This window comes from Sciurus vulgaris (assembly GCF_902686455.1).
Source record: "Sciurus vulgaris genome assembly, chromosome: 7".
Taxonomy (NCBI): domain Eukaryota; kingdom Metazoa; phylum Chordata; class Mammalia; order Rodentia; family Sciuridae; genus Sciurus; species Sciurus vulgaris.
In genome coordinates, this window is record NC_136467.1 from 51,415,700 (window position 1) to 51,559,878 (window position 144,179).

The window sequence follows — 144,179 nt, forward strand, 5'->3', positions numbered from 1 at the left end:
AATGCTTTTCTCTTGTTAATCTGTCTTTTGTTATGGAATTGCAGCCATGATCCTCACCATGGGTGAGGAAAAGATAATTCTTTCTCTTTCCTGCAGTTTCCATATGCTGGTGAGTCCTCTGCAAAGACTCTGACATGGAAGTTCCGTGTGGAAGTGCGAGTTCACATAGTTTATTGTGGTAATCTGCCTCCAAAATGGCCTTAGCTCCAGTTCTTGGTTTTTGTGCTCTGTTGCAGTTTCCACCCTAGCTATACAAAGATAAGTCTGTGTGCCCAGTGGAATACAGAAGAGATGATGGCATATCATTTGTGAGACTGAATTACAAAGTACATTGTGACTTCTGCCTAACTCTCTCTATCTGGGATTATTTGCTCTATGGGAAGCCAGTCACTATGCTGTAAGGAAACTCAAGTGTGGCGGGTGAAACCTGGGGCCCAGGGTTACGCCACGTACATCTAAAGATGGCGACTGGCAGAGAGCAAACGGCGTCCTGATTATGCCTGGAGAGAGGCAGGAAGCGTTTACAATTGGCTGTATGATAATCAGTTCAGCTGCCTAGCGCGTGGACACATATACTTTACGTGTATGCTTGAGCGAGTGATCGCTTGGCCTTTAACAGGATTGGATGGACATATCTGATTACAATTGCTTATGCATGAGACTGCTTATATATTGAGGGTGTGTTATCTGAATAAAGGGGAAGCTGCTTCATGAACTTCGGAAGAGTATGTTCTTTTGTCCCACTGGTTGGGCTGAAAGAGCAAGAGCGGCGCGAGCCGCTTGAAGCAACCCAGGCTAAGAAGTGGCGGTTTTCCGTACTGAAGTAGCCTATGCATTGACCCATGTTGCAAAGAACTGAGCTTCTTACCGATAGCCATGTGAGGAGGCCATCTCAGTAGTGCATTCTCCAGCCCCAGTCAAACCTTCAGATAACTTCAGACCCACCTGGGTTCTTGATGGCAACTTTACAAGGGATGCTGACCCAGAGTTACCCAGGTAAGTCACTTTCAAATTTCATACCTACAGTGTTTGTGTTTTTAAGCCACTAAGTTTTGGGGAGAATTTGTTATGCAGCAAGTAACAATGAATATAGCTTTCGATCATACAAAATCAGAGTTAAAAGGGACTCTGGAGTTAAATAAACAGGCACTGATAATTGGGTTCTGCATTTCCCATGAATCATGAGGAGATCTGTGGAGTCTTTCTTTACTTCTGTTCATCAGAGTTGGCACCAACCTTGAGACCTCTTCACTATTCTTGATCCCAAGAGATACTGGGCCTGGTCCAAGCTTGCATGCCTGTTTAGTGATAAGAGCTTCATTTCCTGACCACTAGTCCAATGCTCTTGCCATTGTATTATGCTACTATTTACAAAAGTGACATAATTTTACCTCTTTAATTTATATGAAATACTCACCCACTTGCAGAAGATCAATCATTTGACTTGGTAAGAATTACTCATCTAGAAAGAAGATAGCACATTGCTTAGGAGAGTGGGAGACGGTTTGAGTGCTGATTCTCATAGGCTATTCTGAATGATGGCCCCCAAAGATATCCAGGTTCTAATCCTTGGAACCTGTGAATGTTACCTAATATGACAAAAGGGATGTTGCAAATGTAATTTAGTTAAGGATCTTGAGATGAGAGATTACCCTGAATTATCCAGGTAGGTCCTAAGTGTAATCACAAGTGTCTTTACAAGAGGGAGGCAGAGGGAGATTTGATAAAGAAGAAAAAGAGATGTGATGATACAAAAGGGAGAGGGAATGTGGTGTGATGCCGGGTGGGAGCCAAGGAATGAGGACAGCGTCCATTCTGGCAGTGGTAACGAAACATTCTCTTCCACAGCCTCCGGAAAGTAGCAACCCTACCAACCCCTTGAACTTACCTACCGTGACTGATGTCAGATCTCCGACTCCTGAGTTATATGTAAAAGGTAAAAAACTGTGTTTTTTAAGACACTGAATTTGTTATACTTTATTAAAGCTGTCATACTAATGACACTAATCTTAGCTTTAACCCAGACTAATTCTGATACTTTGTATGGAAGAGATAATTTTAAGACTTCATTTTCTTTTCTATAAAATGGGAATAATAAAACGTCTGTTTCAAAGATTAGTGAGACTGAATAAGATTATGTAAATTACTCAGTATGGGACTTGGCACATGGAAAGTTCTTTGTTGCCTATGGATTTGGTCTAGGCAGGAAGACAGCAACTTTTTTTTTTTTTGCCTTTTGAAAAAATCAGGTAGAGTATAATGTATATTTGGAATATAGAAAGGATAAAAGATTTATTAGTAATTCCACTTCTCTGATTGTCCCTCCTCAAGGGCAGAGACTGTAAGATGGGAAAAAGATAAACAGATGAAATGACTGCAGAATAACCCCTATGAGAGCAGTAAAGAGAATTTTGAAAGGATGTCTTTGCCTATTATTTGCTTTCAGAGAAAGCCACACAGAGAGGTGAAAAGTTACCCTATTTATAAAGATCTCCAGGGAGGGAGTGTCCACAAACTTTCCTGATCATTTCTCTTGGAACATATGAAGCCTGTTCAGTTTCAAAGAAGCCTGCACTGACGGCTGCACATTCTTCTTTATAAGAATATGGAATGTTTCTTTTTGAAAGTTGCTTAATATTCAAAGCTGCCTTAAAAAGTCTATTACAAATGACTTTATGTTAGCTGGTTATGTTTTTAGTACAACTTCAGGACCACTGAATATGTAATGATATAACCTTTTCCTTATCCTTGATTTCAAAATATGCTATTGAAATAAAATTACAATGATCATAGTTACTTGTATTATTTATCCTTCCAACTCTGTTTTCTTTAGTGGGTATATTTTCTACTTTCTACTGAGTTACCATTTGTATTCTGCTGTTTGTAAGTACCTATCGCATTTGTATAGATTAAGCGCTCTGTGGTTTCTGTTATGAGCCCTGCTGGGTAGGAACAACATCTACATAATTCCCTTGTGTAGCACTTGGTAGAACAGCTCATGCTTTGTGATTGTTTTATGGTGATAGAGATGATACTAGGAAATGAAACCAAAGGGACCTTTTGAAAATAGGATTTGGTTCTATTGGGCCTTTACTGGATATTTTTCTATTTACAGAGTACCAAAAAAAAAAAAAAAAAAAATAGACTATTTTTTAACTATTGTAACTATTGTAACATTATGACAAATAACAGTCAAGGTGGTGATTTTCAAAAGTCCTGTTGATCAGAGATGATTTGTGGAAGGAAGTAAAGGAATCTGGCTCATTGACTTGACTTTGAGTTCCAGAACTAGAAAGATGAAGTTCCTTGTACAGGAAGAAAGTCAGTCTGAAGGCAGGTGATTGAGATGTCATGCTCTCTAATGCAGACTCACCCACCTAAATTGGTCAGAGGCAGACATCTAATTACAGTGACCTTGGTTGGCCAATAAAGATTGACAGTTGAGGTGGAGCTCGCCTCCTACGTAGCTATAGGAGCTCATACCTCACTGGTGTCATCCAATAATGGCAGTTTAACAGCAGCCTTAGTATGTCTTGTTGACTATTTTAAAGTCTCTGCTACAAAGCATAAGCTAGGCAAAAAAATCACTTGCCCTCATCCATATGCCCCAGTTTCCTTAGAGTGTGAGAATGGAAACAGGCATCTTTAGAAGGTGTTGGTTTACCTCTCTCCAGATAAGAAGCTCATGCTAATCTTATAATTTTTTGTGGAGGAAATTAAAATTTAATGCATGACCTGAAATGCTCCCAGGTTATTGAATTCAGTCTCAAATTCTAGGAGAGAATATAAAATTTTCATTTATCCCCACTCCCCACTGTGATCATTGCTTTACCAAAATTGTGTAGATTTGATGCATTCGACTTGCACAAGATCAATAGTGCTTTCCTATTCGCACAGTCCTGCTTATAACAGAAGGGCAGTATCTGTGGTTTGCATATGCAAAGTGCTCCAGGCTCCTTTTTCCCTTTTCTCAGAGACACCGGGAATGTGCCTTTGCAATGTTTTGCCACATCCTTAAATCATGATTAATTTAAATCCCTTTCTCTCCTTGCTTAGACCTGACACAAGCAACTGCTTTTCTGTCACATTGATTTTTCTGTCCTTGTGGATTCATAGCCAGGGTTGAGTCCTCCTAACAGGGTGAGTTCTTTGACAAGGAAGTTTTGCAACCTAATTTACAGCTGGAGTCAAGTTTGTCAGTGAGTGCCAGAGGGCAACTGTCGCAACTGGCTTGTTAAGTATGCATTTAATAGTGTTTATCCAAGCGAGTTTGTGATTTCTTCACTCTCTCCAACAAATATGCTATTTGTAATACCTATCTACTCTCATCTAGGTGTTTGAAAAATATCTGTAACGTGTGTGGGCTAGAATGCATTTGTTTTTCTCTAGGTATAGTCATTTAGCAAGGGCAGTCTTTGAGGAACTACCCAAAACTGCCTGCCAACTTTCCAAATTGTCACTCTTTGCAGTGACCGTGCCTTAATCCTGGAGGAAAACAAGGTAATCTTTTCAAATAAACATTCTCAAGGATGTTTAGGAGAGACCCAGTTGCTAGCATGCAGACCCCTTCCAGTGCTTGAGAATAGTTATTATCCTGAGGAAGAAACCACTACATGAAGAGGGAAGGTTGGTGTTTGGTATTTTCAGATGATAAAAATAATAAGCAAGATTACAAGCAAAGATTTGTATTTGTATCCTGTGCATATTTAAAAAGTCACTTGAGATATTGTTTCTCTCAGCGTATTCAGTGGAAAATAAGACACAGAGGGGCTAAAAACTTGTGATAGATAAGTGAGGGACCTGGCCATATAGATGATCTTCTGTTTACCTTCCAATAAGCCCAGAGTAAATTGAAAACATCCAGTAGGAAATGCACTGTATACCTTGACCTACAGAAATGCATAACTTAGCAGCTCACTGTTCTGTAGAGTACCAGCCACTTCCCCTCCTGATGCCATGGCTGACTGGAAACTGAGCTCACTGCTGCTGCTGCCCAGTGTCCCAGATCACAGCTCTTGAGAAGATCCAAACTCAAAATTTCAAATATGGTTTCTACTGCATGTGTCTCATTTCAGTACCATCATAAAGATGAAAACCATAAGTCAAACTATGGTAAAGTAGGAATCACCTGTGTTCCAACCTCAGCCTTGGCCACTCCAGTGAGAGAATATGAAGTGAAGAAACACTTGACCTTTAAATAAAAAACAAATGGCACTGGCCACATAGAAACCATTAATGCACTATCCCTATTCTCAAGGAATTTGACATGAATGGAAAGAGAAAATGTAGAGTATGGACTGAAAAAATAAAACATTACTTTACTAATGTAATTAATTTAAATCAAAACTGACCATGTATGCTGGAACATCTATTCTCATTTTGTGTTAGCATTAATTTTTGTAACCTCCTCCTCTTTGGTCTGTGGGTTTGGGGGGATAAATTATTTGTTTATTTGTTTATTATTTATTTTAAATTTCACAAAGCCCTAGGACTTAGTACTGGTCCTGGCCCACAGGAGGTCTCTGACTCATGCACACATGTGGGGGACATTCTCCCTGCTTAGCATTCAATCCTTGCTCTTATGCCCAATCTCTGTTGCTACAGTTTGGAAATAACCCTGTCCCCGGTGGTACACATGTAAATTGGGGTGACCAACCTAGGACTGAGAGATCGGCTACAACATGGGATTTTGCCATGCTAAAGCCAGTTCAGTCCTGAGAAAACCAGGCCAATTTTCCCCCCATGTAATACTCACCTATCCAGTCGCTCGCTACATTTCCAGTTCATCTTCCACTATATTTTGTCCAGTCACTATAGTTGGTTTAAACATGGACTATATAAACCGGTCTGCCAGTCATGGGATTTTGTGGAACCACTGGGGTAAATAACCTTACTTTGGCAATGGTTATTGTCTAGAGTTTTCGTTAATCTTCTTTATATCAAGAGGGAAGAGGCTTATTGAATATATCACCTCCTTTGGAGGAAATCACAGCAAAGGAGAAATTGTTTTTTTTTTTTTATGATAGATAATATTTTTAATTAGACCCTCAGTTTTGTGGAGTATCCATTAGGGCACTGGTAATTGTTTTTTTTTATTTTTATTTTTTATTTAAATAAATGGGATACATGTTGTTTCTCTATTTGTATATGGAGTCAAGGCATACCATTTGTGTAATCATAAATTTACATAGGGCAATGTTGTTTGATTCATTCTGTTATTTTTTCCCTTCTCCCCCACCCCTCTTTTCCCTCTATTCAGTCCTTCCTTCCTCCATTCTTACCACCCTCCTTATCCCTAACCCTAAACCTAACCCTAACCCTAACGCTAACCCCTCATACCCCCCCTTGTATGTCCTCATCCTCTTATCAGTGAGATCATTCGTCCTTTAGTTTTTTGAGATTGGCTTATCTCACTTAGCATGATATCCTCCAATTTCATCCATTTGCCTGCAAATGCCATAATTTTATCATTCTTCATGGCGGAGTAATATTCCATTGTATATATATGCCACAGTTTCTTTATCCATTCATCAACTGAAGGGCATCTAGGTTGGTTCCACAATCTGGCTATGGTGAATTGAGCAGCTATGAACATTGATGTGGCTGTATCTCTGTAGTATGCTGATTTTAAGTCCTTTGGGTATAGGCCAAGGAGTGGGATAGCTGGGTCAAACGGTGGTTCCATTCCAAGCTTTCTGAGGAATCTCCATACTGCTTTCCAGAGTGGCTGCACTAATTTGCAACCCCACCAGCAATGTATGAGTGTACCTTTTTCCCCACATCCTCTCCAACACCTATTGTTGCTTGTGTTCTTGATAATCGCCATTCTAATTGGGGTGAGATGAAATCTTAGGGTAGTTTTGATTTGCATTTCTCTTATTACTATAGATGTTGAACATTTTTTCATATATCTGTTGATTGCTTGTACATCTTCTTCTGTGAAGTGTCTGTTCATTTCCTTAGCCCATTTGTTGATTAGATTATTTGTATTCTTGGTGTAGAGTTTTTTGAGTTCTTTATAGATTCTGGAAATTAGTGCTGTATCTGAAGTATGAGTGGCAAACATATTTTCCCACTCTGTAGGCTCTCTCTTCACATTACTGATAGTTTCCTTTGCTGAGAGAAAGCTTTTTAGTTTGAATCTATCCCAGTTGTTGATTCTTGCTTTATTTCTTGGTCTGTGGGAGTCCTGTTAAGGAAGTCTGATCCTAAGCCAACAAGTTGAAGTTTTATAGAAGTTTATCTTATAGAAGTTTTTCTTCTATAAGATGCAGGGTCTCTGGTCTGACTCCAAGGTCCTTGATCCATTTTGAGTTGAGTTTTGTGCAGGGTGAGAGATAGGGGTTTAATTTCATTCTGTTGCATATGGTTTTCCAGTTTTCCCAGCACCATTTGTTGAAGAGGCTGTCTTTTCTCCATTGCATATTTTTGGTTCCTTTGTCTAGTATGAGAAAATTGTATTCATTTGGGTTTGTGTCCATGTCCTCTATTCTGTACCATTGATCTACCTGTCTATTTTGCTACCAATAATATGCCGTTTTTGTTACTATTGCTTTGTAATAGAGTTGAAGATCTGGTATTGCGATACCCCCTGCTTCGCTCTTTCTACTGAGGATTGCTTTAGCTATTCTGGGTTTCTTATTCTTCCAGATGAATTTCATAATTGCTTTCTCTATTTCTTTAAGGTACACCATTGGGATTTTAATTGGAATTGCATTGAATCTGTATAGCACTTTAGATAGTATGGCCATTTTGACAATATTAATTCTGCCTATCCAAGAACATGGGAGATCTTTCCATCTTCTAAGGTTTTCTTTAATTTCTTTCTTTAGTGTTCTGTAGTTATCATTGTAGAGGTCTTTCACCTCTTTTGTGAGATTGATTCCCAAGTATTTTATTTTTTTCGATGCTATTGTGAATGGGGTAGTTTTCCTAATTATTTTTTCCAAAGATTCATCACTTATGTATAAAAATGCATTGGATTTATGAGCATTGATCAAAAATTGGGGTAGTGGGAACATTCCTTAACATTGTAAAGGCCATCTACGCTAAGCCCATGGCCAATATCATTCTAAATGGTGAAAAACTGAAAGCATTCCCCCTAAAAACTGGAACAAGGCAGGGATGCCCTCTTTCACCACTTCTATTCAACATCGTTCTTGAGACTCTAGCCAGAGCAATTAGACAAACCAAAGAAATTAAAGGGATACGAATTGGAAAAGAAGAACTCAAACTATCCCTGTTCACTGATGACATGATTATATATTTAGAGGAACCTGGAAATTCCACCAGAAATTGGGTTTTGATAAGTTTATTTATTTATTTTCTGAGTCCTGGATCAATCCTGCCTAAATCTACACTATTGTTGTACTTCTCAGTGAGTCAATAAATTTTTTACACCTATTTCTACTTTCTTTGTTTTTGTTAAACTATTTGGGTTGAACTTCTGTTGTGTGAAACCAGAACAGTCTTCACTTATAAATAAAGCAAGGGAAAGGAATGAATGCAAATAGTCTAGTTGCAATTCTTTAGACGCATAAGAATTATAACCAAGGTTTTCCATTTTCTTTTCTTTTCTGTAATCTCCTTGAGCTTCTCTGGTGTGTGTGTGTGTGTGTGTGTGTGTGTGTGTGTGTGTGTGTTCTCTAATGCAACCTGGGAACTGTAGGTATTTTTGTGAGGTAGGAGACTGAAGGGGTAAAATTGGTCACATACTGGCAATAACCTAGGAATTTGTGTTTTTTTTTTTTTTTTTTTTTTTTTTTTTTTAAAGCAGGAAGCAATGAAGTCATGTTGTCCTTCCTCTGCTATCTTTTCCTCCATTGCTCTCAGACTTTTGTGCTTTGTCATGCTATATTTTGCTCCATTGTAATGACTCTGAAAATATATCATAAGCCTCAAGTTTAGAAACCTAAAACCTACACAGTTCATAAGATTCCAATCAGTATGCTGGGACTCTTGACAGCTCATAGAGTTGCAAAGTCAGGTATCTGAAACCTCATTCATCTGTTTGTCTTTACTTAACCAATGGGTTCTAAAATGTAATCATTCACACGTGAAAGTATTCTAACACTTTTGGACAGTATCAGAAGAGTGAGTAAGAATCCAATAGATAAATATTATTAAGTTACTAATAGGCAACTTGACATAGTTAAGTGCCCTATGTGAAGCACTTAACACATATTAAAAGTTATTTAGACTTCCCAGCAGTCTTATAAGGCTAGTGTTATTATCCTTGTTGTTCTAAAATAGAAAAAAATGAAATGATTACATTTTCTTTATTCACTATTGGTTTAAGAAGATTAATTTTAAACCATTATGTTCTCATAAATTAACCTCTAGTGGAGAAAATAGCTTACAGACATGTTTCTAATACCATGTGTGGGTACATAAAGAAACGCAATGACGGGGGAGAAGAAGAGCATGGGCAGCTGAAGCAGGTGTGGGGTTGGGTCACTCACATCAGAGACTCTCCAGAAGCGGTGAGGCCTGAGCTGAACCTGACGACTAAAATTTATATGCTCCATTGCAAAATTCTTTATCCTTTTCAAGAGAAACTTCCACTAATTTGCAATGAGAAATTTCAGTTTGTTTTTCTGCGTAAGTGACAGAACTCTGATTTGTGAAGCAATGGAGTTGGATTCTTAACTCTGATTCACTACTAATAGCTACTCTACAAAGTTTCTTAAATATTTGTGACTGAAAGAGTCCTCATGTGCAAACCCAGGCAGGTCAACCCATTCATTCATAATAGATTTCTTTCCAAATCTAAAGTCCCTAGAAAGACTTAAGGTGGAGCCTTCCATTTCTACCTGTACTGTCCTTCTACTAAGTCATCACCCACGTACCACAGTTCACATCAGGCATTACAGCTGGGTGTGAAGGGAACTCAGCTTATAAGGCAAAATTTTCATCTCATTTCATTACTACCAATAGCAAAAAAAAAAAAAAAAAAAAAAAAAATCACCATTTTATAGCCTCAGGGTATCTTCACTCCGTTTCTTGTAGGACAGATGCTAAAGATTTACCAAATCAGGTTAATGACATTCATGAGACAGTTTCCCCAAAATTCTCCATCTAAACATTATTAGATTCATAATAGAAATGAGATTCATCAGTATTTGATATCCATGAACGCTCCCTATACAAAAGCAAAACAAAATAAAACAACAATAAAAACTCCCACACTTTTATATGAATATACTTTGGAAGTAAACCAAATTCTTAAATCTTAGAATCTGGCTTTTCCAAAAATCAACTCGTTGTGTGTAATTTTGCTGTGTCTGGGAATTCATTTATACATATGTAGAATTAGGAAGTCAGATCAAGAGCTAAGAGAGAGAGGGTGGTAGAGAACACTTTCTGTTGAATTGTGGTCAATGGAGTTTAGCATAGGTCCCAGCTTGAAGACAGAAACAATTTTTGAGATTATATGAAAAAAAGAGAATGGAAATGGGTAACTGGTTTATTGACCTATTGGAGTACATGGCCTCTCATATTAGATTTTTTTGGGGGATATCAAAAACTTTCTGCCCTCTAACATGCCAGGTCTGCACAACAGAAGCAGGGCCACGTCTGATCTCACTGAAGATCATGCTGTTTCGATTATTTATCTGGAGTCTTGGAGTCTTAGATAGCAAAAGAGTCTGAGTTTTGTTCTGCCAGTCCCTGCTCCTTCTGCCCACTGTACAACATCTTATCCTGGCCCATTCCTTCAGACACTTGGCAAAAGAGGACAAAAAAACCTTTCTTGGTCTTTTATTTCTTATTAGATGCAAACTGCAGACTTCTCAGTTGTAAAGCCCTGAGCTTCACAGTGAGAGTCACAGAGGAATAAAACATTCAACTATTATTTTGAGAAAATCACTGTGTTCACCTACTTCCTGCCTCCTAACTCAGTCCTGAGGACAAGTTGCAGAAGGGGTTTCCTTCTCCTAGAAGCTTCTGCTGTGAAGAATTATGAAAGCTGAGGAAACTAAAATCCAGTACCTTCAAACCTCATCTCCTTATCTAGATTTCCTTTCTTGCATTTCCCTAAGTGATGCTCATATGCAACCAAACTTCTATTTATCATCCCCTAAAACCAACCTGCCCTTCCCTGCCTGAATGATTTATGGAAGGGCCGCCCTCTACACCTGGCCTCCCTGCTCTGTCCCCATCACCAAAAGAAACACATTCCTTTTATTGCAAAGACCCATTAAAAAATACGTCTTCCTATCCATTGGATAAAATTATGTTATGACTGGGGACGCAGAGGAAATGACATGAGAAACAAGGAACTTTGGATTCTAAAGGATCTCATTTTACACTTGTATTCTGCTGCTCATTAAAAATGTACCACTGGAAGAACTCTGGAACTCTCTGAGTTTCCATTTCCACGTGGGCAAAATGGGGATAATAATACTGCAACAAGAATGTTTTCCCTGATAAGTGAAGAATGATATTTAATGGGAGTGGGGGCGACAGGAAAGAGAGAAGAATGGGGGAACTTTAGAATATGTAAAAGGGAATGAGAGGGAGGGGGTATGAAAAACGGTGGAATGAGACAGATGTCATTACCCTATGTACATGTATGATTACTCCAATGGTATGAATCTACATTGTGTACAATCATAGAAACCATTAGGCTTTTTAATGAGGTACTTTATTTAAGTGTTGTAGCATAGTACCTGGTGCTCAGTGGCTACTCCCCAAATGCTAGTCATCATTCCTTCCAGGAAGCCTCCACTATTAAAAGACATCTTTTGTGGCTGTTTGTAGGCTTATCTTTTGTTAGAATCCAAGCTGCTTAAGAATAGGCACTATGGCTTATTCACATGGGGTTCCCTGCAATCTCATACAGCCCTTTCTACCTAGCAGATGCTCAGGCATATTGGATGCATCAGGGTATTACTGTAAAAATACAAATGACCCTATATTGGTCTGGGAATAGCTGGGCTCAGCAGGGTGAAATGCCTGAGGGGTACAAAGACCAGGCGCTTTTTAAAGCCTTTGCCTTAGCCCAGCACGGTTCTGAAGAACAGAGTGATTGTAGAGAGAAAATGGCAGACTCATGTGCAGGCTCCTGTGATTTAGAACCATAGGGTGACCTCTCCCAGGGTCATCCACAAGATGAATCAGGAAAAAAGAGACCAGAGATGGGGCCAGCTGCGCCCAGATCCTTAGACATTCTAAACAAGGGGGAGAGACTCAGTCTTCACTGATTAATCTCTGATGATTTATTCTTTGGGCATCATTTAAAAGGATCATTTTAAAGTAAATTAATTGAACTCCCATGACCCTTTACCCTACTAATATCATCAAAAGAAACCAGATCTTGAATTTTTAAAAAATGTTGGATTTATTTTCTGTGACTTACAAACCATAAAGAATGTCAGTTTATTTTATTTTTTTGAAATTATAAATACAAGCTCCAGCTTTTTCATCATTAAGATGAAACATCCTGAGTTTGAAACATCCCAGTTTTAGCAAATGAATAGTGTATTAAAGATGTCATAGACATTAAAGGATACATGTATAACCAAAGACTCACAAAAATGACATAATATTGATTATCTTCAAAACAGGAATTTCTCCTTTGCCATACAGATCCTGATAATATTCCTGAGTTTTCTAACATGACTTGGAGACTTGGATTAATTCTAACTAGTGTAAGCCTTTTTATTTTTTTAATGCAGGGGGAGTCTGCTAGTGATTTCTAAAATCAGTTTAAAGGTTGCAATCAAGATTTGTTTTTTGATTAATAGAATAGTATAGAGAAATAAAAAAGAATAGAAAATAGCTAAATGATTATATAGTAAAGATGAATTGTATTTTATGAATATTCCATTTTTGTTTTATGTATGAATATCAAATATATTTACATGTGTGCTGAATTAAACTACACAGTGTATTTTTCATTGTGGTCATATCTCAAAAATTTTGGAATCTGAATTTTTCTGTTTTTATTTATTTATTTTTAATATGGAAGTTTATTGAGTACTCTGACATCCCGGACAGGTGGATGGATGGAAGCTCCCCGCAACACAGACTCATCTGTGATCAAGTTTAAAAGCTATTCTAAGCAAGGAAGTTTTCTTCATCACGATGCTTTATTTTGTTTCTTCTTTTTCTTCTTCAGTTTCAGCAACATATTTCTCAATTTCTTCAGGATTTAGAATCTTGAGAAGCTGATCTCGCCTTATGACAGCAATTTCAATGTTTTTGCCACCTGACTAGACCACTTCCAGAAGGGCCTCGATCAGCAGCTTGATGGTCAGGTCGTCTGTCGCAAGGCTTCTTCAGTGGAGTTCTGTAGAAACTCACACACTGACTTGGCATCCTGGCCAATGACATCGGCCTTCCAGGCATAGAATGTGTCTGGGGGGTCAACCTGATAGAGTCTGGGAGTGCCATCAAAGTCAAAACCCACAATGAGGACAGAGATGCCAAACGGCCTGCGCCCATTACTCTGTGTGTAACGCTGCTTCAGATTGGTGATGTAGTGGGTGATATACTCCACGGTGACAGGGTCCTCCACAGTCACTCTACCAGGCCCTACTGATGACTATCCTTGCACCTGCAGTGAGGCCTGCAAAGGCCATGTAGACATTGTCATCCAAAGCACAGATCTTGCGCACTGTTCTTTCATCTCGTAGTTTGGCCACTGATTTATTTTCCACATCAAGAACAACAATGTTCCTTCCTCCAACATCAGCGACAGTCGAACCCTTCTTGACAGCCTCCTGTGCATACTCCACTTGGAAGAGGTGGCTGTCAGTTGAGAAGACGATGATGGCACGGTTGTAGCTCAGGGCACTGAGTTCTTGCCTCCGCTCAAAAGCCAATTTTTCTGGTTTTATGTTGTTTTGTTTATAAGTAGCCTAGTGTTGAAGATATAGCTCTGGCCAATGAGACATCAAAGGAAGTCTGGTGGGGAAGGTAGAAATAGGGGTAGTGTAAGGAAGAAGATTCTTCACTGTAAAGCATAATGCATAGTGGAGCTACAGTCTCCGTTTTCCCTACTGGATATTGTCTGTACATGCTTCCTGGAACTGTAGTACCATCTTGCAACCATAAAAGCATCTCACCTGAGATCATGTTGAACATAGTAGAGTGGAAAACTGAAAGGAATCTTCGTCCTAGGCTTGATGTTAAGTGTGATGCTAAATGCTTCTGGAACTCTCCTACCTGTAAGTCTTATTATATAAGGTAATAAATCCCCTTAGTTAAGCTATTTGAGGTGGGGTTTTTTCCCCCCTTCACAGTTGCAAGCATCCTACAGAATAAAATAAGCTCATTTTTGGAATAGCATGTAAGTCAACCCTTATGGTTAAGGTCTGGTGGAAAGAAAGCTTAGAAAGGTTCTCTGGGGCGGATAATAAAGGTAATGAATTCCAGGCCCACACTTTGATTCCAAGGTACTATGGACATATAGTTCTGAGTACAGATGCAAGGGCGTATTGTCTGGGCTTGATCTCTGTGTGCCACTTGCTAAGCTAAGTATCTTGAGAAAGTAATCACTTAAAGTGCTATGTTAGACTATTGATCTAGTGTCATAGTCCAGGATGGATTGAAAGGTGGGAGAAATTGAAGTCAGGGAAAACAGAAGACTGTTTTGACAATCTAGTAATGAATAATGAGTATTTATATCCTGGAGGTGATAAAGGAAGCATATGAAGAGGGAAGCCTGAAGGAGATACTAGGAAGGTAGGCTTGCTGATGAACTGGATATGGGAGATGGAGCTGGGAAAGAAATCAGATCTAATGGTATGATTTCAAAGATGGAACTCTGGATTGGATAGGCTGTGATATGTGTGGTTAGAGTCAGAATAGGGCATAGATGGGGGAGATATCTTCTCTGATCCCTCTAGGGATGGCACTGTATTTACATGTAATTTCTAATGCAGTCCCCACTTTATGGATGGCAAGCTAAAATTCAGAGAAATTAAAGGACTTCTGATAAGTGATGTAGTAAGGGAGAAAATCAACATTCCATACAAATTATTTTTTAATTCAAAATTCTCCTTTATCCTATGTTGCCTCTTGAAGGTTACACATAATCAGGATAAGAAGCATGGAAACTGGGAAGAGGTGGCAGGTTTTAGGGAGAAGATGGGGCCAATTGCAGCTACCTAACACAAATGGGAAACAAAAGAGGGATGGTGTACTGGGCTTAAGGACAGGTGCTTTTAGAACAATACAATTTCTTTTTTTAAATGAAGAAATATGGAGGAAGAAATCAGAGGCATATATTAAAAGAGAGAGTATGGCATATGAAGAAGGGCTGGGAGGAAAATCAAGATAAGAGAGGCATAGTAAAATCCAAGAGCAGAGTACCCAGCAAGAATGAGAGTTCACAGAGTCACCACTTGGGAGATTAAGGGAGGGAGATGCTGAAAAGGGCACCACATGCAATAAAAAGTGGCTTTTTTTGGTGCCTTTCAACCAGGAAATTCCTTAAGCTTGGCAAACACAAATGCAAGACTATAGGATATAAGGGTGAGTGAGGGAAATTGAACCAGTGATGTCTGGAAACCTTGTCAATTCATGAAAATTCACCATGAAAAGCATAGATGGACAAGAAAGAACAGATCTTTTCTTGTCTGAAGTGGAAAGAAAGGAAGATAATTTGAAGATGCTTTAGAAAGGAGAACAAGAAGAGAAGGAGCAGAAATGTAGGAAAAGAAGAAAAGAGTGAGTCAGGGAAGAGGGAGAGACAGTCCTCAGGTGAGCTCTGCAGAAGCTCGGGAAGGGTTGGTCACTATGAAAAGAAGGGCCATGCCATCCACCCGGGGAAAAAGGACTAGACAGAACTGGACAATGAATATGGAGGACATCTGTGTATAAACTGTGCCGTAATCCTAAGGAGGTGAGTGAAAAGACTGGCGAATGGCATCTAGCCGGTAGGAGAAATTACACGTTGCAACTTTTTGCTAGGACACGTAATGACATCAGGATGAGGGGAGGAGAAAATGGACTTTGGGAGGGACATGGAATATTTCAATCAGTGATGAGGAAGGTAGAACAAGGGTAGTAGCTGAAGAAGCACCAAATGGTATGGGAGTCATTCCTGTGCAGCAAGTTCATACGGGCACTGTTAGGGGGGAGGGCAGAACTCCAGCCATGGCTCTGCTCTGACTAGACGGGAAGTCTTAAGTCTTTTGACCATAAGGACTTAGTTTCCTTTTACCTATATAACAGGACACATTGACTGTGGTTCTTTACAATGTTGATGTGGAAATTCAATAAAATTACCTAAGATGATGGAAGTGATAATGATGATGAGAACATAATGACAATGAGAAACACAGTAATATGAATAGAAGTAGCATCTAGTACTATCAATCTGCTTCTATTACAACACCTGTTGCCATGGCTCACTCTGTGGCAGGTCGGAGGCTGTTCTACTCTTTTGCTTATAGTAATTTATTTAATATCCCCATCAGTTCTATAGAAGAATCTCAAAAGTGAATTTAATTGCCAAAGTTTAAAAACTAGTATGTGTCCAAGGCAGGATTTGGTCTAAAAAGTCTGGCTCCAGATAAAGAATTTCGCAAATATAAAGTCTTATATCTTGCAAAGTAATTATTACAAGAGAAATAAGATTTGTATGAATAATTCAACAGAGGACATATTTTGAATTCAGTTTTTGATTACTTGAAGTATCTTTTTTTCTAATCCCACTAGGTTCTTAATGACATAGCATTTCCATAGTTTTGGCTTTTTTTTTTTTTTTTCCTCCACTGAGGAAACAGGGCCGTCCATCTTCATGAAGTTTTATCAGGAAGATAAACCTCTGGTGTTGTTTCTTGGTATTTATTTCTGTGAGCAGCACATGGGAAGGACATGTCTCTTCTGATGGATTGCTGCTAACAATCAGGGATGGCAGCTGCTGCTTCAGGCTTCCTGGCTGACCCTGAGCCAATTGGCGGATCAGAAAAAAGATGATTAAATGGAAAGGAATATAGCTATTTAAAAGCTAGAGGAACTTCTGCACCGCAGCATAGAAATGTAAGATCAGAATTTTAAAGGTGTCACTTTAACGACTTCTACCTCAGGTAGTTGTGCTAAATTCTAAGCAAATTTCATCGAGTAGGTAAAACTTTTCAGTAAGAGCTGAACGGCACCAACCTGGGTTTCCAGACTGTTCATCAAAGACTTATTGGGCTGTTCACAATAGCCCACAGTGCCTGGTAGGAAACCGTTGCTTTCAATAGTGCAACAGCTTGCAGAAGCTTATTTGTAATATCTTCAAACTCAATTGGTTGTGGTTTGCTATAGCTACATGGGAATTTGATCAAAAGAAAGGTTAAGGACATTAAGTCAGGGTGACATTCTCTGCTAGCATCATGAAGATGGTAACCCAAACAGGGCTTAATCACCACATTGTATCCACCTCCCCAGGGGGTAGTCGCTGGGGCCTCAGCTGCAGGGACACAAGGTGAAGTTGGAACTAGTCATGATGGAGTCAACAAATGATAAACTTTCGGTGCGGTGCTTTGTAGCTCCTGTCAGTTGTTAGAAGATGATCTTTTCATTTTCTTCACATCCTATCATACTCTGCCATCATCCTGGATCAATCCTGTAGAAGAACAATGGTGTTTTGAGACTGAAAAAGTATGCTCTCTCTTTTTAAACTTGTCCTTATGTTTTCAAGAGAAGCTTTGGTAAGAGAAAAGAAGTTATTGATTCAAAGCCATGAAACTAGAAGGTAAGCAATAAAAACTGTGGAATCCTCGCCTCAAGGCCAGCGATGTCAACATCCGCACATGAAGTGCCCCAGGGCTGGGTCAGCTCACTCATGCTGTGTCTTCAGTAAGAGAACAAATCAGGCCCAATTGAAAGAAAGTCAGCTGCCTGCTCAGGGGGCCTCCCAGCCCTGAAAACACAGCCCAGATTTTAAACATGGTCCTGCTGTTTCTGGAGGGCTTTCAGTTTGCTTTTAAAATATGTTTGCTTGAAATCTATTCGTCACACTTTTCATTTAGAATCTACTCCACATTTTTGTCAAAAAATGATATGTTATATCAGACTTAAAAAAAAAAGATATTTCATGTCAGACTGTAAACATACCAAGGACCCAGTTTGCTCAGATCTTACTCAGAAAGCATGGGAATTCGTGGGCTTGCTCTTTCTACCATCTCATGGGCTGTGCTGACTTGCTTGACAAAAATCACATTTTAATGAAATTAACAGTGCCTTAAGTATTTTTCAAATAACATTTTCACTAATTTTGGAATAAGCATCATAGTGAAAGAAGTTTAAGATGTATTCCACTGATATCAATTATTTGAGCATCATTTTTTAATTTGTTCTAAATAGTTATACACCGTGGTAGAATGCATTTTGACACATTATACATAAATGGAGTGTAACTTCTCATTCTTCTGGTTATACATGATGTAGAATTATACCTGTCGAGTAATCATATATGTATGTAGGGTCATAATGACCAATTCATTCTATTATCTTTCCTAGCCCCACACCCCTCTCCTCCCTTAACTCCCCTCTGTTTAATCCAAAGTACCTCTATTCTTCCCTAGCCAACTCCCCATTATAAATTAGTATCTGCTTATCAGAGAAAATATTTGGCCTTTGGTTCTTTGGGTTTGGCTTATTTTGTTTAGCATGATATTCTCCAGCTCCATCCATTTATGGGCAAATGTCATAATTTCATTCTTCTTTAAGACTGAGTAATATTCCATTGTGTACATATACCACAGTTTCTTTATCCATTCATTTGCTGAAGTTCACTTAGGTTGGTTTCATAGTTTAGCTATTGTGAATTGAGCTGCTATAAACATTGATGTGGCTGCATCACTGTAATATGCTGATTTTCTTCACAATTTACTCTATCAGCAAACTACCCTACTGCTTTTTATATTATTTTAAAGGACAATTTTTATTAAAAATTGAATTTTTAATTAACCTGACCCTAAGCAGCACTCACCATCCCAAGCTCAGGTCTAATGTAATGTGATGTGTGTGTGTGTGTACAGTGTGTGTATATGTGTGTGCATGTGTGTGGGCTGAGTATCCATTATCTGAAATGCTTGGAATTTGGATTTTTTTTTCAGATTTTGAAATATTTGCATATACATAATGATCAAGGGGAGTGGTCCCAAGTCTAAACATGATAATAATTTGAAGACTAATAATAATAACTTGAAGACTATTTTATACAATGTTTCTAGTGTACCTGTGTTTTAACTGAAATTGTTTATATGAGGTTAGGTGTAGAATTTTTTATATGCATTATGTGAGTGCTCAAACAATTTCAGATTTTTGATCATTTCAGATTTCAGATTTTTAAATTAGGGATGCTCAACTTGTATGTGCATTTGTGCAAAGTCATGCACTATAAAACATTTCATTCAATAACAGGTCAAATATATGATAGTGGCCCTTTAAAGAAGATAATGCGACTGTAAATGTCCTGTCTCCTACAAATGCTGAAGTTGTCAAAATGTCATAATGTAACATAATACTGCTGTGTTTATGGTGATGCTCATGGAAACACCTATTTATGTTCAGATACATTGATATTCACCATTGTTTTATATTGTCTACAATGTTTACTGTAGTAGCATGCTCTGCAAATTTGAAACTTAGAAGCAGGAGGTCATGCTATAACACCTACCTGTGTGGTAGACTGTGTTGCTTAGGTTTGTGTAAGTACATTCTATGAAGTTTGAATAAGGACAAAATCACCTAACAATGCACTTCTCAGAATGCGTCCTCATTGTTGTGTCACTTAGGACTATAATGTTTGCACACATATATGCACACAAGTTGTATTTTTACAAATACATAGTATGCTAAGGTGAAACCATCACAACAGAAAGCATATTCTTGTAGCTGAGAATCTTGTAAAATCATCCTCTATGTGTGAAGTATATTATTTCACTTGGAAAACTCCTGTCTGTGTGATAAATTCTTCTGTTATATTTCTAAAAGATACCTTGAGATTTATACTCTTATCTTCTATTCTTTATGTGTGTGTGTGTGTGTGTGTGTGTGTGTGTGTGTGTGATTTTTTTTATTGGTGCATTATAATTATTCATAGTAGTAGGAACCTGCCAAGTGCTACTACTAAACACCATGTGGTGGCTTGTGAATATTTCTCACTGCATGAAACTGAAGTCTCAAGTTAGTCACTAAAATGGTTTCTTCCCCATGAATAATTCTACGGATCAGTTTCCCATCTCCTCCTAGCACAGTAGGAACACAGGGTTTGGAGTTGAACTGGGTTTGAACCCTGGCATTAGTTACCCTTTGGTTATCTCTATGATCTTCTACAGTTACCCAACCTCCCAGCCTCAGTTTCCTCACCTGCAAGTCTGGAAACACTAATGATGTGCTTAGAGTGGTGACTAGCATTAAAAGAAATCTTAAGTTAATGCTTTCTATTAGAATCAAATTAGAAGTAGTCTCCAGGAATTCATTAGGAAGGATTAGTAGGGGATGAGATGAGTGGGGAGAGTTTCTTCTTTCATAAAAATAAGGGCAATACCGAATCAGAAATATGTGAATGTGTTTGAAGTAAACATGAGATAATACCTCGGGCTTCCCTGAATCTTGTACCTGGTATAAACATTTTTAAAAGTGGTCACTATATTTTCATAGATGTTAGCTAGTTTTATGTATGGAATCTACCTGGAATATCGTGTATTGTCATGCTTCTGAACCTGACTTATAATGTTCGCCGAAATTAACATCCATTTGCCCCCTCTAGACTCTGCCAGCAGACAAGCCAAAACCGTTGAAGAGCCTAAATATCTGCTTCTCACTCTGTCACCATGTCCTGTATACCAGACCTGAATAGATTGGCTTGATGTGGCTCTAGTCCTAAAAGGAACCCTTTAAAATTTCCAGACATGTGTTCTAGTAGCATGAAATTAGAAATAAACAAATTTATATCATGTGTTTGGTCTTTTTACTTATGCCTTAATATTTGTACTTTTACCAATATTTTATTAGTAGTAGTATTAGCTCCCAGTGAAGATACAGGCTGAACATGGTTCTCAGTGTCCTCTTGATCTTTAAAATTTTTTAATCAAATTAAGGCACTTCCCTGCATAAAAAAATTTTATTGAATTTCCATGACGCTGAGTAAAAGCAAATTCTCTCCATGGCCTCTAAGGACCTGCATGGTTTGGACTTGGCTTCCTTGGAGGGCACTGTCCTGATTCTCTGTTCTCTACCCAATAGGCCTCCTTCTGTTTTTGCAGGTCCTGCCACTCAGGCTTTTCCCATATGCAGATTCCCAGTCTGTGTGGTGTTTTTTTTTTTTTTTTTTTGGTCCAGATGACTTCTTTTTACTTAAATGCCACGTTACCCCCACACCTTCCCCATCAACCTATACATCTGATCTTTTTCGGTCCTCCACAAGCTCCACCCTCATTTTCTGTGTCTTGGCAACTACTTTCTTCCCTTGATAATATTTGCAGTTTAGTCTCCTAACTGTAGTCATCTCTGCTTAATTATGAGCTCTCTGAGGTCAGGGGCCACAAACCTGTGATGTTACTAGCACTTAGCAGAATATGTGACACATGGTAGTTATTTAACTGCTACTTATTGAACAGATCCATGATCTTAGGACGGAAACAATGATAAACGTGCCATGTATTTGACATCTTTGGTATAGGGAAACAGAAAGAGACAAAAGAGAAGAGATGGGTCAAATCCAGATGTAGAGGCCTTAACAGTATTCTGTAATAGGTCACCATCCGTGCAGTGTTCGTGAGCTGGCAACTAATGACATTTGCCCTGTAGTTTAGAAAGATCGATCTGACAAAAAATATCAAAGACCTTACTGTAGCAGAAAAGTAGCCTCAGGGAGACCAGTAACAGTGTTAGGTAGAAAGGAATAAAAGTAGAGAAGTGCCTTGGATAAGGAGTGGTGTTGACTAAAACTCAGCCTGCTACAGCAGGAAGAGGTTTTGCCTTCCTTCAAAATGTGTGTTTTGAGAAGGTCATTAGGGAAAACAGAATAAAACGCATTTCCCATCTCAACTCTGCATCCTGAGGAGCCTCTATTCAAAGACACATCTGGACACAAGAGATCATTTCCCTGCTTTTGTTCTATGGAGGGTCTTCTGGTCATGTCTGGAATAAGAAAGTTGAAAACTTGTTTTATTAGTTTGTTTTCAGATCCTTTAATATTTTCCAACACGGAACCACATTAATTGACTTGTCTGTATTTCTGGAATCTTCTTTTAATGGAGCATAATGGCAGGAGGAGAGCCAAACTTCATTTCTTTGGAAAGGACATCAGTGTTGGTGGAACATAAGATTTTGAGTAAAAACACATAGACTTGAATTTCAACTCAGCCTCAGACAGGCTGGATAAAATTGGCGCAGTCATTTAACCACTGCTTTTTGATCCAATAAATGGAAATGAATTAAATCTTAACTCCCAGTAAATACAGTTAAATTTTGAACTGTTTTACAAATCTGAGTTATTAAGAATCACAGATCCTGTGCATCTTCATCTTGCCCAACATGCTACATAGCAACATTTTTTTTTTCTGTGTGGAAGAGTTACTTTTCTTTTTTCTTTTTTTTTTTTTTTTAATTGTAAACAAATGGGATACATGTTGTCTCTCTATTTGTACATGGAGTCAAGGCATACCATTTGTGTAATCATAAATTTACATAGGGTAATGTTGTTTGATTCATTCTGTTATTTTTTCCCTTCTCCCCCACCCCTCCCACCCCTCTTTTCCCTCTATACAGTCCTTCCTTCCTCCATTCTTACCACCCTCCTTATCCCTAACCCTAAACCTAACCCTAACCCCTCCCACCCCCCATTATGTGTCATCATCCACTTATTAGCGATATCATTCGTCCTTTGGTTTTTTGAGATTGGCTTATCTCACTTAGCATGATATTCTTCAATTTCATCCATTTGCCTGCAAATGCCATAATTTTATCATTCTTTACGGGTGAGTAATATTCCATTATATATATATATTAATATATATATTATATATATATATATATATATATATATATATATATATCACAGTTTCTTTATCCATTCATCAACTGAAGGACATCTAGGTTGGTTCCACAGTCTGGCTATTGTGAATTGAGCAGCTATGAACATTGATGTGGCTGTATCTCTGTAGTATGCTGATTTTAAGTCCTTTAGGTATAGGCCAAGGAGTGGGATAGCTGGGTCAAACGGTGGTTCCATTCCAAGTTTTCTAAGGAATCTCCACACTGCTTTCCAGAGTGGCTGCACTAATTTGCAACCCCACCAGCAATGTATGAGTGTACCTTTCTCCCCACATCCTCGCCAACACCTGTTGTTGCTTGTATTCTTGATAATCGCCATTCTAATTGGGGTGAGATGGAATCTTAGGGTGATTTTGATTTGCATTTCTCTTATTACTAGAGAGGTTGAACATTTTTCCATATGTTTGCTGATTGCTTGTAGATTTTCTTCTGTGAAGTGTCTATTCATTTCCTTAGCCCATTAGTTGATTGGACTATTTGAATTCTTAGAGTAGAGTTTTTTGAGTTCTTTATAGATTCTGGAGATTAGTGCTCTATCTGAAGTATGATTGGCAAATATTTTCTCCCACTGTGTAGGCTCTCTCTTCGCATTGCTGATAGTTTCCTTTGCTGAGAGAAAGCTTTTTAGTTTGAATCTATCCCAGTTGTTGATTCTTGCTTTTATTTCTTGTGCTATGGGAGTCCTGTTAAGGAAGTCTGTTCCTAAGCCGACATATTGAAGATCTGGACCTACTTTTTCTTCTATAATCTGCAGGGTCTCTGGTCTGATTTTGAGGTCCTTAATCCATTTTGAGTTTAGTTTCGTGTATGGTGAGAGGTATGGGTTTAGTTTCATTCTGTTGCATATGGATTTCCAATTCTCCCAGCACCATTTGTTGAAAAGGCTATCTTTTCTCCATTGCATATTTTTGGCCCATTTGTCTAGTATGAGAAAATTGTATTTATTTGGGTTTGTGTCCGTGTCCTCTATTTTGTACCATTGATCTACCTTTCTATTTTGGTACCAATACCATGCCATTTTTGTTACTATTGCTTTGTAGTAGAGTTGAAGATCTGGTATTGTGATACCCCCTGCTTCGCTCTTTCTACTGAGGATTGCTTTAGCTATTCTGGGTTTTTTATTCTTCCAGATGAATTTCATAATCCTTGCTCTATTTCTGTAAGGTACATCATTGGGATTTTAATTGGAATTGCATTGAATCTGTATAGCACTTTAGGTAGTATGGCCATTTTGACAATATTAATTCTGCCTATCCAAGAACATGGGAGATCTTTCCATCTTCTAAGGTTTTCTTTAATTTCTTTCTTTAGTGTTCTGTAGCTCTCATTGGAGAGGTCTTTCACCTCTTTTGTGAGATTGATTCCCAAGTATTTTATTTTTTTCGAGACTATTGTGAATGAGGTAGTTTTCCTAATTATTCTTTCTGAAGATTCATCACTTATGTATAAAAATGCATTAGAATTATGTGCATTGATCTTATATCCCACTACTTTACTGAATTCACTTATGAGTTCTAAAAGTTTCCTGGTGGAATTTCCTGGTTCCTCTAAGTATATAATCATATCATCAGCAAATAGGGATAGTTTGAGTTCTTCTTTTCCTATTCGTATTCCTTTAATTTCCTTGGTCTGTCTAATTGCTCTGGCTAGAGTTTCAAGGACAATATTTAATAGAAGTGGTGAAAGAGGGCATCCTTTCCTTGTTCCAGTTTTTAGGCGGAGTGCTTTCAGTTTTTCACCATTTAGAATGATATTAGCCATGGGCTTAGCATAGATGGCCTTTACAATGTTAAGGAATGTTGCCACTATCCCTATTTTTTCTAGTGTTTTGAGCATGAAGGGGTGTTGTATTTTATCAAATGCTTTTTCTGCATCTATTGAAATAATCATGTGATTCTTGACTTTAAGTCTGTTGATATGGTGAATTACATTTATTGATTTCCTGATGTTGAACCAACCTTGCATCCCTGGGATGAAGCCCACTTGATCATGGTGCACTATCTTTTTAATATGTTTTTGGATGCGATTTGCTAAAATTTTGTTGAGAATTTTTGCGTCGATGTTCATTAAGGATATTGGTCTGAAATTTTCTTTCCTCGATGTGTCTCTGTCTGGTTTAGGTATCGGGGTGATATTGGCTTCGTAGAATGAGTTTGGGAGGGTTCCCTCCTCTTCTATTTTATGGAATACTTTGAGAAGTATTGGAATGAGCTCTTCTTTAAAGGTTTTGTAGAACTCGGCTGCGAACCCATCTGGTCCCGGACTTTTCTTTGTTTGTAGGCTTTTGATGACTTCTTCTATTGCATTACTTGAAATTGGTCTATTTAAATTGTATATGTCCTCCTCGTTCAGTTTAGGCAATTCATATGTCTCTAGAAACCTGTTGATGTCTTCGAAATTTTCTATTTTGTGGAGTATAGATTTTCAAAATAGCTTCTAATTATGTTTTGTATTTCACTCGTGTCTGTTGTGATATTTCCTTGTTCATTCCGAATCTTAGTGATTTGGGTTTTCTCTCGTCTTCTCTTCGTTAGTGTGGCTAAAGGTTTATCAATTTGTTTATTTTTTCGAAGAACCAACTATTTATTTTGTCAATTTTTTGTATTGTTTCTTTTGTTTCAATTTCATTGATTTCAGCTCTGAGTTTAACTATTTCCTGTCTTCTACTACTTTTGGTGTTGGTCTGTTCTTCTTTTTTTAGGGCTTTGAGCTGTAGTGTTAGGTTGTTTATTTGTTGAGTTTTACTTCTTTTATTAAATGCGCTCCATGAAATAAATTTTCCTCTAAGTACTGCTTTCATAGTGTCCCAGAGATTTTGATATGATGTTTCTTTGTTCTCATTTACCTCTAAGAATTTTTTAATTTCCTTCCTAATATCTTCTGTTATCCATTCATCATATAATAGCATATTGTTTAATCTCCAGGTGTTGTGTTGGAGGCTGTGCCATGTTGACGGCTCCAGAACGGTGCCTGATCACATCGGCAGCGAGGAAGTTGATTGACATAAGCACACTCAGGTGATTTATTGTCCATGCACACAATGTATGCGCATGTGTTCTCAAGCACTCCTAATTGTGCCTGCTTGGACATCTAGCGTCTCGCTATTCTTTGCATAAGAGGCATGGCCCTGCTCTCTGCCTCCTGGAGGTGATATAAGCATAGGCCGAGCGAGACAGTGGAAAACAGCAGCTAGTAGAAAGAAGCTGAACACAGCAGCTAGCAGAAGAAGTGGCAAGCAGAAAAAAAGACAGCGGAGCAGCAGCTAGTTGAAAGCAGAACAGCAGCTAGCAGAAAGCGGCGGAAGGCAGATCGCAGAGCGAAGAACTGAGACGCATCACTAAAGCACCTTAGGTAGATGCACCCTTAGTTCACAGGATGCAGGACACACCAGTAAGAAGCAGCAGACCTTAAGCAAGGTGTAGCAAGTGTCTCTTCCTCTAAGCTCTAAGTAAAGCCTGTCCTTCTCTCAAAGTCTCTCAAGCAAAGTCTCTTTCTTTCTGATAAGCAAAGTCTCTCTCTCTCTCCTCTCAAAGTAAGTAAGCCTCATTTCCTCTATCCTCTATAAACAAACAAGTAACAAAGCAGCGCACTAAAGAGAAAGATAGAAGTAACTCAGTTTCCAGTCCACCACCCATAAGACCCGTGCAAATTGTTGCTGCAAGCGGTGTGACAAATATCCGCGGATTTGGTACCGCGAAGAGCCAGCGACAGTGTTGGAGTAGTTTCTGTTTTTAACTCTTTCATTTATTTCTAATTTCAATCCATTATGATCTGATAGAATACAAGATAGTGTCTCTATCTTCTTGTATTTGCTAACATTAGCTTTGTGGCATAATATATGGTCTATTTTAGAGAAGGACTCATGTGCTGCTGAGAAGAAAGTGTATTCGCTCTTGGTTGGATGGTATATTCTATAAATGTCCGTTAAGTCTAAATTATTTATTGTGTTATTGAGATCTATGGTTTCTTTATTCAATTTTTGTTTGGAAGATCTGTCCAGTGGTGAGAGGTTAAAGTCACCTAGTATTATTGTGTTATAGTCTATTTGGTTTCTGAAATTGAGAAGGATTTGTTTGACATACATGGATGAGCCACTGTTTGGGGCATAGATGTTTATGATTGTTATGTCTTGCTGATTTATGCTTCCCTTAAGCAGTATGAAATGTCCTTCTTTATCCCTTCTGACTAACTTTGGCTTGAAGTCCACATTATCTGAAATGAGGATGGATACTCCAGCTTTTTTGCTGTGTCCATGTGCATGGTATGTTTTTTCCCATCCTTTCACCTTTAGTCTATGGGTATCTTTTTCTATGAGGTGAGTCTCTTGCAGGCAACATATTGTTGGATCTTTCTTTTTAATCCAATCTGCCAGTCTATGTCTTTTGATTGATGAATTCAGGCCATTAACATTCAGGGTTATTATTGAGATATGATTTGTATTCCTGGTCATTTGGTTCATTTTTAAATTCTATTTATTTATTTATTTATTTGACATGACTTGGTCCCTCCTTTATTTGACAATTCCTTTAGGATAATTCCTCCCTTTGCTGATTTGCTTCTTTGTTTTTCATCTCTTCCTCATGGAATATTTTGCTGAGAATGTTCTGTAATGCTGGCTTTCTTTTTGTAAATTCTTTTAGCTTTTGTTTATCATGGAAGGATTTTATTTCACTGTCAAATTTGAAGGTAAGTTTTGCTGGCTATAAGATTCTTGGTTGGCATCCATTTTCTTTCAGGGCTTGAAAAAGGTTGTTCCAGGCCCTTCTAGCTTTTAGGGTCTGGATTGAAAAATCTGCTGATATGCGTATTGGTTTTCCCCTGAATGTAATTTGGTTCTTGTCTCTCACAGCCTTTAAAATTCTGTCTTTATTTTGTATATTAGGTATTTTCATTATAAAGTGCCTTGGTGTGGGTCTGTTGTAATTTTGTGTATTTGGAGTCCTATAAGCCTCTTGAACTTGATTTTCCATTTCATTCTTCAGATTTGGGAAATTTTCTGATATCATTTCATTGAATAGATTGTTCATTCCTTTGGCTTGTTTCTCTAGGCCTTCCTCAATCCCAATAATTCTTAAATTTGGCCTTTTCATGATATCCCATAATTCTTGTAGATTCTGCTCATGATTTCTTACTATCTTCTCTGTTTGGTCAACTTTGTTTTCCAGGTTAAATGTTTTGTCTTCAATGTCTGAGGTTCTGTCTTCCAGGTGTTCTATCCTATTGGATATGCTTTCTATAGAGTTCTTAATTTGGTTTATTGTTTCCTTCATTTCAAGGATTTCTGTTCCTTTTTTTTTCAATATCTCTAACTCTTTATTGAAATGATCTTTTGCTTCCTGTATTTGCTCTTTTAACTGTCAATTGGTGTGATCATTCAATGCCTGCATTTGCTCTTTCATGTCATCATTTGCTTCCCTGATCATTTTAATTATGTACATTCTGAACTCCTTTTCTGTCATTTCTTCTGCCATGCTGTCATTGGGTTTTATTGATGTAACATCTAGATTTGTTTGGGGCATTTTCTTCCCTTGTTTTCTCATATTATTCAGGTATCAGTGGACCGCTGAGATATTGCAGATTTCCTCTACTGACTTACAATGTCCCTGAAGATTTCTAGTATATCCTCTCTTAGCCTTCAGTAGGCTGAAGTCTTAGAGGAAGTTGATAGTGCGGTGCTCCACAAAGAAGCTGCCTCTCTAGGGGTGGTGGCCTTCAGGTGGGGTATATTCCCTGCTAGTGGAAAAGAGGTGCCTCACTTGTTGACCAATGGTCATCCAAAGGGGAACTAGGCTGTGGGCTGAGGCAAGGCCTGTTTGGGCCTGTGTCTCTGGTTTTTCCGTCTTTGTGGGAAAACCTCACCTGGCAGGGAAGACTCACCCATTGGGGAGGTCTTGCTGGTCAGTTCCCCTCCTAGACGTTCCCCTCAATCTACAACTACCGCCTGGGCTAGGCTGCCTTCGTCTGCAACGTTCCCAGGGGCCCGGACCTACCTCCTGGGCATGGGAGCCTCACCCTTTGCAGACGAGTCTCCTTAGGCTGCCTCTCCTCAGAGAATCTGCCCACAGTCCTGGAACCTTTGCTCCCCCCCTAAGCATGTCTCTGTGCGGCTCTTCCACCAAGAAGCCTCCTAGATCCTGGGACCCTGCTCTGCACCTAATCGCCTGGCTATGCGACCCCTCCTCTGAGCAGCCACTTGGAGCCCCGTACAGTCGCTCCCAGTCCCAGTGACCCGCCGCACGCCTCTTCTTCCAGACAGTGGCCCCGTGTTCCAGTGGGGTCGCTAGGAGTCCAAGCAACTCACTGCGTGCCTCCTCCTCCCGTCAGCCGCCCGTAGCCCTGGGCAGTCACTCCTAGTCCAAGTGACCTGCCCCGTTCCTCCTCCTCCTCCGGCCAGGCCCCCAGTGTTCAGGAGCGGTCGCTTGGAGTCCAAGCAACTCACCACTCTCCTCCTCCTCTGAGCAGTCACCTGGAGCTCTGATGCAGTCACTCCAAGTCCAAGTGACCCGCCACGCTCCTCCAGGCAGCCCCCCGCTCCCCGGTGTTCAGAAGCGGTCGCTCTGAGTCCAAACAGCTCTCCGTGCAGCTCCTCCTCTGGGCCGCTGCCCGAAGCCCCAGTGGTTGCTCCGAGTCCCAGCGCTGTGCTAAGCGGCCTCCTTTGCGACGCTCCCAGTTGTCCGAGTTTTCTGCTCCAGCGGGGGGAGGGGTGTCTCGCCAGGAAGCCCTACTTCACAAAGTTCCCTGTGTTCCGGGACTACCGCCCCATCCAGGATGCCTCCCCAATGGGAGAGACTCACCCGGCTTCTTTGAGTTTGTCCCAAGTCTCTCAATATCTCCTCTTTTGAATCCTGAGTCCTGGAGCAACATGAAATGCAGCCACCCTCTAGTCTGCCATCTTGAAATCTCTACATAGCAACATTTTAACTTTTTATTCTATCTCCACAAATTAATGGAAGGGAATTAATGGGTAAAAGGGGTGAAGGAGGAAGGGAAGGAGAAAGCTTATGTGTCCAGGTAATGGTGAACCAGTAGTGCAGTGTGTGGGCTGTACACTTTACATGTAAAATCACTGGGAAATTCTTAGTAGCAGACACAAAATATTGTAATTTGGATTTTTTTTTGGTAGGTTTGTGGGAGTATGATGGGTGTGGGAGGAGGGAAATTCCATGTCATATCATCAGTGTTATTAACAACAATATGATCACTATTTGGCAGAGGTTCCTAACCTCTCTTGGATCAAGAATTTTTGGAGTCTAATGACAAGAATGGACTCCAGAAAAATTCCCAGGTACATCTTCACCCCCATCTTGCTCACTACTCAGAGTACTTACAGACTACCTGAAGTCTCTAGAGTGAGAACGATCCATGGACCCAAGGTAAGGGGCTCATAAAGTAGCAACCAAATTTTCTGTTTATACAATCGGTTTTCTATTTTGTTTCTTTTTAATTTATTTTTTAGTGGGACTGTTCTTTTGTGTCATAACCAGTCATGGAGGATCTGGCAGTGTGCTGGGGACACTTTCAAACCTTAACCCTCTAGTCTTCTTGGTAGTCCTACCGGGTAAGGCCCTTGCTGCCGTGCTTATGTAACTTTGGCTGAATTATCATGTTGAATTGCTCATGAATGAACCTTGGGAAACTGAGAGCAATTCTAAGAGAAGATCATTGACCACTTGATGTCATTAGCACAGAGTAAACATCGTCTCTTAGTGAAGGTGCCAGCAGATCAGCACACCTCTGGAGAAGTCCACACAGCAGAGAGGAGAGAATCCCTCCCAGGGGTCGAGGTCCTCACATCAAGGGGTGCCTTGAAATATGCCAGACCTCTATTGAACCCTATATAAGTGCAAATTTTAAAATTACAAAGCATTTTGGTATTTAAATATTTAAGTTGAAAAAACAATAAAAACCCCAAAATTTTACTTAGGTGAAACAAATATTCCCTCAATTTAATTTTCTTGGTTATTAGAATTTCTATTATTGACCTGGAACAGGGATGCATATGTCTATCTTACAACAACATTCTTCACTTTAATAATACTGTAATCTGTTCCTGGGAAGGGAAGGATGATATATTAGAACACTGAAAAGATGTATTCTTTAATTAACTGAGTGCAAGAGTGATAGAGATGCTAAAATTGAGTGATCTGTGTGTATGATTAATGCTGATATTTGAAGAAAATTTACTGTAATACATGTATCTGAAATAACAGGTTTATTTGGGTAAAATCAAAATATCTATCAGTGAAGTCTTCTGAGATGCTCAAATAAAAGGCACTACACAAAAAATATCTCCCTTACTATTATTACCATTAAGAGCTAGCCTGGTACACTAAAGATATCTTGAGGTTACTTTTTTTGGTATTAACTCTTGATTGCAATTAGGGATGATTACAAACTGCTGATTTGTTTTAACTCTGTGAACAAAAAGCAAACCAAACAAGACTTACCCAACAAAACACTTCTTAAGAGAAGTAAATTTTCCATGCCTTAAAGATACTTTCATATTTATTTCTAAGTGTATCCTTTCATATAAATTAACATCCCAGAAGGGAAGTTTCATCATATCAGAGTAAAACAGAAATATACTAGATCTCATAATGCAAGATAACTCTGTATTTATGGGTAATGGCCATGAGTTCAAACTACATTAAATTTGAATTTCAGCAAACTGTGCCACAAGAAATGACATTATCTTGTCCAAAGTCAGGAAACCCAGTGACTTTGAAATTGGTTCTTTGGAATAGGTTTACATGGTTACCTAATGTGATTTGATGCTTATCTAACTGGTGTTCTGAAGAGCAAACTTGTTTTTTCGGCAAAGAGAAAACAGAGTCAAATAATCACATAGTTGTTTTTTTTTCTTTTAACTGCATATTACATTTTGCTCTATTTCCTATCTTTTGGTGGACAAAGACAGTTTGAATGATGACATGTTCAGATAAAATGATAGTTTCTCTGAAAGAATGATTATACCTCCTAGGGAAAAATCCAACTTGGAAAAAGAAAAAGGGTTGGTCAGCAATATGGACTGAGAACATGTCCTCTAAAGGGATATTGTCTCTGTCAGTTAAATAAATAAATAAAAAGGAAAGGAAGAAAAAAAATTCCGTTAGTTACAAACTAATTTTTAAAAATTAAGTTAGGTGAAGCAATAGCGTGTCACTGTGGAACGCAATCAAGAGTATGAAGAGAGAGCCTGCAGAATGGGAGAATATTCTTGTCACCATACCTCATAGAGGGTGTTAATATCCAGGATATACGAAGAACTCAAAACACTTAACACCAAAAAAAGAAATAACCCATTCAATAAATGGGCAAAGAAACTAAAACAGACACTTTTCAAAAGAAGAAATGATTAACAAATATATGAAGAAATATTCAATATCTCTAGCAATTAGATTAATGCAAATTAAAACCACACTGAGATTTCATCTCGCTCCAGTCAGAATGGCAATTATCAAGAATACAAGTAAGAATCAATGTTGATGAGAATGTGGGAAAAAGGATATATTCATACATTGCTGGTGGGACTGCAAATTGGTGCAACCACTCTGGAAAGCAGTATGGCTATTCCTCAGAAAACTTGGAATTGAACCGCCATTTAACCCCATTATCCCACTCCTGGGTTTATACCCAAAGGACTTAAAATCAGCATACTACAGTGACAGCCACATCAATGTTTGTTGCAGCACAACTCACAATAGCTAAGCTATGGAGCCAACACAGGTACTCTTCAACAGATGCTTGGATAAAGAAATTGTGGTATGTATACACAATGGAATATGAGCCACAAAAAAGATGACTTTGTGACATTTGCCAGTAAATGGAGGGATCTGGAAACTATCATACTAAGTGAAATAAGTCAATCCCCCAAAACCAAAGGTCAAATGTTTTCTCTGATATATGAAAGCTAACCCACAATAAGTTGGGGGCAAGGAAGAATAGAAGTTCAGTGGATTAGACAAAAGGGAATGAAGGAAAGGGAGGAGAATGGGAAAAGGAAAGACAGTGAAATGAATCTGATATAACTTTACTATGTACATATATGAATACACCACAGTGAATCTCAACATTGTGTACATCCAGAAGAAATTAATTAAAAACAAAACAAAAAAAAAAAAAACACTATAGGGTAAATGGCAGAAAGGGCCACAGAGGGAAGGCAGCAGGGGCATAGGAGAAGGAAGGGGAAGGAGAGGTACTGGGTCTGAATTAGAATAAGATGTATTCCATGCTTTTATAGTTATGACAAAATGGATTCTACTGTCATGGATAACTAAATAACAACAACAATAGAGTATGTTTGAAAAAAAAAAAAGAAAGAAAGAAAAAGAAAAGGAAACATTACCAGCCATTTTCAACCCCTCTACCTTCTCTCTTTTTCTCTCCTACCCTGCTTTCTCCTAAGAGTTGAAAGTAGCAAGATAACACCTAGTTTTAAAATTTGGATAATCAATACATTATTTATCACAGTAGGAGAATTTCTAATTAATGCAAGGGACATTTTACTTTCTCTTGGATGTTCTAATTTAAAGTATTAAGAATATATTGAGATCTTTTTTCATGCTTTCTCTCTCCTACTCACTTTCTTTCTCTCTCCTCCTCGCTTTTCACACTCTCTTGCACGCGCCCTCTCTCTCTTCCTCTCATTTTCTCTCTTACCCTGCAGGGAGACACTCTGTTTGCTTAATAAACCCTATTATGTCAAAAAAAAATAAAGAAAAAGAATATATTGAAGCCAGGCACAGTGGTGCGTGCCTTTAATCCTTGTAACTAGGAAGACTGAGACAAGAGGATCATGAGTTCAAAGCCAGCCTCAGAACTTACTGAGGCACAGCTCAGTGAGACCCTGTCTCTAAATAAAATATAAGAAAGGGGTGGGATGTGGCTCAGTTGTTGAGTGCCCCTGAGTTCAATCTCTAGTACCAATAACAACAACAAAAGAATACATTGAGTTTCAAGATGTTTGGGTCACATTTTTCCCCATTGATGTATTCAGATTCTACTCACGTGAAGACACAGTAAGTTTGTATGTAGTTAGAGTTCAAGTTTGTGTGCAGTTAGAGTTCATTACTCTTGAAGGATTCAGGTGTTCCTGGAATTAATTCTACTAAAAACTCATCTCTTAAGAAAGCTAAATACATTTCAATAAATAATATTTGAGAATACATAACATATGAGATATTATATTAAAGCAATGGAACAAAAATGTAAATGAACTAACTGAACTTTATTTCAGCTATCAAGGAACTGGGAATCTGATGTGGAACACCAACACACAAGAAACAGGAGGTAAAAATATTTTCCATATAAAATTTTAAATAATTATTTCTATGCTTTATGTTATATTACTAGTGTTTTATGGTCTTACTTTTTTTTCAAAATAAGAAAAAGTCTTCCTGGCATTTCTTATTGAGTTCTGAGCTTATCAGTGAGATGTTTCTATTTTACTTGTTCCACAGTGTGAAAGAAGAGGCATCATTATTACTTATGATACATTTGCAAAATGAAAATATCTTCAGACTAATGGATAATAATGAACATAAAACAAATTAAGTAAAATAAGTAAAAAGTGAAATTGTGTTGAAAGAGGACTGGACCCAGCACAGACACGTGATTGAATGTTGAATGACAAATAGTAACAATATTGGGTAGTTTCAGCCCTGGCAACAGGGGGTGGGACCCTTGAGTTTAGGTGAAAGCATTAAAGAACCAGACAGTCATGGGTGGTGTGTCATTAAGGAGATTTGCTTGAAAATTCTTTTAGCTTTACATTTAAAATAAATACTTGAGCCCGTATAACACAGGTTTTAAAAATAAAATAAAAAGTACAAAAACTACAAATTAAAGTTTAAAATAACATTGCCCTGAATTATTTTACTTTGATTTAAAAAAAATAAAGATGCTCGATATTCATGGAAAGAGGATTATTTAAATTCATATTTTAAAGTATAATATGTTCAATGTAGGAAAACAGCTACTTCAGGGACAGAAAACAAAATAGAACAAAAAAACTATCTTTTGCTCCTTCTACTTATGAAATAAGAAGTGGATAGGGGTAAGAATGTTTGTGGGACCCATGACAGAATGACAGGGATGAGCCTGCAATGTCCTCTTTATATCTAAGTCCATAAAGTATGTCTTGACAGATGCCAGGGTCATGGGATAAAACAATGTCTATGTTCAAATAAGTTTGAAAAATCTCAGATTTGATAAAGCTAATACATAGACTTGTCTATTGAATGACTTCACTAAGCTTTTCACGTCAACATACAGTTTTAGAAAATTCTAAGATAGTATTGAGCCAATGAAAACCTTAATTGGTATTCTTTATTTTAAAATAAAAGAGGTCAAGTTATATATCTCCTATGTATCTAATATGGGGTTAGACACTTGTCTCATTTTATCTTGATCTCTAGGAAGTATCATCACTCCCTACCATGTTCCCTCTGCCCCCAGCTCATAGAGTAGGAATCTGTAAAAGAATCCACAAACTGCGAAGATTTAGGCTGGAATTAAAATTATTTATAGTTTTTAAAAAATTTATATTTTGGAAAACATGAACCGTAATTGAAAACAAGTTAAATAAGGTATCAATTTCATCACATGCTAAAACCATTTTTTAATTAAAGGGATGTTCATGTGTGAAACTTCAGTTATGCAATAAAGATATGGCCTCTTCTTGGGAATTCAAGAGTCGGTGGGAAAACAGACCTTGAACAAATCATTTCAAGGCAATATGGTAAGTGGTTAAGAGAGACACAAATGTCTTTGCTTTTGTTTCCGATACTCTCTTTTCTTGAACTAGGGTGAACTAGCACATTCATCCTCACCCTCGTACATTGATCAGAAACTTCACGACTGAATTCCAATGTGTACTACTTATAAAATACTTTCTGTACCCTGACTTACTTCCTCATTTGCAATTAGTTGCTCTCAGAAATGTTTCCAGAGCACTTTGCTTCTCCTCCATCAGAACAGTTATTTTCAAAGTCTCATTTTCATTATGATTTGTGGTATATCTGTTTACCATCCCTCTAGGATTGGGAGTTTCCTGAGGGATGACCTTGTCATAGATGTTCTTATAATTGCTGCTGACCAAAACACGACTTGGCTTTTTTAAAAGAGATTTTCCTGAAAATTCTTGTAAATCTATGTTAAAAAATTAATGCATGAGTCCAAATAACACAGGTTTAAAAAAATGAAAAGATCAAAAACTACAAACTAAAGCTCACAATAACATGACCCTGAATTATTTTGTTTTGATTTAAAAAAATAAAGATACTTAATATTCATGAAAAGAATACCTAATTCACATTTTAAAGTATAGGGTATGCGATGTAGAAAAAGAGCTATTTCAAGGACAAAAAACAAAATAGAACAACAACAACAACAACAACAACAAAAAAAAAAAACACACTATCTCCTGCTACTTCTACTTATGGAAGATGAAGTGGACAGGGATAATACTGCCAGGCAGGTCCTCAACATTCATTTTTGTTTTGGTTGGTGTTGTTTTTGAAATAAAATACACTTTTTTTTTCCTAAAATCATAACATAAAAAATGATTAGAAATAAAAGGGTAGAAGGTATTTTCATGACCTCTCTTATATATTGTTTTTATTTTGTTTCATTTTTACCTCCTTCTGTTTTGTTACTAAGTTAAAAAATCAGAGGAAAAATCAGAGGAAATAGGGTATGGATCCTCTAGATCATTAGGTAACCCATAAAGGCTTCTTATGAACCAATAATCCAGACAGTTTTAGTAATTACAGAGAAGTTATAGAAAATGGAAGACTTTAAATAATAAATCCCTTAGTCTGTTAGCACGAGGCATTTTGAGATCTTGAGTTATAAGAAAATTCCTGGGACATCTCATTGAAACCCGGAAAAAAATATGATTAATTAGTGATAATTAGAATGCAGACATTTACTTTTGCCAAATATGGTACAGAATTTGTAGACTTTGTAAAAAGTTAAACTATATAAAAGGATCTTTGTTATTTGATGATTTAAAATTAGTTGGTTAATTTAAAAAGTAAAAATAGTTGAAATAGAGAAAAGTAATCATACATGTGGTTCTAGAACATTTTGGAGTGAATGCAGAAACTAGTTATTTGTCCATAAATTGTCAAGTTTATATGATGCAAAAGAAGATTGAAAACATAAATATATTGACACATATGTTTTGGCCTTTTAAAAATTGGAGATATAAACAATGAAATGTCTCAGGGCAAAGTGCAGCAATAAATACATAACCAATTTTCTTTTAAAGAAAACAGACTGGAGAGGTTTGACCAACTTGTAACCACTTTGAATTTACTTAAGGCAGATTTTAAATTTAGAAAGAATGATTTAAAGCAGGAATTAGCACTTTTTGCTTCTCTCTGTGAAGAGACAGATAGTAGATTCAGGCTTTGGAGACCATGTAATCTCTGCAGGAACTGTTTAGCTCTGTGATTGTAGCACACAACCTGCTATAGGTTATATGTAAATGAACAGGCCTGGTTGTATCCAATAATACTTTGTTTACAAAAGCAGGTGGTAGGCCTGATTTAAAGCATCAATACTGCTGTATATCAAGATTCTCTGTAGGAAATGACTGAAAGGAGAAGTGACACCCTTTCTGTGTGTGTGCCTAGAGCAGCAGTCCCTGCTGAGAGATACTTGCTCCACAGACACTCTGATGTTGGAGTTTGAATTTTCTCTTTCATTTGATGGGTGGTGGTGGGAGGGGGGGGGTCCTCCCTTCCCGAACCAACTCTGCCCTTCATTAAGTGGATCAATATGTGTCTTCCACTTAAACTGGCATGAGCTGTAGTTTGTTTTCTTACTCCCACGAAGGAGCTGCAAATACAAATGGCTAGGTACGCTGAATTGGAGATGGGCCGGAAGAGAGAGGTAATAGTAGTTATCCTTTGGTTTACTTTTTTAGTCCAAACTGAAGGCCACAGATGTTTTCCTCAGGCCCCCAGATGAGGTCTTTGTGAGGTTGCACAACTGGCTGAAGCAGATGACTCTCCAAGTGGAAAGAATTGCAGATGAGTTATCATCTTCCCCTGGTAGAATCCTTCAAAGAGCTCTCCAGGTGCCGCTGCTTTGGAGAGGTATTTAACATGTTTCCCTATAGAAAAAACATGCACTGTAAACTGGTCTTGATCATTTCTTCATGCTGTGCTGGAAGACACAACAGCTTGGCCATTCCCCAAGTGGTGTAAACATACCAATCCCTCCGGGAGGCTTTTGCAAAGAAGAATATTTGGTTTCTCATAGTAGTCATTGGTCTCCTTTCACAATTCTAAGAAGCATGGTCTTTGGAAATATTTCAGGGAAAATCAGCAGGAGACACCCTAGATGGGCCTGTTTCTTCTTGTCACTTGAATCATCATCTGCTCTTGACGGCTGAAAGAGTCTTTCCCAACCCCTCTCCTGTGGTTGGTGCGTTTCTGTTTAAGGTGAGGCTTTGAGCAATCTGAATCTCCTTGTGATTGCAGGGAAATGCTTTGACGGGGCTATAGGGACCTGGTGGGACAAGTAGGACATTCTTGGTCAACATTTGCCCATTCCTAAATGCACACATCTCAGCGTGTTGTGTTTATTGAAACAACTCTGCGGTTTGTCAGGCTGCAGTTAAGTGGATGCTGACTATTTCACCAGGCACTCCTGCTGAAAACAAAAACTGTGGCTGATGGCAGGGAAACAAGCGACTAAGTGCATCCAACGTGAGGGTAACTAAAGGCCAGTCAAAATAAAAGCTGGAAAGAGCGCTAATTATTTGTAGATCCTACTGTGTGATTATTTAAATGTGTTCCAGTTAATGAGATCTGACAGTCATGTGGTTAAACAAAGGGATGACGACTTATTTCATTGGACCTGAATGTGGTACAGTTATTGCAGCAGCACACAATAACAAATTGATGATTTATTAGGGGATTACCAGGTGTGAGTACTAAGAGATGTTATTTTAACTAATCCTTGCAATATTGCCCCATTTTACAGTGAGAAAAACTGAGACTCAGAGAAGTCAAACAACAAGCCTGAGGTCACACCAATAGTCGTTAATGGAGCTTGGTCCAAAATCCACATCAGTTTGACTCCCAAGTTCATGTGCTTTGCTACTATTCTAGGCTGCAGACAATCGGTAGAAGTACTAGAAGCAGTGCTGTTGCTGAGAGGAAGAGAAAGATCATCAATTTGCTCTAGTATGATCTTCTAAGACCCGGGTTACTTGGTCCTGGCACTGTGCAGTTTGCACCTTTGAGGAAAACATTTGTTAACATACAATATACATTTTGTCAGAAAATCTTAAATCAAAGTTTTATCCTGTAAGCAGTGGATACACTGGGAGAAATTCTCTCCACCATCTCCCTCTTTGCACTTCCCTGGGGCCATCTGACCATGCCTAGAAACAGTTTGGGTTAATACAGCTGAGTGGGAGCTGCTACTGGCATCTCATAAGTTAAGGGCAGAGCTGCTGCTAAATGTTCTACAACATACAGGACAGGCTCCTCTCAGCAAAAAATTATCTGTCCAGAATGTCAATAGTGGTAAGTTTGAGAAACTCTACTCAAATGTTCTGGGTATTAATGACAAAACCTTAGAAAGATTGAGTACTCAGCCATGCACAACTACACCTCTCATCTCCACAGAGAATTCTGTCCTGTCTCCAGCAGTGCTTCTTGCTCACCCTTCAACATGGGCCTTCAACAGAATAAATCGGCCATCTAGTCAAGGTCATTGAAGCAAACAACACAAAAACCCTCAATGGATAACAAAGTGAAGCCCCAACTTTTCAGAGAAATCAACATTGGCAGTCATGTTCCGTGTTTGTTTTTCCCTCTTCTGTAACTGCTGCTAGTGGCCATGTTTTTTTTTTTTTTTTTTTTTTTCTCTTACACTGAATACTTTTTTCCAAAAAATGGCAACTTCCAAAACTATGCCTCTTCTTTTGAAATGCAGCATATGCTTGTTTAAATGTTCCATGTGGCTAGAGCTCCAAACATAGGGCTTTTCACATTTGTTTCTCATCATTTTTGACAATTAGCCTCCCTTATTTCAATAAACAGCTCACTCCTAAAGAGTAGGTCTTAAGTACCATTTATCGTTTCCTGGGTGGAGTAAAGATTTCCCACAAACAAACATGTCACATTTTTCTTTGCAAAATATTTTCCCAAGTATTTAAGTCTGTGGACAAACCTATAGGGCAGACAATGAAAGGATGTCATGAGAGCTGAAAGTCTAATTCTTTAGTTTCCATGTTAAGGAAAGCCCCCTGCCTCTAAGAACAGCCATGACTTAGCTTTCAGGATACAGTTTCACTTCGGTACAGGCAAATGACATTCTTGTGGCAGCTATCCAGGAAGTAGAGTGAGACTTTAACTTGACAATATCTCTATGGATACTTTATTTCAATCATGTTCACTCTATGAACAATCTCAGAACTTGAAGAAAAATGAGAAAGTGGAAATATTTTTTTAAAAAATAAGTAAAAGAAGAGATTATAGAAATAATTATAAATTTTATTGGAAATAAACTTTGCTATGCTCTTTCTTTTGGTGATCAATCAAGCCAATCAAATGTCATTATTTCTAAGTTCTGGAAAAGTATGGAAATGTGTGATTGTTTAACCGAGTTTTAAATCACCCCCCTCGGTTATGGAATTACCATTTTAGCGGCACTTGTTCATTGGTGTCCAAGTTTCTACTTAAAAAGCAAAAAGTAGGTTCACCAAGAGGCACTAAAAACACTCAGGTCCACATGTAGAAGATGAAGCCATAGCCTCCCTACTTCACTTGATTGTCTGTCATCAAAGCCCAACAAAATAATGAAATCCAATCTCTCTCTTCCTTAATTTTTCATTTTTTCCCTCATCTTTGGGGCATCTTTAGGATTATATTCCTTTCCAAGAGAAAGGAATTCTAAAATTCAAGAAATGATATTAACTTATCATCGTTATTAGTGGGCACACATAGCAATACTTGCCTTGGGCTTTGCCTCAGTGCTGTCAAACGAAGAAAAGAACATGAAGTTAAGAAACTTGGAAGGAAATTGATTAAGACTAAGCCATAATCTTTTTTGAACCCATTTGCCTGACAGATTGACAATGAGGTTCCTACAGTTATATTGTTTACCTCACAACATCAAAGTGCTTATGTATCTATAAATGTATAATCAATTTGATCTTGCACATATGTGTCTATAAAATCTATAATCAATGATATGGCATGTAGGTAAACTCAGACAAGAGATGAAAATATACTCCAAGGCTAGATTTATCATTTGTCCTCCCAGGAACTTCTCAATTGAAAACTGATTGTTAACTTTTTTTTCCTTTGGCTGTCGATGGACCTTTATTTTACTCATTTATTTTTATGTGATGCTTAGGCTTAAACCTGGTGCCTCACACATTCTAGGCAAGTTCTCTACCACTGAGCCTCAACACTAGCCCTGTTAACTTTATTACTCTATCTTATAAAATTTCTTTTTCTTCTCCTTCTCCTCTTCCTCCTCCTTTTTTTTTCTTTTTGGGTTTATCTGTAATCAGAATGAGGTGATATAAACATAGATCTAATTCTTCCACCTGTATGACACTGTGAATTTTGCAAAGACATATTTTATAGTCTGTATTTCTTGGTATGTGATTTTATTGGTTTGTGGAGCAGGCTGCTCCTCCCTGGAGAAATTAAGTCTTCAGACTGGTGGTTGGCAAAGTCTTGAGTCCTCTGCTGTGCTCCCCTCGGGGGATGGACGTGTCTCAGGTTGATCTAGCTTGCTACTGTTCCAGAAGGAACTGCCAATTGGCAGCCAGACATGAGTGGTCTGGTCAATTAGCAGGTTTCTGCCCAGTCTTTGCCCTTGACTACTGTGACTTCGGAACAAGCATGTTACCTGGATGAGGTGAAAATTCAGGTAAAGGAAGCGACTAGCCAGGACCCAGTGGCAACACCAAGAGTGACTGGGGCAGGCTTCAGTCTCCTACCCCAATCTCCATAAGTCCTCCAAACATACCAAATACACAGAAAGTCTGTGCCAAACAAAGAGGGGGCTTGCTATGGCTGCCAATTTAAGACAACTATATAGTTCTCTTCGTCCAAATAGGCTTCTGCCTGTGGGCCCTTCTTGTATGAAAACTCTAAAATCGCCGCTGCCAGTAGTTTAGGAGAATATACTATTAAAAATGAATTATGAGTGATATTAAGTTTGTTCACTTATATTTCTGTAGTCACATTGAGATTGCTTGCATTATACAGTTCATGAACGAAAAACTTTATGAAAGTGAAAAATATACAGAAGACTTGTAGCATCTGGAATTATAAGAAACCAGACAAACACTCTGACTAGAAGTATCTTGGATAACCAGAAGAGACACTTAGGAACATAGTACACAAATATCAGATGGTTCATAAGCATGTAGAAAAAGAAGCAGTGATTGTTCAGAAATTGCACAGATTCCCTAAAAACAAATCATACCAAGGAAACGTAACATATTTATATGAACTTTGTGTAGTGATAGATAAAAATTGCTGCAGCTATAACTCTTCATTTTAGTAGGACATTTAATAGAGTCTCAGTTAAGGGGTGTGTTGTGTAATGATCAGATCTCTGGATGTAGAATCAGAACACTCCCACTTTGAAATGTAAGCTTTTACATGTAGAATTCCTGAAATGAACTTTCTTTGAGTGTAAAATAGGCAGATTTATTTAAGTATTTTCAACCTCGTTCCAAAATTACTGAAAACTCAAGAGCAATGCAATGAACTGAAGACTGGTTGAAACACCATTTAGATAAACTCAAAGAAAGTAAAAGACCTAGGATCAAAGACTATTGGTCATTGTCCACTTTATGGAAGCCTTCCTATAAAACTCTAAATTTTGTCCTGTTCACTGTATTATCAATCTATTTTGAAGAGATGGAGAAGTAATGATTATTAAAGTTATATATAAATATGAGAGAGGAGCTTTCCATTATAGAATCAAATTATTAATTATTTTATAACTCTTAAGCTAGGCTGAAACACAATGCTAGTTTTATGACACATAGCCATAAAGTTCTACCTTTCAATTACAAATCCTCAGCAACACTATTATAGGATGGGGAGTGGACCATAATAGCAGTTCAAAGGAAAAAGCTCTGAAGAATTTAACTGAATAGAAGCCAAGTAGGAGAAAAATTCAGACGACTTTAAGAGTTCCTTTCTTTCTCCATTTAGGTAAATGTTTCCTTTCTTTCTTTCTTTCTTTCTTTCTTTCTTTCTTTCTTTCTTTCTTTCTTTCTTTCTTTCTTTCTTTCTTTCTTTCTTTTCTTTCTTTCTTTCTTTCTTTCTTTCTTTCTTTCTTTCTTTCTTTCTTTCTTTCTTTCTTTCTTTCTTTCTTTCTTTCTTTCTTTCTTTCTTTCTTTCTTTCTTTCTTTTTTCATTTAAACAAGCATTTATTGAATGTTCCCAGTTTCTGCACTTAAGGGACACATACCAAGCCAGGAGTAACTACACTTCAGTGTGATCTGTGCTGCCATAAATGTATGTATATACAAGAAGGACTCCTGAGGCTGAGAAGAGAAGCACAATCAATAACACGTTTTTCAGGTGTGTGTGTGTGTGTGTGTATGTGTATGTGTGTGTGTGTATACCTGTATGGATCAGTGAAAGCTAAAGAGGCAAGGATTTGCAGAGTTGGGTCCTGAAGAACTAATTGGACTTATCTGAGAAAGATGGGGAAGGATGTTATAGATAGAGTCAGCTTGGAAGTACAGAGCATGTTTTAGGAGTATTGAAAATTGTGTATTATTATAGTGCAGAGTTTTGTGGTATCTAAATGAGGTTATGAAAAGTTTTAAAAAAATTTAAATATATTTTTTATTTTTTAGTGGAATGCATTTTGACACACTGTACAAAAATGGAGCACAACTTCTCATTCCTCTGGCTGTACATGGTGCAGAGAGTCACACTGGTAGTGTAATCATACATGTATACAGGGTAATAATATTCATCTCATTCCACCACATCCTTCCCACCCCATACCCTCTCCACTCCCATCAATCCCCTCTGCCTCATCCACAGTTCCTTCCTTCTTTTCTACCCCCCCACCCCCAATTATGAATCAGCATTCACTTATCAGAGAAAACCTTTGGCCTTTGGATTTTTGGGTTTGACTTATTTTGCTCAGCATGATATTCCCCAACTCCATCCATTTACCTGCAAAGTCCATAGTTTCATTCTTCTTTAAGACTGAGTAATATTCCATAGTGCATATACGCTACATTTTCTTTATCCATTCATCAGTTGAAGAACATCTAGGTTGGTTCCTTAGTGTAGCTATTGTGAATTGAGTGGCTATAAACACTGATGTGGCTGTGTCACTGAAGTATGCTGATTTTAAGTCCTTTGGGTATATATCAAGCAGTGGGATAACTGGATCAAATGGTGGTTCCATTCCAAATTGTCTCAGGAATTTCCACACTGCTTTCCACAGTGGTTTCCCAATTTGCAGTCCCACCAGCAATGTGTAAGTGTACCTTTTCTCCACATCCTTGCCAACACTTATTGCATGTATTCTTGATAATTGCCATTCTGACTGGAGTGAGATGAAATCTTAGGGTAGTTTGATTTTCTTTTCTCTAATTGCTAGAGATGATGAACATTTTGTCATATGTTTGTTGATCAACTGTATTTCTTCTTCTGTGAAGTGTCTGTTCAGTTCCTTAACCCATTTATTGATTGGGTTATTTGATTTTTTGGTGTTAAGCTTTTTGAGCTCTGTATGTATCCTGGAGATTAGTGCTCTATCTGAGGTGTGTGTGGTAAAGATTTTCTCCCACTCTGTAGGCTCTCTGTTCATATTCTTGATTGTTTTCTTTGCTGAGAAGAATCTTTTTAGTTTGAATGTCCCATTTATTGATTCTTAATTTTACTTCTTGCACTTTAGGAGTCTTTTTAAGGAAATCAGGTCCTAAGCTGACATGATGAAGATTTGGGCCTACTTTCTTTTTTTTTTTTCTCTCAGATACAGGGCCTCTGTTCTAGTGCCTAAATCTTTTATCCACTTTGAGTTGATTTTTAAGCAGGGTGAGAGACAGGAATTTAATTTCATTTTGCTGCATATGGATTTCCAGTTTTCCCAGCACCATTTGGGGAATAGACTATCTTTTCTCCATTGTATGTTTTTAGCACTTTTGTCTAGTTTGATATAACTGTATTTATGTGGGTTTGTCTCTTTGTCTTCTATTCTGTACCATTGGACTACATGTCTATTATGGTGCCAATACCATGCAAGTTTTTTATTTATTTATTATTTATTTATTTATTTTTTTAACTATAGCTGTAGTATAGTTTAAAGTCTGGTATTTTCATGCCTCCTGCTTCATTCTTTTTGTTAAGGATTGCTTTGGCTATTCTGGGCCTCTTATTTTTTCAAACAAATTTCATGATTGCTGTGAAAAGCCTTGTTTAGACCTTATCTTGCAAATGATGGAGAAAATTTTACATATTTTAATTAATGTCATCAGATTTTTGTTTGAGACAAACAAGTCTAAAGGCTCAATGTAGTAAAGGTAGAGACTGGAACCACCATTTGATCCAGTTATCCCATTCCTAGATATATACCCAAAGGATTTAAAATCAGCATACTTTAGTGACACAGCCACATCAATGTTTATAGCAGCTCAATTCACAAAAGCTAAGCTATGGAACCAACACAGATGCCCTAAACAGATGAATGGATAAAGAAAATGTGGTACATATACACAATGGAATATTACTCAGCAATAAAAAAGAATAACTTTATGACTTTTGCCAGTAAATGGATGGATCTGGAGACTATCATGTTAAGTAAAATAAGTCAATTCCCCCAGAGCAAAGGTCAATGTTCTCTCTGATATGTGGATGCTAACATACTATAAGGGGAAGGTAGGGAAGAATAGAAGTTCAGTGGATTCAGTGGATTAGAACAAGGGGAGTGAAGAGGAGGAAGTGGGAATGGGAATAGGAGAGATAGTAGAATTAAATGGACATAACTTTCCTATGTTCATGTATGAATACATGACCAGTGAAACTCCACATCATATATAAACACAAGAATGGGATCCTATTAGAATAAGTTATACTCCTTGTATGTATAATATGTCAAAGTACACTCTGCTATCTTGTATAGCTAAAAAGAACAAATAAAAAAATCAGTGCCATTAGGATTTTATTCTTCCACCTCTTGTTTGTACTTTGCTCTGTATCAGGTTCCTTCAGGTTATTTACTAGACTAAATCTGTTACCACAGGCAACTGTTTTGCCAGATAATTTAAATGACTTTGGTTGAAAGCTCTATCTATCAGACTAGAGTCAAAGAGAGACAATCCAAAGACAAACCTTTAAAGTCAAGGGATGAAATGTTTTGATGTTTCAAGCTGACCTGCCTTTTCAATACCCATTTCTACTTCCATGATTAATAAGAGTGTACTAACCCTCAGTTCTTTCAAAGATGGCCTGAGCCCAGCACCATGCAAATGATCACATTATGGGTTGGACATGAGGCATCCCTCAGAAGCTCCTGTGTTAATGCAGGAATATTGAGAGTAAAATTATTTGCTTATGAGGGCTGTCACCTCATCAGTCCATCCTACTTTGAATGAACTAACTGGGTGCTAAGTGTAGGCAGGTGGGGCCTGGTAGGAGAAGGTGGGTCACTGGTGATCTACTCTGGAAGGGCTCATCTTCCTTGCAGCCCCTTCCCCTTTGCCATTCTACTTCCTGGCCACCAAGAATGGAGCCCAGGTCCTTCACCATGCCCTTCTGCTATGAGGTGCTGCCTCACTTTGGACCCAGAACAATGGAATTGACCTACAACAGACTAAACCTCTGAAAGGTGAGCCAAAACAAACTTTTCCTCCTCTAAGTTGTTCATTTCTATGTGTATGTGTGCGTTTGTGCATGCAACGTGTGCATAAAATAATTTTTGATCATAATCATGTTGTTTTATTCTTTTTTTTTTCCCCCGAGTTGTTCTTATGTGGTGTTTTGGTCACGGCAACAAAAAGTTGACTGACACAAATATTACAATCTAGTTCTATATTTTTCCATTTTTTTCTTCTGAGGGTATCTTTGAAACACAATTCCAATGATATTTCAAAGAAAGTGTGCCAGCAGGAGTTTCTATCAAGCCATGTTCTCTTTTGGTAAAAGAGGGTTGGACTTGGTTGGGGCCCTCTCTTCTTTTCCCACTTTTCTTCTTCTCTTAGAATGGATACAATATTTTGAGCTGCAGTAGCCAAATACTAACCACGAGTTAATACATTTGTATGAGATTCCAACACAATTATAAAGACATAGGTCCTGGCTGGACATGGTGCCATATGCCTATAATTCCAGCAACTCGGGAAACTGAAATTGGAAGCTTGCAGGTTCAAGGCTAGCCTCAACAACTTCGGAAGATCCTGTCTCAAAATAATAAAATATAAAAATGTTTGAGGATATATCTCAGTGGTAAAGTGCCTCTAGATTTGATTCCCAGTACTGAAAAATAAAATAAATAAAAATAAAACATAGACCCTATTTTTTTTTTTTTTTTGAGCCACTATATCCAATGGGAGTGACATTCTACCTACAGAATTTTGTTATGTGAAAAAACAAGTCCTCTTTTTTTTTTTTTTTTTTTTTCCTTAAGCTACCATTAGATACCTGCTGGTTACTTATAACCAAATGTATTTCTAAGTGTTATAGTACCTCTAGCCAAAGAAATGTGGTCATGAAGGAAGGACAACCAAGAAATTGACAGCTACTATTCAGAATGCATTTCCAAGAGGATCACTTTTCTTGAAGGAAGAAAGAAGATAGGTCCTGTTGGAATCATGGTAAATGATGCAGAACCCTAATACAGGATTTACTACAGAGATATTTGGAAGACTCATCACCTTGCCAAGCCATGGGTTATAGACAAATACACTGACAATGGAGATAGAGAGAGAGTAGAGTTTATTAGATTCATGCAAAAGGGAGAGTCAAAGGGACTTTATTCATTTTAGCTGTACAGTGACTTTGTACTGGTGACCACCCTAAGTAGAGGACAGTAATAATGAATAAAATAGGTAAATGGATGAAATTTTTGTCAACTGCAAGAGATGCATAGTATCAAGCTCAAGGAATTTTAAGGGAGCACTTCCTACATTTCTATCAACTATCTATTCATCCATCATCTATCTATTTATCTATCTGATTCATCATCTAGCTTCCTAAATATCAAGTTAAAAACTCTCCAAATCTTGCCTGTAATAGGACTTGTAATCATGAATAAGATTTAGTAATCATGAATAAGTGAATGTTATCAGAAGATAAAATATGTGTTAAATAAGAAGAAGTAAAGAGAAAGCCAACTCAAAACAATAAGCCCAGAACATGCCTGGCATGGAATCCTGTACACCTGCTTGGGTTGCAAAGTGGATGTAGTTAGATGAAAAACAGAGAGGAATAACTGGCAGCCACTAGAAATGAATCCTGTACAATGTTCACAATGTACCCAGTTAGAAAAGCAAACCAGACACCTACAAGCAGCACAGCTCTTTGTGGTGTGCAACCAGAGAGAGGTTTCTCCTAGTCATCTTCAGAAAGGCTTCTGTGGAAGTATTCTTAAAGTAACTTTGGGGATGGGTTTTAGAGACGAATTTCTCATGATATTCCCTCCATCTAGAATGGGGGTATAATGTCAAGTATAATTCAGTATAAACTTTCCTTTGGGTTTGGAGCAAGATAGGCTAATAACCACAATGGTCACTTATGTCTGGGATGCTTTGTTTGTTTCTGGGAATATTTTACACAGAATAATCACCACTTGCAGTGAACTGTGTACATATTATATTCTAAACAGTTTCTTGCTGAATGAATAAATGATGAATTGAGTGAATGCATGAATGGTTACAGGAACTGAACATACTGTACTTAGATAAGAGAGGCCTCTTTTTTTTTCCTTAGAGTTTTACAGCTTAGTAATGGAGCAAAAGATAAAATTCACAAGAAATAGTAATGGATACAAATAAAAATAAGAACATACAATGCAAGCAGTATCAGATGGTGATAACTTATTGTTTAGCAAATTCTATCATCTAATAAATTTTAAAATAAATGTTTCCTTAATGAATTTGTGAGAAAAGTTTAAAAGCATTTATTTTATAAATTATAATACATGATAAGAGAGGAGACAAAAGAAAAACCAAATGAGAAAAACAGAACAGGCAAAGATTAAGTTAGACCTAAAGTCTTCCAAGGTATGAAAAATTACAGATTATGTGGGTCATTAATAGATGAGTAAAACATAAAGCAGACTTCTAGCATTTGTGAAGAATTACTCTTGGAAGCAGATAGGATGGAAATGTGTTATGAGTTTATGTATGTATCTGATCCTGAGCCAGGAAGAGATTCCAAGCATAGCCACAGAGTGGGTCGCACATGTGAATATCCTGGAAAATCCAGCCATAATTCTATTTCCCCAAGTTGCTCAGCCTCTGACTGAAATGTTCTTGGAAACATAAATATGCAGAACACTGTAGAGATCAGAACAATTTATATGATTGTTTTTATACCAAGAAATGTTTTAATCTTTGTAGCATATACGATTAGTATTCCCCAAGAATTATTCACCAGATGCTGATTAAAATTCTAATAGTATTAAGAATCATTTACCTTTTCTCTAAAGTATTTTAATAGCTTCCACCTTACTTAAAACCACAGTTATTTTACATGCAAAGGAAACAGAAAGAAAATGGAAAGAGCCAGGCAATAAAGGAGTTAAACAGGAAGGCCAACCACAAAATTCCAAGTATTTTAATGGATATTCTTGGTTTTCCCTGGGTTTTAAGAAAAAAAAAAAAATGCTACCTTTGCAATCTAAAATCAGGTTAGTTTGTAGAGTCTAGTACATTTAGAGTCAGAGGTTCTCAAAGACTTTAGGTGAGAGGCAGCTTTTGAAATCCCACCCACACAGAAATTGTTTCCACAACTAGGCTGCCAGTTACTCTCCAATCTTTAGCCAAGCCCCTCAGTGAAAAGTAACTCATCACTCCACAAGCCAACCATCCCATTGCTGAATACATCTGATGCAAAATGTTCTTCCTTATATAACTCAAACATCATGTGCCTTTTTAGCCCGTGAATACTTGAGAGGTTGTGTTTCCATTAAAACCTGAATTATGATGAATTTCAGTCCCTATGGGCTCTTTAAGAAAGTGTCTCTTTTTAGAACTTTAGTACTTTCCATCTGCCCTAGAGCCCTGGTACACATGTGTTTTTATACAGGTCCAACACATTTCTTCACAGTGGCCCTCTTGTGAAACTGCCATGTCACTGCCTTAAATGCCAGTGGTCCTGGTGAGATTGCTGTTCTGCCAGGCATAGCTGGCTGCTACCGATGGCTGTTCCTCTGGAGCTACTGTTTTGCTTTGGCCTTTTACTATAAGTATAGAAAAGAATCTTCATCAAATTTTCTATAACACAGGCTGCAACTTTTATCAAGATTTATCAAAGGCTTGGAGTTATTTGTTATAAGGTATGGTTTCCCTTAGAGCCTGCAGGCTGTGGGGCTCCATGAAGCACCCCCTTCCGAGCCCATGGCTTTCTTCAATTGATCTCCACCAAAAACAGTATTCTTGGGTCTCAAAATTGCTAGCCAAGGGAGAAAAAAATATTTGCCTATCACACCAATCTCAGACAGACATGGTATTTTTTTTTTTTTTTTTTTTTTTTGGTTGGGAGGCTGGTACTGGGGATGGAACTCAAGGCCGCACACGCACTAGGCAGGTGCACTACCATGGAGCTACATCCTCAGCCCAGGGTGGCATCATTTTATCCCCCAACTTTTTCTAGGTAATTATCCTATGAGATCCAAGAACAGTCCTGTTAATATGTAGTAGTGAAACATCAGTAATTCCTAGTGTGGTTTGTTTGGTTTTAGGTAATGTTAAGTAAAGGCCATTGTCTTAGGAAAGGTTTCTTTTGCAACTAACAAAAAAAAAAAAAAAAAAAAAAAAAAAAAACTAGGGCTAACTTAAACAGGAAAGAAATATGTTACAAGGAAATTAGGTGGTTCCCAGAATCAGGCTCAGAAAATAGACAGTGACCTATCGAGGTTTCACTGTAGGGAGCAACTCAGACCCAGCACCAGCAGTGGATGTGTTAGAAAGTTGCTCCTGGACAGCCACCTCTGCACACTGTCAGGGTCACTGCCAGACTCCACCTGCCCCCTACCTCTGACCCTACACAGGTATTGTTCAGAAGAAATTTGTAGTGATGAAATCTTAACTTTGCTATCTAATACAATAGCCACTAGTCACATGTGGCTTATTGAACATTTGGAATGTGGTTGACATGTCTGCAGAGTTGAATTTTTAGTTTTATTTAAAATGAATTTAAGTAGCCTCCTGCAGCTATTAGTTACCATATTGAACAACAGAGCCTATCTATCAGAGCCTATCATTTTGGGATTTTTAGTCAAATTTTTCTAAGAACCACTTTTCCACATGCAAAGAGTGCCATTGAACTTCTACCACTTGTTTCCTAGATCTCTGTGTTTGTCCAAAGGGAAAAGCAATGAAGCAATGCTACCCTGTCATTTGTGCATTACATAGAGCAAGTGTCCACCAATTATTAAGGTAAGACAGCTTCAATGGGCCCATGTCACAGGACTGAAAGAACCCAAAAGGGGTCCTAAGAAATCACTGTATCTATCTACATCTGTAAGGTCTCAGTTAAATCTTATGACATTGGGTTTGAATCTGGCTTTGACTCCTATTCAGTGACCTTACATAAGGTACTTAACTAAGGCATTTGGGCCTCAGTTTCCCCATCCATAAAAATGGTATGATGAGATTATCTAACTCAGAAAGTAGAAATGTAAATTCATATGAAGCACAGAAAAGCATTTGGTACCTAGTAGTGTCCCAATGAATGTTGGCTTTTATTGTTGTCACTGCTATAAACACATAAATGATTTGCAATAAGAGATTCAATGGGTACTCATCAGTTTCTATGAACACCTGACTAGGTACATCTAGCAAGCATGTGTCTACTATGTCAAAATGCAAAATTAAAGATGTTCAAACACATTGTTAGTTAACAATGTCAACAACCTGATTCTAAGAAAGACAACCCTCACCTTCTTGGATGGTTGACAAATTTATCTTTTCTTGAAAAATCTTACCTTCTGGAAGTAAGAAGTTGTTTGACAATGAAACTACTACTGTGGTATGTCAAAACATTAAAAAAAAAATTAAAGTCGTAGGATTTAGGGTAGGAGTGTAGAAACACACAATGAAGGAAACAATGTCAATGAGACTAATTTCTGCTGACTCTGAGGAACACATTAGTGGCTTTAGAAATTATTCCTGCCATTATATTGAGGGTTTTTATTTTTATAAAAACAGAAACCAAAAATGTAGAAAAGAACTCCAGCTCTCAGATTAATACATGGAACACTGAAATGGTGGAAGAAACTATACTCGCCTTACATTTAAAATATTTTTTTTTCTGTCTTGAACTTTGCTTGGATCTTACTGTACACCTTTAACAGGCAATGTTTAGCACCACACAGTACTGCCTTCAGTCTTAGACAATCTTTTGTTTATTTAGTTTGAAATAAATAAAAAAGAAAGAAAAAAACCCCACAATAATCCTAAACCTTTAAAGATAATTTTGTTGTAAAAATATTTAAGAAAAATGATAAAAAGGATCTTGCTTGTACATTTTCCTTGCTTGTAGAAGACATTGCATTATCTAGCCAGCACAGCTTCCATCTGGTTTTAAAAGCAAACACACATAACTTTAGTTCTTTACTGTGTTATAAGCAGTGAATGAAAGAGTTATAATATGACTGATTCCACAGAACAAACCAACCTGGAGATCCTGCTTCATATGAAATCAATAAACGTGCCTTCACGTGCATGTGGATATAAATTTTGTTAGGACTTTTACACATGTGTTTCTCAAATGCCACTAGTTCACAGAAATAACAAATCCCCTAGTTTTCTAGAAACCAAATCAATAAGACATGGAATCTTCATCAGTCAAGAGTCAAATTCTTTGAAGTATTCATACATACCAGCTGGAAGGAACATACCATGCTACACTTAAACCTAACCATGTGCACTCTATGATATTATTATTAAATTGATTATATTAATGTTCACAATTTTCAGGATGAAAATGAATGTTTTTATGCAATTTCTAAGTTTGATAGAAAGTTTAAAAAGATGACATCTTTTTATTACTGATTTTCCAAGAGAATATGACTTGCCTATAGTTTCTTTAAAAGTATGTGGGTTTTGAGTTGGTTTTCTGATAGTGGTCATGGTCCTGGAATGGGTTTTCCTCAATACCTGTGCATAATGGTTCCATGAACCATAGCACACATTTGTAAAACAGCTGGAAAGAACGTTTTTATTTATGCAAAAACAGCATGTCCATATGTTAATTAAACTATGAGTTCACACTCACTAGATCTTGTTATCCAAACATATGAATAAATCTAAATTGAAATACTGATATTTACTTCGATTTTCTCAATCCTCTTTTGAGCTGAAGATTCAGAAAAATTTCATACAGAATTTTCTGCTTTCAAAAAGTAACTATTAGAGCCAACAAGGAGTGCTCTGAATAATGATCAATTTGTGCTTATCCACAAAGACAAAGTCAAAGCAGGTAGTGAAGTACATTTTAGAAGTCTGTATTTCTCTGCCCCTTTACACTGAAATGCAACTTGGTCCCTTCCCACATCACTTCAGGTTAGCAGCATAAGGTCATTAGGTAATCTAACACAAGATATGTTTATGTTACCTTTAGAAGATAGTGGGCAATGAGGTGAGACCATAGCAACTAATGGTCCTAGTATCCCAGGGCTTTCTAGATATCAACCCTCAACCCAAAACTTCTGAAGAAACATAATCTTCTGTGAAACTGCCCCTTTCATTCACTTACAAATCTCTTTTTCCTTCCCCTACCCAATTCTTACAAATATTACAATACTCAGTGTCTTGTTACTGAAAGAAGAAATTGATATGTTATTCAAATGAGTTAATAGTTCTTGATGAATGAGAAAGAAAAGCTCAGAGATTAATGAAGACTACTGGGGCCATTTCCTCTTGTTTGGGAAATAAATGAATGAGGATACATTATTAGGGAGAATTATGTAAGCATATAGTCTATTAAACCACTAGGGATCTGGTAGAGATCCAACTAACGGAGAATTTTCTGAGTGAACAATTATCTTAAGGGCCAGCAAGGCCAACTCTAAATAGCTTTAGAAAACTCACAGACTCTCTTCTTAGGATATATTTATACAATATTTTAACAATTATTTGGAATAAACATTTTAGTTGGTTAGGTGGCTATTTCTTTATTTTCTTCATAAAACCACAGATGGATTGTTTGCTTGGATATCTAGTTGACTAATCCTGTCCTTTTTATAATTTATATACACATACAACACAAATATATGCCACACACATAACTTGAGATGGCGTTGATGTCACACTTGAGGGTAAATAACTAATTTTGGCAATCATTTTGTAATCTGATCATGAGTAAGTTCTTAATCTAGTGATTGCTTTTTAATACAGGGATTATATATCTGGTTTAAGCATTCTTGGGAAAGAATGAATCCCCATGTAGTGTTTCAAACCTCAGTTCCAAAGACCATATTCTTACCCCAAGAATATCCTCCTACGCCAGAGAAAATGTGGTCAAACACACTATCTGTTTTTTGGAAGGTTACCTGAAGTTAATTCTCCCTTTACTTTCTCATCCCAGGAAAACCTCTGGTGCCCATTGTTCCATACTGGGATCCTTAGACAAAAGCATGGCAGTGAATCAGAGTTTCAGTCCAAGCCCTGAAAGATACTTTCTATTAAAATGGACAACAGATGTGCACAAAGAAAAGAAATAGATCAAAGATGTGAACTCCATCTGTGAGGATATTTGCAAACACAAAGTATGTAGGTTTTTGTTATTTTAAACTTTCATCAAGGCAACCTTCTGGGTGGAGGAGGAAATAAAACTGAAAAATAAAATACAGGAGGGAGAAGGTAGCTATGGAACAGAAAGAATTGCATCTGTGGAATGGAATGGGTATTAAAAGAAAGCAATTTCATACACATTTTTAAGCATCTTATTTATGTAGGCAGTGGTCCATGCAGAGGGCACAGGTAGTAGTAAAACTTACCAGGATCTCTACATAAGAAACACAAGCTTCCGTAGCGATATCTAAACTTCAAAATAACCATATGTAAGAAAAAGGCAAGAATTCAGAGGATACAGAATCAAATCATACATTACAACCACTGATATAAACCATTGGTATCCTTTGAAAAATTTGAATGGTTTCATAATTAAATAACAATCTTCTGAGCTAAGAATAGTTAATGCATCAGAATTGAAACAATTTGGGAACAACACAGGTAATGGTAAGCTACTATGATTTACTCTTTTTATGCTGGAGAGTCTAAAACAGTTCTTTGAGCAAAGAGTTGATGTCACAGGTAATGAATTTGGAGCTTGTGATATTTAGTCACTTCTGACAGCTGTGAATTAGATGACATCCCCTATTTTTTATGACTGTTCAAGGATGACATCACAAATCATGATAGCTTTTACTTGCTCTTTGGTATACCTAATCCAAAATAAATATTCATGAATTACTACTATTTAATTGAGTCTTCACAATTCTTTGGGCATAATCCAAAGATTTCTGTTCAAAAAGACATTGTGACTATTGGACACTTGCTTGTAGTTTTCCTTTTTCTAATGAAGGGTTAAGGACAGTAATTAGTATCAACTAACTTTCAGAATGGCTCAGAAGCCCTACATCAATGAAGAATGAAAAGAATAATGGCATTTCCTGTTTTCTGATGGTCACTGAGTAGGTATCAGGAAACATTAGGGAAACATTTTGCTTCAGTTTTCCATTAGCTGGAGTGTAGAAGAAAATGAAGAAAAATGTTGGATTTGTCTTCATTTTAATAGCTTGATTTTCCTTTTAAAAATATCAACTAGATCAACAATAACAGCTACTAACCATGCATTTTAGGATTGGAAAACATTCTCAGATCTATGCAATAATTTTGAAAATCTCTTTTATTGATAAAGATATTTGTGAAAGGAGAAAGACGATTGTAGTTCAAACGTTTCTACACAATGGACTTAAATGACAAGTGCAACCAAATCAAGTTCAAATACCATTCCAAATTCTCAAGCAGAAGACAGAAGGATTATTCCTGAATGTTTAGGTAACATAAATTACAGTTAGCTTATTGTATGAGTTAATAAAATTATATTTTGTGCACTGAATTTCTTTTCAATGGCGGATAGGTACACCAATTTTATTCTGTGAAGGACATTGTCTTATGAAGTTAAATAATTCCAAAATTTGCTCTTAAATTTTTGTTTACCCAAAGCCAGGCCACAAAATGGAAGACAAAGTTATTTTAAATTTCTTTTATTATGAGTAGCTATGTCTAGTAAAAACAGATAATTAAATAAATGTAAAGAACTAAAACCCAGTATTTTCTAATTTTATTTCTAAAAAAAGGTAGATCCTTTTTTAAAATAATCTATCTTGTGACCCAACTTCTGCAAAACAAGATAGATGAAAATCTATTTTTGACTTTAAGCAAAGAAACTTCACAGATAAATATGGCAACTAATTGGAAAGAATAATATTTAGCTTTCTACTCTGATGAAATGAAAAAGGACACAAGGTAAAAACAAATCAATATCACTTCAGAATGACCAGATTATTTTTACAGTAAGTGGATGGACTCATGAACAAAGTTGAGTTCTAAAAGTAGAGTCAAAAAAAAAAAAAAAAATGCTATACAGCAATGAGAATGAAAGGTTTAGAGCCAAAAATAATATTACAGATGAAACTCACAAACATGATATTAAGCAAAATAACAAACATATTTGTTATCATTTATAAAAAAATTATTGTTGGTGAGCTTAATTTCATAAATGTTTGAAAATAGTGTTTTTGGAATAAAAAGTCAATTATAATGTGAAATAAATAAAAGTAGAGTCAGAACACAGGAAAATAGGTATTTATAGTCAGTAGGCTTATGAGGGAAATCAGAATGGAAATTTAGCTTAATAATATAGTAATTTTTATAATTTATAATAATAAGGGAGAGAGTAAAGAATACTATATGCAAAATTAAAAATATAGGGAAAATCCAGTGCTTCTTTTCCTAGTTTCTCTTAATTTATATATTTCTACCATATTTTAAAATAAATTCTATTTGCCCATAGGTTATAAAATTATCTAAAATAAAATTAACCTGTTATTTTTATCATCTCAGTTTGATGAATATAACAATATATCAGTGAGAAGAGATCTAGTTTAAGGGATAGAAGCAATGATCTAAAATGTCAGCCAGATGATCAATTCTTAAAAAATCAAGCAATGACTGTACTGAGCTACCAAAGAGAATTTGGAGTGACAGAAAGAACAGAAACATGTAAGGACCATAAGAAAAGGCTGATGTTCAACAGCTGAATGTACCATAGTAAATGAGATGTCAATGAAAGGATGAAATTTGTCACATGCTCAAAGTCAAGGAATGCACACTACGGAAACAAATTGCTTTCCCCATTACGGGATATCGCAGGTCAAGTTCCAGCTCCCATAAAGCAGACTTTCTTCTTCCCCAGTCTTGTCTTCTGTCAGTATCTGTCATGCACTGCACATTTCAGAAGCGCTGAAGAGTGTGTGGTTTCCTTATTCCACCTATTCCCTTCCTCCAACAGACATTTAATGCTATACTGTTTCTCAAGAAATTCTCTGTCCCTGAAAAAATCTCCTTATCTCGTTACCACTGATTCATCTTTTAATATATGCAATGCAAGCATTATCTATCCAGGAAAACTTCCCTGATTCCTATTTGCAGTTAGTTGCATCTCGGCATACTATCACTAAAACCTTGTGTAATTACAACATAAAAATACCTTCCATGTATTTGTCTCCTTAAGTACACTTACTAGCATCTTATTAGCATCTCCATTATGGGTATGTGCTTTCATCACCTCCTTCCCCTAGCATGACACAGTGGCCAGTGTTTATCTGGTGATACAAACCCAAGAAAACTGAAAGTCAGACTATATCCATTCTGGTCAAAGAGTGTCCACAGATTGGTACGAGACTGCAAACCATGTGTTTGAAGTTCTGCAATGAGTTCAGAAAGAGAGTAGGTATTTAGAAACTTTTATTGCAATTTGAAATTGTCATGGTGTTTGGGCTTACGACTCATTAAATAGAACATGGACCAGTTTGACCACTGTTGAACTTGCATGGTGAATCGTATGTGGCAGAAGCTGCATGATAGTCCCATTACAACATACAGTAGTTTCACATCAGACAACTGCAACACAAAAGTATATAGAAAACATAAGCATTTGCTTATTATTACAAGTTGTCACTCATGTTTGTAATTAAATTCATGAGTTAATATTATTAGCTAAGTAATGGAAGATAATTATATTTTAAAATGTTTTTATTACTGCATTTTAATTAGTAAATTACATTATTTTCATTTCTAATTACACTAACATGGTAAAATAAGCTTCATTAGATTGATTAGTTTGGTCAAAAAATGCATCTCTCAAAAAATACATATAGAAATAAATGAAGTGATGATGATAGTGATTCCAAAGAAATAAAACCTAAAAGAGATTATGCCACTTTTATTTAACATTATGATCTCTCATACGCTGAGTTCAGTTTGATTACTTCATAAGCAGTTTATTATCTACATCATCTAGTGAGTTTGTGTGAGACCATGATGTTGAAATAAAATAAATATATGTAAGTTCTAGTCAGTTTATAGGGTATGCAATGTTCATATTAAATGTTAAATTAAATATGGAAACACAGCCAACAGACTCAGAAATGAAAACAGAAGTTTACAAAGTCTGCAAATTCATAGTCTAAAGAGCAGTGTTTACTGATTGCAGACATGGTATACAACTTACAACAAGCACAATGTGTACAGATAATGGTTTTGAATATGAATAAAGAAATAAATGCAAATACACAACTTATCCTAACATAGCATCATTCTTATTCTTCCAAAGACTCATAGTTTCTTAGTTTTATTATGTCAAATTCTGTATGTTATTTTGTTCTGTAAGGTGTATCATTGTCATTCTGCCTTTATTCTGATTTACTATAGCTTTTATTATAGAAAGAAAACTGAAATGACAAACTCCAAATAAAACCTCAGCTTTTACTTTGAGTATCATTTAGAATATATGAAGAAAAAAATGTTGATATTGTGAAGTTAAATGGCTTCTCTTTGCTTATCTTTTCCAAAGAGCTTTCTTTACATTTGTTACATCATAAAACTTAATTTTGATGGTCATATTAATAAACTGTGGTACATTACAACAATAATCAACTATCAAAGCAAATACAGGAATGAATTATGCCGTAATTACTCATAATAGTATGCATAAGTTTTGAAAAACTTTCCTTGACTTGTAGAAATTATGTACTGTCCTTTGAGAAATATTTAAAATTATTATGATGTTGATGATAGCAATGATAAAGAGCTTGTAGTACTTTTATTTGGTAACTATAAATACATCAAACAATTTCTAGTTGACAGTATGACACATTAAAACATTCAAGATGGAAGCATAGTATTATTTTTCTCCCCAAATGTCACTTAGAGTTTTATTTTATTCCAAAATGTTCAAAATGAAATCTCTTTAGTCTACATGATTGCCTATTCTTTCCAACAGTAAATAAGTAATATTTAATTATTGATAAAAGTGAGGGATTGCTTTCTGGCAACCAGCTGTCACAGGTTCATCCTGAGAATTAGGGAATAGGTAGAGTTAGAAAAATAGAAAATAAAGCAACCAATCTTTTACTCATGTCAGATATCTTTATAAGTTGTTTTGAAATAGAAGAGACCAGAAGTTGGAATTATGAACACATGAAGAGAATATCTTTTAGAACTTTTACTTTTATAATGACCTGAAGTAATATACACATCAAGGTAAAATCCAGCAGTATTACAATTGACTTTGATCTAGAATGTTACAATATCTGAAGAAGAGAATAATATCTTAGACTCCATAGTCTAATCATAGTGGCTTGTATTTATATAACCAATCATACTGCTCCTTTATGAATACGTGCACACGTGTTTACATGTTTTTTCATGTAGTGGATTTATATCATATCCCTTCTTTTTAGGTAGCCTGAAGGTATTTTCATGATGTGTGTGTGTGTGTGTGTGTGTGTGTGTGTGTGTGTGTGTGTGTGTGTTATTGAACCCAGGGCCTCATACATGCTAGGCAAGCACTCTATCACTGAGTTACATATCCAGGCTTAAAAAAGATTTTTTTTTAAGTTTTAAATTTTGAGATGGGGTCTTGCTACATTGCCAGGGTTGGCCTTGGAATTGTTTCTCTCCTGACTCAGTCTCCCAAGTAGCTAGGATTACAGGCATGTGCCATTCACTGCTCCAGGTCATCTTTTCATAATTCAGTATTAAAATATAGTTTTTAGAAATTTCTAATTTTGTCAGGGATTATCCTTGTTTTCTAAAAGGAATTGCTCTCATTTAATTCAGGTTGTTGTGACTGTATAAGTTTCTATGTTGGGATCCACTGTTGAATTTATTTGTAAGTCATTTCATGGACATCTACTTATTTATTTTGGAAAATGATGGGATATCTCTGTAAGAATGTCATTATGTAGTGATGTTATCTTTTGAAACTTTTACCAATCTGACCTTAAAATCCCCTTTTCTACTAATTTCATAGCCTGGGTGTTATAATTGCCTAGGTGAAGAAAGGAAAAAAAAAAAAAAAAAAAACATTGTACATAATTAAGTAAAAAATAGCAAAGAGAAATAAATGTCTCCTAAAAAGTGGGAATATTTCAACAAAATCTTTATTTACCAATAAATGTACTCTTGATGTATCAAGATTTCTAGTAGTGGAACTCAGGTTAACTTAGGTGTTTATTTTTTTGTTGGTTTTCTTTCTATTTCTTACTATCCTCCTTATCCTCCCTTCCCCCAGGATAGGTGTTTAACTACACATTCTCTGAAAATGGTCTTTAACTCTCTGCTAATTTCACAATCTTCAATAGTATTTACGCCACCTACGGATAAATTCTTGTCTGTCATTTATAAACCCTTGTCCATAAAATATATACTAAGGGAATACATTGGTTCAGTTATGACTATGGATTGTAATGTTTCTCCATGGTCTAATATTTTTAAGCTACTATGGTATGTGCTATTCTGGTGCATAAGACTACCTTAATCTGAGGCTCAGTATTCATCTTTGTCAATGTTAACAATTTTAATCATATTATATTTTATAATATAATATATTATATTCCTGCAAGGTATGATTTCCATACTTTGCTGATAGATGGGATATGCACACAGAATACAATCAATTATCAATTACCTTCCATTAGAGACAGCTGTGTGATTTGGAGAAAATTCTGAAAAAATTACATATGTTATAAAAATATTTTATAAAGTTATGCTTTAGTGTACTTATTGGTAATTAACAATTATAAATGTGAATCATAATTCTTCTGAGAAAGACAAAAAAAAAAGAAGTATGCTTACAAACCAAATGGCAAAACTCTGGCACTGGACAATATAAATAAATCTGCCAAATACATCTTGTTGCTTTAACGTGTGGCCACCTGCCAATAGCTCTGCACTGCGTCCTCACTGAGAAAACTTTTAAGTGTTTAAATTGAGTATCTTGTTTAGTGGAATATGTAGACTTTACAAGATCAGAGTGAATTTCTAGTAGACAATTTATAAAACCCGTTTTAAGGACAGTTTTATTTATTAATTATAGGCTTGACATCTACATTTTAGATAAAGGGCAAATAAAGTGCAAGTCCTAGAGGGTTAGGTTAATAATAAATAGAGCATAGACTGTCCTCTCTTCCACATTTAAAAATGTATGATTTTTGTTTTAAGCCAAATGAATTTCTCAAGAGCAATGTTTCCATCAGAGTCCAGAGCTCCCATATTCCTTAAATCAGTTTCATCTATGGTTGTCCAATTGCACAAAGTAAAATGCATCCTTTTTTTATATTCATAAGCTAAGAGACACCCTAAATGAAGAGGAATATAAGTCTCACAGAATTAGACATTGGAGAAAATACATCAAGAGGAATAGTAAGAAGTGTACAAAAGAAAGACATGGGCCATTAAAAATATTCAGAATCATGGAATGTGTGTGATTATCCAATCTTAATTCTAGAATCTTATGTGAGGTCAATGAGGGTTTTGTGATTTCCAGTCCAGTGCTCCTCTTAGTGAAGTCTGTAAACTTGGACTTCTCATTAGAGGGTATATTAAGATGCTGATTTAGGGTCCCAGTGATTCCTGAATTTGTAGTATGGTGGCAGGAAGTCATGTTTTCAAGAAACAACAAAGGTGATTCTCAAACATGTGACCCATGGACTTTACTTTCAAAAACCCTGCAGGACTTCACATGTTCCTCCAGATAGAGGATAGCACTGAAGGTTGCCCAGTAAAAGGATATAAATGCAAGAAAGCAAGCACATTGAGGCTTCTCAATTGCCACGACTCTGTAAAACCATATCGGAGAGCAATAACTTCAAATGTGACACCAGTGTCTCCATTCAAACCTTTGAGGCAGGCCATTCCCTTCCCAATTTGTACCCAGCACCACTCCCCACTTCTGTCATTATTTACACCTTGTGGGCATGTGTGTGTCAATGTCTGCCCCTCCTCTAACATCATGATCTTTGAAGAAAGGAGCTGTGGTACATTTTCACCTGTTCTCCACCTCCCTCCCCTTACTCCTGGAACTGTTCACATATGAGGTATAAATAAAGTACTAGGGAAAAAACATGCTCCTGGAATTTGTCTCTGAGAATGTCTTGTCATCAAAAATCTTAACATAGTCAAGTGTCAGACCCCTTATACCACCCACATTCTGATGGTCTGAGAAGATGGTTCCAAGTATGGCTTTGTGTTCAAGAAGACATCAGTGAGTGCTGAGGTGGATGGCGAGGCCTTGAATTGCTGATAGATGGAGTAAATGCTTCCAGGTAGGATTGAGGTCATCTAACTAGTTTGTTAATGCTTTAATACTCATTACTTTGAATTAAGGTGGTTCCCTTACTAAATTTCAAATAGTCTTGGGAAGGAGAACATATTTGTATCACCAATGATAACAAGAAACCCCTTCGTTTATCAACAGTAGATAATCAATAAATCTCTGCTAAATAAATGAGTTAGTAAACGCACAACATATTTGCTGCAGCAATTGAACTTATTAGATTTGTAGAGTGGTAACAATTAAATCCAACTCCAATGGGCTGACCTGGATGAGTTTTTTTGGTTCCACGCTATAGCCTTAGGGAGTGGAGGTCTCAGACTGAGGGGCTGGAGGAGGGTGTAGCAACAGGAGCAGATGTGCTGCACCCGTGACTTTGTCTGCTATCAAGAATTCGCAGCATTTACCAAGTTAAGGATACAGATAAGGGAATGAAGACAGCTCAGGCTCATCTATATAGGCTATTTCTAGCAAAATGTCACCCATCCAGCTGGCACTTTCATGGTGCTGCCACAGCTTCAAGAGTTCCAGGTACGTGTATTTAATGGGGCATTGGTGGGGTGAGCATCAAAGAAAACAAAACTGCATCTACTTGGATATTGAACCACAATCTTGCATTAGCAGGGAGACAAAAGCTAACTTAAGATGATAAACATTTTTTTAAAAATTGTTCTAATTAGTTTTATATGACAGTAGAATGCATTTCGACACATACTACATAAATGGAATTTAGCTTCTCATTGTTCTAGTTGTATGTGGTGTAGAGTTACACAGGTTGTCTAATAATATATGTACATAGGATAATAATGTCTGATTCTGTCTACTACCATTCCTACCACATACCCTCTCTCCTCTCTCAATCTCCTCTGTCTAATCCAAAGAACCTCTATTCTTCCCTAGGCACCACCTGCCTTTATAGTGAATTAGCATCTGTATGTTAGAGAAAACATTTGACCTTTGGTTTTTTGGGACTGGCTTATTTTGCTTGGCATGAGATTCTCTAGCTCCATCCATTTACGGGCAAGTGCCATAATTTCATTCTTCTTTAAGGCTGAGTAATAGTCCACAGTGTATATATACCACATTTTCGTTATCCATTCATTTGTTGAAGGGCACATAGAATGGTTCCATGGCTTAGTTATTGTGAATTGAGCTGCAATAATCATTGATGTGGCTGCATCACTGTAGTATGCTGATTTTAAGTCCTTTGGGTACTTTGGGTATAAACTAAGGAGTGGGATAACTGGGTCAAATGGTGGGTCCATTCCAAGTCTTCTGAGGAATCTCTATACTGCTTTACATAGTGGTTGCACCAATTTGTACACCTACCAGTAAAGTATGAGTGTTAGCAAGGATGTGGGGGAAAAGGGACACTTAATATGACTTTTAACAGAGTAACAGGAAAGGGTAACAAGAAGAGCAGTCATGTTCACAGTCCTTTCTGTCATACTATCTTAATGGTGGAATGGCAAAAGTAAGTGATCTTTCTATATTTAATTACCACCAAAGAATTTTTTCTTCATATATAAAATATGGGTAATGATACTTCCCATACAGGTTCTGGGGAAGTGAAAGAGTAGGTTAAGAATTCCAAATAGCCTTCAAGTAGAATTGCATCTTAAAACCTACTGTTCAGAAGTAGCCACACTAGGACTTTGGTTTTGGTAGACGAGGAAAATTTCCGTTCATCTTCACAACTTATAATATAAGCTAGGTATTTTAAAAATTAAGATTTTTTATTTAAACTTATTCTTAGATATTTAAGTAATTTTAAACAACTACTATGCAAACCAATAGAGTTATCTAAGACTTAGTGTTTAGCTCATTTTCCCCTGCTCTTCAACCAATAAGTAGAATTTTTACAGGTAGATGTAAATAATACCTATTTTGTCAAAGCCTTACTTCTGTGCAATCCATTCATAGAAAAATCATTACTGTGTGATTCTAGCAGCTTGGAACATTTTCTATTGCATTTGTTGTAGTAAGAAGGCTCTGATCTCAGGATCATGAAGCCTTTTTTTCATAATCGTTATACATATAATATCAGAATGCACCAGGCAAGTTTCCTTTCCTGAAGCTCAATTGTCTTATTTCTAAAATGAAGTATGTGGTTTCTGTCTACTTTGCAGTACAATCATCTCATTTTTCTCTGAATTCACTTTACATTAGTTAGTATGACTTTAGGACTAAATTGTTTATCCATTGCTCTGTGTCCAAGAAAACTTCAGATTCTGAGAATAAAGTTCATGTCTATTATATTCTTTCTACCTCACAGAATCTAGCAGGTGCTTGACATAAAGTAGTCTTTCTATACTGATGAACAGATATTCATTGATTGATAAGAATATGTTATTGGTTATGAACTCTTACCCAGCAATCAACTTTTGGTAGTAGCTAAAGGAGCAAAGAAATGTTGGGGCAAATAGAAGCACAAGAGATGAGCAAAAGAAAAATTGAGAAAAATAGACTTTGATGTTATGAATAAGAGAAAAATGAAATGAAGGATTAATTCAAATCTATAGGTTTAAACTCAAAGAAATGTGTTTATTAGATTTTTAGCTAGGGAATCACGTGTAATTTCATTCAACTACAATTTAAATCAGTTGTCTACAGTAGTGCATCAAATATGCAGCACGATATGAAAAAAGGATAAGGGAATTATTATTTCCTCTGTCAATTATGTACCAGGGTTTGGTAAGATGCTTTATATTAATTCTTCAATTTAAAGAAAGAATGTGGTTTTCTACTAAGTTATAGAAAGAGCAAGGGGGAAAAGAACCCTAAAGATGATACTTGGATTAAGAAAGCCTAATACTTGGGTTAAGAAAGATGGGGTTATTCTGGAATTCCAGAGTTATGTATTTCCCTCCCTTGGCATTAGGAGCTGTCATGGAGTATGAACGTATTTGTTGATACTCAATAAAAGAAAGCCTGAGAGAGCTGGAAAGGATAGATAGTGATTGATTCCAAGAAATATTGTCTATGATCCAGCTGTAAAAATTGCAAAGCATGTGCACAAACTGCAATTCATAAGTAAACAGAAAAAAAATCACACTGTGTTCTTTTACCTTCTAAACTTATCAAAGACTTTGGATTAAATGAATTAGAAGATACATTTCGGGGAGAGGTGGGAAAACAGAATAAAAGTGAAGTTAATAACTATGATTTGGAGGGAATGTCAAGTTAATCATCTTTTATTTTTTTTTTTCTAAGAAAAAATTGAATTCTAATGGATCTTTGATGATATACCCATATTTTAGGGGATATTTTCATGTGTCAAGTTATGGATAGGACATTTTCCTGTTGACTCCCGATAAGACTAGGCTAAAACCATAATTGTTTTCAGAAGTTAAAAGTCACCAGAAATGTATTTCAGTAGAGAATGTAAAAGTAGGCTTAAGCTAGGGGTAAAAGGATACAAAAGTGGCATTTTAAAAAGGGAATGGGGTGTCATTAAAAGTTTATTTCATGCTGGAGGAAAATTCTGCTGGATTTGATTCTTCCAGCAGATTCTTTCTCCTCCCATAGGCAATGTCATCCCTGGGTTAGAATATGCAGGCAAGTCGTTGTTTTCATGCGTTTGTTTTTTAATGTACTATAAATCAGTAGAGTAGAAGACGCACATTAATAAATAACTTGAACTCTCTCTTACTCCTGGAGAATTGAGATTTGAGGCAGCTTTAAAAAAATGCATTGCCCAGTCCAAACTTGGTAGATCTTTCTTATATTTCCTTAAGTAAGTTTTCTCAACTGCCAAATAGAAAAATTCTAATTTATTAATGCTTGAGTGAATAATTCACTCTCAGACACTGAATGATCCAAAACAAACAAGCCAGTTTGTGTATCTAGTTATATGAACTTTTGAATGCACTGTCTCATAAATTGAATACTTTGTTGAACGTAAAAACCAGAGCTGACCCCTGAGGGCTCTGCTATTAATTATCTCCCACTGCAGACAGTGTGTCTTCCCCTTTGTTGTTTCCTCCTCATGGCACTGTAAATATTTTATATATTTTCCCCTATTAGGGCTGTTATGCTCCTTAGAAGGCACTGACTGAACTTTACTGTGGTTTCAGACAGTTTTCCAGGATATTCTTCTGTCTCAGTAAAGATGCTAGATATGCTTTATTTTCTAATGTAAATATGTGGTGGTTATTAATATATTCAAATTCACTAATGAGAAGACTGAGCTTCAGGAAGGTGATACTTTATCAAGATCCTTTCAATCCCAGGTCTCGTGTTCTTTCTTGGGGGAATATAATTCATATTCTTTGTCCCATGTCATCTAGCAGGCCTGATGACATCCTCCCGACTTTGGCATTATAAGTGTCTCACCTGATGCCCTACTCTAACTCTATTCCTTGTTATACTCACATCTCCTTTGTGTAGGTCTATTTTTTTATTACTATAACAAAATACCTGAGGCAGGCTAACTTTATAAAGAAAAGAAGTTTATTTAGCCCACAGATTGGGAGACTGAAAGTTCAAACAGTATAGTGCTGGCTCTGGCCAGGTCCTCATGCAGAATTACATGATGGAAAAGGAAATCACATCTCAAAACAAGAAGCCAAAGAGTGACAGGTATCCCATACTCTTGTTCAAGGGCACATCCCTTTTGATCAAGGAACCTCCCACCAAATTCCATGTTTTTCAAGTTCCACAACATCTGTATACCAGCAAAGTGGGGATCAAACTTCCAAAACATGAAACTTTGAGGGATGCACTTGAACCATATCCAGTTATAATCTCCTTCTTTTCCCTCAGTACAGTGTGTTTCAGACTCTCCTGTAAGCTCTGTGAGGAAGGTGACTGTGTCTCTTTCACTCCCCTCCTGCATCATGAAACTGACAGAGTGGGAATACTGGGAAAGAAACAAGTTAAAGTAAGACCCCAAACCAACTCTGTGTGACTCCAAAATCATGGGCCTATCCACCGCAGGGGTGGTTGCTGTTTCCCCATGACCAATTCCTATACATGGATTTACAAGTCCTGGTGGCTACCTAGGTGCTATGTATACTCTATGCCCTACGCCATATTACAACTAGACTGGAAGCTCATGGAGAGCAAGTCCTGTAGTTGACCTTTACTGTAAGCAGAGCATGTGGTGGTTGGTCTTCAATAAGCACTCAATTAATCAGAAGCTGATCATCAAGTTCAAACTGTTGCTGAATATCCTCCACATCACTAGAGCCAGATTCTTGTCACAGTCCTCTCTAGGTTTTGCTCTTTTGTTATGATGATGGACAATCCAAATTGGGAAAGGCCATACCTGCGGCTAGTTTCAGTTTTTCTCTTTTATTCTCAGGTGACTGAGGTGCTCATGTTTTCACATGCACAAAGAGGTGTCTGGGACAGTGTACCTCTCAACTCAAAACAATGCAGAAATTCAAGGTACTCAGCTTGAAAAATGAACACTTTCCACATTTAAAAGGGAAGTACATGTTTTTGGAGTTACATCCATTCTTCATCCCATTTATAAAAGCCAGAACACACGGCTAGCCACAAAGCAGGACATTTAATACTCTTAGGCTTGTGGGTCTTTGTTATTTTTTTCTTCCCCATTCCCTCCCATCCCCTTTGCTTTTTTTATTTCTTTTTTTTTTTTTTTTTTTGTTCTTCATAGTTTTGAGTTAACTATGTCATTGATCACAGATTTATGTGTGTGTGTGTGTGTGTGTGTGTGCGTATAAATATATATATGAGCTAAGAGCAAGAATGCTAAAATGATTTCTTTCTCAGGCCTTAAAGATAGATGATAGGTCAAGACACTTTGCTTCATAGCCAAACATACTAAGGCACAGAGCGACATGGCAGTAATTTGATTTGTGAGTGCCAAAAGTGCTTGTTCAGCACTAACAAGAAATAGGAGAACAGGATCAGTATAATCACATATTCTTATTAGATTAAAAAGGGAGAGAGAGTAGTGCCAAGGTTATGACATGAACTGACAAGACCAAAAAAGAAAAAAAGAAAGATAGTTTTTCTGATGTTTCATCCACTGTTTGCAGGCATATGAAAGAATAAAAATAAGCCCCATGGCATGAGTTATGGATGAAGTGTCTGCCTTTAGCTTGGAATTTCCTGGCATTTTTCAGTTTGTGACACAGACTTGATGTGATTAAACAAAGGCTTTTCTCCAAACTTAAAGTTCTTTAAAAAAAAAAAAAAAAAAACTGAATCTAATACTCGCTAACTTGTTTTTAAATGAGAGCAGATGCCTTTATTCCATGAGCTGACTACCAGGATTCGAGAAATAAATGAAGAATGGAGGCCTATTTTGGTAGAGGCCAAGATAACAGCAGGCCATATGTGCCTTTTGGAACTTTACCTTGTCCCTCAGCTCCCCAGCTGCAGAACCCACATTCTTCCACAGAATGAAGCAGGGTGGAGGATGGCTTCCTTCAGACTGGATTTCCCCTGGACCTTTTTGGGGCAGTCCCCTGAGAAAACATAGCCTCAGAGCCAAGCTCACCCAGTGAAATGAGCCACAGTAAGGCTCTCCCCATGAGAGGGAGTCTGTAAAATAAATGCCTGCATATGGGTGGACATGACGGCCCAATTGGAATGATCTTGGTTCTTTCCAGATCTGACATTCTCTGGTACTCTGACAGGGGAGTAGCCCATCACAGGAGACATAGCACACACAACACTAGAGGCGGCAGGGAGCTTGGAAGTGGTACTCCCTTTGCTATTGATAAAAAGCACATTTTCTAAAAAATATATTTTAATTGTAATTTATGCTTATTTGTCTGTCAGGCATTTTTCCTTTGGACTTATTATTTTCAAATAAATACTATCCACAGTTTGGCACATGTTTAAATTGTGTGTGTGTGTATGTGTGTTTGTGTGTGAGTGTGTGTGAATCTTCTAAAGCCTACCCCCATTCATGATGGAAATTCTTCCTAGTTAGTTCACAGATTCTTGACTTCTAGGCCAGGGCTGTCATGTCTGCAGTTAATACACATTAAGGTACAATAAAGGAGACCGAGGCAGGAGGATCACGAGTTCAAAGCCAGCCTCAGCAAAAGAGAAGTGCTAAGCAACTCAGTGAGACCCTGTCTCTAAATAAAATACAAAACAGGGCTGGGGATGTGACTCAGTGGGTGAACGCCCCTGAGTTCAATCCCTGATAGCTTCCCCATACCAAAAAGAAAAGCACAAGGAATTGAAAATCATTTTGCCTGAAGATAAACTCATTTTGTAATGGGTTTTACCATCCCTCACTTTCCCTAATACTTATAAACCATGAATTCTATTAAAAATTATTATTTTTTAAATATAGCCTCAGGAATTTCAGGGTGCTTTGAGAACTTAAGCATCAAAGATCATATGGTCCTTGACACTCAGAGTTCCAACGGAGAGTGTGTATGTCGTGTCAAAAGTTGCTACAGTTGATTTAAGAAATTTGACCTGTCAAAGGTTGTGAAGGCCCCTAAAATGTGAAACCTGGAAGCTCATGGAAGAAGCTCAGCCCAACAACACTGTCACAGAGAATCTTTGACTCCATTATATGTTGATGACATTAAAGAATTAGCCATGGGAAAGTAATTACAATTTCCGCTAATAGTCTTTAAAAAATGATGGGCCTGAAGAGATATGAACTGTGACCCAAAGGAAGCTAAGTGCGAAGGTAGAGACATTTTACAGAAGATCAAAATAACTTAGCAGTGGGATATCAAAGGTGACAGGAGTCAGAATTAGTCACTTTCTCTTAATGTCCCTAAAGTGCTTTCCTTGGAGCCTGTTGCAGCAATCGCCAAAAGTCTTACCTATAATGCAATCATCTGTGGACACACCTGTCTCTCTCTAATGCTCTGTTGACTCCTTAAGGAAGGGAACATTGCTGTTTATTTCTGTCCCCTGCATACCTGCTGTTCTGAATGTTAAAATGCTGATCACTGAAATCTTTTGATCCCTCAGGCTCTGCCCTTTCTTGACAGACTGCTTGAAGTTCTGAGTGTGAAAGTCATCTCACAGCTGACATTGCAGGACAGAACTCCTGCTTTCTCCCTCCACCTGTCCCAAGAGGCCTCTTCTCATTCCAATAGTTGGCATAATTGTCCACCAGGTTTTCAGTCCAAAACACGTAAGCTGCCCTTGCTTCTCTTTGCCATTTGCTTGGACTTCCAATTCATCAGCAACACCTTCAAAATTTACCCTGGAATCACCCATTCTTCTTCTTTACCTCAATGGTCACTTTAGTCCAAGTCAGCTGGACTACTGCAATGACACGTCCTGGTTTCCACACTTGTCCCTGTTCCAACCCAAACTATGCGTGCCATAGCAACCAGAGCCACTTTTTGAATAGTTAAATCTGCATATGCCAAATCTGTGTCACATCCTCTACTTGATTTCGAGTGTACTTAGAATTAAATCCCAGGTCATTCCCAAGGTTACAAGCTCCCATAGGCCCTGTTTGTCTTTCTTCTTTGATCTCATCTTGTACCACTCTGCCCACTGCTCCCTGCTCTCTAACCACATCAGCCTTCTCTCTGTCCTCTGGGCTCAAGGTTCTGTAAGATGCTTGCCCTTTCTTCAGCAGCAAATTCTCTGCTCCACGAACCTCAGGGGCTGACTTATGCAAATCACTATGATGTCAATCCACATGTCTCCTTCCAAGCAAGGTCTTATCTGACCACTCTCCCTAAATTATCACCCATCTAATACCCATTATCTCTAATGTATCTTTCTGTTTTATTTTATTTGGAAAACTTATCATTATTAAAGATTATTGCTTATTCATTTTGACTGTGCTCCTTTATTGTGTTTCCTGCTATTTCACCCACTGCCTGCTAGAATAGAAGATTGATGGAAGCAGGAAACCTTTCTATTGTGCCCTTCATTGTAGTCCCGGTGTCTAGAATAGTGCCAGGGACATAGCACAGTAACTAATGAATGAATCAATGAACCCACCCTCACATTCCTGGTTCTAGTCCTGAACTCTGACTTTAATGAGAAGCCAATGATGACCCTGTTGATATGGAAATTGATGACCCTGGTGAGACCCGACAAGAAAGGCTTAACACATGCTCTTATTTGTCTAAGCCACCCACTACCAGACACCTGTGGATGTGGGAAGTGGCCAGCGTGACTATGCAGGGAAATTTGAGCACTATTTTCTCATTTGAATTTCCTAGGTATAATGGCCTAATAAGTACTATTAGTAGAGACATGTTAGAAATAGAAAATAGGAGAGCAAGTTTAAAGTCCAAATCCAGAGTCCAACATTTGGTTCTACTAGGTTCACCATTTACACTGATCCAGCCTGCAATGCACACTTCGGTCTAGGTGCTTTGGGATACACTGAAACTCTGTGATCTTGAAGAGCTTGAAATATAACTGGAAAGGCATGACATATTCTCAAAGAAAATGAAATGAATTGTTAAGAAAAAGATTTAAGGAATGTTATGAAGAAAAAATGTGTTCAAAGTGTCAAGTAAGGGACAAAGACATGGATGACTTCAAAAGCAGAAGGAGATGACTGAGTAAAAGTGATTTAGAGAAGTCTTTACCCACATTTTATCAAGATATGTAAAACCAGAGAGATTGTGCTGAGGCTGAGACAAAATCAATCCATGTTTAATTAGGCATCAATTAGCATAACTAACATATCCTTTAAATTTTAAAACAATGGGCTAAATTATGCAACATTCTTCCATCTTTGAATATTAAAATTTTTTTAAGAAAATAATTATTCCCAAGTTCTATGTGCAGATTTCCAGATACAGATTATCTAGTTCCTCTCATCTCTTCTGTGTATACACTGCTTTTTTTTTTCTTTCAAGCAACTCACAGAGGAGTTTTTAAGCTATTTTATCTTTTAAGTTTAGCAACTTTAATGAAAATCTTTAAAATTTAAAACCAGTGGTATATATAAGTGAGATCTTGAGGTTATTCGGTGATTTCCATTGTCTGTGCTCTTGGGAGTCACCCTGAGATGACCATAATGGGGAGTTGGGTCCTAACAACATGGTTTATCAGGTAAGATTTTGCTGACTTGAACTAAAGTGACCATTGAGGTAAAGAAGATACCCCCAGGCATTTCTCCACAGTTCTTTGGTAAGATGAGAGCTCTTCTCCCAACCACATGGACACTTTGAAATCACCAGGGAATACTGCTGGCTTTGTTAGCACCTTCACATGACAGTCTTAGGACTCTATTGCTCTCAACTCATAAAATTTCCAAAAGAAAAATCTTTTGACTTGAGAAAATACAAAGTAAATACAAGAAAGTGAGTCAGTTAATGTAAAATTTCCAATGAAAGAGACACTGAAAATCTGCTCCTCGATTGTTTAGACAAATCTGAGATATTTCAGTTTTCATTCATTTGCAGGTCTTCAATAGAGAAATTTTTAGTAGTGATTAGTGGAATCAGAGTTTCTAGGGATGTCCCTACATATGACATTTGCTGGTTGAGTAGCTCTTATGGTTGGATCCTTGATCAGAAAGACTTCTCTAGGCAGCTTAGAATTTTATTGCCATTTCTCAGTCTAGTTAACAAGAGAGATTCCTCCACTGAGAAATAGGTAAATGTATATTCAACTTATACTGTAGCAATTTAAAAGTGTTCTGGAAATGCCATGGGCATTTTGTCAATTATGAACTCTTTCAATTTTCAATTTAAAATTTATATCAGAACTATAAAAGTTTTGAGAATCTTAAGAAAAAAAAATCCACTTCCTTAAAATTTATGTCTGAAACTGATTAGCCTCATGAAACTTCCTTTTATGTATGGAGAGAAATTCATTAAATCAAGGGGTTTACAACTGAATCAAGACTCTTTATATCCTAACTCATATTTATTTCACCTGGCATATCCATACTAGTTTAAATATTTCTTTTATGATCCTCCAGTTGTAAAGTCATAAGTGTACTGAGAGAGGACAGGAGTGCATTCAGTGTCTATGCCACAGGATCTGACACATTGCTGCAGTTGATTCTTCAGAGTAAGAGGAGCCATATTAGAGGCTCCTGCTGAACACAAAGCACGCCTATTTTGACAACAAGTAGTATGTTAGGAAGATAATTAAAATGCATCTTATCAACTTGCCACAACTTAGGACACTTTGCTAGTTTCCAATATCATTCATTTCCTACACTATAATGAATTGTATTCACTTATGCATAATCTACAAATATTTGTATTTATTCCACTTTCTAGAAATATCTTAAGTAAAAATGTTAGTTATGTAGCAAGAACACTATTTCATCTATATGGGAATTTCTTTTCTTTTATATGGTCTTTCATATAAAGCATGCCTTGTTAATAGAAAACAAGTTTTGTACAACAAAGCATTTAGAGGGAAATTCAAGAAAAATTGTAATTGTAATAGGATTTTCTTTGTTTTAATATGAACTGGGGCTATCAACACACACACACACACACACACACACACACACATATGAATGTGTGTGTATATACATAAACACCTATGTTTCTGCTTTCTCTTTTCTATAGTGGTAAAAACAAGACTGACTTCATTTTAGAACATAAGAATAAATGCTTGTTAATTTAAAACATTACTTGCTACCTTAAATTGTTATACAGTAACCTAAAATGCAGGTTTATTTAAATTTCCATATAGATTCTAGTCATAAAAGCACTAGACAGTAGAGGGAAAGGACTCTTTGACATAGAACAATTGATATGACAACATTTCTGTATTTCAAAATGCTTTTGGTTCAGGATTCCTACATAGTGAGATTTATCCTTGAGTAGAGGACAGGACATTGTGTCTGTTATGTCCATAATGCAAAAGTTTTAGTACTCAAAGTTTTCAAACTCTGAGGGTTAACATTCCTTTAATTGTGTATGAGACTAAATTGATTTCTATTACATACATGTTTTCATTCTCATTGTTTCTAATATCTTTGACTAGATATTAGATAACATGATCCGTCTGTAAGGCACATATTATTCTTAGGTTGTAGGTGAGGAAACTAGAACTCAGAAAGTAAAGTAAATGATCATGGTCACAATCGATTAATATGGAGCTGGGTTCAGGAGGCTTAGGCAAGAGGATGGCAAGTTCAAAGACCTCCTCAGCAACTTAGCAAGGCCCTAAGGAACTTAGAGAGAACCTTTCTCAAAAAAAAAAAAAGAATTAAAAAAGGAACGTTCTAGGGATGATGTGGCTCAATGGTTAAGTGCTTCTGGGTTCAATCTCTGGTCCAAAAAATAATAATAATAATAATAAATAAATGACTGAGAATTATGTGTAGATCTCCCTGATTGTAAAACCCATGTTCTTTCACTAGTGGATACACCAGCACAGCCCAAGTCTTTTGCTTTGCTCCATTAGTCTCTTTGCTTTAAATATTTAACATTGCTCTGAATGCACTCCAGCTCTTCAAGTTCTCCACCTTAGAAGTGGTGCCTGGATTTGTGTAGAGCCTGATGATTAAGGGCAGGTTCATCTCTGAAGGAAGTTCCTATCTGGGACAAAGAACATAGTACTCCAAATTTTGTGAAGAGATGTGCTTAAGATAAACATCAGGGTCAGACTTTAAGGGGAGCAACAAGAGAATGGATACCCAATTTAGCAAGCTGTGGTCCAAGGAACTTGGGGGAAACTTAGCATTAGTCATTGAATTTTTAACTATATATAGAGCCAGGGAAGTCTAGGCTAGATCTAAAGGAATTGAGACTTATTTGGGTTTGTCTGATGAGGTTGAGGAATTGTGGGTCCAATTTGATTTCCATATGGATTTATTTGGCTTAAGAGGAGACTGGAGGTATTAAAATTAGTCTTTATGTGGTAGCATTTTCCCTTAACATCCTTGTTGTCCAGATGCATGGACGAAGGTGCTTGAGTAAGAATGAAGATGTTGAAGGATCTCTATGTGAACATAAGGGAGATGGATAATGAGGTTTGCAGTGAGTTAGTTTGACGACCTCACTTTTGTGGGGGTTATTGCATGCTTTAGCGCACCATGGTTGGCAGTGTTAGATATACTGGGGCCTGTTTCAGGAATCCCAGAAGGCACTGTGAGCATTGGGAGTTGAGTATCATGTTGGTCAAAGATGTAAAAACAGGAAGAAGGAATGCCCCAAGTCCACAAACCACTGGAGGGCAACACTTAAGACAGCTCCTCAGACTCCCAGGAATATTCAGGGAAGACTTTGCAGGGCCTTCATTGTTTTGCTTGTGGGGAGGTTAGATTTGGGCTATTACTTTCACTCACGGCCTACCATGATACAGTGAGTCAGAGTTAATTATGATATCCGGGTCATAATTAACGGAAACTCTTCTCATCAGGCTATATTCCAAGTACCTGCTCAACTCAATTTCAGGCCCATAATTTCAGACCATGAAACACTATCTCATTTCCTATTTCTTAGAGCTGACTCAAGTGGGGCCTGGGAAACTATTTGGAAGTTTACTTTATTTTAAGTAACTCAATACATTTTTTGTGGGTGCTTCTTGAGTGTAAGGCTTATATTGGGAACTCTTGCTGTAACCAGAGAGGAGGCACAGGGCTTCCATAAGAAAAGTATGGTACAAGGGATGGAAAATGGTTCTACAATCATACAGACAGACTCTGGTTGGATTTTGGGATGTGTTATTTGGGACCAAATAAATAAATTTAATGTCCCTGAACTGTAGGCCTCTTAACTGTGAAATAATACTTTATGATTGCAAAATTCTACCCAGTTATGTGGGAGCACTTTCCATAAGACTCCATCCCTTCCACTTCTTGAATTACACAAAGAATGGCCCAAAGATAAGTCTGTCTGTTTTGTGGCCTTTCTCTTCTTTAAAATTGTGAGTGGTGTTCATATTGTTTGAAATACATCATTTTTACATACAAGGGACTTGACCTAAAGCAAACCAACAATTCCTAGCCATCTCATCCAAGGTGCCACACATGCCCTCTGTCTGTGTTTGGGTCCTGCTCCCTCTTGCTTTGCACATCTTTCTGCTGCTGTTTTCTGTGGAGTCTACAGATAGTATCCTCACATAGCAATTAGGCTAATGGTTGGGTAGTGCTGTCCTAGAAAACAAGGTAGGTGTCAGGAATGCTCATCTGAAATTAAAGAATCACCAAGCATGAGGAGCAAAGAAAGGAATGAAGCTCACAAGTCAGTCTCCAACACTATTTCTCCTTTTAAATCAAAGAAATAGGGCTTGATTATGGTAACCCAAAGGCTTCTGTCCAGTTTCCTATGGGAAAAATAAACAACTGAATGCATAATTAAAGTTTGGGTTAAAGTAGCATATAAATTCTGACCATATATATATAATCCATCCATTCTGTGGGCCTCCTTAACCCTCTGAAAGCAAACTTGGTTGTTGGAAAAACTTACTGGCTAAAAGATTAGAAAGTGATTAAGAATTCCAAGTAAACCTTGAGCTCCTGGATTGTCTTTATACTGCAGAGGAAGGACCCATCGTTTTCTGGTTGATGTGGGTGACAGAGCAAGACCACAGCCTTCTAGTTCTGCTTTCCAAAGTCCTGCTCAGCTCTCGCCTCTTCTGTTCTGTGCTCCTTTCAGAGGAGAATTTCCACCTCTTATTTTGTGTTTTTAAGAAATCAGACCATTCATCTTGTCTGATGTCTGTCTTGCACCTTATGTAACTAGGGGTTATTATTGTTCCAGAATACATTAATGAAGAAAGCAGTGCTAAGGCTGTAATTCTTACTTTTGATTGCTTTAAAAAAAAATCTAAAATTCCATCTTGGCAGCTCTGTACAGAAGAGTCTATTTTCTAATCATTTGTTTGAGACCTTAAATATTTAATGGAGTGGAACTTCAGTCATCTCATTAGAAATTCCATTGGTTGCTTGAGAAGCTTGTCTGGCCTATGTTCTGTTGACTTCCTATCAATATACCATAAAAGTTACAATGGAAAAGAGTGTAAGCATTCAAGTCAGGTGTCTCCCTTCCAGGTTCCTGGGGGCATATGGAATCCCCAGTCACATTAACATACATTCCTCTCAACTGGACTAAAAAGAATGGTGTACATTTGTACATTCAGAGTTCCCAACAGAACTTCAGACATGTGGGTTAGATACTGCCAAATGATTGTGAAGTAATAATGAAAGGGCTGTTGATTTCAGTTATACTTCATATTGAAAAAAGAATTTAAGTCTCTGTCACTTGATTTTTTTTGTTGTTGTTATTATTTTTTTGTTTTTGTTTTTGTTTTGCAAAGCCAAATGCTGACTCCAACATTTACCAAAGTCCATTCTGAGAAATATCAGTACCGCTGAATGACAACTGGAATTGGAGTTTCCTGGTCACATAAGTTTGGGAAGTGCTGTTGCACAAAGCCAATTACACTCTGGCACTGCTGGAATTCCAAAGAGTTTAATAAGCTGATAGGTTTTGTAAATTCTTCAGTGGGCGGATATAGCTCATATACACTCTCCTTTTTTATGGGGTCAGTTTTAGGGTAAGTGAAACCACTTTGAAAAATGTGGGCCAGTTCATTGGAGAGCCACTGATTAAAAGTGACTCATGCAGGCAGATTACAGGATCAAGACAACTAGCTCAGGAGACACTTTTTCCCACTGAAAACACTGGCTGAATAAGCACCAACAAGATTCTTCCTGGCTAAGTCTAGAAGACAGTTAGGTCTAAGTTAAATGGTTTCCAAAAACTTATCTAGAATAAATAAATGCCTCTGAAATATGAGATGCTGACTATGTGTTTATAACAACACCCTACAAAATCAAACTATTAGACTAAAACTTACACAACTGACTTGAAGAACTTAGTCTCTTCTCCTTAAACGATTTAGGGACCATTGAGAATATTTCCAGATAGAGACATCTGAAGAGAGGAATTAACATAATGTTAAGTGGAAGATTTAGGAATTTTCTGTATCTGTAGAAATTAGTCCTTAGCTCTAAAGCCCCTAACATTTGTATATTGGTGCCTCTAAATTGGAGGTTGGAATTTTTATGTTCTGATTGATGCCTGACCAGGGGAAACTTCCACAGGTGGTGTCTTCCAGGTTAAGCTTAAGATACACCTGCTGAGGAATTTCAGCATAGCTTTAGGCACCAAAAGAACAGAACTTGAGGGTGTCATGAGATAGATGAAGTGGATATTTGGGGCTGGGATTGTGGCTCAGTGGTAATGTGCTCACCTAGCATGTGTGTGTCCCTGGGTTCCATCCTCAGCGCCACATAAAAACAACCACCAATATATACACACACACACACACACACACATATATATGTATATACCTATACATATATATATGTCCATTACTTAAGAAATTTTAATGTAAAATAAATGATAGTTAAGAAACCTTCAGAAAATCAGGCAAAGGGGCTCTTTAGAATACTAGAGGAGGAAGTAGTACACAGACACCTTCTTTCCGCATCTTTGAGAATAGAGAAAATAGAGAAGCACAGCCCAAGCTTGAAAAAAAGTGAGATAATTAAGCCTGAGGCATCCTAGAGGCTGGCAGTCTTTTCTTTGGGGCCTTCAGCAGGAGCCTCAGAGAAAGACAATATGCTCCCATCGGATAGATTTACTCAGATAGGTGCCCAACTAGAAGTCACCAGAGGAAAAGCAAGGAGAATCACCTATGTCTTCAACCTCTCCAGATTTGTAGTTTTCTATTTTTTTTTCCCCTTGAACATCATAAAATATAATGAAAAAATAAGATGGAATGTAGCAGAGCATGATCCAGGTAGGTAATTAGTTCCTATAATTTAAGACTTCGTTAAAATAGAACTTTTGCTTTATTATGTGAAAAATTAAGGTAACACAAAATTTAGTCTTTATAAGCAGTTCTCAACTAGCTCAAATTATCACCATTTGCAAAAATCATATCAGAATAATCATTCTTAAAATTACTAAGGCTTTGTCTTATTTTTTATAGAAGTTAGTGCTGAAAAAAAACTCATGTACATATTAACTTTGAATTAGCTTTGAGGAAGAATATTTTGGCTATAATATATTCTTCATTTTACAGTTTTTTCAACACTGGCTAAAGGGAGAACAAAAGAAAGATCTTGAAATTTTTAGTATTGAAGATAATCATAATAAATGCTGTGGCTAAAGACTAGGATTTTGTTTAATATATTTTAAAGAGATAATAATTTAATGCTTTTATATTTTTCATTGATATTTATAAATAAGGATTTGAAAGGATGTTGACATCTTCATGTATTTTGAATTTTCTTGTATTTCATGCTTGGCCAAGTGAATATGCTTCATGTGATGATTCTAGAAAAGAAATAAGAAATACATCAGTAGACAATTTGATGAGTAAAAACGTAACATCAAGAGCATGAACACATTTTTATAATTGTTTGTAAATGATGCAGAAAACCCTAAATTAAACTTTGGAAAGTGTGTTGGAGGTAAAGAAATACGAAGTCTAGGCTCAATCCTTCAAGGACTTTATGGCCAAGCTGGAAGAAACATGAGTCCAGGGGGTGTAAAATTATCAACAAAGAGAGTAACTGTAAAAAGTCAGATGAATAAGAAGGGCATAGTTCCTTAACAGAGTTGAGGACAGGGAACGAGGACTTCACAGTAGGGGTAGGAGTTGGCCTGCCATTAAATGATGGTAAGTTTGCATTGGTTGGAGAAGACGTCTCCAGACCATTGCTTGTGAGTGAGAGTGAGAATGGCAGGGAAGAGATTGCAGGCACAGGGCACAAGACTTGTCACTCTCAGGCTAGTGAATAATTCAGTTTGGGGGAGCCAAGATTTTCTCTGGGTCAAGAAATGGAGAGTTACAGAACTGCAAAGGAAAAAATGAGGCTGGGCTGAATTCCAGAGGCCTTGCATGCCAGACCAAATCTGAACTCTGTAACACAAGATTTGAGACACGGGCATGATGGCCTCAGCTGCTTTCAGAAGTGGGTGCTTGTGCAGGAGGGGGAGGCAGGGGCAGCCAGTGGAACTCCTGGACCCCTGAGGGAGGAGGGGATAAGGGGAGACTATGGTTGAAAGTGAGAGAGAGGAAACTGATGACTTCCTGAGAGTGCCATAGGTGGAGTTCCGTGTGTGTGTGTGTGTGTGTGTGTGTGTGTGTGTGTGTGTGTGTTTCAGTTCCTAAGAAATTACAATCTTAGTGCATCTGAGTCACAAATTGGCATATTCACTGAATCTTAGGGCTAGAAGTGAGATCAAGTGACTTTCAAAAATTTTTTATTTTATTTTTTATTTTTTAATTTGTTCTGGTTAGTTACACATGACAGTAGGATGTATTTGACATACGGTACACAAATGGAACTCAGCTTCTCATTCCTCCAGCTGTACATGGTACAGCGTCACACCGGTGGTGTAGTCATACATGTGTATAGGGTAATAATATCTTTCTCATTCCACTGTCTTTCTTCCCCTCCCCTCCCCTCACTCTCCTCTGTACAATCCAAAGTTCCTCCATTCTTCCCTATCTCTCACCCCCATTATGAATCAACATCTGCTTATCAGAGAAAACATTCAGCCTTTGGTTTTGGGGTTTGGCTTATTTCACTTAACACAATAGTCTCCATTTCCATCCTTTTACCAACTGCCATAATTTCATTTCTCTTTATGGCTAAGTAATATTCCATTGCGTATGTATCTCACATTTTCTTTATCCAGTTATCTTGAAGGGCATCTAAAGTTGGTTCCATAGTTTAGCTATTGTGAATTGAGCTGCTATAAACATTGATGTGGCTGTGTCACTGAAGTATGCTGATTTTAAGTTTTTTGGGTATAAATCAAGGAGTGGGATAGCTGTGTCAAATGGTGGTTCCATTCCAAGTTTTCTGAGGAATTTCCACACTGCTTTCCATAGTGATTTCACCAATTTTCAGTTCCACCAGCAATGTATGGGTGTACCAAGTGACTTTTGACTAGGTCCTGGTTTCAGTGAGGTTTGTTTATCCCTCCTTACAGACATGGCAGGGTGACTGAGCTGGAGTCCCTATGCAGCAGCATAGTAAGTGACAGAGTAGGAACAAAAGCCAGTCTCTGGGCTCTTGCAGCAGGCCTGCCATAGAACCTTTCTCAGCATTACAGTAATTACAGATGCAAGCAAAGATTTGTGTTGATTCTTAAAATGTGTGAATATCAGTATCTGGGATTTTATTACAATGATTTAAAACATAAAATTAAAATCATGGCATATCCAGCTGCATATTTCTCTGCAAATGCAATGCTTTTGCATACCAAAAGAATTTGAGAGCAGTTTTATATTTCAAACATTTCTTTTAGCAATTTTATGAAAACTTAGGTTAGTCCTAATCATTTCTGTGTGAATACTTTCTTTAAAAGATCAAGGGAAAAAAAATCTTATTTAAGAAATGAATACGTGAAATCACTTGAATTTCTTCAAGGCTTTGTTGCAATGCTTTTATAGTATTACAAGTTCAATATCCTGTTTTAGCAACACTAATTTAACTAGTCACATTTTAGTTTTATGGGGGAGCAATGAATTTAAAAGGTACATAAAAGCCACAGTCAAATGGTTGACATCTGACTCTTAATCATTTCTTGGACTCCAGTAACACACTACCTTTTCTGCACAAAATATATACATGTGTGCATACATGCATGCGTACACACACACAAATATGCACATGTACACACGGTGCATTTCAACCCACTTCCTAATTTACCAAACATTATGGTGCTGCTTAAGAAAAGAAATTGCTGACCTCCTTGACTCTGGTTGCCTCTTGTTTTTCCCCATTTCTTCCTTTTTATAACCATTTTATTATTTTCTGATGTTTGGTTCTACAAACTCTCACTTCCTTTATAATTATAATTAAGACTGGAGCCTCAAGGGTTAAATGTGATTTATGAAACTATCACAAGATGATCAATCAACTGAAAGTTTGTTTTGAATATTAAAACAATTATCACAAATAATATCATTCTTAATTTTTACTAATATACAAATAATTATCTGACTTGAACACACATGCACACACACATATGGTAGGAAAGTTGAATTAATAATTAATAGGAAAGGACCTGAGGAGAGGTCTGTTCACCAATCATTTGACAAGAATGAGGACTGGAGGACCATGTCACCTGGCTACTGAGGGCAGAACCAAAATACAAATAAAACTGTCTGGGAGCCGAGCACTGCTCACTTTCATATGCACACAACTATGATATTGCTGTCAGACAAGAATGCTGTGTCTTAAATAAAGATTGAGCTAGAATGTCACAGGGTTCATGGCAAATTTGGAAATAGATCCATCCTAGAAGCAACTTTCTTGATTGCTGACCTTATTTAAATCACTGGTGATGATGTGTGCCTATAACTCCTCCTCTGCTTTGTTTTGTCTCCATGGAATGGGAGAGGGTAGGGAAAGTCTGGAAATCCGACCCTGCTCAGTCAATAAAAAGGCTTTTGTCTGTGAAACTGACCACAAGTGATTCATTAAGGGCTGATTGAAAGATTTTTGTCAGGAACTCCTCCCCCTCCTTTAGAGAAATAAACAATTTGAAACAAAACTGAAGTATAAGGTGGAATCAATTCCTACTTGGAAAGAGTGCTGTCTGCTACATGTAAAGGTATTTATTTACTCATGACAAAACATTTGTCATAGTTTTGCTTCCGTAAGGATCCCCTGAATTTAATCCACCATTTGTTTTATCAAAAGGAAAGCAGGAAAAGTTCTTTACAAAATGTCTTTAGCACATCCTGAATTATTTAATAACTAAATTAGATTTTTAAGAAATCTGAATTTTGTGTTTATTGCAGATGAATAATTATGCCCTATCTTAATATCAGGCAGAATTGTGTTTTCATTTATTATATAATAAGATTCAAAAGAAACTAGTAATTCAAGTTAGGATTGTTTTATCATTTAATCTTTAATGCTAAGTACCAAAGTTTTTATTTTAAAAATGCTTACTATGTGTGCATTAAATTTCATTTCCATAGCATTCTTGCCTAAGAAGAATTCGTAATCTATGACCTTTTAATAAGTAATTTTGATTCAAATTAGAAAAAGTAGTGGCATTAAATGGTATTCATTAATATAACATTTAAACGGTATTTATTAATATAACATTTAAATTTGAGGAAAATGCCAGACTCAAAAATTCTGACAATAAAAATTCTTCCTAATCAGCCTTTGTTTCTGCCCTTTGTAAGAGGTGCAAAAATCCTCAGATATGACTCTGTTGTACTCTAAAATATAATTAATAGCACTCATCTGTGAAGTCAAAAGACTTTTCAACATTTTTATGTTTTTATTTTTGAAGAAGGGTATAGGGTCCTCTATCTGTCCAGCTTGAGGTGGGCATTCATCATGACTAAGAGGTGGGACTTCTAGAGATGATCTCATTCAGAGAGAAACAAAATATAAATTACATTTGGTCATGCTGGTGGTAGTGGTGTGATTTTTAAATATTAATTCTCAATTTTAAATCAGCTGAAAGACCTTGTACGATCTCCACTAATATTTCAGCATTAGCCTTCATCTTGCTTTTTATTGGCTATATTTCTTTAAGATTCTACTCTTCTCTTTGAGTTCTCTTGGTAAAAGCAAGACTTCAGCCCTCTAAAAGCAGCATGGGCAAGGGATTCAGATGAAGGGTTGATTAACAGACACTGTAGTTCGGCTCTAACAAGTCAAGCATTTCCTGGAAACCCGCCCACAGATTGTGGGACTATTTTTAGTAGCTTACCTCCCAGTAAATGAAGCTATTAGATAGCCAGATATTCCTGCCCCTTTCAGATGCAATAAAATAGAACATAAAAGGGTGTAATTGAATGATTACAGCAAAGGACTGTAATCAGGAGCCATAGGGACCCTCTCCTTCTCCCGAGTGCTCTGAGACACAGCCCCAGGTGGCCCTTTCCCATCCTGCTGCCTGGTGAAACCTGCAAGCAAAGAAAGGGCCCTCCCCTGCAGATACAGAGGAGTCTCCAAAAGCTGTGTGTGGGGTGGGGAACAATATTGAAATTGTTTTCTGTTCACATGTGTAGTGTAGAAAGGAAGAGAAAAGGAATTCGCATCTTTGTGCAACTGTGTGCAGGTTCTGTTTATTCATGTAATTATTTTAATTAGAAATATATAGTAAGTGGGTAGGTATCATGTATCATTGTGTCCATTTTACCAGTGGGCAATGTTTACTGCCATGATCTAAATGTTTGTGTTCCCATAAATTAATATGTTGAAACCTAATCCCCCATATGAGGGTATTTGGAGGCAGGAATCTTTGGGAAATGATTAGGGCATGAGGGTGTAGACCCCATAAATGTGATGAGCGTCCTTATAAAAGAGGCCCCAGGGAGAACTTTCACCCCTTCTACCATGTGAGGACATAGCTTGAAGGCACCATTTATGAACCGGAAAGCAGGTCCCCACCAGAATGTGAGGCATTCTGAACTTGGGCTTTCCAGCCTCTAGAACCATCAGAAAGAAATTCAAATTGTTTATAAATCACCCTAGTCTGTGGGCTTCAGGTAAAGCAGCCCAAATGAGCTAAACTGGAAACTGGTAGTTTAACTTAGCAATAATTCTTTCCTTCTCAGAAAAGGACAATCAGTTCAGTGATTACCCAAGAACAGACGATTCATGAGCAGCGAGGCTGAATTTAACCTGGTCCATGCTTCCCCCTGGCACTCTGCTCTTGGGAGGAGAAACAGAAAAGCAGCCTTGATAACTAGGATGACCAAGTAATTTATTGTCCAGACCAGGACATGTTCAAGAAAGAAAAGGTGGTACTATTAATAAAAACTGCAGGAAAACAAGTCTGACCTCCAGGAGTCTTGGGGAAACCAGAGCTGTGAACTACTGATCACTTGTACTGTGGATACATTGAGAGAATATAAGAAAATCTGACATTTATTGACTTCCTACTATGTACCAGGCACTGGAGGAAGTGCTGTATATGCATTATCTTGTTCAATTATCTCAAAACCTCTCTGAGATAAAGTGTGTATATTGTCCCCATTTTACAGATAAGGAAACTGAGGCACAGAGAAATATGCTCAGGAGGACACAAGTGACTCAGTTGTATGCAGACAGGGAACTTCTGTCCTCAGAGTCTGCATCTGTCATTATGATACAGTGTGATGTGCACTATATTGATCTTGGAACTAGTAGATCCACAAAACAGTGTGACAGGGATCCTGACTCACAAAACTTTTAGATTATTGAGGAGACATTCTTTTATATTACTGTGTTAAAAACCCAGTGTCAGAAGCCATGTTTGTATTTAATACTGATTCAAATGAATGTCACAGATCTTCCTCACATACCACAATGCTTTATGGGTGAGAGACAATGTGGCATGAGATCACGGAATACATTGACATTTGTCTTTTTAAGTGTCATTTTCATCTTCTCCAATAGCATGGGAAGTTTTGAGCTCTTTTAAGCCCCAACATACGGCACAATACCCAGTTCATGATAAATGCAAATGACTTTATTTTGTGATGCGTGGAGTTGTAAGCCAAATTAGAATATTCAGAGCATGGAAAGTCCAGAGGGGTTGTGATATAGATCTAGAAGGCTCTATGGGGTATGAAGTAGGATAAGAAAGGCTTTGAAAGAGTGGAAAACAGGGATTCCAGATGGGAGAAAATAAATAAATAAACAAGGTCAGGTGGGAATCCTAAGGGAAACAGAAAGAGAGGAGGCTGTCTGGATTGAAATGTCTCAAGGTAAGATGAGCTGAGAAAGACAAGATCATAGGGTCTTTAATGTCAAGGTGAGTAGACATCCATTGATCCTTATTTGATAAAATAAGAGCAGCTCTTGATCTGGTTCTACAGCAAGGACTACTTGGTGCCACATGAAGACTGAGTGGTCCTGCAGTATCATAAATCAGACCAAGTCTTTTGCTTGTTCAGGAGGACGCTGATTATTTGACAAAGAGCCTTATAATTGCTGCTGGCCAGTTGTTATCTGATTTGAGAGGAGACTGGTGGTCCTTTTCTGAGAAGGCAAGAATGATTGCAGAGTTAAACTTGAGGAAGATGGTCGAGTGAATCATGTAGAAAATATTTTGTCATAAAAAAGTCTCATCCTCTAGAAGGCAGAAAGGAAAGGTGGAACTGACTGGAGGACCAGCTTCTGAGGGAGTATAAAGAAGACAAGGCCCCAAAACTACTCATGGAAAGCTGTGTGTCAATGGACATTGGAGCAGAGAACAGTGATCACAAATGAGTTTTCAATGGCTGTTTATCTTTTTGTTTTGTTTTGCCATTTATTATTCTCTACAAGTTTTCTAGCTGAAAATTTAAGCTTCCAAAGGGTAAGGACATTTTCTTTGAATCTCTATAGCATGAGGCTCTCCCAATCAGCAGAGCAGGGGTAGCGTACTGGACACCCATGCCAGCCAAAATTGGTGGTTCTGTAATATAGCAAAGAAGCCATGAAAGTAAAAGTCTAAGCACTTGAAATTAGACAGTAGAGCAGAGACCATCCACAGGCCTTCACAGCTTTCCAAGAAGAAATAATCATTTGTGACCAATTCCACTGGTTAAACCATTTGGAACCAAAATTTGTTGAATCCTTTGTACGTTTAAAAAAAATTTTTAAAACCTTTTATAACAGGTCATGTGTTGTTATAATTAATGATTCACCCACACGAATGATACCTTCCATTTAAGCCCTGAAATATGACCAGGGTTCTGAAAGCAAATGAAATTGATCTGTAAGTGGGAAAGAATTCTCACAAACCCTATGCATGTTTTTGTTTTGGGTAGAGAGTTTTTCAGGATTTGAAGCCTGGAACTATCTGTGAAATAAGACAGCAGTTACAGAAGGCTATATTTTAAAAGGATACATTTAGAGATGACAGCACAGGAAGGAATCAGAAATTACACCCGTCCAAGAGATAGTTAGTAGTAAGAGAAAATGAATGTCTATTTCATTTTTTTCTGTAAAATTGTGTATATTTAAGGTGTACAACATGATGCTTTAATATACATATACATAGTGAAATAATTACTATAGACAGGCAAATTAATATATCCATCTCCATCACTACCTCGTGTGTGTAAGTGTGCATGTGTGTATAAAGAGCAAGTTTCCAGTTTTTAACACAGCGTTAGTCACTAGAGTCATGCTCTATGCAGATCTCTAGACTTATTCTTCCTACATAACTACAACTCTGTATGTACCCTTTGACCACTCTCTTTATTTTCTTTACTTCCTCACCCTGGTAACCATTCTCTGCTTCTATGTATTTAACTCTTTTAGATTCCACATGAAAGTGAGATCTTACATGTTTAACGAACTCTTAGAGGCATCAGTATCACTGGTGTCTCTATCAGTTAAGAATGGGTGGACTGTGCCGTAGTACCAAAGTATCCTAATACCTAGGTGCTGTGGAACAGCACCAGTATATTTTTTGGTCATACTGCGTGCCAACTGTGGATTGACTGGCAGTTCCACTTTGCATCACCATGGTCCTCACCCCCCACCTGGAAACATGTTAGTGACTAAAGTGAAGGGAAAATGGGGGAGGGGCAAGCACAAAAGTTTCTTTGGGCTTCTGCATTCCCGGAAGTGATCATATTGTTTCTGCATGTCATTGGCCATTGTAAATCACATTCCTTGCCTCACAGCAAAGGAGCAGGGGGACATAATTCTCTCTGAGCAAAGGACAGCAGATATGGGTAACTAGTAACACAATCTATGGCAGAGCCCAGGAAATAGTTGATAATTTTAAAATGAAGGAATCTGTGTAATGAGGAAGAGTTGAATGATTCCATACACACTTCATTCAACAAACTTATCAGCTTCCTTAAATATCAGGCAGTGCAAAAATACTATTTAATATAGCAGATAAATGGGTAAGATACATCCATCAAGTGCTTGTACTTAAAGGCATGCATTTTATATTTTTAAAGCACTTTTAAGAGTCAAGTCTTTTCCCAGACAATATGACCTGTATTAGTTCTCTACTGCTGCATTAAAAATTGCCATAGGCTTAGTGATTTGAAAACCCCTACAGGTTTACTATTCCATAGTTTGCATTGGTCAGAGTCTTGGAGTGGCATAACAGAATTCTCTAATCAGAGTCTCATCAGGCTCAATCAAGGTGTTCCCTTGGGCTGTGGTTCTTGTCCAATTCTCGAGGTTCTCTTCCAAACTCAGTGACTGTAGGGAGAATCTGTTTCCCTGTGGTTGTGGGATTGAGGCCCTGTTTTCTTGCTTGTTTCAGCTCCTAGAGGCCACCTTCAATTTCGTGCCTCATGACCTCCACACGAAGCTCACAATAGGGATGGTGGCTTTTCTGTAGGTCAGCCAGAACATGTCCCTCTGACTTTCCATTCTTCCACCAGCAGGAGAAAACTCTCTGCTTTTAGAGTGCTGATGTGACTAGTTTGGGCCAACTAGATAATATCTCTGCTACAGGAACAATTTGGAACCTCAATTACATCTGCAAAGTCCCTTCACAGCGGTAACTAGATTAGCATTTCATTACTTGAATTGTGTATATACCAGAGGCTGGGAACTGTGGAAATCTTTGGGAATTCTGCCTACCACCTGGCCCCACCACAGACTGATTGGTGCTAGAGCATGGGAGAACAAAGATTATCTTTTTCTCATCCATCACAAGGATCATGGCTGAGACTCCTATAACAAAACACAGATCAATAAGAGCAAAGCATATATATTTATTATTCAACATATTATTGACATATTATTCAACATCAGTTTTATGGGAATGCGGTACTTATTTTTGGTACCAGGGATTAAACCCTTGGGTGCTGTAGCACTGAGCCATATCCCCAGTCCTTTTTATTTTTCATTTTGAGGCATGTTTTTGCTAAGTTGCTGAGGTTGGCTTTAAACTTGCAATCCTCCTGCCTCAGCCTCTCAAGTCTTTGGGATAGCAAACATGCACCACCACACCCAGCTTCTGTCTAGTTTTCTACTGCCTACGTCTGCTATTTCTGCAAATTCCAGGGTGCTATATTTTGAGGCAGCATGTACTAACCCTGTCGTTAGTTTGACTTGTCTTTGGCAGAACGGTTGAAATGGGACCTGTTCCAGAGTCATATGCTTCTCCTGGGTGAGGAGTGGAATTACTAGGAGGGGTCTCTAATCCAGGGCAGTCATGGAAGATTTGTTTAGTACCTAGTAAAACCTCATGCTGTGCTTCCAAGTTGGTTTAGAAAAAGTCAACTTGCTAACATAAGAGGGTTCCTGTAGCAGGCAGAGTCCTGGCAAGAACAATGTTTACAGGATAATTCTAGAGTTCAATAAAGGATTTTTTTTTTTTTTTTTTTTTTTTTTTTTTTTTTTTTTTTTAAGTTTACAAAGATGTAGGCAGAGTTTGAAAAATACAAGGGATAGTGTAACCTCTTTCTAGGCTGAGAAGGGGAAGGGGAGAGGGGACTGGAACCTGGACGGGGGAGTATGTGGAAAGGGCCCCTGACAGAAACTGTAGGCTTTGGTAAGAAGAGGCCACCAATACACCGAAACTTGGTAGAGAAGTAAAGTGCCATAAATAGGCTGTACCTCCTCTCCATCTTTCTTGTCTCTAGCCAAAAGGACAAAAGAGCCTGCAAGACTAGTCCTCTGAGATAGATGAGAGCTGAAGAATGGTAGAGAGATCCGTAAGGCAAATCAGAGATGCACAGCACAATTACCAAAGGCATATTTCTTGGCAGTGGTCAGGGTCATGGGCTCTGCTGCAGTTCACAGATGAATGCTGTTTCTTCCTCAGTCTTGCTCTGTACTGTGTTTTAGCTGGCCTAATCATAACTCTCTCCTATTACATGTTACCATTAATGTGCATGTGTGTTTTTCCTATATGTATTAGTGGGTTTGTGTTGCTGTGACCAAAATACCTAAGGAGGACTTAGAGAAAGAAAAGTTTATTTTGGTTCACTGTTTCAAAGGTTCAGTCCATGGTTGGTCACTCCATAGTGGGTCACCACTCTGGCCCTGAGGTAAGGGAGAACATACACATAAAGGTGTGGCAGAGGAAAGCTGCTCAGTTCATGACAGCCAGGAAGCAGAGAAAGCTTGAGTGCAAGGAGCCAAAATAATATAATCCCCAAGGGCAAGTCCCCAGTGACCTTCTTTCTCTAACCATGCCCTACCTGCTTACAGTTAACCCATTCAAGTTTTTAATCCATCAAGTGGATTAATCCACTGACTAGGTTACAACTCTCAATATCTACCAATTTTACCTCTGAATATTCCTGCATTGTCTCACACATGAGTTTTCAGGGAATACTTAATATCCACACCTTCATACTCCTATTTTTATGGGTTATTTGAGAGCAAGGGCCATATTAAATTTATCTTTGTACCCACAGTACCTATGTGCTTGATCCATAGTAGGAGATTAACAAAAGCTGTGGAATTATAAATATAAGAAGAAAATGGTGAAAAATTATCAAAGTCCTATAAGTATTTTGTGCGAAAGGAACATAAACAAATGCACAATACTCTATCGCTATCTAGGATGTTCTATTACCAATGGGCTCATAGAGTTAGAAGTTTCACTTACCATTGCTTCAGCAAATCTCCTGATACCAATACTATGAAAATTTGATGTTCCACTTTCATTTTCTGCTTAAAGGTTATCAATTTCAGGTTGTACTGCACATTCCACTCAGTAAGCCCTAAAATCTGTCAGAAGAGAAGGACAAACACCAAATGCAGGTCAAATGAAACAGCTCAGAGCTACTAGTAATCACACTACAGTTGGCTGCTTGTCTGGATCAGTGGCCTTGGGATAAGATGTAATGTTTTGCCTTCCTGTCATTGTCACGTGGTGTGGCTGCCAAACAGGGAGTGGAGTGTGCTTAGTTTTTGGAAAAAACGGTTTTATTTTATTTTTTGACATTTTCAAAGCACTAGGTAAGGATAAATGTGGTCAGCTTGATTTATGATAATTGTTTTGATTCCTGTAGAATCATATGCTGAAGAATCACAGGGACTGACAGTCAGGGGAAAAATGTAAATGTCATAATTTTGCTAATTGTTTTAGCATGTGTTTCTTCCACATGTCTGAAAGCAAATGTAATTGAGGGTTGTGGTTTCTGGGGCATGGCCAAAAGTACAATGTGACTAACAACTTAGGAAAATATCATGGGATACCACATGGTAGAGGATTTTTTATCTCTTTTTTTTTCCTCCTGTCAAAGTGAAGGTTTTTTAGTATTTAAGTATGTTACTGGAGTATGAAAAGAGGACTTATACAAATTGAACCCTTGGATGGGTATTTATTACCAGATTTTAAAAAAATAATTATAAAATATACTTTTAAGATCTGTGACTATTGCAATCCATCCTAGAGTTTTCTGTTTCAAAAATTTGGGTTTGCATAAGAAAACAGTTCTTATAATTCTTTAAACATCTTGATGATAAGGATCTTTCTCAAGCAAACAAGTATCAGGAAATTCAAATACTAGTATGAAACCAGAATCTCCCTCTACCTTGTTGCTTCAAAGCATAATAACGCTATTGAGAACTCCTGAAACAAGTTTGTGATTTGACTCCAGGCTTCATATACTATTTATTATTTTTGTGACAGGAATTCCATGATTTTAAGGTAAGGTTAAAAAATAGTCTGTTTTCCCCCTCATGTGAGTGATCAGGTTGCTGCATGAACAAAGCAGAAGACTAAACTCACACACAGCACTCTGGGAATCTTCCTGGTTTAGAATGGACTGCAAATGCTATTAGTGTACTTCCTGGTACATCCAGCTTTCTGCGAATTGTAGTAACTAGATCTCTGAACAGTAAGCATCTGGTTGGCAGAACTCCACAAAAGACTTCCCCCTGTCACGTGGAACCTTCTGCTGGTTTTGAGGCTCTTCTTTCCTTGCTTTATACTATTTGTTCTGTTTCTGTCCTCGAATGCTTGGGATTCACAAGTATTTCTGTCAATTGAAGACTGTATGTAACCTGATCATCCATGAGTCCAGTAGGTTGGAGGAAGCTGTTGCTGATGTGAAATTCTTCTTCCTTTTCACAACCACAGCCTCTCCCTGCTGTGGCTGGCTATTCCATAACGACTAACCCTGAGTTGCAGAAGAAAATGGAAAGCATTTGCTAGAAATGGCTAGAGAAAAGTTTCCAGCATGTTATTGGGAATAATGCCAGATTAAAAAAAAAAATTATCAAATTGCAGAGAGCAGAGGAAGAAAGAAAAGACAGAGTAGAATAGGGATTTCAGCTCCTTTGGGAAATTTAGTAAGGGTTCTGAATGCTAATCAAATATCTATTTATATGATTCCTTGTACAATTTTTTTTTTCTTGAAAGTTTGTGTAATATTCTCAAAGGATTTGGGCAACAAAATTTTTTTAAATACCTTTATTTTATTTTATTTTATATGTTTATTTTTGGTACTGGGGGTTGAACTCAGGGGTGCTTGACTACTGAGCCACATCCCCGGCACTATTTTGTATTTTTTTAGAGACAGGGTCTCACTGAGTTGCATAGCACCTTGCTTTTGCTGAGGTTGGCTTTGAACTCGTGATCCTCCTGCCTCAGCCTCCCAAGCCACTGGGATTACTGGTGTGTGTCACCATGCCTGGCCCTTTATCTATTTTTATGTGGTTCTAAAGATCAAGCCCAGTGCCTCACATGTATTAGGCAAGTGCTTTATAACTCCAGCCCCAATGAAAAGATTTAAGACTGATTATTGTCAAGAAAGTAGGTTTAATTAAATTATTTATATTTTTTAAAATACAGGAGAGAAGGAGGAATGAAAGGTAGCAAAAAATAATGTAAGTAGGATAAATTAGAAGAAAACAGGGAGTGGAGAAAGATAATCATCTTATGCATTTTATCATTTAAAGTATACACTGATACCCCATAGCCACATTTCCTGGCTGTGTCTCCATAGGCACAGTGAACGGAGGTAAATTTTGCCTTGAAAATCTTTGATATAGTTGGGATAAGTGTGTCCTAAAGGACCCTGTGTTAAGGCCTTGGTTGCCAGTCTGTAGCAGTAGGAGGAACATTTAGGAGGTGGAGCCTGGTGGGAGGAAGTCTACTTATTGGGGGAATGTTCTGAAATAGGATATGGGGATGTAGCCCCTTCTCCCCTTTTTGCTTCTTGGATGCCATGAGGTGAGCGGCTTTTCCACTATGCACCCTTGCCTTTCCATAGGTCCAAAGGCAGCAGGACCACATGACTATGGACTGAAACCTTTGAAACCATGACCCAAGATAAAGATTTCTTCCTTCTAAGTTGATTTTCTCAGGTATTTTGTGATAGTGACAGGAAGCGACCTAACACAATCTTCCAGGCAAAACTCATCTTGTAATTTTCAGGGACTACATTAACCAATTGCTTTATTTGCTAGAAGAGACTAAAGACAGTTTCTTGAGAAAAATATTCTTATTTTTCTATCAATTATCTTTTTAGTCACACTGTAGAAATCTGTCAATTCTTTGAGACCAGGTTTTTGATTAGGATTATTTCCAAGGGATATGAAACTCTATAATTACTCACTTCCCCAATATCCCAAGTATAGAATGCTCCCTCAACCAACAACTCAGAAGAAGGATCTCAGATTTTCTTTTTCAATTTTAACTTCTTCCTACAGACTCTGGACTCAAACAGAGAACACAATTTTGACTTGCTTCTAGCATATTTTCCCAAATCCCTATTGATGAAATAACCATTTGAATCCTCTGAATACTCAAAGGTTCATTTGTGTATCAGGTCAGGAATCAAAAATTGCTACCATTTGGATCATTTTATCTTTGACCCATTCAGAATTGCTTCTCCCCCCAGCACACCTCAGTTTTTATCAAGGAACACTATAAAAACTACTTATGACTGTGTCTTAGCTATTTTGCTGCTGTGACTAAATGATCTGACTGGCACAATTATAAAGGAGGAACGGTTTATTGGAGGGCTCATGGTTACAGAGATCTTAGTCCATAGAAGGTCAGCTCCATTCCTCGGGGTTAGAGGTGAGGCAGAACATCATGACAGAAGAGCATGGCAGAGGGAAGCAGCTTGCAACATCAGGAGGCAGAGAGAGAGAGAGACTCCACACTCCAGAGACAAAATATATACTCCATAGCCACGCCCCAATTCCCACCTCCTTCAGCCATACCCTACTACTTCAATTAATCCCATCTGGGATTAATTCACTGATTGGGTTAAGACTCTTAGAATCCAATCATTTCTCCTCTGAACCTTCCTATATCGTCTCACATGTGAGCTTTTGGGGAACAACTCACATCCAAACCATAACAAGCTGTTTACAGGTGTCATCTCCTACTTGGAACAGAGTATACAATGCAAAATCTTCCCTGACAAATTTCTTTCAGAATTAGCACTGTGAAAAAAAAAATTGTTTCTTTTTCCCTGATGATAACAATATGTGTGTGGTGTTAGGATGAGGCTGGTGAACCATATAGATATGTAAAAAGTCTTTCCATTAATTTTTTTCACAGGGTTACCATTGTTCCAGAGTTGACCAGACACAAGGAGGTTAGCTCATTCTTATCACATTTAGAAAATTCTGATTCAAAGCCTGGAATGTCAATCTCCTCCATCGGGGATCTGTTTTCCTGCTATCTTGAATTTTGTTTATGAAACATAATGAGTGGATTTAAGAGATATGGATAATTTTAAGAGAAATGTCTTATTAGCAGTAGGATCCAGTGAATAATTCAAGGCAGAAAATATGCATTTCTTTTTACCCAAAATGTAATTTCTCTTTTTCCAAGATGGGACCAGAAAAAATTGTGCTGGCTTCTGTGGCTTTATCCTTTCCTTAGCTTGATGTGGGACAATGGAAGACCATTTCCTTTCCGATAATATAGTAGTTCCCAGGATGAATATAATTGCTTTTAGAATTTGCAATGGATTGGTGTAAACATGACCTACAAAGTCTCAAGTTTTGGAAGCTTGGTCCTCAGTGTGATTATGTTAAGAGGTGGTGGGACTGTGAAGAGGTCTGTCCTAGTGGGTGGTCAATAGGTCATTGGGGCATGTTCTAAGAAGTAACTGGGTGGTTCTCATTAGATCTTGAGGGCTAACCATGTACTCTCTTCTCATACACACTCCTTTCATTTGACTTCACCTACCATGGCTCACACAGCAAGGGTGGAGCTCTCACCAAAGTCAAGACTATAGTGTTTGGGCTTTCAGCCTCCAAAAATATTTATTTTTTAATGTAAGTACCTAACCGTAAGTATTTCATTGTAATAACAGAAAGTAAACTAATACATATTCATCTTAATGTCCCAATGACATCGTAGATTGCCTCATTTATAATAAAATTCAGTCCACCTTAACTGAAGTGTGTGTGTGTATGTGTGTGTGTGTTTAATTTTTTTAGATTGTTTGGGGATTGAGCCCAGGGTTGCTTTATCACTGAGATATATCCCCAATACTTTTTTTAAAAAATTTAAAATTTCAGACAGGGTTTTGCTAAGTTGGTAAGGATCTCATTAAGTTGCCAAAGCTGGTCTTGAGTTTATACTTCGCCTACCTCAGATTCCAAAGTTCTTCTCTCTCATAGCTGACAGATCACACTGACTAATATGGTTATTACTAATTTGACATTCAAAGACCACGCTTCTTTCAAAATTGGGGGATTGGGAAAGTATATATCTGTATTTTCTTCCTTATTATGAAAAGGATTATGGAACTTAACTCTTGTTGATTGTACTGTCAAAAACAAACATAAAATAAAAAACTACAAGGAATTAAGGTTTGACCATAGGACTGCGTAGGGCCTTAGAGCCCTCTTATTTGTGACAATTCCAATTTGATCTTAACTGTCTATTCTTAATGATGTTCTAGAACTATGACCTCATTTGTGTTTTAACTTTTATTATTGCTGTTGTTAAGTCCTCTCAAATCCTCTGGGAACAGAGTGAGGCAAAGAACCCAACAAGTGAATAGACAAGCAAACAGCCATTTTTCCCCAGCACTTCTGTTCTATATGTGGGAGTATTCCATGTTCTATTGAGTAAAATCAAAATTCCCCACTTACACAATTTTTCTACTCATGAAATAAGGGATACCACAAATTTCATAGTAAAACATATTTTAAGTTTGAAGAAAATTATTAGAAGTCAAATTCTGTTCTTTAGAGTGGTCAGTAAATGGAGTAGTTTAAATATTTAACTGAGAATTATCTTTCCCATTGGGTATGGATTATGCATGTTATATATCATATGTTATATATAATACATATATAAAATATATAACATGTGTATGTGTGTGTATATATCAAATGTATCAAATGTATGTACCTATGAGTACTTACATAGTAAAAGAAGATTATATGTTGAGTTCCACATGGATTTTTGCAGTCTTTCCAGGTAATCAGTTATTACTGGTAAGAGCTGGGAGGGAACTAATCCTCTGAACATCTACATTCTGGTTTCAATTCTAGATAACCAGAGATTCTAGATAACCAGATGATTATGATATGTTCTGCCCAAAGTAAGTAAATAAAACTGTATCTACCTAGTTATAAATACTTACCCTCCTTGTTTTGTTGCCAATTAGACATGAAATGGGATAGATTTATTATGACCCATACACATAAATTTCCGCTTCCTCTTGCTGCTTCCAGTTCCCAAAGTCTCAAGTTTCTGGCTATTTCTAGGAATTTCCTAAAAAAGGTATTCAGAATAGGTAATTCCTCATATCCTTTCCCAAGAATGAATCTGTGAAACGGGGAAGGGCTGATGACCTACTATTGTTAACAAAAACAAAAAATCACAAGTCTGATACTTTTGTTCCCCCATCACAGGAATTTGGGGAAGGAATTTTTTTTCCAACAGTGAAGAACAAAGGCAGTTTCTTTGGGATTTACCAACCTTCTCAATTTTTCCTCTTTTTCCTGGAAGACATCAGTCAAGACATAAAAATGCACAACAAATGGAGTAGATAAACAAGTTTGTGTCACGTTACTTTTATATTTTAATAAGATTAATTTTGGAAGTAGTTTCATGGATGCAATAAATAAATTGCAACTGAGATAAGTTACATTGAAGATGCAAAGAACTTTGGAAATAATTGTAGGTGTATTCAGCCATTTGAAAATGAATATAATTAAAAATAAGAACAAAACATTATGGCTGAAGATCTCCATGTTTGTGTTCTATTTTTTAAGGTATTCAGACCACTGAGGACCAATGAACGGAGGTCCAGAAACTAAGGGTGATACTCAATCCACTTTACTGAAAATCTCTTTCCACTGTTTGACAACTTGGATTAACACAGCAGTATCAATGAAGAACATTACATTTATTTTGTTTCTTATGGTGAGGAGAAGTCATCATAGTCATTGAGAGAATTCTCAGGGCTGATGATTATCCTTAGAAACTTGGGGCCCACCTGCATTCTTTGTATTTTCCCTGCTGACAGAATATATATTTCTACACGTGACCTACAATGGATGCTTTTTTGAGTAAACTAGTGGTAGGATGGTGAAGATGTAAGTAGGATGTTACATGTGGGAAGCATGAACTATTGTCCATCTCAAAAACAGGGCATATGTTCATATTCGTGCTTTGCCATCTACAACCTATGTAATTTTTTACATCTTTTTAAATATGTTATTCACTCACCTAAGTTTTGGACTCTTTAGACAGGATAAAGAACTATTTATTCTGAATCATTGACCAACTTCACCAACACTGATTCAGAATGCAGGATACACTGTTCATCTGGTGCTGAAATTTCCCTGATATACTCGTCCACCAAAACTCTACTGGGAAATATCTCCACACAATGGAACTCAAAAACTCATCACCATATTGTCAGTGCCCATGCATTCAGAAGCCAATTTGTATGTGCTAAGACATCGATCTTCTGTGACTTAACACAAACTACCCTGACACTGGAAAAAATAGAAAACACCTGGATAATCAAAAGGGTGGGGACAATCCTTTGTAACTTTAAAGAGAAAAGGATCGTCTGTATATTACTTTACACTTCCATAATAATATAATGGATAATTAGTATTGATTAAAAAGGTAAGAAGGACCTTTTTGGGGTGATGCCTACAGTGGGATCCATACAGTCTTATCAGGCTGAGAGCTTGTGGTTGTTACCACTTCTGAAGAAGCAAAAGGTCAGGGAAGGACTCAAACTTATCCCCATGTTGACCCAAGGATCATACTATAAAAAAATTACAATATATTTTCTTTAAGGAAAAAAGAAGATGAAAGATGAAAATGTTTCTTCTTTCATTTGGTAGACCATTTTGGGGGCATGGTGTTGGATAAGACGCAACCCTTTTTCTCCAGGAATGCAAGTAACTTCACGTACAGCTAGAATGTGGGTAAGGCACTAGCAGTTGGTAAGAAGTTCAAAGGTGTGGCAGCAGGAGCCTCTTAGAGCAAAGGCATGGGAATCTGGAAGAAGTAAGTGGCATTTGAACTGGGCCTTGAAAGATTATGAAATTTGGAGAGAGACATGAAAGAGGGAATATAAGGTAAGTGGTGCTCTCAGATGGAGGGCACAATGTAAACAGTCACAGAGGCAGGAAATTTGGAATCTGGTTGAGAAATGATGAGGTTAATTTTTTTTTAAATCAGACGGTTATAAAGTATGACTGAAAAAGAAGGCTATTAAAATAGGTTGTGGTGAGAGAAGAGAGCTTTGGATATTAGGCCAGTGTGTTTATTCCTTTAAGTTAATAGAGAAGCAACTTTAACAGAGGAGCAATGAGAGTTTGTGAACCCTGAGTGTTCAGTACTGTTTTCCAAGCAAAACTGAGCCCCGTCAGTCTTGAGGTACTTACCTTGACAACCTTCCCTGGTTTCCCACTTGTCGGGTCTTAAGCCACCTTGCTCTTCCCGACCAGCGGCAAGGGAAGGGGACACTCCCCAACAAGGTCAGACCAGGATAGGTAGGGTGGACTGACTGCCCGCTCCCAGCCCTCCGGGCAGAGGACAATCAGACATGTCAGGGAGACCAGTCACAGCAGGAACTCGTTTATTGAGGAAATCACACAGCTTTTATGTAGGGTGGGGGCTAGGCAGGAACCAGTCAGCTTAAAGGTCAGCAAGGCACGGGTGTTCATGCAGGTGAGAGTCCCATAGGACTATATGGCAAGCAGAGCTGATCACGTTCGCGGAACTGTTGTTAACCAATCCCTGATGGTGGTCCGATTTATCGTCATTAACTATTGAAACTGCCTTTGAGCCTTGATCTTGCTCACTCGCCAGGGAGTAAGAAGTCAGCCTGAGTTAGTTAACGTGTCATTAGTCCCAACACCCACTGGTCACTGTTTCACCTCTATTCCCTCATGGACACTTCCTGAGATCCTCTTCCAAAGAAACCATTTGCATTTCCATTTTTCCATCTGTCTCAGGGTTGGCTTCTCGGGGGCGGGGTATGAAATGCCTTCCTCTGTATGTTTTATACATAAATTTTTTTCCATTTGATATAGAATGGGGAACTTATTCTAGATCAGGATTGTAGAGTGATTTTTTTTGTCCCCAGGGAATATATGGCAATTCCTGGAGACATTTTTGTTGGTTACAACTTGGGGTCAGGAGCTCTACCTGCATTTGGTGGGTGTCGCTACCAGGGATGATGCCAAGCGCCCTCCAGTGAAGAAATCTGTCTTACACAACAAAGAATTATCTGGCCCAAAATGTCAATAATGCTGAGCCTGAGAAACTATGCTATATTTATCCACTTTAGAAGACAAATTTTAAATAATCTGTGATCTTTATAGTTTTTAATAGCTCCAAAATGCAACAAAATACAAAGCTATTCATTTAAGATATATGCAATGATAGGTCATTGGGACATGAAAGAGAAAAAAGACATAGACTCTGAATTTCTACTGTTTCAGAAAACAGCAATTTCTTATTACTTGAAGCAATTGTTTGACATATCTGACTGATTACTCCACAGGTACACCATATAATCAAGTTTATTGAGAGGTGATATATTACATCTTGTTTCCATCATTGGCAGAGATATTCTATTTGCTTATCTTCTTCAATTTTCTTTAGGGCATTTGAGTCTTGAGTAGCTGTTGAGATAAAGTCTTTGAACATTATTAAGTACCTGGTGAGTATTTTTCATAGAAGTAAATTTTCAGAAAGGTGACTTTCCTAGTTTTGAACCCAATGAAGATCTACATAATGTATGAATGGGATTTTTTTTCTAAAGGAGTTGCCATGATTCCTCCCACCTTCCAAATCATAACAAACAGTAGTTTGCAAGTGTATTTATATCATTTTTATTGAAGAGAATAAACATTTATTGCCAATTGTGAAAGGGCAGACTAAATGACTGATGGAAAAATCACATTGCTTTGTCAGTTCACACAAATAATAATTCATCAGAGAACATGTGTTGATGAATTCTGTCTGGTTTGAATTTAATCCACAGTGCTTTCTTGGGAAACAACTGAAATACCTGAGCCTCATTAAAAAATCTGAGCACATAAACAATTCTTCCTAGGACCTGTAATGAATCTTATAAAAAACAGCAAGATATGCAGGGCTCAATAGAGATTGTCTAGGTTTACCTTGAGAAAAACACATATGGGTGCCAATGAATGTCTGATGAGTACTTCAGAAATATGATCTGAGTTCAGTTTTCCATTAATGCTCAACAAAGTGAGTAAGGGGTCAGATAAGCATTTATCAGACACTAAGAAAAATAATGAGGATTGACTGATCAACTCCCTCTGATAATCATTGTTTAGTGAAAAAAAGGATAGAATGTTATGTTTTCTCTGGTGAGCACTCCATCTTAGGGCCACCCCAATCCAAGAACCCTCTGTGCTGCTGCTAAGTAGACAAGCCAGAGTGTGTATCTGGCAACCAGGTGTCTTGGTGTGGGTGAGACAGGAGCTAACAGATTTGACACATGGGAATATTACTCCCAGATGCTCCCCAAAGAAAAAGAACAACTTTCTTTCAGTGACCTGTCCTTTCAAAATGATTCCTAAGACATATGTGCTAAGATTATTTAGCTCTCTGAGAAGAGGCAATGCATTATGGGTGCTGTTTTGCCAGAAAAAATAAGCATTTCTAATGGGCTCTGTTCTATTCCTTAGTGAAAACCAGTGGCCTGTGTCGGGAGGTCATCCAAGGCAAATTAAAAAAAAAAAAAAAAAAGTCTTCTGATGTTGAAGAGATAAGGAAGAAAGAGCATACTGAGGATGTATGGTGTTGATTTAAAACTGAGGGGAAACCTAATCAGGCTGAGCAATGTCACAATCAGTCGTGGCTCTTGCTATAAAAGCGGGTACAAAAATATACTAGTTGAATTTTTTATCCTTTATGCTAATATTCTAATATCTGCAGCCTGTTGAGTCTTAAACTTTTTCTTGTCAGCTGGAAGCACAAACCAGTCTGAGAGTATTTTCAGCCTGCATTTAGGAAATTGTGATACATAATATGTGTTGTATTTAGAAAACTTTCTTAGTCAATTCCACTTTTCACAGACGTCTCTGTATTCTTCACATCTTCTGAACTTGAGAATGCAATGCTTGTTCTCATCATTGATTTCATGATTCTAGATTATACATCTTGAAAAGGATATATACAATATGCAGAACTGGACTCACAATATCTAAATCCATATTTGTAATGGAGAATTAAGGGAGAAGTTACAGAAATTGAATAGATACATTTTGTACTGAGCAGGTTTCAGGGTAATGAACCCAATTTGTGACTCTGTGGTCCTAGTACTCTCTATCCTGTACCCAGTGTCTAATAGGTAAGTTTGATTGGTCTCTTAAAACTTATTTTATCCCTTCATTCTATTAAATGGCATATCATTGCTTAGCTGAACAAAATTAGCAGGTTGATGTTTTTCTTCTTCCCTTTGTTATTCTTTAGTCTTCCATGTTTTCTTACTATTCTAATGCAGAGAAAAGAAATAAATTATTCTATGAAAAAATATTTTCCATTGTGGATTCTGGTTAAGATAGTTTACAGCATTTTGATAATATTTCAATTACCCCAAACTCATCATTTTTTCTTACATAAACCTACCTTTTTGTTTGATACTAGAACTTAGAAAAAAGAATGTGTTTTCCTCTGTATTTCTAAATATGCAATCAGCATAACCCAAGAAATATTATGTTTGCATTATTTTATATTAAAATTTTTGTTGGCCTGTAGAAAATAGAAGACATTTATAATTTTATTTCAATAATAAAATATAATGGATCAACTTTGCCCATAGAAATTCATTCTAATGTCTTACATATACAACATATTAGTTTACCTCCTTGTTTAATTTTGCTTTGACTTTGAACCAGTTTTCAATTTATTATCTTTCAGTTACAAATACACCCTTCCTTGCCCTGTTTTGTGAAACTGTCGCCAAACCTGTAAACGTTTCTTCTTTGCCAGCTGCCCCGGGGTTAGCTTTTGTCAATAAAGGGACTAGTGGGACACTGGAATGTGATAATAACAGGAAGGTATTGATTCTGGCTTCCTACCTCTCAGTTTCATGAGGGAGGACTGAAGCTCCAGCTACTAGAGGCAGCTTGGCTTTAGAAAGAGGCCAAAGTCCTCAGGTCATGTTGGCCCTAACCAGAGGTAGCTTCTGATTAGCTGGAGTGTGCCAAGTCTATGGTAATAACCTTGATTGGACCTTCAGGCCCCTCCTTTCTAAAGAAATCTGAATACCAATCTTGGAAAGGTCCTCTTTTAAGTCTCTGGTACCTTTATTACCCTCTTTACTTCAGCCTAATGGTAGCAATTGCATTTTTGCATCTGCAAATTCTGGACTGCTTAGAGTTCTCTTTTGGTCCTTGTAGTTATTAACTGTCTTTTACTAATTAACAATTCTTTGTATTACATTTTTTCCTGTTCAAAGTACTAATATGATTTTTGTCTTCTGACAGGATCTTGACTGATATAGTTATGTTTAATTCTTTTTAGTGTACACATGCCTAACTCACCTAAATGTTTACATTCTTGGAGTGCCGAGCCCTTACTTCTGCATTTTTTTGTTTTGTTAAAAATTCCCTTCAGGATTTTATCTAGTACTCCAGTTTTATTGATTGATTCTGATTGACAATGGTGAATAAACAACATGGACATCAAGCATCTCATCACCCAGTAGGCAAGAAAGACATATAGACAATTACCATTTATTATGCAGTGTTATAAGCATTACTATGGAAAAATGTATAAGATACAGTGGTAGCTCCCCTAGTGGGTGGAGATGGGGTGCAGATCAAATAGGCTTCATTGCAGTCATTGAGTTGAATTTCCAAGGACAAGTGAAGGGATGGTTCACATAGGTTAGGGAGGAAGTAGAAATGCGTATCAATGAAAAACATTAGGAGATGTCCAAAACATAAAGCAGAACAAGGCAAATGAGGAATGTCTAGGAGTTCAGCATGGTTCTGACCTGAGGATGCATACATGTGTGTGCTTGTGAGATGAGAACCTGAGTAGGGGAGGGAGCAGCATTGAGAACAGTACAGAAGGAGGCTGTAGGAGTAGGCTGGCTGCAGACCAGAAAGGTTTTTGCCCGTTGTGATACGAAGTTTGGATTTTATTTCAAAGGCAGCTGCAAAGAACTCAGAGGATATGAAGACACGAGGATGTTAAAGTTAATCATTTGTTTTGTGCAACAAGTATTTTCAGCCCTTCACTATGTGAAATCTGCTACTGAAGGATTCAGTAAATCCAAATCCTAAAATGTGACCTGGAGTTGAGAAATGAGATAATTCTATGTGAAATAATTATTAGAAAGTGAGAGGAGGTACTAAGTTAAATGGTGAAGACCAATGTGTGCAATGAAGTTTGAAGGCAGGAGAGACTGGAGTGATCAGGAAGAGGGGTGAACTCAGGGAAGACCCAGGAGCACTGGAGGGATAGCAACTTAGGAGAAGAGTAAAATGAGCAAACTTCTAGAAAGTGATTTGGACACATGGGGGAACCCCAGCTGAAAGAGAATGGTGAGAGAGAAGGTTGAGAATATAGGAATATAGGACAGAGCCCTCCAAATGACAAACCTATGGCATTGTGTCTCTTCCAATTCTTCAACCATGTCACCTCTCTTGTTTCTGCTGAGCCCAGAGGAAACTTTGCATTGCTTCCCAGTCCATTGCTAAATGAGCCACTTGCAATTGGGAGTTCATTCTCTAGGATTCTGTTAAAAGATTTTGCTGGTGGATTGTTGGTTACAAAGATTTTTCTGGTTGTGTAGTTGTACATAATGAATTGAAGGGAGTGTGCCTAAGGTGGATGCCAGAACCTGTTGAAATTTACTTTTACATATAAATTACATTTCAGGTATTAAGAGACTACATGTTTTAGCTGTTAGTTTGAAAGATTGTAAAGAAAATTTGTATTGAGTTTTCATTGATTCTATCTCCAAAAGAAACAAAGCCATGACATACCAGATGTCATAAATCAGAATGTCATGCTGAAAAAGCATCGTTTCACATTTCCATGTCTCCCTTAGGATACAGTTGACCTCAGATACAGAAACTCAGAAAGCTCCCTGCCTGTCTCCTTGCCACTAAGAAAACAGATACCCATACCCCGAACCCATGATTAAAAAGGAAACTGGAAGAACTTGCAGAAGAATTTTCAAGACTGTGAGTGAACCTTGCCAAAACCCAGGGAAAGAGTCTCTAGAGAAACAGAGGCCACAGAAGTTTAGAAGTTTGATTATTTTAAAAGTTTTCTACCTCCCCAGTAAACATTGCCCTAATTCTTCATTCTTACTAGCAAATTGTCATTTAGCACCCAGTAATTCTCTTATTAAAGCCTAGAGAGTTATTATTTTCAGGATGGGTAAATTTAACTACTGTGCTCTCTCCTGCAACTTTGCCAAGTTCTTCTCATTTTTTTTCCCTGATATATTCCCCTTTTATTGTGAAACAAAAACTTAACTACTGGGAGTCAAAGGTACCATACAGAAAAATTCCTCATAGGAAAAAAGTGACTGCTCAGTGGAGGTGTCCTTAGACCTAAGCTCCAGTGCTCATTCTGGGAAACACTTGCTAACTCTGTGACCCTTGTGAAGTGACTTAAACTTTTTGTCTTGTCTTTTATAGTTAGTAAATACGAATAAAATACTATCTGACTCCTTCTAGATATGTTATCAGGACAAATTGGAATAATAGATATTGAGAGTGTGTAGGTATAAGTATGTAAAAACAAATTCCATAGTAGGAAGAATTGTAATGCACCAATAAAAAAGAGAGGAAAAATAATAAAATTTAAGATTATAAAAGAAAGAAAAAAGAATGCTGTAGAAGCATAAGAAATTCTTTTCCATTATGCTAATTTATAGTTATCCATACGTATCCTCATGACAGGAAAGCTACGTGGTGTGTTGGGGAATGTTTCCTGATGTAACCGAGTGGATGCATGGCAGTAGATACAGGAGACAGTATACTTTAGTGCTCCATATCCATCTGTAGTAATACATCAGCCAAGCAGACCAATGATCTCCTGCATAGTTGCATTTTCATCTTCATTCATTCAGTCACCATTAATTCATTCAACAAATATTAAGTGCCTTCTATATACTAGGCATTGTTCTACATCTTGGAAGTACTGCTTAAAGAAAAGAAATAATGTGTCTCCCTTCATGTATCTTATATCCTAGTTGTGGGAGACAAACTGACAAGCAAATTAGCAGTGTGTGAGATTATGTTAAGTGTCATGGAGAAAAGTAAAGCAGGAAAGAGGTATATTGGACAGGGGATCCAAAAACTATGGCCAGTTGACCAAATCTGGTCCACAGCATGGTTTTGTGAGTAAAGTTTTATGGGAACACAGCTATGATCATTGATTTACATTTTCTCATAAGCTACTTTGAGTTAAATAGCTGAGACACAGAGTATCTAGCCTGAAACACCTAAAACATTTACTTTTTGGTTCTTTTTTTAAAAGAATTTGAGTCTCCAGATGTTTGCCATCAAAGGCCAGTTCAAGGACATTGACTGTTACCTTGGGTAGCATAGGATGCCAATGGAAGTTTTGCAGAGTAACTTTATTTATGTTTTTAAGGGATTATTCTGGTGACCAGGGTGAGGATAGATCAAGGGCAACAGCAAAAACAGAGGGACCAGTTCACAGGGACTGCTGTGATGTGGAGAAGGGAGGATCATCCGAGAGTGGTGAGGAGGTAAGAACAAGGTTGGTTTCTGGATATATTTTTAAAACAAATAATGAAGAACTTTTGTGTGAACAACTGGAGAGATGGGATTTCTACCATGTAAAATGAGGTGGCTGCTAGACAAGCAGGGTTGGTGATGGAAATGAGTAGTTTGGTTTGCACATAACAGCAGTTTCGGTTTGTATAGTTTGGTTTGGAAATTCGAGATGTCTTATAGCCATCAAAATAGATGGGTTGAGGAGGCAGGTGAGTATAGAAGCCTGGAATTCAAGAATCAGCTCTGGGCTAGAGATAAAAATCAGCATACAGGTGAGTTTCAATGACATGAGACAGCACAAAACCACCAAGAGACATTCTACAGCTTTATTGCTTCAGTTTATCTTGTCAGTGAGTGTCCAACTGTCTTTTGTATTTGCTGGACAAATAGAACTTTATGTTATGGAGTACAATAGGATCCTTGCATATTTCTTGATGGTTATTTGAGTCATTACCTTGATCCTATTTTTAGCTTGAAATAAGTGGAAAAGGGAGAATTTGAGAACTTAAACATCAGATATTGGACCTAGTTTTGAAAATCAAAAATTCTGCCAGATGTGGATCTGTTTCTGGAGGTTAAGATATTCTCAGAAGGGGTAAACAAAAGAGGAGGAGAAATTACATTTATTTATAATCTACTGTGTTCCAGGGATTTTGAAAACAGTGGTTCATTCCATAGCTCTGCTCCTGAGTTTGCAAAACCCAGATGGAGGTACTCCAATATTTCTATCATTTTTTTCTTCCAGATGGAAATTCAATGAGGACAGTTTCTGGTTGACTATTTCAACATCTCTTAGATCAGAGAGAAACTGAAAATAAAATCTCAAATTAGTGCAAACACATTCCTGACTTTCATAAGAGTTCACTCTCAGGTCACTTATAATTATTCTATTTATCAGAACAGGTTGGTCTATCCCAGTAATTGTATTCTTTCCAAGGCTTAAAATTCTGCAGAGTATCCACCTAAAAAAATCAGTTGTGCACATTTATTAGCACTGAATGGTTATTTTTTTAAAAAGAGGCATATTTGTAATCATGAACAATGCAAGATTGAGGAGGGACAGAGTGTTAATTGTTCAGCTGTTGTGATTAAGGTGCATAGATATCTCACATAGTTGAGAATGGAAAGAAGGACAATCCACTGACTGAGCCATCAATCTGGACTAGCTCTTTATCACTTTGAGCCAGTTTCTCAGCCATGCCATTATTCATACTTTGAGTCAGAAAATTCTTTGCTTTGGATCTGGTAATGTATGATGTTTATTTAGCAGCATCTCTGCCCCCTGCCCCCTAACTGCCAGTAGCAGACAATTCTTGCCTAATCACGAGAACCAAAACTATGTCTCCAGAAACTGCCAAATGCTTTCTGGGGTGAGGAGTGGAAGTGGGGAGGGTAGATAAACAGTTAGAGGGTAAGTTGTTTCCTTAGTCTGGCATTGGAAATCCTCACACTTTTCCAAACTTTTCCTACAAACATCTCCTTCCTGATGCTTGATATAATTTTTCCTTACAGTAAACATTCCTCTCCTCCCATATGGAATTTCATCTGTTTTTTCTACTCATTTACTTGATAAAGTTCTTTGCACCTCAACATTCTGCCATTAAGTTATAGGAATTGGATGGGGCCAGTCTGGCTCATATTTTGTCACTAAAGATAATGAGACCGGAGCAGGGTATTGCTTACCAATGTTACAGGGGTTACTCTGAGGACAGGTGGTAGAACCCCAGAGGTCTACCTCTGAATATGCTGTGGTTCCACCCACCTGTTTTCTAGATGTCTCTTGCTCCATTTGATATTTGTCCTTCCTTGAAAATGTTGTCATTTTAGCCATTAGAGTCCTTCCACACAGAAACATTATGTTATTTAACATGAATATGAAGTACAGACTTACTTTCAAAGACAAAACATAAGGAAATACTCAACTTCATAGATATATCATGACCTAGTATTATAATAGTGATCTTATGTTAATATAGGAGGGTTTTGTTTAGCTCAATATATTATTTAAGAAAAATTTCTTGCATCAGTACTGTCCAATAGAAAATGAGACATGTACATTTGATAATTTCTGGTACACATTTTTAAAAAGTAAAAAGAAACAGATGAGCTTAATTTTAGTAATATATTTTACTTAACTCATAATATCTATATATAATCATAAAAAAATAAATGAAATTTCTATGGTTGGAATATGGCCTGTCCCTTTTGAAAATCATGTTGGTGTTTAATGTCTATGTAAAATAATCCAAATATAGTGGAGCCTTTGGACTGTAGATGAAGATTAGATGATGTCATCAACATGGTACCCCAATGTTTTACCCTTGTCTTCATAAGAAGAGAGAAACTAGCGGTTTTCAAGATGGCGGCCTAGAGGGTGGCTGCATTTCATGTTGCTCCAGGACTCAGGATTCAAAAGAGGAGATATTGAGACGCTTGGGACCAACTCAAAGCAGCCGGGTGACTCTCACCCCCTGGGGGGGCACCCCGGATGGGACAGGGGTCCCAGAACGCAGGAAACTTTGGGAAGTAGAACTGCCGGCGAGACGCCCCTCCCCCCGCTGGAGCAGTGAACTCGGACAGCTGGGAGCGCCGTAAAGGAGGCCGCTCGGCACAGCGCTGGGACTCGGAGCAACCACTGGGGCTCCGGCGGCTGCCCAGGGGAGGAGTGGCGAGGAGAGCTGTGTGGACTCAGGACACCGGGGCCTGCCCTGAGGAGAAGGAGAGGAGCGTGGCCACTTGGATTCGGAGAGACTGCACCAGAGCTACAGGCGGTTGCCAGAGGAGAAGCTGCGCGGGGAGCTGTTTGGAATCAGAACGACGCTTCTGAACACCGGGGCCTGCCCTGAGGACGAGGAGGAAGAGGAGCGGCCGCTTGGATTCGGGTGACTACACCAGAGCTACAGGCGGTTGCCAGAGAAGGGGCTGCGTGGCGAGCTGTTTGGACTCTGACCACTTCTGAACCCCGGGGCCTGCCCGGAGGAGTAGGAGAAGGAGGAGGAGGAGCGCGGCGGGTCCTTTGGACTCGCAGTGACTGCATTAGCGCTCCAGGCGGCTGCTCAGAGGAGAAGGCGAGTGGTGAGTTGTTTGGTCTTAAAGTGACAGCTCCTGAACACAGGGGGGCTGCCTGGAGGAGAAGCGTGGTGGGACGCTTGGTCTTGAGTGGCTGCACCTGAGCTCCGGGCGGTGCCCAGAGGACCCGTGCAGCGGGTCACGTGGATTCAGAGCCACTCAGAGGGACTGCTCCTGAATACCTGGGGGGTTATCTGGAGAAGGAGGAGGAACGGGGAGGGTCACTTCGACTCGGAGTGATTGATTGCCCCGGGCTACAGGTGGTTGGTGGGAGGAGGAGGCACGAAGTGAGTTTCTTGGACTCCTAGTGACCGCACCGGCATACTGGGCGGCTGTCTGGAGGACGAGGCCTGTGGCGGGTCTCTGGGACTCAGAGCGATTGTTCGGGGCCACAGGTGGCTGCTCAGAGGAGGGACCACGCAGCCAGGCGATTAGGTACAGAGCAGGGTCCCAGGATCTAGGAGGCTTCTGGGTGGAAGAGCCGCACAGAGACAGGCTTAGGGCGGAGCGAAGGTTCCAGGCCTGTGGGCAAATTCTCTGAGGAAGGGCAGCCTAAGGAGATTCATCTGCGAAGGGTGAGGCTCCCAGGCCCAGGAAGTAGGACCGGGCCCCTGGAAACTTTGCAGAGGAAGGCAGCCCAGCCCAGGCAGTAGCTGTAAATTGAGGGGAACCTCTAGGAGGAAACTGACCAGCGAGACCTCCCCACTGGGTGAGTCTTCCCTGCCTGGTGAGGTTTCCCCACAAGGACGGTAAAACCAGAGACACAGGCCCAAACAGGCCTTGCCTCAACCCACAGCCTAGGTCCCCTTTGGATGACCATTGGTCAACAAGTGGAGGCACCTCTGCCCACTAGCAGGGAATATACCCCACCTGAAGGCCACCACTCCTAGAGAGGCAGCTTCCTTGTGGAGCACCGCATTATCAACTTCCTCCAAGACTTCAGCCTACTGAAGGCTAAGAGGGGATATATACAGAAATCTTCAGGGACATTGTAAATCAACAGAGGAAATCTGCAATATCTCAGCGGTCCACTGATACCTGAACAATATGAGAAAACAAGGAAAGAAAATGCTGCAAACAAATCTAGATGTTACATCAATAAAACCCAATGACAGCATGGCAGAAGAAATGACAGAAAAGGAGTTCAGAATGTACATAATTAAAATGATCAGAGAAGCAAACGATGAGATGAAAGAGCAAATGCAAGCATTGAATGATCGCACCAATCGACAGTTAAAAGAGAAAATACAGGAAGCAAAAGATCATTTCAATAAAGAGTTAGAGATATTGAAAAAAAACCAAACAGAAATCCTTGACATGAAGGAAACAATAAACCAAATTAAGAACTCCATAGAAAGCATATCCAATAGGATAGAACACCTGGAAGACAGAACCTCAGACATTGAAGACAAAATATTTAACCTTGAAAACAAAGTTGAACAAACAGAGAAGATGGTAAGAAATCATGAACAGAATCTACAAGAACTATGGGATATCATGAAAAGGCCAAATTTAAGAATTATTGGGATTGAGGAAGGCCTAGAGAAACAAGCCAAAGGAATGAACAACCTATTCAATGAAATAATATCAGAAAATTTCCCAAATCTGAAGAATGAAATGGAAAATCAAGTACAAGAGGCTTATAGGACTCCAAATACACAAAATTACAACAGACCCACACCAAGGCACATTATAATGAAAATACCTAACATACAAAATAAAGACAGAATTTTAAAGGCTGTGAGAGAAAAGAACCAAATTACATTCAGGGGGAAACCAATACGCATATCAGCAGATTTTTCAATCCAGACCCTAAAAGCTAGAAGGTCCTGGAACAACATTTTTCAAGCCCTGAAAGAAAATGGATGCCAACCAAGAATCTTATACCCAGCAAAACTTACCTTCAAATTTGACGATGAAATAAAATCCTTCCATGATAAACAAAAGCTAAAAGAATTTACAAAAAGAAAGCCAGCATTACAGAACATTCTCAACAAAATATTCCATGAGGAAGAGATGAAAAACAAAGAAGCAAATCAGCAAAGGGAGGAATTATCCTAAAGGAATTGTCAAATAAAGGAGGAAACAAGTTGTGTCAAACAAATAAATAAACAAAATTTTAAAAATGAACCAAATGACCGGGAAACCAAATCATTTCTCTATAATAACCCTGAATGTTAATGGCCTGAATTCATCAATCAAAAGACATAGACTGGCAGACTGGATTAAAAAGAAAGATCCAACAATATGTTGCCTGCAAGAGACTCACCTCATAGAAAAAGATACCCATAGATTAAAGGTGAAAGGATGGGGAAAAACATACCATGCACATGGACTCAGCAAAAAAGCTGGAGTTTCCATCCTCATTTCCGATAATGTGGACTTCAAGCCAAAGTTAGTCAGAAGGGATAAAGAAGGTCATTTCATACTGCTTAAGGGAAGCATAAATCAGCAAGATATAACAATCATAAACATCTATGCCCCAAACAGTGGCTCATCTATGTATGTCAAACAAATCCTTCTCAATTTCAGAAACCAAATAGACCACAACACAATAATACTAGGTGATTTTAACACGCCGCTCTCACCACTGGACAGATCTTCCAGACAAAAATTGAACAAAGAAACCATAGATCTCAATAACACAATCAATAATTTAGACTTAACGGACATTTATAGAATATACCATCCAACCAAGAGTGAATACACTTTCTTCTCAGCAGCACATGGATCCTTCTCTAAAACAGACCATATATTATGCCACAAAGCTAATATTAGCAAATACAAGAAGATAGAGACACTACCATGTATTCTATCAGATCATAATGGATTGAAGTTAGAAATAAATGAAAGAGTAAAACACAGAAACTATCCCAACATCTGGAGATTAAACAATATGCTATTATATGATGAATGGATAACAGAAGATATTAGGAAGGAAATTAAAAAATTCTTAGAGGCAAATGAGAACAAGAAACATCATATCAAAATCTCTGGGACACTATGAAAGCAGTACTTAGAGGGAAATTTATTTCATGGAGCGCATTTAATAAAAGAAGTAAAACTCAACAAATAAACAACCTAACACTACAGCTCAAAGCCCTAGAAAAAGAAGAACAGAACAGCACCAAAAGTAGTAGAAGACAGGAAATAGTTAAACTCAGAGCTGAAATCAATGAAATTGAAACAAAAGAAACAATACAAAAAATTGACAAAATAAATAGTTGGTTCTTCGAAAAAATAAACAAAATTGATAAACCTTTAGCCACACTAACAAAGAGAAGACGAGAGAAAACCCAAATCACTAAAATTCGGAATGAACAAGGAAATATCACAACAGACAGGATTGAAATACAAAACATAATTAGAAGCTATTTTGAAAATCTATACTCCAACAAAATAGAAAATTTTGAAGACATCAACAGGTTTCTAGAGACATATGAATTGCCTAAACTGAATGAGGAGGACATAAACAAGTGAAATAGACCAATTTCAAGTACTGAAATAGAAGAAGTCATCAAAAGCCTACCAACAAAGAAAAGTCCGGGACCAGATGGGTTCTCAGCCGAGTTCTACAAAACCTTTAAGGAAGAGCTCATTCCAATACTTCTCAAAGTATTCCATAAAATAGAAGAGGAGGGAACCCTCCCAAACTCATTCTATGAAGCCAATATCACCCTGATACCTAACCCAGACAGAGACTCATCAAGGAAAGAAAATTTCAGACCAATATCCTTAATGAACATCGACGCAAAAATTCTCAACAAAATTTTAGCAAATCGCATACAAAAACATATTAAAAAGATAGTGCACCATGATCAAGTGGGTTTCATCCCAGGGATGCAAGGTTGGTTCAACATCAGGAAATCTATAAACGTAATTCACCATATTAATAGACTTAAAGTCAAGAATCACATGATTATTTCAATAGATGCAGAAAAAGCATTTGATAAAATACAGCACCCCTTCATGCTCAAAACACTAGAAAAAATAGGGATAGTGGGAACATTCCTTAACATTGTAAAGGCCATTTATGCTAAGCCCATGGCTAATATCATTTTAAATGGTGAAAAACTGAAAGCATTCCCCCTAAAAACTGGAACAAGGCAGGGATGCCCTCTTTCACCACTTCTATTCAACATCGTTCTTGAGACTCTGGCCAGAGCAATTAGACAAACCAAAGAAATTAAAGGGATACGAATTGGAAAAGAAGAACTCAAACTATCCCTGTTCGCTGATGACATGATTATATATTTAGAGGAACCTGGAAATTCCACCAGAAAACTCTTAGAACTCATAAGTGATTTCAGTAAAGTAGCAGGTTACAAGATCAATGCCCATAAATCCAATGCATTTTTATATATAAGTGATGAATCTTCAGAAAGAGAAATTAGGAAAACTACCCCATTCACAATAGCATCGAAAAAAATAAAATACTTGGGAATCAATCTCACAAAAGAGGTGAAAGACCTCTACAATGAGAACTATACAACACTAAAGAAAGAAATTAAAGAACACCTTAGAAGATGGAAAGATCTTCCATGTTCTTGGATAGGAAGAATTAATATCGTCAAAATGGCCATACTACCTAAAGTGCTATACAAATTCAATGCAATTCCAATTAAAATCCCAATTGTGTACCTTACAGAAATAGAGCAAGCAATTATGAAATTCATCTGGAAGAATAAGAAACCCAGAATAGCTAAAGCAATCCTTAGCAGTAAGAGTGAAACGGGGTATTGCAATACCAGATCTTCAACTCTACTACAAAGCAATAGTAACAAATACGGCATGGTATTGGTACCAAAATAGAAAGGTAGATCAATGGTACAGAATAGAGGACACGGACACAAACCCAAATAAATACAATTTTCTCATCCTAGACAAAGGGGCCAAAAATATGCAATGGAGAAAAGATAGCCTCTTCAACAAATGGTGCTGGGAGAATTGGAAATCCATATGCAACAGAATGAAACTAAACTCATATCTCTCACCATGCACGAAACTAAACTCAAAATGGATTAAGGACCTCGGAATCAGACCAGAGACCCTGCAGATTATAGAAGAAAAAGTAGGTCCAAATCTTCACCTTGTTGGTCTAGGACCAGACTTCCTTAACAGGACTCCCATAGCACAAGAAATAAAAGCTAGAATCAACCACTGGGATAGATTCAAACTAAAAAGCTTTCTCTCAGCAAAGGAAACTATCAGCAATGCGAAGAAAGAGCCTACAGAGTGGGAGAATATCTTTGCCAATCATACTTCAGATAGAGCACTAATCTCCAGAATCTATAAAGAACTCAAAAAACTCTACTCCAAGAATTCAAACAGTCCAGTCAACAAATGGGCTAAGGAAATGAATAGACACTTCACAGAAGAAGATCTACAAGCAATCAACAAACATATGGAAAAATGTTCAACATCTCTAGTAATAAGAGAAATGCAAATCAAAACCACCCTAAGATTCCATCTCACCCCAATTAGAATGGCGATTATCAAGAATACGAGCAACAACAGGTGTTGGCGAGGATGTGGGGAGAAAGGTACACTCATACACTGCTGGTGGGGCTGCAAATTAGTGCAGCCACTCTGGAAAGCAGTGTGGAGATTCCTTAGAAAACTTGGAATGGAACCACCTTTTGACCCAGCTATCCCACTCCTTGGCCTATACCCAAAGGACTTAAAATCTGCATACTACAGAGATACAGCCACATCAATGTTCATAGCTGCTCAATTCACAATAGCCAGACTGTGGAACCAACCTAGATGCCCTTCAATTGATGAGTGGATAAAGAAACTGTGGTATATATATACAATGGAATATTACTCAGCCATAAAGAATGATAAAATTATGACATTTGCAGGCAAATGGATGAAATTGGAGAATATCATGCTAAGTGAGATAGGCTGATCTCAAAAAGCCAAAGGACGAATGATATCGCCGATAAGTGGAGGATGACACATAATGGGGGGCAGGGAAGGGTTAGAGTTAGGGTTAGGGAGGGGGGCAAGTATGGAGGAAGGAACTACTTTATAGAGGGTAAAGAGGGGTGGGAGGGGTGGGGGGATGGGAAAAAATAACAGAATGAATCAAACAACATTACTCTATGTAAATTTATGATTACACAAATGGTATGCCTTTACGCCATGTACAAACAGAGAAACAACATGTATCCCATTTGTTTACAATAAAAAAAAAAAAAAAAAAAAAAAAAGAAGAGAGAAACTAGAAGACAGACATATGCACCCACACGCACTCCCTGTCTCCTACCATGGGAGCCCTGTAGCACTTGAGACTCTGTCAAGAAGTCGTCACAAGATGTGGACCTCAACTTCAGACCTCTGGAACTGTGAGCCAAAATAAACTCCTTTAAACTTTACCCTATAGGTAGTGTTGTGTTATTAGTAAAAACAACATCAACAACAAAAACATGGAGTTATTTTACATTCTTTGGTCTGTATCACATCATTGAAATCTGGTATGTATTTCACACTTATACATACCTCAACACCAGAGGTGGCCCCTGTAAATGCTTAGTGTGTTACTGCTGCCACATTGTACACTGTGGTCTTATGTGTATTTCTCCAACTTGTGAGTGCTGTTGTGTTTAAACTACTTATTCCTGGAAACCAACGTCTTTTCTCTATGCACCTGCTTCTGCCAGCTCCTTATCTGCACTAATGTCAACAGTACCCTTCTGAGTCAGAGGCCTTTGCAAAATTTTGGTTCCATCGCTAACTTGGGCTTTCTTCACATATCAGCTTGGGCAGCTGATAGGCCTCCAACACCTGTCAGTTTTGACATGGAATTTCTCAAATCTGTCCCTTTTGTATAATCCCACAGTTATTGCCTCACTTTGGGTTCCAAAGGACTCCCCACCTTCCATCTTTATCTGCAGTTTCTTGCCTTGTTGCATCCTCTACACTGTGGTCTTGTGGAACCTGAGTGCAGATCAGGCTATACCATTCCCCAAACCTTTCTGCAGGATGTAGGAGTCAATTCTACTTCCGTAGACCAGCATTTAATGGAGCTTGGAAATGCTGTGCCCTTATTCTCCCAGCCTTCCCTTCCCTTGTGGCCCCCCTGCATTGCTCTAAGTGCTGCCAGTCACTGTTCTCTGAAGACTCTGCACTTCCATTACTTTTACCAGGGCCCATGTACCTCTCTCATGTACGCACTTCAGCATCTCTACCTTGTTTTTACTTGTTGACATCTTATCACACTTTGACAACAAAGACAACTGGAAACTCCTTTGGGAAGCCCTTTGGGGTAGTTCTTCCTCTGTCCTTTGTCCCTTCCATCTGCTCGTATCTGGGGTGAGCAATGTGTGTGTGTGTGTGTGTGTGTGTGTGTGTGTGTGTGTGTGTGTGTGTTTGAACAGCACTGGAATTCAACTACTAATGCACAGGGAAATGCATTTCCTGAGTTTTCTGTGCTCCTTTGCTCTGCCATATTAACAGTACAAGTTATTTTTGTTCTTAAATCAATTAGTTGAGATGGAATTGTTAACTTACTTAGCAGACAGGTGTCCCCTAAAAACAAAAGGGCTCCAAAATTTCTTCAGTACATGCCAGCACACAGAAGCATGCTCATTTATTTCTCTTACTAGGTGGAATAGTAGGTCGTGTTAGAAATATATTTATGTGTTTGTTTCGTAGGTTGTAGACCCCCTAAATACAGATTTTGTGCTTTATTCCTTGTCATAACACAGGATTCAGAACCCAAATGCAGGACTGGCTGATAATAGGAATTCCACAAATGTTTCATTTTCACTGAAACCACTATTTCTTTCCCTGTGATACCCAAGGTGAGTCCTGGTTGATAGTCGTCTCTTGCCCCTTGAGTCTGCAGAACATACCCCACCCTCAGAGTGGATGGTACAGACTCACCCCTGTGTTCTCCATACCCTACAGGAGGACACATACAAGGACAGGTCATGGACACACTCTGCCATGTGCACAGGCCCAGAAAGAGGCCACTTGTTATAAACTACATCTACTTCAATCAACCCTGCATAACTCTGGCTAGAAAGAAACTAAGTAGTCCAACACTCAGATAATATTATGTACCACGTTTAAAAACAAAACTTTTGAACAGTAATATTGATTGTCAAAATATTTACTTTTTTGGGTTTTATTTTTTCCTAATTTCCTATGTTCAAATTCTGGTGCTGACCAATGAACAGCAAAATAATCCATTGTCAAATAGGAAAACAGGAAATGAGGGCCATTGAAAAAATACCATAAATATTCTTAAAATCCTGAGTTGTTATTAAACTTTAGTCACCATTTCTGTATTACGGTGGCAATTATTTTTTTATGTAAAGTTAAATCTGTTTTTAGGTTTTGGGCTTGGGAGCTGGTAGCATTGGGTCACATGTCCTCAAGGAGAAATAGTATTAAATGGGTTGCAACTTGCTTCCTGGGAGCTCCGTGATGGGACATGTTGATGACATTCAGTTGGTGACACGAAACACAAAGATAAAATTGTCATCTGTAAAGAACATTTTCATTCTTTAAACACATTCCTGTGGCTAAGGCTAAAATTGACCCATTTGAGGTTTCTTTAAATAGAAATTCTTAATAATATTTGAGCAGCTGGTGTGGTAGATGCCACTGTCTGAACCTCATGACTTTATATTATTTTTAAGGACTAAAAACAAGTTTTAAGTGAAAATCAAGTCTAATAATTAATTAATCATGGTTTTATGTATAAATTTACAAATAGGAATTTTTATATGTCAACTCCTTATCTCATCCTTGAAATCAGCAAAAATCAAGACTGGAATTGTGAATGGTATCTTCAGGGCAGGTTCTGGATTCTCTTTTCATGTTAGCATTTTCAAGATGTTTTTTTCTTGTACACACCTACAACACAGACATAACATCCTATTTGACCTAGATTTAAAACCTCATCCTTTCAAAAGATTCAGGGAAGGTTGTTTTTTATCTGCACCCTGATAGAAGGGCTGCTTCTTGTAAATAGTAATTGCTCCTGTACGGCATCAATTCTGATTATTTGCTTTTGGCAGGCTAACAAAGAAACATAAAAACACACAAAGACACAATCTGGGTGAGGTTACTTGGTTCAAGGACTTTTCTTTATCAGGCGCCAAGGGATATTGTTTGATTCTTTGGTTAGTTTGTTTTTCTTCTAGACATTTTGAAGACCCAAAAAGAACTAGGAGAAAAGGATGGTAATAACAACGCTGAATTCTTATGTTGTGTTAAGCATTTTATCAGGTTCTTTTTTTTTTTTTCCCATGGGAAGCCATTATTTTGATTTATTTATTAATGACTACCACAGAAAATAGTTTTAAAGAAAGCAATCTAAGGAAATAATTTCTTTTTTTTTCTTTCTAAACAAATATCATGCTTTGTGAGAGAGAGCATTCAATTATATGTTATCAGGTTCTTTTACGTGAACTATCTCAATTTATGAAAGTTTTTTGAGTTATTAATTTTAGTCCTTAATCCTCAATTGTCAAGGTGAAGAAAATGAGATTTGGGAAGGTTAAGTCATTTGCCTGAGGTTCCCAGAGTTCATGCATCTCAGAGCTAGGATTCAGCTCATTTTTCCTACTGTGGCAGGCAACCCTTCCCTGGAGTCACATAGTGGAATAAAGCATGTGCAGTTCACTAACACTTAATCCAAGAGAATTTAAGAGGACAATCACATGGTCTGATGGAGCCAGCTTACACCAGCTCATGGGAGTTGGAGTTAAATTCTGAAGTGCCTGTTGTTACAAAGAGTCATTTAAAATATTAAATTCTGTAAACTTAAAATGTAATAAATTATATGATACAAAGATAATAAAAATCAAAACTGGTGATTTCTTCGTTGTTTTTTTGCACTTTACCATGACCTGTGAACTCAAGTATTCATGTCTGTGTGTCTCCATAGCAAAAAACCATATGATGTTCTACTGCACACGACTTCACAGCTCCACATGCAATGACTTCACGTTTGTTGATATTTACCAGTACATCACTATGCATGACTCTTAAAAACAATGTGCAGATTTCACTTCTTTTATGGGAATTCACAAATATTCACCACAGATTTACTAACCATCCTTTTTGTGCTAGGTAATGCTACACCCACTTCTATAAGCATTATATTGTTTAAATTGCTTAAGCAACTGTTAGATATCATTATTCCCTTTCTATAGATTAAAAAAATATATAAAATTTAAAGTAATTAAGTAACTTTCCTAAGATTGCATAGCTAGAAAGTCACAGAGCACAAACATGACTACCCTGTGGGGGTCTGTGCCTCTCAACAGCACAGCTGCAGCGTCACTGAGGGATCTCCCGGGGAAAGACTTAGGTCAAGGGAAAATGCTCCACTGAAGCCCTGCTGCTTGTCCATTTTATCACTGCTACATCCATTTGAATGAATAACCAACACATCCATACAGGTAGCATGATGGGCTATAATGTTGAATAGAAAAATAAAGGCTTAGAATAGAAGTCAACAGGAGTTGGGGACAAAACAACCGCCAATCCAGACTGGCTACCTCATTCTTTTTATTTTTTTAATATTTTCAGTTATTGATGAACATTTATTTATGTATTTATTTATATGTACTGCTGAGAATTGAATCCCATGCCTCATATGTGCTAAGCAAGCACTGTACTACTGAGCCACAATCCCAGCCCTCGTAATGTGCTGGTTCTTGATACTGGGTGATACAGTCACACCATTCTGAGCACAGTTTTCCAGTTAAGAATCTTACTAAAGATAAAAAGAGCTGACGGCACTCTTTCTTGAGTTTATCATGCTGTGGGTTACTTATCTGATACTTCATAACATAGAGTCAAGATCTTTCTAAGAGGAAATTGTAGAGGAACTTAGATGGTGACCCTCAGGTTTTCATTATTTTTCAACAAGTAATTTTACAAGTCAGCGATACACACCCCAGAATGTTGGTGGCTTAATCCAACACAACTGAGTGGACAAGCTTCTCTTCTTGCTCACAGGATATCGATGCAAGTCAGGTGTTAGTGGCTTAGTGATCTTCCAGTGATGTTTCTGGAATTCAGCTGCTTCCATTTTATAATGACTCTGCATCAGAGTTCTTTCCATCCAAGGAGTTAGTGGAGACTGCACATCTATTCATAGCTGCCTAAGATCAGACTTCCATTCATACTTTCCTTAGTGAGACTTCATCCACCTAGCCGCAACCTAACTGCAGGGAGACTGGGAAATGTAGGGGAGCCCCACATGGATGGTCAGTGCCAGGGACAGCCTCCTCCATGTTCCCTGCAGCCAACAAAAGCTTTCTTTTATTCCACCCACTCTTACTCTGCTCTCTAATCAAAGTAGATTTCTGTCTGCCAAACATACCAGAAGAAATGAAGCATGACTCATTAAGAATATATCTATTCTTTCTCCTAATGGCAAGATTTAGACAATACAATTTGAAGTTGAGTTGACAGAGAATAGTCAGTGTAGTTGAGTTGCTTCACTTGTAGAGCATTTTCTAAAAAAAATGCTGTCAGATTTCTTTCTCATTATGTTTGCTCCCTGGCATTTTAAATCAGGGAACTCTAGCAGAATATTGAGAAACCTATCACTGTATTTTAATATTTTAGCCAATAACCACTCAATTTCTATAGCGTACCTTCCTTCTTTATGTATTTTTATGTACATTTTTTGCTCCTTAATTGGCAACATTAAAAAGCACTTTATTGGAGTATTTAACATTTACTCATGTTAGGCTCTTTTTTGAAATTGTCTCTTTGAAACTCCCAAGTCCTAATGTAAAATTTGGCCTTATAAATTAATGTGCAATCTGCAGTAGAAACTCCTCCAGTCTAACTAAATAATCATTAAGTATTAATACAGAGTTATGTGACCCATTTCTTATCTTTGTCCTGAATCTCACACCAAACACAATTAACAGAGAATGATTCGCTAGGAACTAAGAAGATTTTTGTGACACCACGCCTACAATTTCAAAGCAAAAAAAATGGGAACATTCCAGGCATAAAGATGATCGCCCTGTGAGTGTTTGTCCTTGCAAGAGAGATTTGGTTCTTTCTAACTGACTGCATGTTTATCTGATCTCTTCAGGGAAAAGAGATACAATGAGGTAGTGTCTTAGGTATCCACAAGAGGAAGAAAGCACATATATTTTATCCAAATAGATTCCTGATAAATATGTTCAGGGGAATGGAAGTTTCATCTTGGGAGAGAAGATTCACCATAAATAGTCCCAGCAGAGGAACTATCCACTCTTCACAATCAGGTTTTTATACATAAACAGTTTCTCACTTGATTTTAAATTAAGATAATGTAGGAAATTATCCCCCAGCACTTATTCCAATTTGGCTTTCAAACTACTAATCTTCTTTTTTCCCCTCTTGGCACAACAAGGAAAACAAATAACAGAGAAAGAACAAGGAACTTTTCAACTGGCAACCAAAGCTCATACCACCCAAACTTCTCCACTTCGCCTGCAATGGTTAGCTGGCATATTTCAATTTACTTTGCTTGTGTCCTGAACAGATAAAAAGGTGAAACTGTTGGCATGGCATTTAAAACTTAAGACTTTGGCAAATTTGCTTGAAAGAAATGGATTTTGTTTTTAAAATGACCTCTTCTTCCCTCACTGTTTGAGTGAAAATTTGTATTACCTTAAAGTGTTCTGTTCCTTAAATGGAGTTTAAGCTTTTGTTGTTGTTTTATCAGTTTTCCCTGGCACCATGCTTTAGATATTCAGTATTACCCTCCTTCTGCAAACATGTGGTACTAAGATATAAAGATAAAATGCAACATAAAATCACAAGTCTGATTCAGTTCCAAATTGTGAAAAAAGTAAAGATAAGTTAGATATTATAGAGTAGCTTGTGTTCTCTTAGGTACAGTCAAATCAGATAGATAAAGAATCAACCTAGAGGAAAACAGAGTTGAGACATGGAAATAGAATAAAAAATGGTGACAACTTGCGGTAGCCAGGTGGATCTAGCCATGATAACTTCATTTGTGACCTGGGACCCAGCCATGTCTAACATACCTTCTTGGACTTTTTGAATGATGTGAATCCATATTTCCCTTCCGTTCTTAAATCACATTACTCTCAAACATAGGACTTCCAACTGATATGCTCTGTTAGTTGACTTTAAATCACTATAACGAATAGCTGAGATAATCAACTTATAAAAAGATAAGGTTCGTTTGGGCACATAGTTTTAGTAGTCCCAGTTCATGATCAGACGGGCCCATTGCTTTTAGGTCTTTCACTGGGGAGCTGGGTTTCAATGGCAGTGAATCCATAGCAGAGCAAAACTCTTCATCTCATGATGAGAATATGAGAGTGAGAAAGAGACTGGGGTCATAATTTTCTTTGAGAGAACACTCCAAAGACCTAAAGACCTCCCATTAGGCCCCACCTCTCAAAGTTTCCACCACCTCCCAGTAGTAGCAAGCTGGGATCAGACTTTTAACATATGGACCTTGGGAGGACACTCAAGATCTAAACCACAGTAATCTCAGGAGAGGTTGCATTTCAATTGTTTATATTTTTATGGTTCCCTAGGACTGGGGGCACTGTTAATTGACACCATTTTAAATTTTCCCCTTGCAATGCCAATTCTTATCTATTGTTACTCAGTCAATAAATATTAATTGAGTGCTTTGAAAAGGTGTGCAGGAAGGGGATGGGGGGAAACATGCATTGGGGTGGCTAACCATTCCACACAGTTCCTTCACTTCAATGTCTTTGTTACTTCCCCACCCTTTGTGATCTAATTTACAAGATTGTTTTGAGAATTAATTGAAGTTTACATTTTAAAAAATGTATTATGTTAAGAATAGCAGGAACTTGATAACTTTTAGCTATCAGTTTAATTGGTATTCATATTATTGATATCATCTTTGATATGTAGTCTTCAACTAGGTACTCTATGATGTAAATTGGAAAAGGTACACTATAAGTGACTTTACAACTAGTTATTTCCAGTACGTGCTCTTAATAAACACACAATTATTTAATGGTTTGGAGTAAAAAGATGTTTAAAAAACATTGCAGGTACTGTTTTAAGAAATAACATTTCTAAAATGCGTTTATATATAAGCTATATAAGCAAAAAAGGTAAAATAAGCAAAATATAATGCTTTCCACTTTAAAATAATCATATGCTTCATATTTTACATGATAAGTTGCACATAATATCCATTGTTTTATGGCTTTCATTTTTCATTTAAAATCCATCACATGATAGGAGTGTAATGATTTCTATTTTATAGCTGCAAGTGATTGGAAGCAACCTAATTTATGTAATCTGTGTGTGAAGGATGGCCATTTGGGTGGTAACTGAACTTACGTTAGTTCAGACAATGCCGTAATGAATCACTTTCTATGCCTATCACCTGCACATATGCAAATATCTCTCTTGAAAATGATATTGATGTATCTAAGAGTACATGCATTTGTAATGTGAATAATTAAGTCCTACTTGTCCTCTGCAGGACATATCCTCCAATAGTGTATGAGGATGTTTATTTGCTGACAGCATCTCCCAAAGTGCTAATCAAAATTCCAAATGTTCTCCATTTTAATAGGTGAAAATGCATTTCTCATATTGCAACTGAAGCTGAGCACCTTTTCATATGTTTAAGTCATTGTATTTTCTTCTCTGTGAACTCTACTCTGACCATTTTCTACTATGTTATTGGTGTTTTCCTTTTCTAATAGTTCTTCACAAATTTGTGAGATCAGCACATAGTCTATGATAGAATAGCAAGCAGGTTTTTGTTTGTTATTTGTCTTTTTTTGTAAATTTTTTTAGATGTTGATAGACCTTTATTTCATTTTTTATTTATATGTATTGCTGCCTAGCATGTGTTATTTGTCTTTTGAATGCTTTTTTGCCATAGAATAAGTTTATATTGTGCAGTATCATACTTATAAATAAAATGTATAAAGATTCATTTTGTAATTTATGGATTATTTAAAGTTAATCCTAAGGATATTTACCTCTATAGGGTTATGAAGGCATTTCCCTATGTTTTCTTCTAGTAGGCTTGTGCCTTAATGTTTTCTAAATTCAAACTCTGGTTTATTAAGAATTAAATCAATATGCAACCATAAGGATAAATCAATCCCAACATCACTTGCTGAATTGTTTTACCTTTTTATTATACTTTGTATTTACTATTTGTATTTGGGTCAATTTTAAGACTTTTTATTTTTGTTTCAATAGTCTTTCTATTAAATAAGTAATGGATTTAGAGAACCATTTGGAGCAATAAAGTGGAAAAACTCTTCCTATCACTTCATATCAAATTCAAAGCTAATTCCTGTCCTGTAAAACATCAATGGTTTGAAGAAATAGAGATTCCTGTCCTGTAAAACATCAATGGTTTGAAGAAATAGAGCCTGAGTTAATTTTTTTCAAAATATCTAGTTTTGTAAAAGGAACTGAACCAAAAAGATCATGCGTTTGTGTGTGTGTGTGTGTGTGTGTGTGTGTGTGTGAGAGAGAGAGAGAGAGAGACAGAGACAGATTACCTCTAAGCATGTGAGGGATCCAGTTTGCCTTGACTGTCAACCATAGCCAACCACTGTGGTTGCCCTTGAGTAACCCTATGCTGTTTTTCCCACATAGTTTCCCAGAATACAATAAATAAGTGAAACCATTAGAGTACTAAGTGGAGTGTTAACACCTGAACCCTGGTGCTAGGAATTCTGAGACAAATGAAGTACATTCCACCTTGAATGAGAGTCCCATTTTCCTGATGGTTAAATAAGCCCACTTCATCTCATTCAAATCACAGGGACCCACTGGTCTTGCTGTTACCCTTAACCATGCTTTTGTCAGTAAGTTTCCAATAAATTATACTCTGCAATCCTGGATCTGTCTGCCTCTTTCTTTGATCTCACAGAAATTTCTGTTTATGGTGGTCAGTTTCTTTTACACTGGATATTCCTGGGCCAGCATGAGAAATAATTCTTTTTTAAGGGCATACATTTTCTAGCTCAACGAGATTAGAGTTATTATGGAAGCAGGCAAGGTGAATTTCATGGGCATGTGCTCTGTCTTACAATTTTAAATTTCTAAACAAGAGGGCTCAATATTTTTGTCTGGCACTTATATAAAGTGTCCTGTTGGCAAGAACTATTTTTCCCTGCCATATTCACCATGCCTAGAAGATTCTTGGCATCTATTAGATGCTCAATAAATATCTGTTCCTTGAATGAATGCATATTGTACCTGTACTCTCCTATGAAATTTTATAAATTGTTTGAATAGACAACTGTGGTTCTTAAACTTCTATGTACATAAGGAGACTTTGGACTAATTTAGTTTTGTTAAAGTACAGATTCTAGGCTCCAGCACCCACAATTCAAAGTTCAGGTGGTATAAAATGATTCCTAATAATTGTATTTTAAAGTAGGTAACATCCATGATACTTCTGGGTGAAATCCTTGATCTACTCTAAGAGCAAAGCTCACCTAGAAACAGAACTATAACATGTTAATCTTGGTGACCTTACCTAGTAGTTTTCATCTATTGTCAGCACTGTGGTGAAGAAGGGAACAATTCATCTAACCTATTACAACTTATTATTCAAAATTCATCTTCATAATTATTTGACCAACTGAATTTTTCTTGACATTGTATGTCCTAGTATTTCCTTTGAATTTCCATAGTTATTCTTCCTCTTTGTTTCCACCACTTAGTGGACAATCATTTTTTTTTTTTTTAACTATGCTGCTCAATCTTTATTCTTCCTTCTTCTGGTAATGGTGCACTGAATTTCACCTGAGTACTTCATCTTCTTTTTCTCTCAATTCTCTCAATTCTTGTACTCTTGCTTCCCAGAATCAAAATGGAAAACTGTCTACTGTTTTGTCAGAGCAGCACCTTCTCCTGGACATGACAGTTTGTTTAAAGATGAGCAAATGATCCAAACACAACCAATGCAATGCAATAATGCTTTACTGGAAGTTCTTGAAGAATACGCTTTGTTACATTGGAAATAAAACCAATAAAAAATGCATCCATTTTGCCATTATGTGGAGTCTCATAACAAAGCTACCTACTAGAAGAGAGTGGAACCAGAGATGAAAAGACCAAGATGTCTTTTGATGTCATTTGAGCCCCAAACCAGCTATGTGTGAAACTAACTCCACCCATGAGAATTTTCAATCATAAATGTCAATAAAGTTTGTTTCCTCAGCCTATTTTAAGTTAGGTTTGCCATTGCTCATAATCAAAATAATCCTGATACCCATAAGAACCAATAACTGATACATATTCTAACAATTATTCCAATGAATAATGACTATTTGGTTTTTCATCATCCTAACTACTCTGTGTATGACACCTTCTACCTTTACTATTCTGTGGCCAACTTTAGAGCAAGGAGTGTGTTCTTTTAATTTTATATCCTCAGAAATGATCACAAAATATATTGCAAATATCAAGTACACAAATAATAAATACCTGCTGAGTGAAAGAATAAGTTAAATACTCTATTTTCCTAGTGAGTTTTCTGAGCTTTGTGAGCAATTAAGACAGCTGCCATTTTGTGACTTAGCTGTGTTCTCATCTTTTCCTCCTCTTGGGTCTATTTATTTTTTAGTATCTTTTATCATTCTCATTGGTAACAACATCTCCTGATTTTGTACATTTGTTTTTACTCTTAGGAACTAGCCCTTTTCTCTTTGATTTGTGTCACACAGCCACCTGTGTTATTACTTATTCATTTTTTTGTCTTTGATTACATTATGTATTTTTCTTTTTAATAGCAATTTAGAATCATTTAGGCTGTTTTCTATAAGCATTTCCATCCACTTGTGAGATCTCATATTGGATTTACTTCCTGACACCTGGAAATAGATATTTATCATCTGTCTTTTAATGTGTATCCAAGACTGTTTCTCTCCCAAACTCAGAAGACAACTGAATAAAACTAATCCCTACAAACCTTTCCAAAGATGAGGGAAATATATTTTACTCACTGGAAAAATATAAAATGGGCATTATGCATCTGATTCCAAGCTAGAGATTCAAAAATGAAAAACACAGGGTCCTGCACTTTGGAAACTATGATGGGTAGAGGGGAACTGTTATGATTTGAATATGACATGTTCCCCAATGGCTCATCTTTTGAAGTCTTGGTATCTGATGCAGCTACTTTCAGAGGCAGGGGAAGTGATTGGATTTAAGTGCTCTGACCTCATCAATAGATTAATCCATTCTGGGATTCACAGCAGATGGCATTATTGGGAGGTGGAAATTATAGAAGGTAGGTCCCAGTTGGAGTGGTAGGTCACTGGGGATGAGCTTTGAAAGAGTATCTCTTGTCCCTGGGCCCCTTCTTCACTCTCTCTCTCTTGCTCCTAGTTTTTATGAAGTAAGCAACTTTCCTCTTCCATTCCCTTCTGCCATGATATTCTGCCCCACCACAGGCCCACAGCAATGGAGCCAGTTGACTATGTACTGAAACCTCTGAACAGGAGCCAAAATAAACCTCTACTCTTTCATCTGATTTTTCTTAGGTGTTTTGCCAAAACTGCAAGAAGCTGACTATTGTAGGGACAAAAAAATGTAATGCAAAGTAAAAGTGAAAGCATTTCTACTTGATTGTGTAGTACTCAATGAAAAAGAAGTGAGAGAATGATTGTATTTGGCATGAGGGCTGGGGATGATTCCAACTGGACTTTGAATGGTGGTTGATAGTTTTAAAGGCAGGAACATGAAACCCTATGGAGAGAACAGTAAGAATAGACATATGGAAGTTTCCATTCTTGATTCTGGCCTCCATTTTTAGTGAACAGTATAGCTATTAGAATAGAATGCTTCGAGAGACATGGTGGACAGTGAGGTCAGAATAGGTAGCATGACAGCACAGGAAAGGTTTCCTCTACTTTTCATGAGATTAGATTGGATCCACCTAAACTCCCCACTGCAAAGTCCTTAACTAAATCCCATTTTTATACTCTATGTTCCATGTAAAGTGATATTCACAGGTTTTGAAGATTAGGACAAGGATGTTTTTGGGGTGGGTAAAGAGAGCAGTATTCTGTCTATCACGGGTTTCTCAAATCATGAAGAGACTTTGAAAAACATACTCCATCAATATGTTTGAGACTTGGTAATATGGAGTATTAGTCTAATGATAGCAAACGCAATTAAAACAGGTCAGAGTGGATCACTTGAAATAATCAGATCTAAATATTAGTGGAAGTTGTAACCTTATAGATAAACTATTCAAATAATTTGTGAGTTCTTGTATTTACCTATGCATCTTTTATCACTGTTTGCAAATAAATCAATGTGTAAGATTTATAATTTGTAATTTTTGTCTTGATTTTAATTTCCATTAATATCCTTAGAGATATAAATGTCACTCTGAGTATATTTGAACTAGTGAAAGAATGTGGTAGTAATACCTTTTTTTTTTTTTAAATAAAAGGGCAAAAACCCTAACAGACAAATTGTGATATTGTTAAAAATGCAAATTATAAAGAGACTTTCATAAAGATATTTTGGTTGAGTAAAACAAAGGCATTTGGTTGGAATATTACTTATTCACCCAAAATAATCACCTTTAAGTAAAAAAATTTTAAGCACCAAAGTGATACAAAGCATTTACATGTCTCTGTTGCTTAATTGATTGATTAAACAGATTTTATTAAGGGTCTGCTAAATTCTAATCACTACTTAGCCACTGTGAAGAAAGCAGTAAACAAAACAGGCAGAAATCCCTTCCATTATAGTCAGTTATAAGCACTAAGGATAAAAAGTGAATTAGTAATATGAAATTGTAGGGGAGTTGAAATTTCTGCTTGTGAAAATCACTGAGACTTGATTATCAGAAATGTAGATGTTGAGCTCAATTTTCACAGGACTCTGAAGCTTAGCATACTTCAATTGACTGGTACCAGCCCTTGTATCCCCTGAGGTCCTTCCTCATCTACTGTAGCCACCAACCACCTCCAGGAACAGTAGGAAGGTCTGTGGTCAGTGAACATGGTCAAATGCTCACTCCACCTTTGAGGAGCTTATACTGGGGGAGATAGGGCACAGGTCATTGTAATCTGAGGTACCAGATGATCAGTAAAGCCGCATGAGAGGTTAATGATATCTGAGATGTGCTTCAGCACGAGATTTGTTTATCACCCTGAAGGTCAAAGAGCCAGAAAATTGTTCAATCTACATGATTCTTAAAAAAAAAAAAAAAAAAAAAATTATTCGGAGGAATAGCTGGTCACAGCTGCTTTTTGATTTCTTTTTCTTTCTGTTCCTATGATATGAAGCGAGAACGTAAAGCAAATGAGGAAAAGACCAGCGTCCTCAGAGCATCTTGTCCACCTGCATTATTGGCAGTGTGTGATTGAAGAGAGGTCTGTGTCTTGGCTGCTTTTGGTGAGTCTTCCTTCACACAGGGCAGGCTCCACACGCACACTGGCAGCCAGAAACTGCTGTTGGGAAACACAGGAGCCTTGTCTGGAGTCTTTTTCCTTATGTCCTTGCCTGTCAGTCAGTCTCTAGCCACCTGTGTTCTTTCCATTATGTTTTTGTTCCTTGTAATAAAGTGGTTTTTCTTTCCTTAAGAATGAGCATAAAAATACCCAGAAAATAAAGCCAGGTGCCCATTTGCAAAGCTCCAGCAAACAAGCAGATGAGGCATCCCAGCCTCTCTTGTAGGTTTCCCAAGAGGAAAATGCCGCCGCTGACATGAATAGCAGAGGCCAGACAATGATTCTTAGGGAAGATAAACAGCCTGTGATTCCCTCCCGACGGCTCCCAGTCCTCTCCTCCATGACCGATCCTAGAGCAAAAGGTCACGGGGATAATTCTGCACCTGCACCCTGGGAGGGCCTTACTCGGGCCTCGAAAAGAGCTCTCCCGTAATTGATGCTAATTATTATTGAGCCAAATGCATCCTTTCATTGAGGGGCAGGTGGAAGGCTCTGTCACTGTCAAGGCCATTATACCCAGAGCAAGTTGAGAATTCTTTGCACAGATGTACATATGCCCAAGAAGTCCCAAGTGTTGTATATAGGCCGTTTGTAAAGAATATATCATCAGAATTTCTTCGGCCCTGTAATGAGATGCTCAGGGCCCAGGTGAATGACAAATGCTGCCCAGTACTCAGGGCCAGAATACTGAGAGGAGAAGCATGATTTATTCATAAGTGCTTGAACTCTACTGCTGGGCCTCTGGGTTGCTTGTGAGATTTTGCACCCTGCCATCTGTACTCTGAGAGAGGTTAACAGCAACTCTGGAGACCTTGGAACCCTCTGGAGATTGGCTTCCAAGGACATTCATCTGCTTTCTGGTGACTTCTATGGGAGGACTGGCCCAGTGAGGAGGATGAAGAAAGGAGGAAATGAAAGGAAATTCACCCAGCTGTAGGTAGAGCATGACTGGATTTAGCTAAATGCCAGAGTGTACATGGGGACTTTCCCTTGACCTTAACCGCCCCTTGTTTTGGAGGAGGGTTTAAAAGAAAGTTATTTTTCCTTGCTTCAATCCATCATTTTTTTCCCTTTTCCCTCTTGGGTTACAACTTAACGTGTTTTAAAGGTCTCTCTTTTATATCAAAGCAGTATTGCTAAAGTATATAATGATAGATCATACTCACATTTATAATTTATTCCCAGCTTTTATTTTATCTTTTTATTTGTAAAAACACAGTTAGTTATACTTCTCAAACCAACCATCTACTGGAAAAAGAAAGATCTACCTATTTACTTATGTATCAGAGAATTATTGTACTCATATTATTTTCAGGGCATTTATTTTGGGTTTTAATTTCTCTTTCTCATCATTTTTTGTTCCTTCAATTGCTTGAAGATGTAGCACACTATCTTCCAAGCTTGCATTGTTTCCGATGAGAACTCTAAAGTGATCCTGATCTTTGTTCCTTTGTATGCAACATGTCTTTTTTGTTTTGTTTTTGGCCTGGATGCTTTTAAGATTTGAGTTTTATTTAGATTACAAGCAATTAAATTGTGTTAGACCTCGCTGTGATTTTCTTCAAGTTTCCTGTCCTTGAGTTTGTTGAACTGATTCAAATCTATGAGTGTTTCATTTTTATCAAATGTGGAAAATTTGACATTTCTTGATTATGTACATTTGTGTATGATAATCAGTGCTTGATTGTTTGTAAACGTGTGTTCTGGTTTAAGTAGACTCCTGGGAGTTCCATGGGAGGATAGGATGTGGTTGCTAGATTGTGAGGATTTCCTCACAGTATTAGTGGTCCCTCTTAATTCTGTGCTCTTAAACTAGTTGAGATACCATGATGCTTTGGGGAATTTATTTACATATATTCTGGAAATCTATGACAAAGACACACATACTTCCAAAAGTTGTGTATTTACCGTTTTAGTATGGGCAAGCTGAAATAGGTTGCCCTCCTTGTTATGTTTTACCCTAGTTTACTATGAAGGATGAAGTTTCTTTAGTTTTTCTCCATCACTAGTGTAAATATCCTGTTCTTCAAGGTCACTCATTATGGATCCAGACTTTCTTTGGAGGGAATTAAAGAAAGGATATTTGAGGGAACCATGTCTGCTGTAGGACACTTATATAAGTGACATAAGAGGGGTCAAATGGAAGTAATAAATCAGAATATGGTACGTTAACTACACTGGTCATGTCCTATGGTCTTCTTGTTGGTTGACCCTGAGTGTTGATTTTTATGTGAAATTGCTTCTAACAGTAATTTCCTTATCTCTGTTTTGTTCTGTTGTTTTCTCTGGTTTTGTTTTTCTGACATTCTGACTCCATCTGCTTTCTATCTTGAAGAAATTCCTCAAAATTTCCCAGGAGTTGATAGCATTCTTTCTGTTTGTCACTGCTGGTGTAGGTTTGTTTCCTGAAATACATCTAAGTAGTGGGAAAGATGGATTTATGAACTCAGTCATCATCTAGCTGTAATATTTTCCCTAGTAACTCTACTTTTAATAATTGAATGGAAAACATTTAATGATTTAAATAAATTTTGGGGGAATAGTTTTTCTAAATGTGTTACAAAATTTTGAATTTGCAGTTTATTTGAAATCTGCAACCCCCTTTACATGGTTGCCTTGTGAGAATTCTCCTATTGGATCTCATGATTGGTGAGTAAATTGAAAATATTCATTAAAATGAGAGAGGGAAGGGGAGGGGATATGAAAGATGGTGGAATGCGACAGACATCATTACCTATGTACATGTACAATTCCACGAATGGTATGAATCTACATCGTGCACAACCATAGAAACGAAAAGTTATACCCCATTTGTGTAAATGAATCAAAATGCAGTCTGTAAAAATAAAAATATATTGGTTAAAACAGTGAATCATAGAAATGATATGTGTACACATTTTATTTCAATGTAACTTTATATACATGTACATTCTTGTGACAATTTAGGGGCTCTCTCTCTCTCTTCTTTTTTAGAGTGTAGATATCCTGTTAGAATTCTAATTCAGTTGCCTTGTATAGATCATCTCCATAAGGCATCATCAGAGTTTTCTACTAAAATGACAAAAACTCAAAGCCATTAGAGTGGAACATTCTTGAGCATCTTTATTATTTCCATCCTTTGATCTTGATTGTTCACTCCATTGTCTGGCCCACATCTATTTTTCAGTGATGTTAATAATTCTATTTGTCATAATACTTCAAAACAGGTTTTACTGAAATAACTCTCTTTGTGCTCACATTTCAATAATCTATGTACTATTTAAATTGTGTAGTTATAATGAGTACTGTAAGCATAAACAGTTTGGGAACTAAAATGCCTTATTTATTTACATATTTGCAGTGCTGGGGGTCTTACCCAGGGCCTTATGTGTGCTAAGCAAATGCTCTCCCAGTGAGTTATTCCCCAGCCCGCTGTAATTTTTTTCTTTGTTTAGTTTTTGAGATAAGGTATTACTAAGTTTCTAAGCCTAGCTTCAAACTTGTGATCCTCCTGCTTCAGCTTCTCAACTAGCTGGGATTATAGGTGTGCTCACTGCGCCAGGCTTAATATACCTAATTCTTATTAGCATACATGCACAAACAGGGATTTCAGCTATAAATGTTCAGAGATGATGAGCATCAGGCTATGTTTAAGAGGAAAGAGGGCTCTGATTTTTCTGACAAATATATTAAACGGACATTGGTATAAAAGACTTTCATATAAACACATCTTCTTCACTTGTTGAACAAAAAACATCTACAATTCTATTTATCCCCTAGGATATAGAGATCAGTATGCTAAGAACAGATAAAAATATGTATAATAGAGTAAAATAAAAGGTCAGAGACAGACCCATGTATGCATGTATGATAACTAGAGTACCATAAACAATAGAGGAATACTATTTTCTTAGTAGATGATATTGAAAATATTGACTCATTTTGCAGAGAAAAAAGAAAAGTGTATTCTACCTACTGCCACATATAATGATAGAAACCAGATCCATTAAATACATACATATGAAAGGTAAACATGGAATGTTAATAAAAGAAAATGTAAGAGATTATCTTTGTGATTAAAAGATGGTGTGGGGAGGGACTTCTTAAAACTTAAAAAAATATAGACCATGTCTGTGACCTTCAACAGATGAATGGATAAAGAAAATGTGGTACATATACACAATAGAATATTACTCAGTCATGAAAAGAATGACTTTATGACATCTACTGGTAGATGGATGGTTCTGGAGCCTGTATGCTAGTTAAAATAAGCCAATCCCAAACGTCAAATGTTCTCCCTGATATGTGAATGCTAACATAAAACAAGGGGGAGGAGAGGGAAAGTAAAGAAGTTGAGTGGATTGGACAAAGGGAAATGAAGGAAGGGGGATAGGAATAAAAAAAGACAACAGAATGGCCTAACACGACTTTCCTATGTACATGGATAATGAATATAACACATCAGGTGAATCTCCACATCATGTACATCCACAAGACTGGGATCCTAATTAGTAAGACATATTTATGTTTGTACAAATATGTCAAAATATACTGTATTCTTATATATAACTAAAAAGAACAAATTAAAAAAAGTATAGACCATAAGGTAATATTTTGATTCTGTTACATCAAAATTAAGCATTTCTGTTTAGTAAGAGATTTGATGGACAACATAGAGGACATGTGGTGAAAAGGGAGAATATATTTCAAGTGTCCAAGTCAGAATGACAGGATACACAACAAAGAACTCTTGAAAAATCTTTAAAAAAATAGTCGTCTCAACATATAAGTGTAGTGATGTAGAGAAGAAGAATCTCCAAAAGATAGGAAGTGCATAAAATGATTAGTTATCCAAGATATACATAGTGAAAATTGAGAAGTAAGTAATATCGAGTTTGGAGAGAGCATGGGTGTGTTGACATTTTCTGTATGATGTTGGCAGGAGAGTCACAGGTTCAGCTAATTTGTAAAGAACATTTTAGCACTACTTAGACAAATTACACATGTGAATTTTCTGTGACCCAGCAATGCATCTCACAGAAAATATTTATGCTTGTACACACACACACACACACACAGGCATATTTATGTATGCATACAAACATATATTATACACAAATGTATACTCTATATAATATATATATACACACAAGCTCTAAAGAAGACTTGAAAATACATGCTTGTTGCTTCATTATTGTGGTGGTAAGAATTTGGAAGCCCAGTAAATATCTTTGAGAGAACAAATAGTTGCATTCTAAAGAACACTATGCACCAGGTAAACATCATTTATTAAATATACACATAGCACCATGAATGGATCTTGAAATAAAGTGTTTAGTAGACAAATCAGAACACAGGGAAAGTTTAATTAAATTTAAATACAGACTATAACAAAATACCATTTATAAAACTTTTTAAAACATATACACATATAAAACAGGAAACAACTTGTAAGAACATATACTAGAGTATGTGCATTACCACATTATAAAGGTTGCCTATCGGATAGCAGAGAGGAAGTGAAGTGTTATATAGAATTTAAAGGGATTAACTAATGAGTAAATAAATTGGTGAAACTAGATGGTAGATGGTCTTGCAGGAACCAAGGGTGATAATGAACTCAGAAGCAGGCTGAACTGAGCACTCCTCACATGAGGTCTAAAATACTTACAAGAAAAGAAACTTCAATAAACATAAATTCAATCCTCTGAGAGCTCATGGGATAACTCAGTAATCAAAATAATAGAGGATAATGTAGTGATCAGTTCAGGGTAGTTAACATTTCTACTTAGATGTAAATGTTCAGTAAATTTGCCAAGATTTATCATGTGAAAATGATGTTTGAAAATGTAAAATATTTTTAGGAAATCTGTGTTTTCAAATGTGATAGTTACTATATCAGCTGGAAGTTGCATTTAACTGCAAGACACCTGGTAAAACAGTGGTTTAATCAAGGCAGAGGTTTGTTCTTCATTCACATAAAAGAAGTCTGGAGACATGCTGATCTGCTATGGCATAGCCAAATGTCACTGTGATGGCTAATTTTATATGTCCACTTGACTGAACCATGGGGAAGCCCAGATATTTGGTCAAACATTATTCTGGGGGAGCCTATGAGGGTGTTTGTGAATGAAATTAACATTTAAAGTGATAGACTGAATAAGTAAGATTGCCCTCCCTAATGCTTCTGAACCTCATCCAATCAGTTGAAAATCTGAAGAGAATGAAAAGGCTAAGAGAGAAATTTCTGCTGCCTGACTGCCTCCAGGCAGAGACTTGAGACTTCTGTCTTTGTTCCCGAGACTGACTGTCAACATTCAGACAATAAATACACCATGGGTTCTCCTGGGTCTCCAGCTTGCTCACTGCAGATCTTGGAACTTGTTAACCTCCATAATCTCATGAGCTAGTAACATCATTTTTCTTTCTCCCTTTGCTTCCCCTGCCACAACTCTCTCTATACATATATATAATATATATATATATATATACACACACACATATATATGTATCTTAGAAATATGAAGCAAGGATATCTATAATGTGTATTTTCATGATATATAATATAAATACACAGATTATATATATACACATATACACACATAGGTAGTTAGATGATAGATGGACACACAGATTACTCCTATTGGTCTTGTTTCTTTGGAGAATGCTGATTAGTACAGTCATCTGTGTTCCACCCATTGATCTGCTTTGGCCTTTAAAGTGTTGGCTTCTAGCCTAGAGTTCCAGTCCTTACTTTTGTGTTCTAGGCAACAAGCCAAAGAAGATGGAAAGACTAACTAACATCCAGCCAAGTGAACTCACCCCATGACTCCTGCTGTGTCAAACTCGTCAAACCTTAGTCACATGGCCATCTTTATCAGAAAGGAGATGCAGTTCTTCACCTTGGTACAGAGCCATTCCCACTTTCGACTGAAAGCGGGATTCTTTTCAGGAAGAAGAAAAGACTGAATATTGGATCGGCCACCTTCCAACAACAATTTACGGCCTTTGACACATAATAGACATCCCATAAATAGCTGAATAAGAATTTTTAAAATTTCATAAAATTAACCCTTTATCATAGATGTAAAAAAGCAAACTATGGATCTTTGTATCCCATTACTCTGCTCCATTTTGAGTATTTTATGTGTAAATTAGTGTAGAATATGAATTCAATGGAAATGCTGTTGAATGTTGAGGTACCAAGAGTTTTTCAAATTCAGCGAAAGGATTATTATAGAAAAATCTTCCTTGTGAACAATAAATACGATTTTATCATGAATAAAAATTATATGTATATAAACAAATATTAAGTCTAGATCAATTCTTCCAAATTGTTCTAGCATGTTTGAAAAGTTATCTATGTTGAAGAAATTTAAACATTAACTCCTGGTGTTATGAGATTAAATGGCTAAGAAAAATCCTCTTTTTATAAAACTAAAACCTAAATTTCAGCCTGGCTCTGAGTAATCATAAAATATAAGCAGCTGAACACTATCTCCCTAAAGGTTTGTTCTGCATAGATATATTCACTCTCAACCTTAAAATATATTTCAGGCATTCAAAATATGTGTTTTCAGTATTAATTGGTTACTCATCATGCTGAATATTTAATTTTGGGGATAAACTTTTTATTGTAATTACTATTTTTTTAAGGTTTTTCTGAGAAGGACAAAATAGCAAAGTCTTTTTAATCTTAATATTCTGTGTTTAGAGAAGAGGTGGGTCAATTCAGTAATTCATTTTTTGTGATTATACGTACACACATACAGACACACACACACACTGACTCCTACACATATGGAGAGTAATGTCATTACATCAAAAGTAAAAATGAGTGAACTAAATAACTTACTCATGGCAAAGAGAAAACTCATTTAACCAATGCGGAAGTGACACTTTCTGATTCGAGAGAGTTCACAGAGAGGGCCACCTTCACTCCTACTCTGGAAGAGTCCCCAGTGTGAATGATGCTGATTGCTGGTGTGCAGGCTCCAAAAGAAGGGTCTCCAGGACAATAGAATCCCATGGCAACAGGACAGTTAAAAATGACTCGGCCCTCAAGTGCCAAAGTCCTTTACCAGGCTGTGATTCAGTCCTTGGAATTAATAGCGGGGAACTGTGTTGTTCATCTGTAAATGCCATTTGTCCATCTTGCATATCCACTGGTCTGCATTTTCTGTCCCTATTCAATAATCATTACCACCCTTTACCAACTGTCCTGAATTGAGTCCGAGAATCTGTGACATAAGAACTAATCACTACAGTTAGGTTAATGCTGGAATAAAGTAACACAGCACATCATGATTCAGAAGGAGGTGATGTAGTTTTCTAAAAACTCCCTTATTCCCAGAGGATCAACTTTCTGATTTAAACTTGGAGTAAAAAAATATAGATACTAGCTTTTGACAACAACAGGTAGTTAATTTTTCTACTTTGTAATGCATTTCACATTGGGAATAATACTTGACTCTAAGTAAAATTCTAGTGTTTTAGTTTGAATTATTCTGATTTTAGTTCTTGGGCTTTATTTATTAGGCATGTATTAATAGTATTCCCTTTGTCCTTATTGCCCCTTTTGAAAATCAGTTAGCAAATTAGAAGCTACATTTAGCACAAAACTGAACAGAAAAGCTTAATTACTTTGCATTTTATAATTAAGATCAGTTTGATTACATATCTTTGAGACTGGTTCTATACATACTTTGTGGTAGAGCCCTGATTTGAGATAAAAAAAACAAACACAAGGTAATTACTATCTAGTATTTTTTTTCACCATTTGGTCTAGAACTTGAAAGCAAAATAATAACTAAAATCCAACTTCATTGGTGATTTTGATTAAAGTTTGGAGCAAAGATTCAGGATGTTCTATTATGTTTCATGAGAAAGTGATATATTTCAAAACACCACCTTTATGGCACTATCCTAGCAAAAGCAGGTCAAATTCAGTGCTATCTTTTACAGTCAGGTTTCACAAGGAAGTATTCAGATGGCTATTGATGAGGCCCACAGAGAAGTTGAAACAATTTTTTTTTTTTTTCCAAACAATATTCCTCGCACCTAGGATTTATACTGTAAGATGTTTCTGGGCTTTGTTGGGGATCCCCAATAACCCATATGTAACTTAACCATATAAATATTCCTGACCTAAAAATAGTGATCTAAAAATATCTATCTTGCACCAGTTGTACAAAACAACCAAGTTAAAGAACTGCTAGTTAGTCTGAGTTGAACAGTGAGCTTTCTGGATAATGGTCATCCAGTCAATTCCAGTGTAATTAAAACAGTAGCCGATGCACACTGTGGTGCCCAAGTCTTCTGGTGCTGCCCTCTGCTGGCAGGCTTTCTTTGCTCATCCAGTCTCCCTGGATCTGACCTCTAATTGTGTCTTCATGTCTATTTTGATGCTAATACCATGCTGTTTTTGTTACTATATCTCTGTAGTGTAATTTCAGATCTGGTATTGTGGTGCCTCCTGGGCTCAGCCTTACTTCTTAGCTTCCACTACAACCAGAATCATTTATTCTCTGCTTCAACTATAGTATCATAGTTAACTTTTTTTTTTTTTTCTTTTCAGTCTTTTATGACTCAATTCAACTTACCCATCTGTAACTGGAATTGTTTCATTACTAGAGTTATTGAAAATTTTGAGTATATATTTGACTCTTATTTTCTTCTGAGAATTATCTTTTTTTTCTCTTGTTTATCATCAAGTAGTAACTATCTGCCTGATATTTAAATTCAAAATAATTTTGACTCTGTCTTGCGTTTTTATGCCATCTTTAGTCAAGAAAGCATTTAAATTTTTCTGTGGTGAACAGGTCATTTATTTTTACTTTATGGCTCCTGTACTTTGTTTATTGAAAAATTCTCATGTATTTTCTTTTAGTTTACATGAAGCAGTAACACTGCTTCATGTAAAATTTAACCATTCTGAGCTAGGGTTTGAGCATCTTAAAAGAAAATATTATATTTAGGGAGAGCAATGTCAGTGAAGTCACAAAAATTCCCTGCAATTTTCCAGGTTAAATTGTTCCCAGTCTCCCTCTGCCCCTTTTAGCACTCCCCACATGCAAAATACGGTACAGACTTATCAGAGGAATATTTCAAGTTTACATTTAAAGATCAAACCCATCCTGAATATTGGCACGGTAAATTCACTTGGGAATGCAATTATCTATGGTGAAAAAGGCCAAACTGGTGTTCTGGCACTCAAACCTGACTAAGCAGATAAAGTACCTCCTCTTGATTTTTTCCAGGAAGCCAAATTATGCTACTGTTATTACAGATCACAGGGAACTGGCTTACTGGTGGATCCTCCCAGGGTGGTTTCTTCTCTCTCTCTTTTACTTGTTTCTTTATTTTATGCTAATATTTTTGATTTACTGCAAATTAATTTCTAGATTCTCTAGGGGTTCTTTCCAATCACTATCCAAATCCCCTTTACTATTCCATATTTATATTAATTTATTAGTTTGTTCATTTATTATGATTATGAAGACTCTACCTGTGGCTTTCATTTGGAAAGTACAAGTTACCTGGGCTCTGTCAGTCACAGAAATCCAATGGCAGAGATCTTGTCTTCGTGGAGCTTTTATCTCAAGGCCATTTGTGATGTATAGAGTACTGTATGTATGTGTTTGTGTGTGTGTTGTGCAGAATAATGGAATGTGCATAAGATAATTAGTTGGAAGTATTCATTGATTTGGATGCAGCTATTCTCAGTTCATTATTATTATTATTAATTATAAGTGCTTTTAAAAATTAACAGACTTCATTTTTTAGAATAGTTTTAGGTTTGCTGATAGTTGGAGCAGATAATAGAGTTGCTAAACACATCTTTTCCACCAATCCCATGCATAATTTTTCTGCTATTAACATCTTTCATTACATTTGTTATAAATAATGGGACAATACTGAAATAATACCATTTGCTATTTATTAAGATTTACTCTTCCTGGTGTTCTATTTTATAAGCTTTGCCAAATGTGCTTTCATGTATTTATGATGGCCGTATCATACAGATTAGTTTTACTGTTTTAAAAATCATATATATATGATATATATATTATATATATATATATATATTTTTTTTAACCTCTTTAGCCTTTCTCTCATCTCCAATGCCTTGGCAACCAATGATTATTATTTATTGTCTATAATGTTTTTTAATTAAATTTTAAATTTTTATTCTTTTTAGTTGTACATGACAGTAGAGTATAATTTGATTTTTTTTATACAAACATGGAGTACATCCTATTTAGATTAGGATCCCAGTCTTGTGATTATACATGATATAGAGATTCACTGTGGTATATTCATATACATACACAGGAAAGTTATGTTAGAATGAGTCTACTGCCTTTCCTATTCTTCCACCCCTCCCTTCCCTTCATTCCCCATTGTCTAATCTACTAAACACCTATGCTTCCCCTCCCCACATTGTTGTGTGTGAGCATCCACATATCAGAGAGAATATCTGATCTTTGATTTTGGGGGGAGTTGGCTTATTTCACTAAGCATAATAGTCTCCAGATTCACCCATTTTTCTGGCAAATGTCATAAAGTCATTCTTTTTTATTACTATATTGAGTAATATTCCATTGGGACTATATGCCACAATTTCTTTATCTAATCCTCTGTTGAAGGCATTAAGGGGCACCTAGGAGGGTTCCATAATTTAGCTATTGAGAATTGAACTGCTATAAAAATTAATGTGACTTAATCACTATAATATGCTGATTTTAAGTCTTTGGACAGAGGAGTGAGATAATTGGGTCAAATGGTGTTTCCATTTCGAGTTTTCTGAGGAATCTCTATCCTACTTTTCTAGAGTGGTTTCACTAATTAACCATCCTACCAGCAATATATGAGTGTATGCTTTTCCCTACATCCTCAGTAACATTTATCATTATTTGTATTCTTGATTTTTGCCATTCTTTTTGGAGTGAGATAAAATCTCAGTGTAGTTTTAATTTGCATTTCTCTAATTGCCAGAGATGTTGAACTATTTTTCAGTTATTTCTTGATCATTCATATTCTTTTCTTCTGTGAAGTATCTGTTCAATTCCTTTGCTCAATTATTAATTGAGGTATTTGGGGTTATTTTGGTGATAAGTTTTTTGAGTTCATTGTATATTCTGGAAATTAATAATGCTCTGCCTGAGGTGCAGGTGGTAAAGATTTTCTTTCATTCTATAGGCTCTCTCTTTGTGACCTTTATTGTTTCCTTTGCAATGAAGAAGCTTTTCAGTTTGATGCCATCCCGTTTTTTGATTCTTGATTATAGCTCTTGTGCTTCAGGAATCTTGTTGAAGAAGTCAGTTCCTAAGCTGACATGATGGAGTGTTGGGCCTATCTTTTCTTCTAGTTGATGTAGGATTTTTGTCTAATGTCTAGGTGTTTGATCTACCTTGAGTTGAATTTTGTGCAGGGTGAGAGATCGGGTTTAAGTTTCATTCTGCTGCTACAGATTTCCAGTTTTCCTGCACCATTTGTTGAAGAGGTTACCTTTTCTCCTCTGTGTGTTTATGGCACCTGTATTCTGTGTCTTCTATTCTATGCTGTTGGTCTTCTTGTCTGTTCTGGTGCCAATACCATGCCATTTTTGTTACTATAGCTCTATAGTATAATTTAAGATCTGCTATTGTGGTAGCTCCTGCTTCACTTTTCTAGCTAAGAATTGCTTTGGTTATTCTCAGTCTCTTATTTTTCCAAATGAATTTCATGACTGCTTTTCTATTTTTATGTAGAACATCTTTAAAATTTTAATTGCATTAAATCTATATGACACTTTTGGTAGTATGGCCATTTTGACAATATTAATTCTGCCTATCGAAGAACATGAGAGGTCTTCCAATCTTCCAAGATCCTCTTCAATTTCTTTCTTTATGTTCTGAAGCTTTTATTGTAGAGTTCTTTCACCTCTTAGGTTAGATTGATTCCCCAATTTTTTTTTTTTTTTTTGAGTCTATAGTGAATGGGGTAGCTTTCCTAATTTCTCTTGCAGTGGATTCATCAGGAATGCATTTGATTTCTGGGTGTTAATTTTATATCCTGCTACTTTGCTGTATTCATTTGTGAGTTCTAGAAATTTTTTGCTGGATTTTTTTTTTCATCTTCTAAATATAGAATTATGTCATCAGAAAATAGGGATAATTTGAGTTCTTTTTCTATTTATATTCCTTTAACTTCTTTCTTCTGTTTAATTTGATCTCACTAGAGTATCAAAGACTATTTTGAATAGAAGTGATGAAAGAAGACATCCTTGTCTTGTTCCAGTTTTTAAAGGGGATGCTTTCAATTTTTCTCCATTTAGAAAGATGTTGATCTTGGGTCTAGCATGTATTGTTTTTACAATGTTGAGGTATGTTCCTACTATCATTAATTTTTCTAGTGTTTTAAAAATGAACACACACTGTGTTTTGTGAAATGCTTTTTCTCCATCTATTAAGATTATTATGTGATTCTTATCTTTAAGTCTATCAATACGATGAATTATGTTTATTGATTTGTGTATATTGAACCAACTTTGTATCCTATCACTTGATCATGGTGAATTATCTTTTTAATATGAGATTTGTCAGTATTTTATTAAGT

The 144,179-nt window shown here is 37.2% G+C and overlaps 1 long non-coding RNA gene and 1 pseudogene across 2 annotated transcripts; one reads left to right on the forward strand and one right to left on the reverse strand.

Moving 5' to 3' along the window:
* Window positions 1-13,091: 13,091 nt before the first annotated feature.
* Window positions 13,092-71,264, reverse strand: LOC306666906 (proteasome subunit alpha type-7-like; annotated as a pseudogene). Its single transcript has 4 exons — window positions 71,068-71,264; window positions 69,565-69,780; window positions 68,884-68,944; window positions 13,092-13,862 (listed from the first exon to the last, which is right to left on the reverse strand). The product of its transcript is annotated as a proteasome subunit alpha type-7-like (transcript).
* A 12,266-nt stretch (window positions 71,265-83,530) lies between these two features.
* On the forward strand, window positions 83,531-107,063 carry LOC306665677. The gene is made up of 3 exons (XR_013765108.1): window positions 83,531-83,578; window positions 105,387-105,522; window positions 106,946-107,063. It is a non-coding gene; the product is annotated as an uncharacterized lncRNA (long non-coding RNA).
* Window positions 107,064-144,179: the final 37,116 nt, after the last annotated feature.